This window comes from Glycine max, chromosome 15 (assembly GCF_000004515.6).
Source record: "Glycine max cultivar Williams 82 chromosome 15, Glycine_max_v4.0, whole genome shotgun sequence".
NCBI classification, from domain to species: Eukaryota; Viridiplantae; Streptophyta; class Magnoliopsida; order Fabales; family Fabaceae; genus Glycine; species Glycine max.
Genome location: NC_038251.2, coordinates 9,920,756 through 10,040,203, shown reverse-complemented (window position 1 = coordinate 10,040,203; position 119,448 = coordinate 9,920,756). Strand labels below are relative to the sequence as shown.

The 119,448-nt window shown below is 32.7% G+C and overlaps 10 protein-coding genes and 1 long non-coding RNA gene across 18 annotated transcripts; 8 read left to right on the top strand and 3 right to left on the bottom strand.

Moving 5' to 3' along the window:
• Positions 1–825: 825 nt before the first annotated feature.
• On the top strand, positions 826–7,072 carry LOC100217339 (NPR1-2 protein). Of its 2 annotated transcripts, none has more exons than XM_014767311.3 (4): positions 826–2,269; positions 2,733–3,486; positions 4,865–5,068; positions 6,524–7,018. In XM_014767311.3, exons 1-4 carry the CDS (start codon positions 1,721–1,723, stop codon positions 6,616–6,618), a joined length of 1,602 nt encoding a protein of 533 aa, XP_014622797.1. In that variant the 5' UTR covers positions 826–1,720; the 3' UTR covers positions 6,619–7,018. The 2 variants fall into 2 exon arrangements, with proteins under 2 accessions (XP_014622797.1, NP_001238674.1); NM_001251745.2 differs by having other exon boundaries at positions 1,318–2,269; positions 6,570–7,072.
• Positions 7,073–12,991: 5,919 nt separating this feature from the next.
• On the top strand, positions 12,992–17,868 carry LOC100785160 (putative disease resistance protein RGA3). The gene is made up of 3 exons (XM_014767456.3): positions 12,992–13,169; positions 14,205–17,252; positions 17,656–17,868. Exon 2 carries the CDS (start codon positions 14,222–14,224, stop codon positions 17,249–17,251), a length of 3,030 nt encoding a protein of 1,009 aa, XP_014622942.1. The 5' UTR covers positions 12,992–13,169; positions 14,205–14,221; the 3' UTR covers position 17,252; positions 17,656–17,868.
• A 5,236-nt stretch (positions 17,869–23,104) lies between these two features.
• On the bottom strand, positions 23,105–27,149 carry LOC106796336 (uncharacterized). The gene is made up of 2 exons (XR_001385278.2): positions 27,035–27,149; positions 23,105–23,292 (listed from the first exon to the last, which is right to left on the bottom strand). It is a non-coding gene; the product is annotated as an uncharacterized lncRNA (long non-coding RNA).
• On the top strand, positions 23,971–30,564 carry LOC100784635 (putative disease resistance protein RGA3). Of its 2 annotated transcripts, XM_041009999.1 has the most exons (4): positions 23,971–27,265; positions 28,228–29,018; positions 29,968–30,035; positions 30,233–30,564. In XM_041009999.1, exon 1 carries the CDS (start codon positions 24,245–24,247, stop codon positions 27,023–27,025), a length of 2,781 nt encoding a protein of 926 aa, XP_040865933.1. In that variant the 5' UTR covers positions 23,971–24,244; the 3' UTR covers positions 27,026–27,265; positions 28,228–29,018; positions 29,968–30,035; positions 30,233–30,564. The 2 variants fall into 2 exon arrangements, with proteins under 2 accessions (XP_040865933.1, XP_040865932.1); XM_041009998.1 differs by having other exon boundaries at positions 29,968–30,564.
• A 1,030-nt stretch (positions 30,565–31,594) lies between these two features.
• LOC100784106 (putative E3 ubiquitin-protein ligase LIN-1) lies at positions 31,595–36,144 on the top strand. Of its 2 annotated transcripts, none has more exons than XM_006597588.4 (7): positions 31,595–32,835; positions 32,949–33,087; positions 33,185–34,125; positions 34,244–34,388; positions 34,569–34,823; positions 35,133–35,442; positions 35,846–36,144. In XM_006597588.4, the coding sequence occupies exons 1-7, from the start codon at positions 31,808–31,810 to the stop codon at positions 35,974–35,976; spliced, it is 2,949 nt and encodes a 982-aa protein (XP_006597651.1). In that variant the 5' UTR covers positions 31,595–31,807; the 3' UTR covers positions 35,977–36,144. The 2 variants fall into 2 exon arrangements, with proteins under 2 accessions (XP_006597651.1, XP_003547313.2); XM_003547265.5 differs by having other exon boundaries at positions 31,596–32,835; positions 34,241–34,388.
• Positions 36,145–42,954: 6,810 nt separating this feature from the next.
• LOC100783571 (protein argonaute 2) lies at positions 42,955–49,259 on the top strand. Its single transcript, XM_003547264.5, has 3 exons — positions 42,955–43,681; positions 44,475–45,681; positions 46,623–49,259. The coding sequence occupies exons 1-3, from the start codon at positions 43,231–43,233 to the stop codon at positions 48,076–48,078; spliced, it is 3,114 nt and encodes a 1,037-aa protein (XP_003547312.2). The 5' UTR covers positions 42,955–43,230; the 3' UTR covers positions 48,079–49,259.
• Positions 49,260–51,088: 1,829 nt separating this feature from the next.
• On the top strand, positions 51,089–53,908 carry LOC100798043 (O-fucosyltransferase 23). Its single transcript, XM_003546190.5, has 2 exons — positions 51,089–51,737; positions 52,151–53,908. Exon 2 carries the CDS (start codon positions 52,366–52,368, stop codon positions 53,695–53,697), a length of 1,332 nt encoding a protein of 443 aa, XP_003546238.2. The 5' UTR covers positions 51,089–51,737; positions 52,151–52,365; the 3' UTR covers positions 53,698–53,908.
• A 10,314-nt stretch (positions 53,909–64,222) lies between these two features.
• On the top strand, positions 64,223–70,162 carry RTRP4 (reverse transcriptase-like domain-containing RBR protein). The gene is made up of 3 exons (NM_001354808.1): positions 64,223–65,055; positions 66,029–66,789; positions 69,459–70,162. The coding sequence occupies exons 1-3, from the start codon at positions 64,654–64,656 to the stop codon at positions 69,838–69,840; spliced, it is 1,545 nt and encodes a 514-aa protein (NP_001341737.1). The 5' UTR covers positions 64,223–64,653; the 3' UTR covers positions 69,841–70,162.
• An 11,769-nt stretch (positions 70,163–81,931) lies between these two features.
• LOC100797512 (BOI-related E3 ubiquitin-protein ligase 1) lies at positions 81,932–83,777 on the bottom strand. The gene is made up of 3 exons (XM_003546189.3): positions 83,432–83,777; positions 82,917–83,268; positions 81,932–82,597 (listed from the first exon to the last, which is right to left on the bottom strand). The coding sequence occupies exons 1-3, from the start codon at positions 83,485–83,487 to the stop codon at positions 82,064–82,066; spliced, it is 942 nt and encodes a 313-aa protein (XP_003546237.1). The 5' UTR covers positions 83,488–83,777; the 3' UTR covers positions 81,932–82,063.
• A 14,835-nt stretch (positions 83,778–98,612) lies between these two features.
• On the bottom strand, positions 98,613–103,635 carry LOC100500089 (putative vesicle-associated membrane protein). The gene is made up of 5 exons (NM_001249705.2): positions 103,155–103,635; positions 101,864–102,005; positions 101,656–101,776; positions 99,390–99,452; positions 98,613–98,993 (listed from the first exon to the last, which is right to left on the bottom strand). Exons 1-5 carry the CDS (start codon positions 103,342–103,344, stop codon positions 98,844–98,846), a joined length of 666 nt encoding a protein of 221 aa, NP_001236634.2. The 5' UTR covers positions 103,345–103,635; the 3' UTR covers positions 98,613–98,843.
• Positions 103,636–112,922: 9,287 nt separating this feature from the next.
• Positions 112,923–118,881, top strand: LOC100782498 (GBF-interacting protein 1). Of its 5 annotated transcripts, none has more exons than XM_041010002.1 (11): positions 112,923–113,348; positions 113,616–113,659; positions 114,006–114,132; positions 114,268–114,391; positions 115,040–115,287; positions 115,408–115,587; positions 115,764–116,040; positions 116,127–116,418; positions 116,835–116,981; positions 117,546–118,007; positions 118,321–118,881. In XM_041010002.1, exons 1-11 carry the CDS (start codon positions 113,153–113,155, stop codon positions 118,621–118,623), a joined length of 2,400 nt encoding a protein of 799 aa, XP_040865936.1. In that variant the 5' UTR covers positions 112,923–113,152; the 3' UTR covers positions 118,624–118,881. The 5 variants fall into 5 exon arrangements, with proteins under 5 accessions (XP_040865936.1, XP_040865935.1, XP_040865934.1 ...); XM_041010001.1 differs by having other exon boundaries at positions 116,832–116,981; XM_041010000.1 differs by having other exon boundaries at positions 115,040–115,563; positions 116,832–116,981.
• Positions 118,882–119,448: the final 567 nt, after the last annotated feature.

The following is a 119,448-nucleotide window of genomic DNA, read 5'->3' as shown; positions in this document are numbered from 1 at the left end:
TTTTAATACACTACAAATAATCTTGTTCAAGTAAAGAAGATTATACCACCAAAGGCATAGGATCAATTAATGTGTGATTGTTTTAATTTAATAAGTAATCTTAGATTGAATCCTAAATATGAAAATAATTTTTTTATTGTTCATAGTAATTTTACTATGTTTGAACTCTAGCAAAAAATATTATTTGTGATAATTTTTTCTTTAAATATTTAATCTAATTAAGTTCTTAAGACTTTAACTTGAAATTTGTGTTTTGGAAAATAAGACTTTTAATTAAAAATATGATATAGTGACAAATTAATTGATAAAAGATAAAAATATAAATTTAGATTCAAAACGTACAAAAAACTGTCACAAATTAATTTTGTTGTTAAAATTTTGAGATTCTTTTATCCTTAAATTGCAATGTTTAAAAACTAATTTGACAATAAATTATATATTTTGAGAATCAATTAGATATTAAATTATAAAATTTAAAAATTAATTTATCATTAAATTATTATTAAACTAATTTATCATATTTTTGTACATCCAGAAATAATTAAATTTAAAATTATGATCTTTTCGTACTAATTTACTGGTGTCTCACACTCTTATGAAGGAATTTAGCTATTTAGACTGATTAAAATCACAATCTATTATTAGTTATATATTTATTTATGTATAATGAGTTATTACATCGGTTGTGTGTTGTGAACGCAGAGAGGCACAAAGTGATGCGAAGAATAGCAGTGACGCCACCGTCAACGCAAGCAAACCCAAGCTGGGGACGCTGACGCCATCTCCAACGTCATCTAAACCACTTCATCTCTCTATCGACACACAACACAATGCAACACAAAAACAGAACCCTTTCTTTCTTTCTTTTAAGCACCTACGCGAACAGTGTCTTCTTTTCTCTCTCTTCTTTGTTTGTTTCTCAACGAAAGGCGAAATTTCGGGGATGGTGTGTCCTTGACCTTCACAGCCGCGTGACGTTATCATTGCCTCTATCCATCTCTGCTTCTTTCTTTCTTTCTTTCTCTGCTATGCTATTGCTGCTAACACCCCTTTGGAACCTTCCCTGTTTATGATGCTTTGACTTCTTCCTAAATTCTGTCCCACGTTGATTGATTCTCTTTCTCTCTCTCTGGGTTCTCTGGCATCAAAGTTCGTACCTTTTGTGGTTTGGATGGATCTGATGCCAGTTTGGTTTTCTGGGGTGTCTGTGTTCCTTAACCCACTTTCCTCCTTTTTAGGATACTCGTCTAATTGAATTTTTTTTTCCTTTTTTGCTCAAGTTATTTTCTGATTTTGGTTCTTCAGTTTGCTTATGCTGTTTTGGTGGCTTTGGAAGTTTGAACAAGGGGGTTCTTAGATCCTTTTGCACTTTTCCCTTGCTGAAATTTTTCAGACATATCAAATATTTGCGTTTATTTTTTTCCATATGAGCATAGCTCTTGAAATAGAGAAAGTCTCTTTAGCTTATTTTTTTTTTATTTTTGTTTTGTTTTAAGGAAACTTGTGAGGGGTTGGATCAGATGTCATGTGTCTTGTGAGTTTTGCTCCATGAAATTTGTAGTTAACACATATACATATCAGTGTTTATCGTATACACGGTGTCTATAGTTTCATTTTTTATAGGTTTCTTTGGGTTTTCGGTCTGTGCTGGGAAATTCATGGTTTTTTTATATCAGAAGATATGTTCTAGGTTCACTTTGGCTCTCAAGTTGTTGATAAAATGGCTTATTCAGCCGAACCCTCATCATCTTTGAGCTTTACCTCATCTTCCCATCTATCAAATGGGTCGGTTAGTCACAACATATGCTCTTCTTATGGCTCTGACCCTGGACCTAACCTTGAGGCTCTCAGTTTGAGTAAGCTTAGCTCCAATTTTGAGCAGCTTTTGATTGAAACTGATTGTGATTATAGTGATGCTGACATCGTTGTGGAGGGAATTTCGGTTAGTGTTCATCGATGTATTCTGGCCTCTAGGAGTAAGTTTTTCCATGAATTATTCAAGAGAGAGAAGGGTTCATCAGAAAAAGAAGGGAAATTGAAGTATAACATGAGTGATTTGTTGCCTTATGGCAAGGTTGGATATGAAGCCTTCCTCATATTCCTTGGCTATGTATATACTGGTAAACTCAAGCCCTCTCCAATGGAAGTGTCTACTTGTGTTGACAGTGTGTGTGCCCATGATGCTTGTAGACCTGCCATTAACTTTGCTGTGGAGTTGATGTATGCCTCTTACATTTTTCAAATACCAGAGTTTGTATCACTTTTCCAGGTAAAAACTCTGTGTATGATGACACAAAAGATTGCCACATAACATGTTTCATTTAACTAAATGATCAGCCATTGTACTAATCTTCTGCTAAAAATTTTCTTACATCAAACTTCCCAGTACATACTTGATACTACATACAAGCCTCCATATACCTTAGCAAGTGCTAGTGCTCCCATGTAAATGCTTTCCTTTTCTCGAACATAATCATTACACTTGTGTTTGAGCTAGCTTTTACATTTGTGGATCCCAAAGGAGTATGAAATTGAACTCTATAATATATGTTGCATTGTGTAGTCACATGCCTTGCTCCTAGCACCTTGTGCCTTGGGATTAAGCATTACACTCAGCTCCACAGTATCTTTTAAATTATTGAGTACATGAACTTCACTTGTGCTAATGCTTGGGAACTTCACTTGATCAGGCTTAAGGATCAAGGTACTAATTAATTCTTTAAATTTTGCAGAGACGTCTACTTAACTTTATAGGGAAGGCTCTTGTGGAAGATGTCATCCCAATCCTCACTGTTGCTTTCCATTGTCAATTGAGTCAACTTGTCAATCAATGCATTGATAGGGTGGCCAGATCAGACCTTGACCAGATTTCAATTGACCAAGAGCTTCCAAATGAACTCTCACAAAAAGTTAAATTGCTCCGCCGCAACCCTCAGCGAGATGTTGAAAACGATGCTTCTATAGTGGATGCTTTGTCTCTAAAAAGAATCACTAGAATACACAAGGCATTGGATTCAGATGATGTTGAGCTTGTTAAACTTCTTTTAAATGAATCAGACATTACTTTAGATGAAGCCAATGCTCTCCATTATGCTGCAGCCTACTGTGATCCCAAGGTTGTTTCTGAGGTACTTGGTTTGGGACTCGCTAATGTCAATCTTCGAAATTCTAGGGGGTACACAGTGCTTCACATTGCTGCCATGCGTAAAGAGCCTTCCATTATAGTATCCCTACTTACGAAAGGGGCTTGTGCATCAGATTTGACTTTTGATGGTCAGAGTGCTGTTAGTATTTGTAGGAGGTTGACAAGGCCAAAGGATTATCATGCAAAAACAGAGCAGGGGAAAGAAACAAACAAAGATCGGATATGCATCGATGTTCTTGAAAGAGAAATGTGGAGGAATCCATTGGCTGGGGATGCCTGTATGTCTTCCCATACCATGGCTGATGATCTCCACATGAAACTACTATACCTTGAGAACAGAGGTATGGTGTCATGGATGATACTCATTTACTTGCTTGTGTTCTATAAATTGTCATCATGGTTCCAGCATCTAGGTTTTAAAATGCTTTGCTTTTTTGTGCCTGGGAGTGGAAATTTCCAAAATTTGTGTCACTTTGTACAAGAAATTGTAAAGATATTGTTACTAATAGTTACATTCTTCTTCTTCTTCTTCTCTCTCTCTCTCTCTCTCTCTCTCTATATATATATATATATATATATATATATATATTTCCACTCGTGTGTCATCATGCTTTTGCTCAAAGTTCCTTTCCCTTTTGAGGGATTTTTTTGTGTGCAAAACACCAAAAGGATCATGCAGTGAATTTTTGGGGTCTGTCCTTGACTCCTGTGATTGGACTTCAGGATTGACCAGTTGATCTACCAGCTTTATTGTTTTTTACTGTTTAACTTTTGTGTTACAAACTCTAAGTAATGTAATGTAGGACAGGTAGACATTAGACAATTCAATGAAATGTTGGCTGACTTAAGTAATGTAATTTGAGTTGGAAGTCGGAAATGGAAAGATTTTCAAATATCCAAATCAAGGGTTTAGGGTTCTAATGTTTCTTTTGTTTTGGATTTTGAAATAAGGAGTTCTTTTTAATTCTTTGGCAAATGAATTAAGACTGGAAACAAAGGCCTATTATCTGTTAAAGCATTTATTATACACTCTAGATTTTAGTGTTTTATGTTTTGTTAATCCAAAAAAGAAAGTAGCATGCAATGCACCATGACTTGAGATTGGACAGTTACCATGGAAAAAGAAGTGGTCAAATCAAAACATTGGACATGTAGAAGAAATGCATGTATTAGATGAGTATTATGGCCTTGAATAGGCTATGTGGATTAGATTCTTCGTACCCCATTGCCCAGAGGCTCTTCGCTATGCGAAGGTATGGGGAGGGATATTGTACGCAGCCTTACCCTTGCATATGCAAAGAGGCTATGTGGATTAGATTAATGGAAAAAAATTCAATTGGCGAACCATATTCTGTGTTGTATCTTATACCAATTAATTGTGGTTTACATAGCTGGGGCTGAGTGATGTAGTTTCTTAATCTATTGATGTGGATGTTTTCTTTTTTCCAGTTATAAGACAAGCTGTAATAAAATGAAAATTTTTGATAAGTTTTAAAAGCAGAAACACCGAGACCACCTTCTTATGGCTGAAAGGTTGGAGAGCCAATGTTTATCAAAATCTTTTCAGTTTGAAACCTGTCTTATTTGATGTTGATTATCTAACTCTCTTAAGAGATCTGATGTGCAGCTCCTTTGAGAACGTTGTTTAACTGGTTTACTGTATTCATGAGATATTTTATGCTCAAACCATTGACGAGTAAATATTGCTCTCTACTGCAGTGGCATTTGCAAGACTTTTCTTCCCTTCAGAAGCCAAACTAGCCATGGACATTGCACATGCTGAGACAACATCTGAGTTTGCTGGTCTTTCTGCATCAAACTCAAAAGGTTCAAATGGAAACTTAAGGGAGGTTGATCTCAATGAAACTCCTATAGTTCAAAGTAAAAGACTTTTTTCTAGAATGGAAGCCCTTATGAAAACAGGTAATTGCAGACTTTATTTTATTTTCTTATAACCATTTGTTGTAATGATGCTTTTAACATGTCTGTTTCTCATTCAAATACATAGCCAGTTGGGTAGTGAGGTCAATTTTGTTTCATGCATGCTCTATTTCTTGTTTGTGTACAAGCTTTGTAAGCTTCCTTCATGTATCTGAATATTCATAGAGTTTGCTAAAAAAATTGTTCATATTTGATAATATATTTTTATGATTTACAAAACCTAATGGCTTATATTTGGGTATTTTAATCAAGTGCAGATTTTTGGATATGTATTTGGATATGAACTAGGGTACACGTTAAAATTGGTTTTTGGGTTCAGGGGATGTAAAATTCCTATCAAACTCAGCCCACTGACATCTACAGTACTCTCTGACTAATTTCAACTTGTCTACGTGGTGATGGACTAGAAATTCTTTAAATTAGTAAATTAGTTTGGCTTCAATTTTTATCTAAATACTCTTTGGTATACAATGGCAGTAATGAAGTTTGAAGCTAGGATTTCATGCATACTACCCAAATCCCCTACCACTAAGCCGACTCTAATGGGTTAATCTATAAAATACCTGGTATCATGGAAAGTTGCTTCTCACTGTCTTTGTAACATGCAAGGTTGTTACACACTAATTAATGCATGTAGCCTTTTGGGACAATTATGCTTGTTAATGAAAGAGGGAAGGGCTAAGTATATTGTTTTATCTGATAGTAAACCCTTGAGAATTGAGTTTTTTCTAAAATTAAATTTGGTTTCTCCGTCGGTCCATTGTACACATTACTGCGTGGTTGTCTACAAAGGTTAAGAAATCTACTATTTATTCTTTGGCTGAGTTTTTAATTGTTTAACTTATTCCTTAATTTGGCACAGCGGTAAAGTTGTACTTTAGTGATCAGTTGGTCATGAATTCGAATCCAGAAACAGTCTCTTTGCATATGCAAGGGTAAGGCTGTGCATAGTGACCCTTTCCCATCACTTCGCATAGCGAGGAGCCTTTGGACACTGGGGTACGCTAATTTTATCCCTTAATATGGGACCTAATTGTCACTTTTTAACCTTGCACTCCTCCCCTATAAAAATCTGTTCTTGATGAGGACTAAATTATGTGCAAAGGCTATATAACTCGGGAAACTACTGAAGAGTAGATTACTTTGCTTGAATCTGGGTTTATGGAAACTGGTTTTAGGGACAAGTTTGAAGAACTAAACAAGCATACACTAACTTAGATCCAGATATGCTACAAGTTTACATTTCCACACATTTACTCAGCCAGTAAACCGAAACTGTTGGATCAAGATACAACGGTGCATTTTCTGACTGCACCAACCGTGGTTGCCTCTAACTCTGGCTTGCATCTTCATGTTTCTAAAGATGCAAAATCTTTGTTTGTTGTTTCTGTTCCTCTTGTAAATCTCGAGCTATTTTCCTAATGTTTCTCAGTACAGTTTTGAATTCTGGCACCGACTATGTTCTATGTTGTGGTTGTGGCAGTGGAGATGGGGCGGCGCTACTTCCCGCATTGCTCGGAAGTGTTGGATAAGTTCATGGAGGATGACTTGCCTGACTTGTTTTACCTTGAAAAGGGTACTAATGAAGAGCAGAGAATCAAAAGGACACGTTTCATGGAGCTTAAAGATGACGTCCACAAGGCTTTCAACATGGACAAGGCCGAGTTTAGCCGCTCTGGGATTTCATCTTCATCATCCTCATCATCCCTCAGAGATTCTGTTGTACATTACAAGGCTAGGAAAGTGTAATAATAAAAGCATACATAGCGTTTTTTATTTTGACATACATATTATATATAGTGCAAATTTGAAAGGTGAAGCCTACCAACTCATCTGTAAAATTGTGAAAGCAGGAAAGTTGATGTTATAGTACCTTTTGTAATCAACTTGCTCATGTATTTTGAAAATATTTTCATATGTTTGGTGGAGAAATTTACGGCATTTTTTTTGAAGATAAATATATAGTATCTACCTTTAATCTCCAAATTGTGTTATTATTTCTTAGATTAAAATACATTTTGGTCTGTTATTTTTTTCCAGTTTAGTATTTTAAGTTTAATTTTTTTATTAGTTTAATGAATATGCCATTGAATTATACCTATATTTAGTATTCTGATATTCAAATTGGATAAAGATGAAATTTGAATAATGAATTTTTGATTTTTTTTTAATATATATTTTTTTATTTAGGATTCCCAACGAATTTATCAATATTTATGTTTGCTAGTGTAAAAGATTTTGTATTGTCAAACATGATGCTTTTTAAAATGATTATTATAAAACTTAATAAATTTATTATATATGTTGGGTTTTCAATATTTATGTTTGTTAGTGTAAAAGATTTTGTATTTTCAAACATGATGACTTTTAAAATGATTATTATATTTTAAAATGATTTTGTATTTTCAAACATGATGACTTTTAAAATGATTTTGTGACAAGGTAATTGCATACCAATCTTGCAACCCATAGGAGAAGAATATGTTATGCTCATCATGTTTATAGTTTTTTTATTTATTTAAAAATTAGTTGACTTCTTTAATTTACGTATGTGAATTTAATGAAAAAAAGTTATGTTTTGAGACAGTAAAAAAAAAAATCATATTCCAAAGTCAAAAATAATTATTGTTTCGAAATGACAATTTTGATTTACTTCAAAATCATATATAAGTGACTAAATACATTGAACATTTTGAAAAGATAAGAAGAAACTAAAAATAATTAGAAAAGACTAAAAGTATATTAGTCCTATAAAAATTTTGTTAGAAAAAAATAAAAATAATGTTATATTATACTTGTTAAGTAACAAAAATTAAACTGTCTTTGTAGTTTTTTATTTTAACAGAGATCACATGTATCCTCAGCAAAGTTCTTTTTTAAATATTTAAGCGTTTATATAAATTCAAATTCGAAGCACTGGTTGAATTGGAACAGCTATCCATTAGTTGATTCTTGCGTTTAATAATTCTCTTACTCTACTTCTCAATCACTACCACTATCATTTTCAATAAAAAAATATTTATTAATTTTTTAATCAATACCTTTAGAGAACTTTTAACAAGATAAAAACACAAACACAAAAACAAAAGAGAAGCTAAACAACGAAGCATCAGAAGTGAGCAATAACTAAAGCTACTATCTGCATGAAAAACCAGCAGAGCTGCACAAGCCATGCTTCATAACAGTTTATAAAAACAATACGTGTTTTAAAATCAAATATACGAAGTTTCGTACAAGTACTGCGTTGTCAATGAAATAAATAATAATTTTAATTTTTTTTTGGTAGTAATAAAACAAAATACCTTTTTTTTTATTGCAATCACTTATTGACACAAAAGTACTTTTCTGTATGCTCTAAATAAATTATGCAATTAGCAAGTGTCTGTATAGCAAAACAAAAAGAAGGTTAAACAAAAAGTATCAGAAGTCAGTACTAACAAATTAAAGCCACTACTATCTGTGGGAAAACACCAGTAGAACATCACAAGCCATAGACATCTCTCATACCAGAACATAAAATAAGAGCTATATAATTAAAATCAAATATACAAAGTTTAATTTAAGGTACTTTTTTGTAAATGAAAACCTAATGAATTAAAACTAAAAAAATGTTTTTGGTACTAACAAAATACTATCTAATTGTAATTGTTCATTGATACAAAAGTAATTATCTATATGCTCTAATTAAATTATGCAATTTGCAAGTGTGGCGGCAATTTCACTGAGCCGAGTAGCTAGGCTGGTCCAAATGGTGTTTGCCTTTACAGAAAAGAACCTTATAGTTTAAAATATAGCCTAAAAGATTCACCATTTACGGTTCATCAAATCCACCACTTTCTTTGTCTTCATTGCTGTGCCTCTATTCTACTATAGTTTATAATACATTTGTTTTGAGTTCCAAGAATATCCAACCCCAGAGAGGTCTAAACACAAACTCTCACAACATGAGAAAAACCCACTCTGCATACATCTGTCACTAACATATCCTTATTCTTTATTTTCCACTTTACAGAAAAGTATTTGCATCATGTATAAATCTTTTAGTAAAAGCCGTTATGGAAAAGGAACAGAAAAGAAGCTGACGAAAATTTATTTAGGTTTAAGGCATGTTTGGATAAACTGTTCTATAAGTACTTATAGGAGAAAAACATAAGAAAAATAGAATAAGTTTATCCAAAAGTTTAAACTAACTCATGTATATGTTAATTTGTAGAAGTTGTCTCATATTATTTGTCAAAATGTGATTTTTAAGAATGTGACATGATAGATGGGTTCTAGGCCAAAGATTGAACGGTCAATTTGGCAATGTACCTGAAGGAGTGGACCCAGACATACTAGTTGCAAGCCTAATAAATCATGAAGATAAATGTGGGGTCCAACAAGCTATAACTGATAGGATGTGGCACAAAATGTTCTTCAATTATTTATAATGACACGAGCCATTTGGTTCTAGTCTGTGCTACAAAGAAAAATACTCAATTCCTACAGCCAAGCATAGCAGAAGTATCGAGCCTCCATTGGAGTATACATAGTCGTAGAATATTATTAATTTTTTTAAACCAGCAAAAAGGGAATATAATTTATGTATAAGGTACCAGAGGTACATAAAGCCAGGTACAAGAGGAAGGACCACCTGAACTATCCAAAGCTACCACAGGTTATGAATTATTACTTGCCCACTATACGAAGGAGAACATAAAACCAGGGTGATTGTTAGAATGCCATGTCCGTTAGGAAGTCCTAGTTCACCTACCTCAACTTTTGGGGTGTAACTTATATATCTATTGAACAACTTTAATTAATATCAATTGGTTTTAAGATAAAATCTAACATGATATCAAAACTTATATAGTCCATTTTGGTAAATTGCCTAGTAGGTTCGTTTGTTCTGACAAGCATATGTGTATGTAATGTGACACCCTCTATCCCGATATACATAATTATATAATAAAATATATGAAAATACGAAATTACATAAAATGATCCTATTCAATAAACATAAAGGAACCCACGTGGATAAAATGTTTAAATTCGCGTTAATTACCAAATTAAAAACTTATCAATTAAGGATATGAAAACATTTTCGACTTAAAACAAAACCGTTCAAGTTTACAAAAAAAATTCAAGTTAATTAACATAATAAAATAAAGTAAAATGAAATGTTTGGAACATCATGCAATTAAAATAGAAACTTATGCTCCAATGTTACATCCTATCATAGCATTGTGTCTTGATGTCTTCCAACACGAAGTTCCTTAAAACACAAATTGAGTGTGTATTGACTTGTAATATATGTGTGCATTGAGATGTGGTGTGCATTGAGTTGTGAGCTATGAATTGGACAATCGCACGACTATAAGACCCTTTAAGGGCGACGAGTTAATGTGTGACAAGTATTATGATGAGAGCCACTAAGGGAACTCGACGAGTTTAATCACAAGCGCGACAAGATAAAATTATTTTGAAAACAATTGAGGAGTCGTATATTTTGTACAACTGATAGATAGAGTCTGCATGCTAAAATATTTTCTGGGTTGGACTGAATCAGGAGAGAGAAGCTCTGACGGACTCTTCGGAGTGTAGGCCTTGGGGGTAAATACACCCGGTTTGAGTGCTCCTCTAAGCCTGTACCGATCCTACATGATTGAAGCATTCTCGCAAAACAGCATGACCCTAACTGGTCTCCCTATGATTTTACCTAGTGAGAGTAACCTGACTTACTAGTGTGTGATTTGTCTTGTCATGTACTCCTAGGCGCCCGACGAGGTTTTTAACTGACATGGTACCACATTGCATATAAGATTGAGTCTTAGTGTATCTGTTGCATAGTGCTTATGTATTGATCAATATTGATTGGTTTAGTGATATTGTGTTTTGATCCTTGAGTACGTGAATTAGGTGAAAATGAATAAGACATGTTGTGTTGTGATGTTACGCGACAAAGTGATAGAATGACGTGAGCTATGTTTAAGTAAGTTGTTTCTCATTTATATATATATATATATATATATATATATATATATATATATATATATATATATATATATATATATATTGTCCCGTTTCTCTCTATTAGTTGAGAATGTGATAACTCACTTCCCGTGTGCTATTTGTGTTTGGGTCCTGTGATGATCTTGAACTTTGTATTCGTGGGAGCAGATACTAGGTGAATGACTATAGAGAACCTCATGCTAGAGGACGCGAGAACACAACGCTCTGATAAGATGTGACAATGAAGTATAAGTTTCTATATTAATTGTATGAAGTCTTGAACGACCTTGTTTTAAGTTGAGATGATTTTATTATTGATTTGGACAATTTTTATTATGATGTTAGAAAAATGAATGTGAGTCTTTTACCTTTTTGAAAGACTTTTATTTAAATGTGTTTTAAATTTTTTAATTAATCCTGATTTTTTATTCCTTTTATGATTAGTACATATACGTGAGGGGTGAAGGGCGTCACAATGTGTGGAATGAATTATATTGGAGATCATTTTTTCAGGATATTGTGACATATGAATTTGGAAAAGTTACAAGTTTCAAGATGCATGATCTTGCACAATCTATTGCAGAAGATTCTTGTTGCATTACAAAAGAAAATCGTGTAACTACTTTGCCTGAAAGAATACTCTATCTATCAGATCATAGGTCTATTTGGAATGTACATGAGGAATCCATTGAACAGTGCAATTGCATCTAGTCAAATCTTTGAGGACCTATATATTGCCAGATCACTATGGTGACCAATTTTCTCCCCATTCTGATGTGTTGAAGTGTCATTCTTTGTGGGTGCTTGATTTTGTAAAAAGAGAAAACATGCCATCTTCAATAGGTCTTTTAAAACATCTAAGGTACTTGACTCTTTCTGGGGGTGGCTTTGAAACTCTACCAGAATCACTATTTATATTGTGGAATTTGCAGATATTGAAATTAGATCGTTGCAGTCGTCTTAAAATGTTGCCTAATAGTTTGATATGCTTAAAAGCTCTACAACTATCTTTTAATTGTTGCCCATAACTATCAAGCTTGCCTCCCTAGATGGGAAAATTGACTTCCCTAAGGATTTTAACCAAGTTCTTTGTTAGCAAAGAAGTAGGGTTTTGTTTACAAGAATTGGGACCACTGAAGCTTAAAGGAGATCTTGACATCGAGCATTTAGGGAAAGTAAAAAGTGTAATGGATGCCAAAGAAGCCAATATGTCAATTAAGCAACTGAACACATTGTGGTTGTCATGGGATAGAAATGAGGAGTCTGAATTACATGAAAACGTTGAGGAGATTCTTGAAGTGCTTCATCTTGATGTTCAACAACTTTTGAGATTAGAAGTTGAGGGTTAGAAAGGGACCAATTTTCCACAATGGATGTCTAGTTCTCCTGTCAAATATTAATGCTGACAACAAATTGCAAAAACTGTTTACAACTTCCACCATTCATGAAACTCCCTTTTATAAAGACTAAGAATACTTAACATGAGTCATGTAGAATACCTTTACGAGGAATCCTATGAGGGGGAAGTAGTTTTCAGGGCACTGGAAGAGCTGACACTCCGTTGGCTGCCAAATCTAAAAAGGTTATCAAGGGAGGATGTAGAAAACATGTTCCCACGCTGTTCCACACTTGAAATTGATGACTGTCCACAATTTTTGGTAGAGGAAGTTTTGCTGCAAGGGTTGCACTCTCTTAGTATTCAATTGTGGCAAATTTAATGTGTGGGCAGGTTATGAATGCCTTGAGAAATTGTGGCTTTCCAATTGTAGAGAAGTGGAAAGTTTGCAGGCTTTACAAGATATGACTTCCCTGCAGGAGTTAAAATTAAAGCATCTTCCAAAGCTAGAATCCTTGCCTGACTGCTTTGGATGCCTTCCCTCGCTTCACACACTAAGTATTTTTTACTGTTCCAAGTTGACGTGTCTTCCAACGAGCCTAAGCCTTAGCAATGTGCAACAATTGACTATTTTTTGTTGCCATTCTGAGTTAGAGAAGCGATGTGAGAAGGAAACGGGAGAGGACTGGCCGAACATAGCTCACATCCCTCATATTTCAGTGGGCAGTAAACATTATGATCATATTTCCAATTGAGGTATGTTGTCGATCCTATTCTTTCTATCCTATATTTATTTTCACAAAATTTTAGGATTTTATGCATTCAAACACTGTCAAATAAATTTTAGGAATTCTCCTCTATTTCATTCTGTATATATGTATTGGATTTCTTTCTTTTAATGCAGCCTTATCCTTGCATATGCAAAGATACTGTTTTCGGATTTGAATCCATGTAATAATGAAAGGTATTTACAACAAAGAATCAGATATTGTTTTATAAAAAAAAAACACAAACAAACAAGAACGGAACATGTAGGTAGATCTGAACAGACCAATATACACCTTGATGATCGAATACACACATTTCCTCAGGTCGTTTTTCCACTGATTTCAAGCTCTCCTGCAGCCATTTCTACAAGAGAACTTTCTACAGCAAGCACCACAGATCAAGAATAAGAATAAGGCTTCTCAAAGAGATTTTTCTTTTCTTTTTTGTAACATCTAAAATCACATTTTTTACATATGTAAAAATAGAAAGCCAACTTATATATTCCAAATGTGATTTTAACACAGACCAAAACAGTATATGTATTTACCAATTTTCAAAGCTCGTTGTTATATCACCTTTTTTTAAAAAAAAGAAAAAAATTATGTTACTAGACAAAGCACATGGAATTTTTTTTCCATTCTTTATTTTCTTTCTATTGATAGTTTTTCTTTGTGTAATTTAATTTTTCCATTTTTTTTCTTTACAAATCAAACCATCACCAACAAGTTACTCATCTATAAGAATAGTACTCCAAATCCCTTGGACATTTAAAAACCATGTCAGTGCTTATGGGAACCCTGCTGCCTTGTGCATGAAGATGCTTCCGTATCTATAAACTATACCAAGATTGCATCATAAGTGATCCCTGCCTTACTGGTGTAAGAAACCTTGGCTTGCTTACAAGTTATTCCAATATTGCTTCATTAGTAGCCAACTTTTTGAAATCTGAAGCCCGCACAAAACTTGTCTTAGTTAATCATCGTCCTTGTTGATTCATACAATACAATCCTTCTTGCATTTTAGTCTTGCAGAGTTACAATATGGCTGAGTTTGTCCTTGAAACTTTGCTTGGCAATTTGAAGTCACTTGTTCAAAAGGAGTTGCTACTATTTCTTGGTTTTGATCAAGACTTGGAAAGACTTTCCAGCTTGTTCACTGCAATCAAGGCAACGCTTGAAGATGCTGAGGAGAAACAATTCTCAAACAGAGCTATAAAAGATTGGCTGGAAAAGCTAAAACATGAAGCTCACATCCTGGATGACATCATTGACGAGTGTGCCTATGAAGTATTCGGGTTGGAGAACCAAGGGGTCAAGTGTGGTCCGTCCAACAAGGTACAAGGCTCTTGTTTATCCTCTTTTCATCCCAAGCGTGTTGTTTTCCGTTACAAAATTGCTAAGAAATTAAAAAGAATAAGTGAGAGATTAATGGAAATTGCTGAAGAAAGGAATAAATTTCATTTGGTTGAAATGGTTCGTGAGATAAGAAGTGGAGTCCTTGAGTGGCGCCAAACTACCTCTCTCGTCATTGAACCAAAAGTCTATGGAAGAGAAGAGGATAAAGATAAAATTTTAGACTTTTTGATTGGTGATGCTTCTCATTTTGAGGATTTATTTGTTTATCCAATAACTGGTCTTGGTGGACTTGGAAAAACAACACTTGCCCAATTCATCTTCAATGATGAGAAGGTAGTCAACCACTTTGAGTTAAGAATTTGGGTATGTGTTTCAGAAGATTTTAGTTTGGAGAGAATGACGAAAGCTATTATTGAAGCAACATCTGGGGTTGCCTGCAAGGATTTGGATATAGGATCAAAGCAAAAAAGACTTCAAACTATGCTTCAAAGAAAAAGATATTTGCTGGTTTTAGATGACGTGTGGGATGATAAGCAAGAGAATTGGCAGAGGTTAAAATCCGTATTGGCTTGTGGGGCTAAGGGTGCTTCCATTTTAGTCACTACTCGTCAGTCAAAGGTTGCAGCAATCATGGGAACAATAGCTCCTCATGAATTGTCGGTTCTACCTAACAAATATTGTTGGGAATTGTTTAAGCACCAAGCCTTTGGACCAAATGAAGAAGAACAGGTAGAGCTTGAGGACATAGGGAAGGAGATAGTAAAGAAGTGTCGGGGAATGCCTCTTGCTGCAAAAGCACTAGGAGGTCTTTTACGCTTCAAGAGAAACAAAAATGAGTGGCTCAATGTTAAGGAAAGCAACCTTTTGGAGTTATCACAAAATGAAAACTCCATAATTCCTGTCCTGAGATTAAGTTACATGAACTTACCAATTGAGCACAGACAATGTTTTGCTTATTGCTCAATATTTCCCAAAGATGAAAGCATAGGGAAGCAATATTTGATTGAACTTTGGATGGCTAATGGATTCATTTCATCTGACGAAAGATTAGATGTCGAAGATGTTGGTGATAGAGTGTGGAATGAATTGTATCATAGATCATTTTTTCAGGATATTGAGATAGATGAATTTGGCAAAGTTACAAGTTTCAAGATGCATGATCTTGTTCATGATCTTGCACTATCTATTGCACAAGATGTATGTTGCATTACAGAAGACAATCGTGTAACTAATTTGTCTGGAAGAATTCTCCATCTCTCAGATCATAGGTCCATGCGGAATGTACATGAGGAATCCATTGATGCATTGCAGTTGTATCTAGTCAAATCTTTGAGGACCTATATATTGCCAGATCACTATGGTGACCAACTTTCTCCGCATCCTGATGTTTTGAAATGTCATTCTTTGCGGGTGCTTGATTTTGTAAAAAGAGAAAATTTGTCATCTTCAATTGGTCTTTTAAAACATCTACGATACTTAAATCTTTCTGGGGGTGGCTTTGAAACTCTGCCAGGATCACTGTTTAAATTGTGGAATTTGCAGATATTGAAATTAGATCGTTGCAGACGTCTCAAAATGTTGCCAAACAGTTTGATATGCTTAAAAGCTCTACAACAACTATCTTTTAATGGTTGCCAAGAGTTATCAAGGTTGCCTCCTCAAATAGGGAAGCTGACTTCCCTAAGGATTTTAACCAAGTTCTTTGTTGGCAAAGAAAGAGGGTTCTGTTTGGAAGAATTGGGATCGCAGAAGCTTAAAGGAGATCTTGACATCAAGCATCTAGGAAATGTAAAAAGTGTAATGGATGCCAAAGAAGCCAATATGTCAAGTAAGCAATTGAAGAAGTTGCGATTGTCGTGGGACAGAAATGAAGACTCCGAATTACAGGAAAATGTTGAGGAGATTCTTGAAGTGCTTCAACCTGATACCCAACAACTTTGGAGATTAGAAGTGGAGGAATATAAAGGTTTCCATTTCCCACAATGGATGTCTAGTCAATCTCTCAAATATTTAACTATTTTATATTTGATGGATTGCAAAAATTGTTTAGGACTTCCACTTTTGGGGAAACTACCTTCTCTAAAGACTATAAGAATACAAAACATGATTCATGTAGAATACTTCTATCAGGAGTCCTATGATGGGGAGGTTGTTTTCAGGGCTCTAGAAGATCTTTCACTCCGTCAACTACCAAACCTAAAAATGTTATCAAGGCAGTATGGGGAAAACATGTTTCCACGTTTTTCCATACTTGAAATTGATGGCTGTCCTAAATTTTTGGGAGAGGAAGTTTTGCTGCATCGGTTGCACTCTCTCTCGGTAATTAGTTGTGGCAAGTTCAATTTGTCAGCAGGTTTTAAATGCCTACAGAAATTGTGGATTTCAGAATGCAAAGGGGTGAAAAATTTGCAGGCTTTGCAATATATGACTTCCCTTAAGGAGATAAGATTAAGGAATCTTCATGAGCTAGAATCCTTACCTGACTGCTTTGGCAACCTTTCTTTGCTTCACACATTGAGTATCTTTCACTGTTCCAAGTTGACGTGTCTTCCAATGAGCCTGAGCCTTAGCGGTTTGCAACAATTGACTATTTTTGGTTGCCATTCTGAGTTAGAGAAGCGATGTGAGAAGGAAACTGGAAAGGACTGGCCAAACATTGCTCACATTCGTCATATTTCAGTTGGCAGTACACTTTATGATCATATTTCCGATTGAGGTATATTGTTGATCCTATTCCTTCCTTCCTATCAGATTTCTTTTTGTTTTTGTCACCTCCTGAGTCTTAACATCAAGAACAGTTTATTGTGCAAGTATTAATCAAAACTTATTAATCACCCTCTTTTCTTCAATTGAGAATTCAAAATACTTTTTCCTGCAATTGATTTTTTTTACATCTTTTGTTCTTTAAAAAAACATGTCGCTTCAATTGACATTATTTCTACTTACTAGCATTTTGATGGCATCATATTAGTTGTATTTGAAGTGCACAACGTAGTTAAGCAGGGGGATAGATGTGAGAAATATTTCACTGTGCAGACTCCAAATTTTCATTTTATTTTGTTAAGCAGAACAACTTGTTTTATTCTGAAACATAAAATTACATTCTTCCTTGTGAACAGTATTCTCGGATTGCAGAGCCCAAATAAGATGATTCGGGGAGTGTGTTTGAAGATTTCAGTGTGTTTTTCTTTAAATAAAGTTCAGTTTAAGCTTTGACAAACATGTTGTAATCTTTCATGTATTTATATTAATTGTTTGCTCCTTTGTTTAAATAAAGATTTCTGTGTGTATTAAAAAGTGAATTTGTATTATATACTTTTCTTTATTTATTTGATCTCACTTGTCTTCTTTTCAATAAATGTATTCAAAACTACTGTATATATATCAGTATATCAAAAGGTCTCACATTGCTTGATTTTACATGCTTTTAAGCCTTTGTATATTTTATCTTGTTTTAAACTTAGATTTAAGCTTAGTTGAAAATCAGATATTTTTGTTTTACCATTTTCAGTTGGATCTCCTATCTAACATTCAGAATTACATTAGCCTTATTTTTTCTCTCCATAATCTCTTTCCTTATTCTTTCTTCCTTGTCTCTAAATATTTAACTTCTCCGGTTTAACAAAGACTTATAGTTGTTTTTATCCTAAGCCTCTGGTTCATCAAAGGAAAAGAACTTTAACTAATTTGGAGTTTGATCACGAGGTAAGTAAAACCTACTTAAAAACTGTTTTCTTAAGAATCGAGCTCGGATATTACCTGACTGATTCAACTTTGACTTGTAATATTAACCACTTGTGTCGAGAGTCATTAGATTGACAGGTTTTGTGGAATTGATAGTGGTTAGCTAGGTGGGGCCAATTAAACCCTAGGAGTCTTGTATACCATGCAGATAAGTTTGACGACAGTGTGAGGTCACACTTCTCAAGCAATTGATTTGTGATCAAATTTCAATCTGATTCACGATTCTCGTCTACATTGAAAAGAATCTCAAGGACTTAATTAATTTATGGCCAACAAAGAGTTCACTGAACCTTACCTTATCCCCCATTGCCCAACCAATCACCTATGCCAAACCTTTTTCAAGCGTGTAAAAAGTCAAGCTTTTCAATAACCAAAACATACATACGTGGTAGCAATGCATCTATTTTTACGGATCCAAATAAGCCTTATGGTGTTTGCAAAAAATGTATGCACAGTGATTGGTTTTGAAGGGAAATGAACCGGATGATGCAAAGGAATGTGTATGGAAAACAAATATTCACAACTTAGACTATGTTGGATGAAACTAGTTGAAAAAATAATTTATTAAATTATAAGTGTTCGATAATACTAACGGTTGAAATACTTAAAAAGTATAAAACAATATAAAAATAATAAAATTATGACTTAGTTGAATAATAAGAAAATTAAATAAATATATTGAGAATAAAAATAAAAAAATGTAAAAAGATAAAAGTTAAAAAATAATGTTTTAAATAGTATTTCAAAAAAAATTTACTATAAAAAACTTGATTATCAAACCATCAAATAAATTTTTCACTTAATTAAAAAACTAAAACCAAATAAGTTTTTGAGCTAGTATAAAACATTGTTAATAAGTTTTTATTAACCATGTTTTATCTAAATTCTCTTCATTTTTTACTTTCTTCTATTTGCCAATTGTGACATCGCTATATTATACTTTGCCATACCGGTAAATTTGCTTATGTCATTTCTCTACAATTTCATCTTCTGATACATATCTCTTTTACATTCTCTATTACACTCTAGGCTCAGGATTTGCTTACGCTCTCTATATCTTTCCTTTACGCTCTTCATATCTCCCCTCTACCTCTATTACATCTCCCATTTACCTTCTACCCATTCCTCCTCATTCTCACTTTTTAACTTAAATTAACCTCTCATCCCAGTCTACAATCCTCAACAAAAATGGAAGATGCTATTCTTTTTTCTTAATTTTTTTTTGCATAATTTGGGATTTCATAACCCATCGAAGGACCACAAATCAGAGGATCATTGCTCTTCCATTGTGAAAACAAATTTTTGACATTTCCTCAAGAATGCGTTTGGATAGAAAATTTTATCAGAGAATTTGAATTTCTGTAATTTAGAATTTATTGTTTGGATGTTTTTTATGAAAATTTTAAAATTTTAAAATTTTAAAACAGAATTTTAAACAACTAAAAATCTGAAATTTCAATTTCATCCGAAATTGAGATTCTTTTATTACAGTACGTAACACCTTTGAGCTCCTACAATATCGGGTGTGAGCATAAAGAAACACGTATAACTAACACACACCAACCATATTTTCTCTTTTTTTTATTCATTTTTTTCATCCTCATAATTTTAATTTTTTTATTCAAACACGAAATTTTGAAATTAAAAAAATTTCAATTGAAGTATTTAAAATTCTTAGAATTTAAAATTTATCAGAATTTTAAATTTCTCCATCCAAACACACTTATGAATTATTCTTTCGCCCTTTATTCTCCTCTTTTTAATTTCTTTTCTCATGTAGAATACCAAACCAGATTGAGCAACATTGCACTTCCATTGTGAAATCGAGTTTTTGGTATTGCAGGAGAAATTGATAGAGGCTTCAGAATCGCAGACAAAAAATATACAAAGGTGAGCGTGCAACTGCCGCAAACAGTAGTTTTCAACGGCCCTCCGACTTTTTCAAACTTGCGGATCCAAGGCCATTTGTTTTTACATTCGTATCTGTTCATAGCCCCATGCTTGCATGTTCATTACCTGATTCATATTATTTAGATGGTACTTTATATATTATTATTTTTTCCTGTCTCTATACCACATCATTCATTATTTCATGAATCTCTCTTCTCTTATTTCTTATTTTTCTTCATCTATTTTCTTCTCGCATCTCTGTTATTTTTTATTTTATTTTTTTCCCTCCAAGGGTTGAGATATGGTATTTACATTTTTCTAATTAATTAAGGTAACTAAATACACTAACTTAATCATTTTATTATTTTATATAAAACATATATAAATTATAGTTTTCTTAATTTCTAACCAAATAAAGGCTGAATGTTTTGGTAACCAAAATATCCAATCAAATTCTTATAAAATTAAAATTGAGATATATTGTGTCATATAATCATCTTGCCATGTGTGTGATTTGGTACCAATTATATAATATTGTTACAATTAATATTAAGTAATTCATAATTTTAAGTTATACTTAAATAGAAGTTATATGCATATATATATATGTTAATGATTATACTAATTTGTCATTAATAGATTTAATTTAAATAAATGTCACAAATGTAACTTTCACAACTATTACAACATTTTTATAATTTGATGTAGAATGTAATTTTTATTAATCTAATCGTTGAATTATATTTATGTATTATGAAGATCATCTATGTCAAATTTTGTTAAAATTGAACAACAATAAAAAGGTAATTAAATAATTCATATTTTAGTATATTTTGAAATATTTATATTATGTCAATTTTAATCTATATGAATAAGGTAATAAATGATTTTTTTTTTATTAATATGAAATTTTGCATATGTGACCTATGTTAAATGAACTTTCAATCTAATAGTGAGTTTTAAGAAAATATTATTAAGTTAAAAGTTATAAAATGATACAATAGTTATCAAAAGAGAGAGGAGATCAAATTAAATCGATGTAACTTTGATAACTATTACACCATTTTTGTTATTCGATATGGAATGTGATTTATGTTGATCTCATCATTGAATTATATCTACATATGATCAGAATTGTTTGTGTTAAATTTTGTCAAAATTAAACAATAAAAGAAATAATCAAATGATCTATATTTTAGTATATTTTAAAAATTTTATATTACGTCGATTTTAAGAAAATATTATTCAATTGAAAGTTATAAAATGATGTAATAATTTTTTTGTTTTGTGTGTGTTAATGCCTTGTAGTTTAGTTGTAGAGAAGTTTAGTTGTAGAGAAGACACCTTATTTGATTCACTCAAAATTACTCGGATATCTTTATCCTTGTCCATGAACCTCTTTTGGTTTTTAATTCACTCAACTTCTATTTTTCGATTCAAAATCTAAGAAAAAAAAATAGAAATTAAAAATTTTAAAAAAAATTATCAAAGATTTGGTTTGACTGAATATTAATATAGTAAAAAATATTACAATGATTGTAAACTATACTTCATTTCAAATTACAAGTATTTTGATATTGTTATGCATTTTGTATGATATTGGCACCCTATATTTCATTTTGATTTCTGGTTTCACTCAAGCATTCCAATTCAAGAAATTTTAAAATTTTATGAGGCATATAATAATATAGTATGAAAATAGAAAATTAAAAAAGTAAAACAGTATTGCATTACAATTCATTTATATACTTTTAAATTCAATTTGCATCACACGATGATAAAACAACATATAAATTAGTTATAGTTGAATTTAAAATCACTTAACATAGAAAATAATGGATGAAAAAAGTTACTTAAAATGAATTCATCCATTTAAGTATGTATGTATTTATTTGTAAATAAGTTTGTGAGTTAAGCTTCTCTTATACTTTATTAAATAAAAACGATAGATATAATTTACAAATTAATTAAGTTTAGAAAAAAAAAGTTCTACAAGGTATTATTGTTGGCGCATTTGTGAAATTAATATTAATGTAGTGAGTAATGTGTAGTAAATTGGTAAGAATTAACTCATAAGATTGGTATAATAATGTAAGAATACCCACAGTGTTTATATATGAGTGAATAATTTATTTAACGAGAAAATAATCCATATTTAATTTTCATTATATATAAAATTTTCTTTGATTAATGATAGTTACACTGTGAATGAAATTAAATTAATCTTTAATCTAATAAATTGAGGGCACCCATGATATATACTCATCGACAAAAAAAAGTAAATTGGTAAGAATTAGTTTGACAATTAAATACGAAGTATATATTAAATTTTAAGTAAAGAATATATAACTTCTATGTCATTCTTAGCTTTCAATGTTTCTTTCAGGTCACAAAATTTTCTAATAATTGTAAGTTCCTTAACTTTTAACTTTGTATATAACTCTTTGAAACCATACTTTGTTTTTTTTTCCTAAAGTATATTGCTAAATCCTTTTGTAACCTAATAAAAGATACCCTTTTAAAAGTATGTAATAATATTTTAATATTTAATTTAAATTATTTATTTTCACACTCTTAATAGTAAAAAATAACATATTTTCTTTTAAATACTAAGGTTATTTACCTTAGTCAGAAAAGTGGCATAATGATAAGTATATGTAGGGAGAAATAGGGGAAAGATTAAATTACACTAATTTTAATAAATAATTATCACACTATTTTCATAACTTGATATAGAATGTCATTTTTATTGATTCAACTGTTGAATTATATCTACACATTATCCCGATCTTCTGTGTCATAGTTTGTCAAAATTGAACAATAACAAGAAAGTAATCAAATAATTCATATTTTTGTATATTTTGAAATATTCATATTATGTCGATTTTAATTTATATGAACGAGGTAACAAATGACTTAAGAACAATTAGAAAATTACAAAAACAAAACCATTTATTTTGAACAACAAGAGTGATTAATCAAGTCCAACAAATAAGAACAGGACATATAGGCAGATCTGATCAGAACAGAGCATACACCTTGATGAATACATGCAAATCCTCAGATAGTTTTACCCTGATTTCAAGCTCTCCTGCAGCCAGCCATTGGTTCTAAAGAACTTTCTACAGCAAGCACCACTAATCAGGAATAAGAATAAGGCATCTAAAAGAGCATCTTTTTTTTGTAACATCTTTTTTTACAAGAGAACTTTCTACAGCAAGCACCACTAATCAAGATTAAGAATAAGGCATCTAAAAGCATCTGTTTTCTGTAACATCTTTTTTTTTTACAAGAGAACTTTCTACATCAAGTACCACCAATCAAGAATAAGAATAAGGCATCTAAAAGAGCATCTATTTTTTTTTTGTAACATCTAAAATCACATTTTGAACATAAACAGAAAGCCAGCTTATATATTCCAAATGCGATTTTAACACAGACCAAAACAGTGTATGTATGCACCAATCTTACAAAGCTCATTGTTAAATCACCTTTTATTTTTAATTATTTTACTTGAGAAAGCACATAAAAAAAATTTCACTCTTAAATTTTTTCTTCTGCTGTTAGTTTTTCTTTGTTTGTAATTTATTTTACACTACAAGAAATTACGTTGATCAAATTTTTTTGATTTGGGTGACTGGTAAATCAAAATCATCATCACCAGCATGAAGTTGCTCAACTATATAAGAATATTACTCCAAACCACGTCCGTGCTTATGGGAACCCTGCTTCAGCATCTATAAACTATTCCTGCCACCAAAATAAAATCTATAAATATTCCAATTTCCAAGATTGATATGAATAATTTCTGCCTTTCTGGTATTCACTTTATCAAGGTATGGTTAGCTGTGGCACGTGGCTTGGACATTTCCCTTTTTAACAAATAATTGTTCCTTTTTAAGTGGTGGGGCCACACGTGAATAGTGTTTTTGCTTTTACTCTCCTTTCCAAATACAAGACGCCAACACACATGTAAACGGATACGGCTGCTTAATGCTCACAGATTATTACAATATTGCTTTCTTACCAAGCAACTCTTTGACATCTTGATCTTCTTCCTTGCAGTGTTACAATATGGCTGAGTTTGTCCTTGAAACTGTGCTTAGGAATTTGAACTCACTTGTTCAAAAGGAGTTGGCACTATTTCTGGGTTTTGATCAAGACTTGGAAAGGCTTACCACCTTGTTCACTACAATCAAGGCTACGCTTGAAGATGCTGAGGAGAAACAATTCTCAGACAGAGCTATGAAAAATTGGCTGGGAAAGCTAAAAGATGCAGCTCTCATCCTTGATGACATCATTGACGAGTGTGCCTATGAAGGATTGGCGTTCGAGAACCAAGGGATCAAGTCTGGTCCATCAGACAAGGTACAAGGCTCTTGCTTATCCTCTTTTCATCCAAAACGTGTTGTTTTCCGTTACAAAATTGCTAAGAAAATGAAAACGATAAGTGAGAGATTAACTGAAATTGCTGAAGAAAGGAAAATGTTTCATTTGACTGAGATGGTTCGTAAGAGAAGAAGTGGAGTCCTTGAGTTGCGCCAAACAGGCTCTTCCATCACTGAAACACAAGTCTTTGGAAGAGAAGAAGACAAGAATAAAATTTTAGACTTTTTGATTGGTGATGCTACTCATTCAGAGGAGTTATCCGTCTATCCAATAGCTGGTGTAGGTGGACTTGGAAAAACAACACTTGGCCAACTCATCTTCAATCATGAGAGGGTATTCAACCACTTTGAGTTAAGAATGTGGGTATGTGTTTCATATTTTAGTTTGAAGAGAGTGACAAAAGCTATCATTGAAGCAGCTGGAAATACCTGTGAGGATTTGGATCTACAGTCACAACAAAGAAGACTTCATGACCTACTTCAAAGAAAAAGATATTTGCTTGTTTTGGATGACGTGTGGGATGATAATCAAGAGAATTGGCAAAGGCTGAAATCTGTACTGGCTTGTGGCGCTAAAGGTACTTCCATTTTGGTTACTACTCGCCTATCAAAGGTTGCAGCAATCATGGGAACATTGACTCCTCATGAATTACCGGTCCTGTCCGACAATGATTGTTGGGAATTGTTTAAACACCAAGCCTTTGGACTAAATGAGGAAGAACATGTAGAGCTTGAGGACACCGGGAAGGAGATAGTAAAGAAGTGCCGGGGAATGCCTCTTGCTGCAAAAGCACTAGGAGGTCTTTTACGCTTCAAGAGAAACAAAAATGAGTGGCTCAATGTTAAGGAAAGCAACCTTTTGGAATTATCACACAATGAAAACTCCATAATTCCTGTCCTGAGATTGAGTTACTTGAACTTACCAATTCAGCACAAACAGTGTTTTGCTTATTGTGCAATATTTCCCAAAGATGAAAGCATAAGGAAGCAATATTTAATTGAACTTTGGATGGCTAATGGATTCATTTCATCTGATGAAAGATTAGATGTCGAAGATGTTGGTGATGGAGTGTGGAATGAATTATATCATAGATCATTTTTTCAGGATATTGAGATGGATGAATTTGGCAAAGTTACAAGTTTCAAGATGCATGACCTTATTCATGATCTTGCACAATCTATTGCAGAAGATGCTTGTTGCGTTACAGAAGACAATCGAGTAACTACTTGGTCTGAAAGAATACATCATCTCTCAAATCATAGATCCATGTGGAATGTATATGGGGAATCCATAAATTCAGTGCCATTGCATCTAGTCAAATCTTTGAGGACCTATATATTGCCAGATCACTATGGTGACCAACTTTCTCCTCTTCCTGATGTGTTGAAATGCCTTTCTTTGCGGGTGCTTGATTTTGTAAAGCGAGAAACATTGTCATCTTCAATAGGTCTTTTAAAACATCTAAGGTACTTGAACCTTTCTGGGGGTGGCTTCGAAACTCTGCCAGAATCTCTATGTAAATTATGGAATTTGCAGATATTGAAATTAGATCGTTGCAGTCGTCTCAAAATGTTGCCTAACAGTTTGATATGCTTAAAAGCTCTACGGCAGCTATCTTTTAATGATTGCCAAGAACTATCAAGCTTGCCTCCTCAAATAGGGATGTTGACTTCCCTAAGGATTTTGACCAAGTTCTTTGTTGGCAAAGAAAGAGGGTTTCGCTTGGAAGAATTGGGACCTCTGAAGCTTAAAGGGGATCTTGACATCAAGCATCTAGGAAATGTAAAAAGTGTAAGGGATTCTAAAGAAGCCAATATGCCAAGTAAGCAATTGAATAAATTGCGGTTGTCATGGGACAAAAATGAAGACTCCGAATTACAGGAAAATGTTGAGGAGATTCTTGAAGTGCTTCAACCTGATACCCAACAGCTTTGGAGATTAGATGTGGAAGAATATAAAGGCACCCATTTCCCAAAATGGATGTCTAGTCCTTCTCTTAAGTATTTAATCCTTTTAAATCTGTTGAATTGTGAAAACTGTTTCCAACTTCCACCACTGGGGAAACTACCTTCTCTAAAGATTCTAGGAATAATAAACAATAATCATGTAGAATACCTCTATGAGGAATCCTGTGATGGGGAAGTAGTTTTCAGGGCCCTAAAAGTTCTGACCATTCGTCATCTGCCAAACTTTAAAAGGTTGTCAAGGGAGGATGGGGAAAACATGTTCCCCCGCCTTTCCAATCTTGAAATTGATGAATGTCCTAAATTTTTGGGAGACGAAGAATTGTTGAAAGGTTTGGAGTGTCTCTCGGTATTCAATTGTGATAAGTTCAATGTGTCGGCAGGTTTTCAACGCCATTGGAAATTGTGGATTTCCAATTGCAGAGAGGTGGGAGATTTGCAGGCTTTACAAGATATGACTTCCCTCAAGGTGTTAAGGTTAAGGAGTCTTCCAGAGAGCTAGAATCGTTACCTGACTGCTTTGGAAACCTTCCCTTGCTTTGCGAATTAAGTATTTTTTTCTGTTCCAAGTTGGCGTGTCTTCCAACCAGCCTAAGCCTCATCAGTCTGCAGCAATTGACTATTTTTGGTTGCCATCTTGACTTAGAGAAGCGATGTGAGAAGGAAACCGGAGAGGACTGGTCAAAAATAGCTCATGTTCCCTATATTTCAGTGGGAAGTAAACATTATAGTCCCGATTGAGGTATATTGTGGATCCTTTTTCCTTCCTTATATATATTTTCACAAAATTTTAGTATTTTATGCATTCAAAATTTTAGTATTTTATGCATTCACAGTAAAATAAATTTAGGATTTCTCCTGTATTTCAGTCCTTATATATGTATCAGATTTCTTCATTTTTTTTTCACCTCCCGAGTCCTAACATCCAAGAACAGTTTACATTCTACAAGTATTAATCATATATAACTCAATAATCACCCTCTATGTTTCAATTGAGAATTCAAAATACCTTTTCCTGCAATTGAATTTCTTACATCTTTTGTTCTTTAAAAAAATATTGCTTCAATTGACACTGTTTCTACTTACTAGCATTTTGATGGCATCATATTAGTAGTGTTTGAAGTGCACAACATATTTAAGAAGGGAGACAGATTTGAGAAATATTCCACTATGCATATTTCAGATTTTCCTTATTTTGTTGTGCTGAACAACTTATTTTATTCTGAAACTGAAAATTGCATAATATCTTGTGATCAGTATTCTCGGATTTGCAGAGCCCAGACTAGATTATTCACGCAAGCTGGGTTCGAAGATTTCTGTGTGTTTTTAATTCAGTTAAGTTCACTGTGAAGTTTAGTTAAGCTTTGACAAACATGTTGTAATCTTTCAGATATTTGAACATTTGCTATTGCTCCTTTGTTTATTTGACCTCCTACGGTCTTTTTATCAATGTAATAAAAAGTGGATTTGTATTATTTACTTGATCTCACCTATCTTATCAGTTAATGTATTCAAAACTACACTATATTTTCTCTACTGCATACTTTCTCTCCAGCATACTTGTGAGCTGTTAGATCTAGCTAATTGCTGAGATTAAAATCACACAAAGTTACGAATTTGTCATAAAGTTGACCGGTAAAAGTTGTTTTCGGTGATTCTTTTTATCTATTTTCCTTGTTTTACATTGTGATTGCCTTGTTACAGTTCAGAGTAGAGACAACATCTATGGCCTTGCAATTCCAGCTACGATTATGCTTCTGGTTGTGTAAGTGAAAAGGCCTGGAAATTGGGGAGGAATGTTTGCATTGCACTCATTTATTTTGTTTTCCAAATTCCAATTCCCCCTCTTCTTTAGGCACCTGATGCAATTGGTTGCATACTCACTAGATCAAAATTCTTGAAAATGGAACGTAATGGCTTGAGTTGCTTATCTGGGGATTGTCAATTGTACCAGCCACAACTTCTCATTTTGCAAAAGAACCTTGTTCTGTGATGCAACTTTGATGCTCCTCCGAAGTATCTGGATCTTTCACTTTCTTAAGAGAGATAAATTTCAAATATAGTTCTAATAATTTTAATTCTAATTAATTGCAAAAGACCTTATTTAAATTTTCATTTTAATTCTAGATATTGAAAATTTCCATTGTTAGTGCTCAAATCATAATGCTTAAAAAGCATGTTCCCATTAGTCCTCAACTCCATACAGTAACTCAACTAGGTAAAAATGTTTGTCCTATAATCCAAAATTGTAAGATTTACAGTTGCAAGTTATAGAATAAAACACACTTATGCAGGGGATTACTGAAGTACTGGTTATGAGAATAAATAAATATAAGACCTCAATATCATTGCAAATAAATATCAGCAAGCGAACATGAAGGGGAAGATGCTAACCAACAAGTTGATTGAGGACTGACTCTGAGCAAGTGGCATGTTTCTCCCAACAGAAAAGCTGTTTGAGAACTGACTCTGTTGGATTCCCAATGAAAATCACAGTATTTTAGTCTCAACCATAAGCTCCTCCCTTCCTCTTCCTTTCTTCCATGTCTCTGAATTTCCAAGTTAGAGGCTTAATAAAAACTTGTAAGTTTCGTTGTCTTGATTGTGATTAGGAGGAGCCTATTAAACTGTAGGAGTCTTATGTACCTCGCGGATAAGTCCTTAAAGATAATGTAAGATCACACATATCAGGCTGTCGTTAATTTGTGATCAAGTTTCAAATTAATTCACGGTTCTTGTCTATACTGACAATAATCTCAAGGACTTAACATATGGCCAACAAAGAGTTCGCTAAACCTTACGATCAAGAACCCAGTGCTCCTATTGCCCTACCAATTACCCATGCCAAACCTTTTTTGGGTACGGTAAAATCAAGCTTTTCAATGGCTAAAACTTCCATATGCGGCAGAATGCATCTACACAATTTTAGACATCAGGGAGTTGCATCTATTGTTACGGATACTGCGAGACTTATGATGTTTGTGTTAGGTTATGATGCAGTGATCTATTTTGAAGGAAAATGAACTAGATGATTCTAGGGAAGTGAATGTGCATGGAAAGCAAATGTTTGCAACATAACTCGGCAAGTGTACCAGTCAACAAGTAATAAAGTGAGTTGTGGGAAAGGTAGTTTATGGATAATATATATATGATGCATCAGATTGGAAATATAACACCAAGGAGGGACAATGTTCAACCATCAAATCTGAATACACTTTAATGCAGAACCAAGGGCACAATGCACAAAATGATCTCTTTTTGGGTTCTTTGGCGTATACCTGCTCAATCTAAAGTGCTTGGTTTCATTTGGAAAGTTTTCCTTGATAGAATACCAACAAAGGCTAATCTGATTTTGAGAAATATAGGAGGGCCAAACATGGATTACAGATCCTGTTCGTGTAACCAGAAAGCTGAAAATACACGACATTTTTTCTTCTCTTGCAGGTTTTCTTATGGCAACATTCTGGTGACATAAAAGTTAAAAATGAGAGATAGGCCGGGTGGGTTGTAAGGTTAGTTGTTGTCTGGTCACTCTGGATGCAGCGAAACCATAATATTTTTAATAATGAACGAGGAAATTAAGTGCAGCAAGTTGTGGATAATGTTAAGTTCAGAGCTTGCATGGTCCTGGCTCTAAGCAAAGAATGAAAATTTTAAAGCTTCATTTTATGATTGGTTGATGATGGAGCCAATTTGGTCTATTCAACAGATATCATAATCATGGATATGTCTTGATTAAGTCTTCTGTAAGAGGGATGATATAGAGCACATAAACGGGTGATATTATGCAGCATCTGGATGGGACGTGTGATGTTGGGAACGTAGGGAATTGTATGGTGTTTACATACATAGATTTGTGCATATGCAGAGGATATATGCAACACATGAGTTGATAGTGCCGTAGGATATTCTACAGGGTTTTTATTTGGTTAAATAGCCACTTTGTTCTCCTGTTGTAGTCTGCATTCAGCAACAATTTCGTCCTAATACTATGATCAATTTAATCCATAAAAATATAAATGTATCAACAATTTAGTTCAATCATCAAGTTGTCTCTATTTTTGTGGTGTTTGCTAAAATAAAATCTGCATATTTGCAATATATACTGTACTTAAGATCATCAGTATAATTTCATTTTAACACCAACACTAATTATTGTATTTTATTTTGCATTCATATATAACTTTTTATTAGCGTATCCAACACATACCGTATCCTTAGTTTAAAAAAAAAATCATTGTATTCCCATATCTGTCATATCTTGCCCGTATCATATCATGTATCTAGGCTTCATAGATCACAAGCGAGAATTAACTAAACCCAATATTTGCATAAAAAACAAGGAGGACACCAATTTAGTATGACATGATTAGTAAATAATTTTATTGAGAAAGGTCAATTCCATAAATAGGTCGTAATACTTTAAGAGGTTAGTCCTTGAATTCCGATCAAAGCATACTCTAGATTTAAAAGTAAAATAAAACTCAGCAGAACCGCACAAGCCATGCTTCATAGCAGAATATAAAAACAAGATCTGTTTTAAAATTAAATTTACAAAATTTCATAAAAGATACTGCATTGTCAATGAAATAAATAATAATTTTAATTTTTTTTTAGTAATAAAATAAAATAATTTGTTTATTGCAATCGCTTAATGACAAAAAAGTACTTTTCTGTATGCTCTAAATAAATTATGCAGTTAGCAAGTGTCTGTTTAGAAAAACAAAAGGCAAAAGTGAGGTCAAACAAAAAAGCATCAGAGGTAGGTACTAACTAAAGCTACCATCTGCGGGGAAAACCACCAGAACATAAAATAAGAGCTAATTAAAATCAAATATACAAAGTTTAATAAATGGTACTGTTCTGTAAACGAAAAAAATAATAATTTAAAATTAAAAAAAAAATATTTTTCGTAGTAACAAAATACTATCTGATTGAAGTTGTTAATTGATACAATAGTACTTATCTGCATGCCCTAATTAAACTATGCAATTTGCAAGTGGCTATTGTTTAGAAATGTGGCGGCAATTTCACTGAGCTGGTCCAAAAGGGTGTTTGCCTTTACAGAACATAACCTTATAGTTTAAAATATAGCCCAAAAGATTCACCATTCACCGTTCACCAAATCCAACCCTTTCTTTGTCTTCATTGCTGTGCCTCTATTCCACTATAGCTAATCTAGCTGCCCCTGTGTTATCTTATATTTGTTTTGAGTTCCAAGAATGTCATTGAAGCCATTCTTGCTTCATACTTCTCTTTCAACCCAAGTCTCATTCACCAACATATGACTTCCTTTGGAGAACACTCTACCCAATATCCAACCCCAGAGAGGCCTAAACACAAACTTTCACAACATGAGAAAAAACCACTTGCTGCATACATCTGTCATGATCCAAGAAGCCTTGGTTCATCAAAGCACAAGGCAGAGAAGGGCACAGCACAAAGTGTGTCTTCTTCTCAATTCAAAAGGGGTGGTTCAGCTTCAGAAAGATCAAATTCTAAGTCACTGTCGTCTGCAGATTCAAGAAGGGTGGGACACTTGATGGATGATGTTGCCATTAAAGCAGTGATTGCTATCCTCAGTGGCTACATAGGAAGATATGTGAAAGATGATAATTTTAGGGAAAAAATCAGAGAGAAGTCTAGTTCTTTATTGGAAAGAAGAAGAAGGAGAAAGGATTCAGGTGATGAGGTTTTTGTGAACATGGAATTGGGTACGAAGAAGATTGATAGATTGGCAGAAAATCAAGGAACAATCGAGCAGGTGAGGATGATCAAAAGATTAAGGAATTCCATTGAGCTTTTAACCATAGTTGCTAGTTTGAATTCTAAAACTTCCAGGGATGCTTCAACCTGTGGTGTACCAAATTCACATCTCTCAGCTTGTGCTCAACTATACTTGGCAATTGCTTACAAGTTGCAGAAAAATGACAGGGTTTCCTCTAAGCATTTGCTGCAAGTGTTTTGTGATTCTCCAAGTTTGGCTAGAACCTACTTGCTTCCTGACCTTTGGGAGCATTTGTTTCTTCCCCATCTTCTACATGTTAAAATTTGGTACAACACTGAGCTTGAGTTCCTTTCAAATGAAGCTCATGGTGAGAAGGAAAAGAAAATGAAGGTTCTGAGCAAAGTTTACAATGAGAAAATGGATACTGGGACTAACCTGTTTGCTCAGTACTACAAGCAATGGCTTAAAGTTGGAGCTAGTGAGCCTCCCCTTCCTAATGTCTCTTTGCCATCAAGGCCAAGTTACAGATCATCAAGAAGGTCTTCAGATTCCTTTGTTTCAAATTCCTCAATCAACCCAAACTTGTAAGTGATATAAACATCTTACTTTCCCCACAACAACCATCTTTTTGTATGAAACAAATATATGCAATTTGTAGTTATGTACGTGCTTTTATGTTTATGGTTTTCTGCAACAGATACAAGACAGTGTTTGGCTCCAAACTAGAGCAGCAACCTACTGGTCTTGGTGACCAAAATGGAGTGTTGGCAATTACTACAGGCTTAGAGATTGATGAAAAGTTATATCTAGATGAATACAAATGCAGTCCAGTTCAGGTTATTTTCTGTTCCATCAATTCATAGATGAAAACATGCTGATTCAAAATATAGAATTTCATTTCAGATATTTAGCCTACTTTATCACTGTTGACAGAAAGATGATAGGGTATTTGTTGGAAGATCAAGCCAAGTTGGCAAGAGTCAAGCTCAATTATGGCCTGCGTCACAGAGATTGGACTATTTTCAGTGCCTTTCTTGCAGGTTCATACCAAAGGAAAGCTTGGAAAACAGCAACTATAGATACAAGAATGCTTCAACTCTTTCGAGAGACTTTGTTGGAGCCATTACAACTATATGTTCATCAGATGTTCTAAGTGAATGTGAATTCGCTATTCGTGTGGTTATCAAAGCTTGGTTGAACTCTCCTGGTGATCCTCTCATTGAAGAAGCACTAACACAACCTAATGTAGTTGAAGCTATGCTTGAGGTGCTATTTTCCTCAACTGAGGATGAGATCCTTGAATTGATTATATCAATTTTAGCAGAATTAATAGGAAAGAATGATGCAATTAGACAAATTATTCTGAACTCTGATCCTCAACTAGAAATATTTGTGCGGCTTCTAAAAAGCACTAGTCTGTTTCTAAAGGCTGCAGTTCTTCTTTATCTATCAAAGCCAAAGGCAAAGCAGATGCTATCTTCTGAATGGGTGCCATTAATACTTCGAGTGTTGGAATTTGGGGACAAATTGCAGACCCTCTTCACAGTACAATGCAGTCCTCAAGTGACAGCATTTTATGTTTTGGACCAACTTCTTACTGGTTTTGATGAAGACAAGAACTTAGAAAATGCTAGGCAAGTTCTTTCACTTGGGGGATTGACACTGCTAATGAGAAGAATTGAAGGAGAGGCCCATGAGAGAAACAATGCTGCTATGATAATTTCATGTTGCATTCGCGCTGAAGGAACCTGTAGAAGTTTTTTAGCTGACAACATAAATAAGACTTCCTTACTCGAACTTATTGTTATTGAGAGTAAACAAAATTCCAGTGGCTATGCCTTGTCTGTGCTAGCTGAGTTGCTCTACCTTGATAGGTATATAACTATGCACTTCTCACTTACCTTTCTAGATATATTTTTATTCTTGTTTTGCCTTTTTTTATTTTTTTTCTATCTGAAAATGTTGAGAGGTCTTAAATTTTCATACCAGAAGAACCAAGACTTTAAATTTCTTGAGAGGACTTAAAGATGGATGGGGTGGATTTAATGTGATGCACATTTTCTTCATTTACCTTCAGAAGTCTCCACCTGAAGAACGCCCTATAGTTGCAGTTATAATATTGCTGCTTGATCTTATGGTAATTCTTTTTCATTCAATTTAGAAGTGCTCATATGGAATTATTGGTTATGCACAATGATCGAAGTTCTCTGACTTTCATTATTTTTTAAAGGGTACCTTTTAGACCCTCTGTTAGTGTACATTAAATTGATTTACATGTCTTGAAGAGTTCACAAATGCAATAGCAGTTGTGTTGCAGGATGATCCTTTCAAGGGAAGCTTATATAGATCAGAAGCAATTGAGGCACTTGTAGAAGCTTTAAATTGTCAAACATGTAATGATAGAGTGCAACAGCAATCAGCCAGAGCTCTAGTCCTATTAGGAGGTCACTTTTCTGATTCAGGGGATTCATTAATGGAAAAATCGCTTTTACAAAAAGCAGGTTTCAGAGAAATTTGCTTAGAAGATTCATATCCGGGAAAGGAAATTGTTGTTTATGATCCAATTCACAAGGTAAGCTTTGGTTAAAAAGCAGAGTTTAATTAGGATGCACAACAAAAACAAATTTATATTCTCATCTAATTATAAATTGTCATATATATGATGAGATACTTGACTTTTATAGTAATTATGTTAAAAATTGCATCTAGGATGATTTCTAATTGATTAACCATGTAAAAATCTTTACACGCATGAAAATTAAACTAAAAACTAATATTTAAATTGCTTGTCTTTACTTCACATATGACAGCATGCTTCTAGTACTAGTGGTTTCTATTTTTAGCACTTCAAAATTATTGATTGTTGTGTGTCACTTAATAGAACGTGGAAGAGGAAGAAGCAGAAATTTGGCAAAAAAGAGCAGCTTGTGTCTTGTTCAAAAGTGGAAAGAAGAATTTACTATCAGCACTTGCAGATTCCATAGCCAATGGCATCCCATGTTTAGCACGAGCAAGCCTCATAACTATTTCATGGATGAGCAGCTACCTCAACATAGTTGAAGATAGAAAGTTGCCACCAATGGTTTTCTCAATCTTAAGACCACAGTTGCTACGATCACTGAATTATGATAAAGATGTTGAGGAAAGAGTGCTAGCTTCATATTCACTGCTATATCTTGTAAAATATTCAGGTATGAGAACTTATACCATCTCCCAAGCTATACCAAACTTCAACTTTTGTCCTGAAAGGATTAATTGTCTCCATTTTTTTCTCAAACTTTATACTTTTCATGATGGTGTCTCTCAATGAAAATAAATTCATTGTTGGTGTCAATATTTTACATTATCAATTAATTAGAAATCATTTTAGATATGACTTTTAAGATAATTATTATAAAAATCAATAATTTTATATTACCTGATAATATATGGTTTGTTGACGGTGTAAAACACATTTATATTGTTAGTATTAAATTCATAAAAGTATGATTCCATAGCAGGTTCTTATTATAAAATTTCTTTTTAATTTTATATCATTGTTTGAATTTTCTTCATTTTCTATTTGTACTTACTTTTTTATCATATTGCTAGCAGAATGTGTCTCCAACTTGCCATCACTGGACAAGGACTCACTCACACATCTCCAAAATCTCTCCCTAGTGACGTGGACAGCCAATGAGCTCATCTCAATCTTCTCAAAAAGCAGCTTTAAATTAAGACAATGATTATCAATCTTCATTTTGTTGAATCTTTCAGTGTCCTTTCTTTTTCACATAAGTGAGATTGTAATCATCCTTGAGTATTGTATAGTTGATTAGTTTCAAAGGGAATATTTCTATCAAAAGAAACGTAATATGTGCTTTATCCATGATGTCTTATGATTTCACTTTCTGAAAAGTTTGCCTAGCCAAATAAAGAAACTACTGAAAAATAAAGGAAGAGAAAGGGGTCTCTAAAAGTGAGTTCAGTGCTAGAACATGTCCAACTTAGCTTGGTCTCAATCTGAGTGTTATATTTGTTCCTAGATTACAAAATTTGTACAAATGCCACACTGTCTTGTTTTCACTCCCTCACGTGGGTAACAGAGAGGAAATCCAAGACAAACGAGTAAACTTCAGTTTTTGTTTTATTTGTTTACACATGGATAATAAGTTCTCTCCTACTTAGTTCTTTGTGTGCAACTGTTTGTTCCAGAATGCGACAAGGTGAGCATCCATCTCTTCTAATAAAGAGAATCTCTTGGATATAAAAATAAATAAAAAAATCTCCATATATTTCTTGTCAAGAATAGCAGACAAACTGCAAATAATTTGACATATAATTGGCTAGTTATGTGAATATGATGGTGATCATTCATTATAAGAAACCAATTTGGAGGGAACAATTCTTTATTTTTTTTTCGTAAGCTCCAACCTAAAATATTGGCTTTTAAGACTAACATGATATGACTATTTTAAACTGAGAAAAAACTTAGATGCAATTCTTTATATATTTTTAGCATTATTTTCTAATCAGAATTAAAGTTTTACCACGTAAATATTAGTATATTTTAATCTTTAGTATAATCATTTATAATGAAATTGTTAAATTAATGAAACTTCAATTCTGACTCAAGAACAACAACATTCAGTGAAGGTACTTAAGAAATTGTATTTAAGTTTTTTTTAACATACAACATTTAAAAAATATGTTACGGATATAATATGCATTGATTTTATCAATAATAACTTTTAGTGTAGTTTCCTTCCCAACCATTATTCACAAGTTAAAACATGAGTTTTACTTTTTAAGGTAGCAAGTTCAAGTTTTATCCTTTAAGGAGTAGTTTGTAACATAATTTATATAAAAGTAAAATTATTTTCGTTAAAAGATTAAAATCAGTATTTATCATAAATCTTATGATAGCCTATTCTATTGCTATGTAGTTCCTTTTCTCTAAGGAAAAGATAAAACTTATTTAATAGGCATTAGCCAATGAGAATTTACTCCACTAGTAGAATTTATCTGAGTAAACGACTGAAAGATCTTGATTCCTCCTTAATCGTGTTCTCAATATTTTTTTGTGATAGCTCTGTAAAATATGTAGAACTGTTATTGAATCTACATCAAACGGTTTATATTTTCAGGTTGAAACGAGTGTTCACACTCTAGTTCGTTCAACTAAAGCTAAACCAAATAATTGTTCTTCTTCTATCACTTGAATGATTTTTTCAATGAAAGCATGCTAGCGTGTACTTGTGGTAAATACCATATCAGTCATCAATCATTCTTTAATTATGATTCCCCACGAAGACAAATATCACTTGACTACAAGGACTCAAAATCAACTTAGTGTTATCCTTGATATGCTCTTCTCATAAAGGAAACTCTACTTGAGATTTCATTGTCCATTAGCAATATTTTCTTGCTATGTGAATGCAAATTGACACAAGTAATTAATGACACAAAATTTACTCATCCTCCCCATAAATTTGGGGATCGATTCTTCCTAATACTACTAAAATTTTGCTCGGTGAGTAACCTTCCCCTCAAAGAGACTCTTTGACACTTGGATAAGTACTAGTTTATTAGTTGACATTATAAAACCGCTCGCGGTTTAAGCCTATAAAATTTGGATGGGCCTATGCTGATAGTCCACATATATAACTAAGGATTTGTAGTTAATTTATCCTTTCCCATGAATGAGGTTGATTCTCCTAAGTTATTAAAATCCTACTTGGTGGACAACCTTCTTTAAGGAGATCTAATGACGATCAAAAACTAGTTAAGTAGTTATGATAGATAAAATTGCTTGCGGTTTGTTTAGGCTTGTATAGTAATTTAATTTGTTGATAGATTTTTACTAGCAACCCATCATATCTTTGGCGTCCTACCAACAGTATTGAGAGTGCCTACTCATTCTACCGGTATTCTGCAGGAAAAAAAATTCTTGCTATGATAATTCCTCCTCATCTTCAAGTCTCAAGCATCATCCAATAGGGGGACCCCAATGCATTTTGGCAAGTGTCTCTTGATTGGACCAGAATATTTTTCATCACAAATCAATCAACAAATGTTACATATATGTGGACTTGTGTTGATTTTGGTATAAACTGGTAGCCATTATATTAAAGTGGCTACCCCCCCCCCCCCCCCCCCCCCGAATGTTGTCCTCTAATGCATATTAGAGAAACCCATACCTATTTAAAAACAGCTGGCACTGCAAAAGAAGATAGCAATACAAGAAAAAAAATTATATGAAATACATGAACTATCTGTATGGTCCCCCTTTCGTCCCTCCTTGCAATGTTCACGTCGTCACGTGTTAGTCTTTATTACAATTTTTTTGTATGCAATGTTGGAATAATGTTAATGTGAAAGCTTGCTGCGCATATGATGATATGAGCCACCGTTCAATATCTGCTCAAGAACATGGCATCTAAGAGAATATGAGGGAGGGACCACAAAATGAAATTGCCTATGGTTAAGACAAATTCGTGAAAAGAAATTATAAATTACTAAATTTAAACTTGGGTAAGATTCCTCTTCAAATCGCATAATCCAACCCATGATGTAACGTTGTATAAAGGAAGTATAACCGTCGTTGAATCATTAAACAAATCTTGTGTGGTTTATTGTTGTGATGTGATCATGTAAAGGTTAATTCGCTTAAATTTTAGTTTAATATGGTTAAATTAAAGGACATCAGTATTAGGGTTAGGAAATTCAATAAAATAGATGTTAGAGAATAAATCAACTTAATTAGGAAAATTGTCGACTAGCACTTGCTTCCAATCCAAGCTTTTCAGCCCCCACAATACGGCTTCAGGTAGGGAACCACCTAGAGAGGACCAAAGAGAAGGTGGATTGATGGAAGGTGGATTGATGGTCCCTGGCCTTACTTTTTAACGTTCAAAAAACACTTAAATTGTTATGTATGTCAAATAAAATTAAAACAGTGAGAATAGCTATTTGGTTATAATACATTCATATGAAAATTCATGAATAAGTTATTTAGTTAATTAGGGGTGCTAATAACAACAATTCAGGGCAGGTTATAATAGTGAAGTAAAAAAAATTAAAAGAAATTAATGGAAATGTTCACTAAGAGTGTTTGGATCAGACAATTAAGAATTTTAAATTCTGAAAATTTCAAATGCTCCAATTTAAATTTATTTATTTTTAAAATTTTGTGTTTGGATTCCTTTCAAATGCTCCAATTTCAAATCCTACAGTCGCCAACGACACCGAGCAGTCGGAGCGGTCAAGCATGTTGGACCCCACGTGGGTCCACTAGGCAGGGACACGGTCGAGGAGGTTGACATTGTTTTCGCAAAGGGTGACGAGGTTGTCGTGGGCAAGGACGTAGCCTAGGGTTTCAGTGGCGGAGAAGCGGAGGGAGTCGTTGGGGGAGTTGAAGCAGTTGGAGATTTCCTTGTTGCAGTCGGAGATGAGTTTGGCAAGGCGGTAGGAGGGGATGGCAGCGAGGATGGAGACGGCGACAGCAACAACGTCGGGATCGGGGAAGTGGAGGTCGGTGCAGATGTCGCTGCAAACGGACTCCCAGAGGTCGGGGGTGAGGCGGATGTCAAAGGTGAGCTTCTTGCAGACAACGAAGGCGGGGGCGGCGACTATTTCCTTGACAGCAGTCTTGGCGATGACGGTGATGTCGCGACCCACGGCGGACTGCTGGAGGGCCTGGAGGAAGGCGCCAAACTGGCGGAGGTCAGCTTGGATCTGGGCGAAGAGGATGTCCATTGTGCTGATGGATTCAGAGAATTTGAAATTCACTCTCTGAAGATAGAATTTAAAATTCTATTCTTTCAACTAACTAAAATTCCTTTTAAAATTCTAAAATTTTGAATTCATTTTACTAAAATATCTAAACAATTACTTTTAATAAAAAAGAATTTAATTCCTTATAAAAAAAAATAGGTTATCTAGTTAAATTATCCTATCCAAACACACTCTAATTGAATTTCTTGAGATATTGAAATTCATTTATGGAACTAACCTTTCCTTAAGAGATATTCTTCCAAATGCATAGACCTAGAATTTAACCACCACCCCACTTGTCACATGTTTAAGTGCTAAGGTTATATATACTTATATTTGAATCGTGAATCATCTCAAATCATGTTATTTTATAACTCATAAGTACATTCAATTGTAATCGTAAAAGTTACGATTCAATTATAAAATAACAAATAATAAGTTTATATTGCAAGCATTTATTTTCAACAAGGTAAGATGTATTAACTAAAATAAAATAAAAATATGAAGCTACAAATACAGGCTATTTCGTTTTCCATAGTTAGACCAACAACACAGCGAACACATAAGCCCATGAACAAAGGCCCAATCCATGAAACTTACGAGTGCAACAAAGAGAGGGAGACTTTTGCTTTCTGTACCTGCAAACAGTCTTAAACAGACAAAAATACCCTTACCTCTCCCAAGCACACCCCCCATTCACCCAACCACCCACCCAAACACCTAACATCATCATCACAACACCATGCAAGGACCAGCACTCCAACTACCCAACACCTCGCAAACAACACACGTAGACACCACCATCATGCAAACATGATTTTTGTTTTCTAGAAACAATTTTTTGGAAGTATAAAAAAAAATTGTACATTACGCAATCATGTTTCTAGAAAGGTACAGTGTCTCACATTTGTGCTTAAAGGTCCTAGACAAAGACATGGACGCCTAAGACTCCATCAAGATTGGGTCACCAAGTTTGGTTTGGCAAGGAGGAGCGGACGGGCAGTAGAGGTGCAATTGCAGGGTGCCCTGTGCGTTTAAGAGAGTGAGGAGTATTTTTGGCAGTTTAAGACTTTTTGGGGGTGTAAGAAGCAAAAAAGGAGATGAAAGAAGTAATTTTCTGAACAAAAATAGAACCACACATAGATCAAACAAAGCAAATGACTAAAATTTCTAATGTTGTTATATATAACATGGATTTTTTTATCATTCAAAAAAGATTAAAAAAAAAAAAACCAACTCCTAGCAAAGGCAATACTCACTGCATGCCAACAAAGAAGCAGAGATAGCATATGGGCATGTATCCCACAAAAACAAAGAATGAGATGATGAACCCCAAACTTAACTAACCAGACAACACATTGGTTACTAAATACATGCTAGAAGGATATTTGCCACTCTCTATGAAAGGTTCCCAATAATATTGACGATTGGGCCATGAGATGCCAATTAGAAGTGTCAAGAGCTTGATGGATGCTAGTGAGTATATTTCACAAATAATTATTTTCATCTCTTAATGTGTAAAACATTGACAAATTCGTCTTCGAAAGATAAAAATTTAAATTTTAATATCCGAAAATGAAAAATATGCGACAAATCTATCTATTCATTAATGAAAGAACTTGCATAACACATTCAGAAACAAATTTATCAACGCTCTGTACGTTCACGGACAAAAATGACTATTTATCCAAAATATAATTTAATCTTCTTCTTTCTTTATTATCATTATAATCATAACATTACAATAAATACTTAAAATATAGAAAAACAAGCATTAAAAAATAGAATAATAAACATAATATTAATTAATTAAAACTTACCATTTTTTAAGTTTTAGAAATATACCAATTTAATAATTTCCAAGGCTTCTAAATTATTTTAATATCTTTTTATTTTATCTTTTTTAGTTTTAAAACTTTTTTTTCTGTCATCAAGTAATTGTCTCTTATAATTGTTTTCAAATTACTAGTTTTTTTTTTTGTCACAATTAACATTTTTAATGTATAGTTCTTAATATGCGCAATGTATAATATCGTTGCCAGCGTGCCAATATATTTAAAGTAAGAATTAAGAAAACTGTACATTTTTTTTACATTTAATATATCCATTTTTAAGGAGTTACTAAAAAAAATATTTTCGTATAAAAAATATATTTTCATTTTTATTTTGTAAAAAGTATCATTTTATTTTCACTTTATTTTTTATTTTCACAAAATATTTAAGAAACAGAAAACATATTTTTTCCGTTTTATACAAACTTTTTAAAATATATATTAAATATTTTTATTCTAAAAGTAAAACTACAAATACATGCACCAAAATATTTTCCTTCACACACACTCCTAATTTTACTCTCTTATTTCATGCAGTGGGGGAAAAGTTCTAAATGAAGCTGAGACAAAACTTGGCGGTGAGAAAGAAGAAAATATTAATTACCTCGTTTAAATCAAATAGAGGACCAAAGAGTTTCGGACGCCAAAACATAATTTAAGAACTAATAACTAAATAGTAAATGCACAAAAAGTTAAAACATGTATATATAAGCAAGTATTCCCTTCGAAGATAATAAAAAATATCTATGCTCACATAAATTTCCTAAACTATATTTAATCATATTCGAAATAATGTTCACATTTAAATTAACTTAAGAATATTTTTAAAATAATAACATTAAGTAGAATTAAATTAGTTAAAAATTGCTTATGTTTCAATCTTCTAAATATCTGCATTTTTTATATTTAAGTCAATAGAAACTTAGATACATAATATTGAGTGTAAAGAAACACAAAAAATAAAATAGGAATACAGACATGAGCGTAACCTGTATTTTCAGTAATGCTAATAAAGAAAAAGGTAATGAGTATTTTATTTTAACTAGCCGAATGAAATATTTGTGAAAATCAATCAAAACTATCTAAGAATTTAATTATGTGAAAGAAAAACGAATTAAAAAAATATTTAAATTAAAATAGATAAAAAAATATAAAATCTACGTATAGTTTTAAAACTTTCTCTCTCATTCTTTCATTTATTTATTTTTTCTTCAGAACCAAACAATCTAAAGAAAACACATGGAAATGAAAAGAGGGTGGGCGTCACTTTTCTAAAAGTATATAAAGGGACAGGGCATTTTGGTCACTGGAGTCAATTCATGCATAATCTCCCTCCTTTTGGGTTTCTCATTTATTTCACTAACCCTCACTCCACGATCACTGATTGCAGTGATGGAAACCGGCGCCGGTGGCGGTGGCAAAGGACAACAAGGCGGTAAAACCGGAATAGGAATTCCGCAAAAACCGCCAGAGGAACCGAATCTGCGACCAGAATGGCGGCGCCCAACCAGAACCGAGCAGGATGTGGTTCTGCAACCTGAATGGCGGCGACCAAGGCCTAGTGCTCCTCTTTCAGAACCTTCCAATCGTGTCGTCGAAGAGGAGTTGCTATTCCAACCGGAATGGAGACGCTCAAAGCCAAGTGCGAGTGCTATTGCGAATGCCAATGCGAGTGTTTGGGAACCTGAACGGAGGCGATCGAGACCAACGGCAACGGCGTTTCCGTGGAACCAGAATTACGGCGTTCGGAAAGGTATGGCGTCGAGTTCCGGCGGCGGCGGCGGGGTTGAAAGACGCGGAGACCCTAACGACCTTTGGCGACGACCTGCTCCTCCGGCTACAGGTATATGCATTCATTGTTCAAAGAAATGTTCCCTTCTGCTTGGTACTTACTTTCTCTTTATCATGTTTCGTGGTTTAAGACTTGGAATAGGTACTGTAGAAACTACTATAATAAGATTCCTCTTATGTCCGGTTTAAGCATGCATTATTGGTAATTTAGTGGTTTTTGTTTTTACTGATAATTACAAAAACGTGACTTTGTTTTCACTTCGTCTCCTCTTTTCAAGAATTTGCAAACGAAATGATGAAAACAATGATAAACTTCTCGGTAAGCGCTTATAAGATAAGAAAACAAGAAAGGCAAAAGAATTGAATTTTTTCTGTATGTTAAAATCAACTTACGCATTCCATATTTTGGAAACGTTAAATGAGAGTATAAAAGATGTTTTGGAAATGTTAAATGAGAGTATAAAAGTTAAGTGCATAAGTTGATTTTAGCTTGTAGGAGTTCAATTCGTTTTATCTATAAGTACTTTTGGAGATGTTTATCCAAACAGGACCTAAATTTTGTTTTTGCTATTTTTTTTAGAAATTCTTGAAGGCGAGTTGGTATTTTTTGTAATTATTAGTAAAAGTATATCAATTTAAAAAATAAAAAGCAAGAAAAAATGAAACACAATGTTAAGTTTTTTTTATTATGAATTACAGGCACGAGGACAACAAACTAGGATAACAATCTTCATTAGAGCTTTATCCTTATAGGCATCCGATGTATATGTATATAAATATAAATTATTGGAAGTCTTGTTTATTATTATGTCGATTTGTTTTTTAGCTATTAATTTTCCTTGCAGATTCTGTAGTTCCCAAACTGGAAAAATTACAGATATCGAAACAGTTACCTGCCTCAACTTGTACCCTTGAAAAAAAGGATAAAATTTCACCTATTCAGAGACCTGACAATGGTGGCACGTTAGCAATTCTAACAAGCAGACTTCGTGTCAATCATTTCCCAGTTAAGTTTGATCCAGAGAGTATAATAATGCATTATAGTGTTGGTGTCAAACCTAAGGTTTCTTCAAAATTTGGCCAGCCTCAGAAATTATCAAATTCTGATCTGTCCATGATCAGAGAGAAACTGTTTTCTGATGATCCTGAGAGGTTGCCCTTGGAGATGACTGCACATGATGGTGCAAAAAATATTTATAGTGCTGTACAATTACCAGAAGAGACCTTTACTGTGGAGATCTCTGAAGGAGAGAATGAAAAGGCCATTTCATATAGTGTTACCTTAACTCTTGTTAATAAACTCAGGCTTTGCAAGTTAATGGACTATCTTAGTGGGCATAACCTCTCCATTCCTAGGGACATTTTACAAGGGATGGATGTGGTGGTGAAAGAGAATCCAGCTAGACGTGCTGTTTCTGTAGGACGACACTTCTATCCCACAAATCCTCCTGTCATAATGAAGGATCTTCACCACGGGATAATTGCTATTGGAGGGTTTCAGCATAGTTTGAAGCCTACATCTCAGGGTCTGTCCTTATGTGTAGACTACTCAGTATTGGCTTTTCGAAAGCAAATGTCAGTCTTGGATTTCTTGCATGAGCGTATTGATAACTTTAAATTGGATGAATTCGAAAAATTCAGAAAATTCATTGAGGAGGCACTTATTGGATTGAAAGTTAATGTGACTCATCGTAAATGCAATCGGAAATACATTATTTCAAGATTAACACCTATGATTACTAGGTATGTCACTTTTCCCATTGACAATACTGGTGGATGGAACTCAAATGATGTTAGTCTTATTACCTTTTTTAAAGAAAAATATGGCAAGGATATCGTGTACAAAGATATTCCTTGTCTAGATTTAGGGAAAGACAGGAAGAAGAACTATGTACCCATGGAATTCTGTGTTTTGGTTGAGGGCCAAAGATATCCCAAAGAGCGTCTGGATGGTATTTCTGCGAATACATTGAAAGCAATGTCACTAGCTCACCCAAATGAGAGGGAGTGTGCAATACAAAAGATGGTGCAATCTAGTGATGGACCTTGCAGGTAAGTGGAATTTCATTTCAAATGCATTATTTCTTAACGTGTATGCCTTTTAGAACTTGTATTATTACTTTCCTTGATTCTTAGTTAAGGTTGCATTCGATGTCGTTGATGGATTTAGACCATTTGGTACTTATTTAAAGAGTAAATTGCAGGTTGCATACACATTACTATTTCAGCCCACGTGCATATTAGGCATAGGTATTAAAAGGTGAAAATGCCCCCCCCCCCCCCCCAAACTTCATACTTTGCGTGAAATACATCTGTCAACCAAGCATGAAATATCTACCAGGTGTCAGGTTCAAGTCACTGAACAAGTTTGGTCCATATGCTCTGTTATTAACTGCTAAAGTGGAAGTTGTCCAATTCTTTGGATCATTTAAACAAGAAACTAATCAGAAGAAACATAATAATATGATGGAAAACCATAGTTGCTAGCAGGAAAAAACTACACTTTACTCTTTACAGTGGTAGTCTTCGAATCTATTTAAGACTAGGAACATGAAGAGACTCAGATTTCTTTAGAAGACAGGACAGAATATTATTTTTGTCTGTGTTTCTAGCAGTATAATAAAATTGATAATTAAACTCCTAGTTAAATAACATGAATTGCACTGCTAATGCTAGACTCCTAGCTAAATAACATGAATTGCTCTGCTAATGCTAGACTCCTAGGAAAATATACTATTGAACTCCTGATGAAATGCAACATATGCACTTAAATTTTTATTTATGATTGATTAATTTTCAAATCATGAAATTATCAAATTATTGCTCAGATGTATAGCAATTGTTCTAGCTTGCATATAAGTACAAACCTGCACAATTTTGTATTCATTACCTTGAAATGTCTGTTGATATATTCATGATTATATAATTGTTTCCCTATTTTGGTCTAAGATATGTAGGAGACATGTCTCACTTTCAATATCTTCATTTGGCAGTGATCTTATTCAAAATTTTGGAATAAGTGTCAACACAACCATGACAACTATTGTAGGACGTGTACTTGGTCCTCCAGAGTTGAAGTTAGGTGATCCAAATGGAAAGATAATCAAATTAACAGTGGATATGGAGAAATGTCACTGGAATCTTGCTGGAAAATCAATGGTGGAAGGTAAACCAGTTGAGTATTGGGGTGTTCTTGATTTCACTAGTTGTGGGCCATATAAGTACAAATTAAGAGGCAAGGAATTCATTCAAAAGCTTATTGGTAAATACAAGAAATTGGGTATATACATGCAGGAGCCCATTTGGTATGAAGAATCTTCAATGAAGATACTTGCGAGTTATGATTTACTATCCGAATTACTTGAAAAAATTAACTACATTTGTAAATATAACCAAGTTCACCCGCAATTTCTTCTCTGTGTAATGGCTAAAAAAAGTCCCGGTTATAAGTACCTAAAGTGGATTTCTGAGACCAAACTTGGTATACTGACACAATGCTGCTTGTCTAATAGTGCTAATGAAGGGGAGGACAAATTTTATACTAATCTGGCTCTCAAGATCAATGCCAAGCTTGGCGGCAGTAACGTGGAGCTCAGTAATGGACTACCTTACTTTGAGGATGAAGGAGATGTTATGTTTTTAGGGGCTGATGTCAACCATCCTGGTTATCAAGACACCAGGAGTCCATCAATTGCAGCTGTGGTTGCTACTGTTAATTGGCCTGCTGCAAATCGTTATGCAGCACGTGTTTTCCCACAATACAATCGAAGTGAGAAAATATTGAACTTTGGGGATGTTTGTCTTGAGCTTGTTGCATGCTATAGGAGGATGAATGGAGTTAGGCCAGAAAGAATTGTTATTTTTCGTGATGGGGTGAGCGAATACCAGTTTGACATGGTTCTTAATGAAGAGCTACTAGATTTGAAGGGAGTATTTCAAAGAGTAAATTACTTTCCAACAATCACTCTTATTGTAACACAAAAACGACATCATACTCGATTTTTTCCAGAGGGCTGGAGAGATGGATCTTCCAGTGGCAATGTTTTGCCGGGAACAGTTGTCGACACAAAAGTTATACACCCTTATGAGTTTGACTTCTACCTTTGTAGTTACTATGGAAACCTAGGTACAAGCAAGCCTACTCATTACCATGTCTTATGGGACGAGCACAAGTTTACATCTGATTTATTGCAGAAGCTAATATACGAGATGTGTTTCACCTTTGCAAAGTGCACTAAACCTGTATCATTAGTCCCTCCTGTGTATTATGCTGACCTTGCTGCTTATAGAGGACGATTATACCATGAAGCAAGGATCAGGATGCAATCTCCAAAGTCAACAGCATTTTCATCTTCTAAAGATGCTTCATCAGCTTCACGAACTGCTTCATTTGAACAGGGATTTTACACATTGCATGCTGACCTGGAAAACATAATGTTCTTCATCTAAAGGGACTTTTGTCCACTCTTCCAGAAGTAAGGGGAAAAGCTTAGAACTTCTCTCCTGTTTACACGAGTGTTGCATATTCCGCTTTTTCTGCTCAAAATAGTGAAGAAGTTTGTGCGCGAATCTAATGACTCAGTCTTGAAACCATCTTCTGTTTTCTATTATACCACTATGTATATATGAATAAATAGTCAACCTTAATTGGCGACACAATAAGAATAAGAACAAAACAAATGTTAAGACCTGAATGATATCTCTCCATTTGTGTCATTATCCACCATACAACGGTATTTTTACTTAACGACAATTATATGTATAAAAAGGTTACTAAAAAGTTAACCCGATAACATTAGCCACAAGCCCACAAAGAGAACTTCACGAGAACCACCTTCAGTGACTCACACTAAACAACCTTTATGCTGTGTTCGGTTGAGGGGAGGGAGAGAAAAATAGGAAAGAAATTATTGTATGCGCCTTTCGTATGAGTTTCACATCTTTTAGTTTCTGCTTTAATTTAAATATTATTTTATTTTCATCATTTTTATTTGCATCCTCTCAACCAAACACAGCATTAGGTGGGCTATGCGAAGGGTTCAGAACCGGAATGACAAGGAAGGCCTGGGTCTTCAGATGAGAACGCGGACTCGCACAACCCTTTTTCCTATTTTTCCTCAATTTTTTTTCTAGATAAATAATAATATTGCTAACTGAATAAAAAAACATCACATAGACCGGCACCAATCTTGTTGTCAAGTGAGCAATTGTTGGTGGCTGCTACAATACAAGCTCAGCCAGGGTGGATGATGGATAATCTTCAACATCTCCCGTTCCCAAATCTGCTCCACTACTATTTCCTATCTGATTGTCCATTGCCGAAGCAAAATCATGCATAGCAGATGTTCCCAAATCTACTCCAATGCTACTGAACCCCTTTGTTCACTGTCGTCTGTCGAAGCAAAACCACGCACAGGGGAATGGGATGTTCCCAAATTTGACGCAGTCCAACTCTTCGTGGCACTATTCAGACTACCCAACCTTTAGTAGTCTCATGTACACACGTCTAAGCTGCTAGTCCTTACTATCAACTTCCTTTTTTATGGCCTTAGCATTATTATTTTTTTGGTAAATATGTTATTCGTAGAAGTGTTCACCGATTTTATGAATGATTAATCTTTGTTGAAAAATTTGATTGATCACTTTTAATGAGATTCTCTTCTTTCTAATTGTATTTTTTCATTTACAAAACTCAATCTTTGTCTAAAAAACTTAGTTAAAAGTAAAGGGAAATTTATGAAAGGATAAAACTTTCTTGTTATCAAGTTATAGAAATTTTTTAAATGGACATCTATGTGGCAAATATTTTGTTGTTTTTAAAAACATGCAAGGAAAATGCTGAAACTTTCCTCCAATCATATAAAAGAAAACTTCATGATAATGGATGAATAAAGCTTAACGTCCTCCTCCTTATGCCTCTAAACTCACACTACATTGACAAATGAGAACATTCAACCTTTATGTCCCTCTTCTCTATCAATCCTCCACCCTCTTATGTGCTTTTCTAGTCCACTTGTATTTGCAATCTCGAGATTTTTTTAAAATAAAAAAAAAAATATTTGCTATTATTAGAAGAGTAAAATTCTGTTACTTAGTTAATCTCTTAGTTTGTTATGTTACTTGTTATCAATGCTCAATAGTTATTATAAATAGGAACACATGTACTTCATTTGTATCGTTTATCATGTCAATACAACGGCATATTTTCATGGCAGTCATCCCTTATTCTTTGAGCTCTATGAGCTTTGGCCTCATCAAATGAGCATTACTTGCGTCTCTCATCACTCCTAAGTTTTCTGATAGCTACTGTGTTGCGTTAAGTCTATATTCTACAAAATATGTACTAATGTGCGAGTGTGGTGATGGAATCATTGTAAAAGTAATATCTCATGTTGATACACATATTCTTTTAATGACATTGTTCATACTTTCATTGTGTTGTGTGGTTATCATGTCTATACAAAATTTCTCTTGACGATAAGTAGTGCTTATTTTTTCATTAAAGCAAATGTTTGCATCAATCAACAATTATCTTAAGATCTCATTTCTCAATCATGTGACTTACCACATGTTATATACTAGTATGACATGAGAATCATATATAAATTTTGAATAAATTATATTTTTACTCTCTCATTTTTTCATAAAATTTACTTTTATTTTTCAACAATTTTTTAATCAACTTTAGTTTCTCAGCTATTATTAGACATGACAAGAAAACTCATATCCGCGGGTACCCGCTCGAATCTTTCTCGACTTTGACGGGTAATACCTGAGTTGACCGGATATGGGTTCGAATTCGAGTTTTTCCCGATAACCAAAAGTCGGGTACGGGTATGGGATTACTAGACCCTTCCCGACCCCGAATCCGAACTCGCCCCACCACTTAAAATCTTTAGAATTTTTGCATAATTTAATCAAAAGGCATATAATTTTTATTACTAGTTAATTTTATTTTAAAATTTTTACATAATTTAATATTATTTTCTCAACTATCTATATAGACACACGCGTTATAATAAATTTATTGAAATATAAGTAGTTAAAAATAAATGTTTAACAATCAATTTATTTTTTTCTAAAATCAAATTTTTAATATTTTTTTACAAAAAAAAATATTTTTCTAAATGGTGTGTGGAACAGGGTTGAGAATACTCGACAGGTACGGGGATGGGACAATAAACTTAAACCCGTTGGGTATCGGGTACGTATGGGGAGACCATACCCGTACCCGACCAGCCCATTACCATGTCTAGCTATTATTCATGTTTTTATACCTTCCTTCAATAGCATTATTAGACAACCATTTAACTTACCACGTAAATAGCTAGTTATGACAGTTAGGTGTTAAAATATTGATTTAAGACATTTTTTTTAATAATTTTAAGGTGTTAATCAACAATTCACAACACTTAAATCAACAGTTCACTGAACTATAAACCAAAACAACATGTCAAATTAAGTAAAATCATAAGAAAAAAATAAACAAAATCACAAACGACTGAACTTATGAATCAAGACCCAAACACACAAATAAATCAAAAATCCTGATTTTCGAAATATTTTAGCCTTTGAAAAAAAAATCCCATTTTAATTATAATCAGTGACACCATTATTTGCAGATGGAAAAAGGGGAAAATTGATGTGGCTAGAGAGCCTTTTCCGTAACAAAATTAAATTTGGCCTTGGTTTTTGTCTCTGTTACACCTCAGGTATTCCCTCTGCAATATCAAATCTCACTTGTCCTCTTGCTTCACCTTCATCTTATTCTTCTTTTACTTTTTCATTTTAAATTTATTTCAAAAGCCTATTCTTTCTGCCTTTTCCTTCTCTATCTCCGTACCCTGCCTCCTTTGTTTGTACCAACTTTTTATGTTCATCTTCTCTCTTCCCAACAACACACTATTGACCATTCTCTCTTCTTCTTCTTCTTCTTCTTCTTTCTCCATTTTCATCTTTTTTCATAACCAACCACTCATCTTTGATTCAAGTTGGTTCCTTTTCCACCTTTCATCACACCCATTTTGTTTATTCTCTCTGTTGCTTTCTTCTTTACCCCACAACTCTAAAACACGGTCGTTCCATCAGTGATTCAAAGTTTTCCAAAGGTGAGAAAATCAACATGCAGACGCTGTTATGGCCTTAACAATGCCTAACAAAATCCTTCATAGAAGTTCTTTGTTTTTCTTTTTTTATTATTATCGTTGGTTTCTTAGGTGATGGGACACGTTCTTATCGATGTATCTCGTGTTTCTTTGGCTTTTCGGATGTATGGGTTGTGATAGGGACATGCAATGATGGTGTTTGTTACCGAGATTCACATGTGTGTCATTTGTTTTGGCGTGTTCTTGTTTCTCGTTTGTTTTGGTGTCTGTTTTCTCTGTTCTTCCTTTTATCTTTTAATGCAATTGAAATAGCATAAAGTTATGAAACATTGAACGTATCGCCGTATATCAGAATTGGAATTCAATTTTTTGATATAACAATTTCATAGCTTATTATTGTGATTCTTCTTTTGTAGATATTTATCGTTGGAGGGGAACTCTGTTGGAAATTTGTTGCTTTTCTTTCCTTTTGTATTACTCTAGTCAGATTGTGGGGACCTTCAAGACCTTCAAATTTGTTGGCATGGTTTCTCCACACTTGTGTTGATCCTTTGTAAGCGATGCTGTAATCTGAGTTCTTGAATTAAAGCAAAAAAATTGGTGATGCTTTGCATGGTAGAGTGAATGATACATGGAAGTGTTGTCAAAGTTCTTGGTTGGCCCATTGCATTCAATAACTAGCAAATGTATGGTTTTGCTTGTTACTGTTTTGATCCTTAGAGCACTGTTGTTTCCATCCTTCCCTGGCTTTGATGGGATTGAATGGGGCAACCTTGTATGTATCCGCACTCCATTGTTGAATTCGGACTTTGGAATCCAGCAAGATAAGTTTTTGGAGGTTCCTCAGCTCGTTTGGGGATTAAACAATCAGAAGATTGCATTTGCAAGGGCTTGCCTTACTGCTAGAATGCTGAATAGAACATTGTTGATGCCAAGCCTTAGTGCCTCACTGTTTTACAAAGAAATTGACCTCCTGCAACCAATTTCCTTTGACAAGGTATTCCAATTTGAGAAGTTTAATGCCCTTTGCCGTGGTTTTGTCCGGTTGGGATGCTATTCAGACGTCTTGAATAGAACAGAAGTGCTGAAAATGGAGAAGGGGAGTGGCAGGAGGTGGACAGTGGAGAGAGATTTGGCACAATTGAAGGAGCATAGTAAGGGCTCTTTTGATGATTATGAGGTAATTCGGATTGTAGGGAAGAACCCTTTCTTGTGGCATGATCATTGGCCTGTGAAGGACTATGCAAGGGTTTTTGAGTGCTTGGATTTGACAGAGGAGATTGCTAAGGAAGCAGACAGGATTGTGTCTAGGATTCGAGCTGTCGGAAGAGAGGTAACAGGCAACACTGAAGCAGTGGAAGTGGAGAACAATATTATCACCTCTGATGGATCTTCATTTCAGCCTCTTCCATTTGTTGCTGTCCACATGAGGATAGAAATTGATTGGATGATTCACTGTAAAAACCTAGAGCAGAGATTGAACACGAATCAAATCTGCAGTGGCAAGAAAGAGATAGTGGAAAGAGTTGGGAATATTGCTGGTTTGAAGACTCCAGTTGTTGTTTATCTTGCTGTTGCTGATAAACTCCTTAACAATTCATCATCCATACTAGATGATTGGGAAGAAGGGTTTCTTCCTTTTGAGAAGAAGAGGCTTGGTGTTGATGGAATTTATAAGAAGTATCCCTATTTAATTCAGTCTGCAATTGACTATGAAGTGTGTTTAAGAGCTGACATCTTTGTGGGAAACAGTTTCTCCACATTTTCAAGTCTTATAGCTCTTGAAAGAACACAGAAGATGATCAGAATAAATGTCACCAACATGTGTGGAGAGAATGTAAGATGGCCTTCTTATGCTTATAATATACCAGGAGAATCAAATGGCCCAATGAGATGGGTGACAAATATGTCAGAATCAAGTCTTCAAGCAATCAGCTATGGCACCAATCACATCTCTTGTTGATAATGCGTTGTTTAATTAATTAAAACTTTTAGAGTGGATGAAGAGCCCCTTTTTCTTGTCCCAACATGATAATTTCTGAGTTTGCTTGGCACACTTGAAAAAGAAGAGTTTTGATGTAGAGAATACAGCAATGGATTATATGTGTTTACACTGAGGTACAGTTTGCTAGTTATGTAAATTTATAACCCTTTAGTTTGACACAATTTGCTCAGGTGTGGCGCTGTTTGTCTGGTTGTTAAAAAACAAAAATTCCTCCAAAAGGGCAAGTCTTGGTTTCTGTTTGCATTTTGTGTTTGTAGTTTGGGTGGTGTTACTGTTGGTTGATTGGGTTCAAGTGTGAGAATTGCAAAAGGTGGAAAGAACACAAAGTGTCTATTTTTGTTGAATAGTTGGGAGAACACGAAGTGGACCCTCATTAGTTATTTAAAAAATAAGTGGACCCTCTTTTACTTTCTTTTACATATGAAATTCACTTCCATGATATTAGGCCTAAACAGGTGGGTGCAAGTTTCTGATTTTCGATGTAATTTTTAAAATAAAATACATTTGGCAAAAATAGAACCAAATTGACTTTTAACTCAATTTCAAAATAATTTTACATTTATTATCAAAACCAAAAAAAAGATTTTGTGAATTTAATTTTTAATTTTAAAAAACACATTTTAACCATCATTATCATACCACAATCATTCCACCACCATTTTTCCTGTCATCATTCCACCACAACCACCACCACTGTTGTTACTGTCATTATTGTCACCATTCTGTCATCGTTATTGCCTCCACCACCTCCACACTGCCACAACCACCACCACCTCCATTATTGCCTTTGTCATTCTACCACCACCATCACACCTTGCCTTTGCTGCCTCTACCATCATTGCCATTGTCATCATTTTGTCGTCTCCATCGTCGTTGTCACAGATGTTGCCACCATACTACTCCACCACCACTATCCCACCACTATTATCGTCACTATTATTGTCACCACCATTTCGCCGCCTCCATTGTCGTTGTCGTCATTGTTGCCACTATTGCATCCCATCACCACTCATAATTTTTAAAATCAAACCGATGATTGACCCAGTCAGCGCATTGGTTCACTAGGTCAATGGTTGAATACGGGGTCACTAATTGACCCGTATGATCCAATCTTTATTAAAAAAATTAAAATTTTATACCCAACCTTAATTGACCCGCATGACTTAGCACGTTACATCCTAAGTATGACCCGACCTAGGTTAGTGGGTCATTGATTTAACATGCGAAATAATCACCCTCAAAAAACAAGCATCTTAGATGGTTGAGCTCAAGCAAAGCACCCTGAGAGCAAGAAGTTCAATCAATTTTGCCCAAGTCTCTCAATCTAATGCTTCTCATCTAGTTAGGAAGTATAGTTTAAGATTACTCTTTTGTCTAAGGATGCCTAACCATTGCATTGAAAATTTTGGGGGGAACACTATGGGTGGGTAGTTTAACTGGGGCAAACCCACCACCACCACCATTCCACTAATACCATCACTATCGTCACCACTCTCACTCTGCTACCTTTGCTACCACCATTATTTTAAAGTAAAGCAAAATAAGATAAAACAATTTACTTATTTTATTATGTCTTCAATTTATAACATCTTTTTAAAAACTAAAAACAAGGAATAAACTAAAACTTATTTTGATTTTTAAAAATTCAAAACTAAAAATGAGAGACCACCCTAAACAGGGACTTAGGAATATTGCAATGGAAATTTCCATTTTTAGAAATGATTTTCTTCATTAAGTTTTTACATGTGAATTCCTTATAGTTTATTGTCATGCATTCACATAGTACATCAAAACTGATGAATAAATATCAAATGGCTTAGAGCATTTGCAATGGATCTTGCTTAAATGGATTATTTATATTAAATTTATGAACTTACAATGTCAGATAGATTTAAGAACTTTATACAAAATTTTACTTCAATGCTAAAGTGGCTGGAGCAAGTACTTAACTTAAGCCACATTAAATTTTGAATTGAAAAGCTTTTTTTTTTTTTTTTTGTAGTAATCAATTTAGCAACAATTGTTTATATAAGCAACTCACTTAAACATGTACTATCAAGTCATCAACTCCAATGAAAAAACTTGTTAAGCAACTCATTTAAACAACCACGTTAGAAATGTTCATAGATGTTATTTTTTACATGCATTAGGATTTGTGTCATTTATAGGGTATTTGAATAACACACAAGAATCAATTCCATCTTATAAAAAAATTATCTCTAATGAAGGATACCTACAGTTTAGACAAAAAATTATAATGATTTTATGAAAAAGTAAAAATAATTATTTATTGTTTTATCTTTACAATAAAGAAATTAATTGATTATTTCTCATCATCAAACTAATCTAAACGCAATATTAATCTTCATTCAAAAGTTCCCATTTGATGATTGGGTGAATGCTTAAATTTGGTGACTACCAAATCCATTTCCATTAAATTTATTGGAGCATTGCAACGGGGTTTGCATTTGCATACCCTTGTACAAACAGTCTTGATTTTACTTTAAATTTTAGGTTAGTACAATCATGTATGAATCAAGCTTTAGGAAGTGCCATTTTTTTCCTGATCTAGCGAAAAGTAAATAACAAAGGACAGACTAGGAGGGGGACTTTGAAAGGGAACCTTCACCTAGGGTGGGGAATCAAACTAGTGTTATAGGGTGGTGGAGTGAAATTATTTTGGATTTTAGGCCTAAAAGGAGTCTCCTCAGAATTATTTGTGATATCTAACTTTTCGGTTCAAAATGTTTATTTTAAGTAACAATTCAAGGAAGCCACTTAAAAAGAAAAAAGTGAAAATTGGTAAGAGATCATTGTATCTCATTCTGCATGTGAATTGGCAATAGAATAGATGGGTTACTTTACCTATTCCGATGCCGGGCTTTAGAAAAATCGTAGATGAATTGATTCGATGAAGGTGGTCTTTTTTGAAAAAACCTAAATATAGAGGAGACTTGTACTAAAAAGTAGTAAAGGTTAAATTAATTTACAAGTTAAATTATTTGATAATTTTTAATTAGATTTATGAATTAGTTTTTTTCAGTTGAGTTCCTGAATGAGAATTTATTTTTTAATTAGGTCCTATTGTTAACTTCGCTAAGAAAAACTAACGATAAAAATTTAATGAAAAATAAAAATACAAATTTAGTAACCTAATTGAAAAACATGATTTAGTTTAGAGACATGTTGAGTAATTTAAAGGTAAATTAAAAATCATACAAAAGGTATCACTTTAATGAAGAGTTTATCCTTAAGTAGTGTATTATGTAGGTTCAAATAGAACCTTTAAGAGAAAACTAGAAGTGCATGCAACTAAGGTAGGATAATAAAACATTAAAAAAAACGAGAGATAAACGTAACATTGGAGAAAAACCCTTCTTTTATAAATTGCTGTTGCAATATTGAAAGGATTTATGAACCGCGCTAGCTTTATTTGTTCCAACGTTCTCATTGTTTATTTCTTCCTTTAGTTGTTGATAATGCGTAACCAAATGAAGTTATACATAAGGGTGGTCAACCTTGGCCGAGGATCCAGAACCCAGGTGTACGATGATTTTTGTTCCCATGACTTTCTTGTCACATGCTACAAATATCCCGGAGTTATCGGAAAAGAGTAACTGATCATATCCATTTGTTGAGAGCATGTGCCCATGAAAATAGTGAGTTTGGTTACACCTAAATTAGTGAGAAGAGCAAAGAATTTGGTATATTTAAGTGATTTGGATGAACGGAAGTGTGCAGAAACTGCGATGCACGTCCATTATTTTTCCTAAATTTCATTGCTTCATGCAATCCCTCTGTTACCACTTCATAATCTAACTGCTTCACCACCTTCTTCGAATTATTTTTTGTTGCAGAGTTTTAGTTTTTGACTTGTTTGGTTACAAGTGTCGACTAAGCAAGTGTTTTGTGGTGATGGGTTTTGTGTCAAAGGTTCTTTTAATCCAATTTTTGTATAAAGGTTTTTTTAGGTTGTGGTGATGGGTTTTGCATTTATGATTGGATCTTGTTTGTGAATGCAAGTTATAGGGAGGCAGCGCTGAGTTTGTTCGGATTTTGCTTCGGGTTCATGATTGCCTATTCATGTTTGCTATGTATATATTTAGTTATGGTCTGGTTGCTCTATAATTTTGGTTTAGAATAGGTTCAGGTGGGGAATTTAATTGTTTAGAAACATGGTGGGTGGAGCAGAATTGAAGCTAGAGTATCGGATTTATTCTTGTGTCTATTCATTGGAATCATAGGATCAAAACCAGTTCACAAAAGAAAATATGATCGAAACCAGTTAAGTAACAAAAAAAATAACCGTGAATGGTTTTAAATGGCTTATAGTTCTCTGTGATGTAAATATCCCATTTTAAAAAGGTTAAAAAAGTCATTTACTCAACACCGATATTTCTTTTTTATAATTTTATTACTTACCAACTAATTTTATTTTAAAATTTTCAATTTTATTCTCGTCTATTTCTCTTCACCAGATCACCTCTATCTTTCTCTTATTTTTCTTGTTTATTTTTTTCTCTTTTTTTCCTAACGATCAAACAACGATCAGGTTGAATCACAATTTTAACAAAGGAGTTTATATATATATATATATGAAGTTAAATGAGAATGTGTCTTGGTCCTTGATAATTATGTTTTTAACATAATAATGCATTGTTAATGTCGTTAACAGCTTCATTCACATGTAGGGTGGGAATAGGCCAGATCAGGTTTTAAAAGGTCTAAGCCTAGTCTACGACCCTGAGCCTGACCTATAACCTATCAAAGGTTTTTATTTTTTATTTTGGCTCGGCCTGACATTTTTAAAAGTCTTCTTATTTAATATGTTATGAAGTAGGAACGTAATAGGAAAATTAAAGAAAAAAGAAAGTTAAATCAAAATAATGAGGAATATAAAATGACACATGACTCACACCTAAATTGTAATTAAAGTCCTTGATTACAAGAGTCTGGTGTGTGTATATATATATATATATATATATATATATATATATATATATGTCGACCTATCAGACTTTTTAATAAGCCTAAGTCTTATCTATTCAGACTTTATGTAGATCAGGTCGTAGGCTCCGGTAGGCCAATCTGACTTATTCCCCCCCCTATTCACATGTTCACGAAAGTCAAAGCACGTCAAGTCGGACAATAAAAATGCAACTTTAGTTCAACTAAAGTTACAAATTGCAACTTTCAAACTATGTGACTGACTCTTGTTTGGATGGCACATAAAATGTGTATGAAATAACAAATATGAATTGCACTTTGGTTGTATTGTTGGAGCTAAAAAAAGTACATGAGTAGCAAAAGGAAATTGCAGTTTTGAAATTGTAACAATTATTTTTAATTTTCGTTAAAAATTTTCCTAATTTGAAGACCAATCTGACACACAGTCAAATTTAAGAGATGGAAACATAATTTGTGTTTTTACCTATTTATAACCCTAAATTTATGTTGGAGTAAGTAACACATCTTAAGAGTTGTATGTTGATTTTTGCAATTACAATGTTTTTGTATAGTACTCATGCACTATGCTAATGCACCAGCCTAATATTTGCTTACTATAAAGACAAACATATTTACTTTTATATTATAAATTTAAGTAGAGCTGTGAAATGGACTTTGGCTTGTTGTTTATCCTTGATGTTCGTCTTCTTCATCATCCATTTCGCCATATTCTACTATGAAGGTGACCATGACAAAAGTGCTGGGAAATGGATTAAGAGCTTTTTGTTGTGGACAACGAGCATTTCGATTATATATATGCACTTGTGTTTTGGGTATTTCGTAAAGTATATTCTTAATCTCTTGTTGGTTATTTATTTTGTTTTCAACTTCTAGTTGTACCCTTTGTTTTGTTTGGTTTTTTTCCTAAAGAACATTATATATTTTTTTTATGGAAGAAATTATATTTGAGTCGAATAAGATGATAATAAAAAAAATTTAAAAGCATTTAAATATTTAAGACTTAAACTTGATATTTACTCATTAAGCTTAAACACATATCAATCGATTTACATATTTGGTGTTTTTTCCTCTTTGATCCAAGACAATGTTATACATTTTATATTAAAGATTGATATAAAATGTTCATTCCAAAATAACTAATAATAATATATTTTTATTAATTGTGTTACAATTTCTAATATTCTTAACTTTACTTAACAATTTATATCTATATAGAGATAAATTAATTTATCGTTACAAATATCTATTTATCTAATGTTTCATTAGAATTTTTTATAATAGCAGTTTTCCATTAAATTTAAATATACATAACTTAACGTATTTTATGTTATTGATTATTTTAAATTAAATTTTACCGTGTGAAAAAACACTAGTGATACACTAATTCATTTTGAATTGTATACAATATACATAAGTCTTCATAATTATTTCGGGATTCTTAATAATATAGTCAATAATAACAGTAGTGTACATCACTTGTCATATGTGTCTTCCTCAAAGCTAGCACCGAAGATACCACCAAGCCGCCAGACATTAGGAAATTCAAGCAAGTTCTTAAACAAGTTCTTTACAACCACAATGCTAGAAATGGAAGGACGTACAAAGCAAGTACTTTGTGTTTAACTATTTTTTTTTCATGTTTTTTAATAATAAAAAAGTTAATAGAAGATAATGAATAGTTACATGTTTGTAAAGATAATTATAAGAATAAAATAATAATTTATGAATATAATTATATGAATTAAATGGGTATAAAAATGTGTATATCAAAATACTCATATTCCTTTTATCTATAATTATAGATTATGGATAATTGATGGAACTCTGATATGGAAGGAGATAACATACACTCTTCTTCTATTCTATATATCTACATGCCAAGCTACCAATTAGGAAGCAATTAAGGGTGTGTTTGTTCTACCATTTCAATCCATCTGCATACATTCTTATGCACCATTTTTAGAGAAGCAATAAATCATTACTTTTCCTTTAAGGCTTTAACATGCGTTTGAAGCTTCTTAAAACAGAAAATAATCACACTAATTTTGATATGTTAATTTGATCAAACTGATATATTCAATTTCAGTAGAGGAACTGAAAATTGGATCCATAATTTGGGCTTACCTTGTGGCAGAGTGGGCTTAGGCAACTCCATGTCGCCTTTATTTTAACACCAAAAAAAAAAATTAAGGGAAGTTACATGTCCATATAATTAAGTATTAACTTCCTCATAGATACTATTTATTGAAAAGTAGAGACAAAATTTTAGAATTGCTTAATCTTCTAAAGATGTTTGAGATTCTGAAGAAGAAAAATCTTGCGGAAAGTTTTGCGCAAGTTTTTGGCATCAAAAGAGAATTTCACACATAAGAAATGCAAGTTGACATGAAGTATCATATATGCGGTGAGGAAATAGAATTAGATTTTCTATCAATGTTATTCATATATATTTCTAAAAAAATAGACTATGCCCATGTAAAATAATTTATAGTGTTATTAAATCATAAACTATTATACATGTCACAAAAATCATACGTATGTTTAATAAATTTATTAATTTTTATAATAATTATTTTAAAAATATATTAATGATAATTTCTAATTGATTTATAATGTAAAATCAATAAATTATTTGAAAAATTGAATAAGCGAACAAAATAATAATTGAAAAATTGAAAAAAAATTATTTTTTAAATTGGATTAGATCAAAATCTGGATATTACATTCTAAATTAAATCATTTTTTTATTGTATGTTCAAGATTATTCAATAATTAACTATTTTTAATAAATTGTGTGTTTTCAATTTTATTATTTAATTATTATTTATTATAGTAATTAATTTATATTTTAATAATTATAAAACTATACTATAAAATATATTCTTAAATCATATGCATGATAATGTATTCAAGAATTTGTAATTTTTTTATAGATGTATGAATTAAAAAAATAGCTATTATTTATTTATTGTTTAAATGATTGTATTTTTTAATTTAAAATTTAAATATATATTTTAAACTATGTTATGTGTTGTATTTAATGCTAGATTAATTGTATATAGTATCATTTATTTTAATACATGCATTTTTTCTTTAAAAATTGAAATTTATTCCATTTCAAATAAAGATAAATTAAATAAATTTTAAAATTAAACTGACTAAATAAAAAAGAAAACAAAAATGATTAAATTTAACAATTTTTCCTCTTAAATCCGATTCAATCTAGTATGTATTCGAATCCGCAAACATCGTAGGAGGCAAGGCAGTGGTTCCGTCGTCTGTGACTAAGAGACCGTAAGCTAAGCAAGACAAATACGTCAGATGAGTCACTAGGCATTTATATTTAATTAAATTAATCAAATAAATTAAACTGGTAAATTTTATTTGATCAAAATAATTAGATTTTAAACAATTTAAAAAGTTAGATTTATGAATACTTAAAGTTTGAGAGTTATAAGCTGGTTTGATAATTTGGGAGGACATAAAAGTCGAAGTGTGTGTTGGAGTGAAAATTTGTTAACTCATTAATTGTCATATTAGCTAATTATCAATGAGGGATTCTATTTAGACAATTGACTTAAGGAAGAATTTTTGTTCCTTGATTGAGTTCTTAGTTTATTTTAAAGAATTTTTTTAAGGGTTATTAAACTGAAATTTCTATATTATATTATTATTCTAGTTTTTTTATATAAAAAAAAAACTTAAAACAAAAAAAAAATACTACTGATTAAGTTGAGAATGCGATCAATGAAAGTGCTCTCTTTTTAATCAATCAACTTATGAATTTTCCAATTTTTTTAGATCTTTTAGCATTTCCATTTGGTTGTTGATGTGATGATTAATTAAGTTGAATACACTTTCGGTTATATTTACCAGTTTTGATGTTTTATGTTGCGTTTAGGAATGGCCCTAATTTGGTGTTTTAAGGGTACTCATAATCTGTGAAAGAGACAATGGAGGTCAGCGATAAGGGATTGTTGAGGAAGAGGAAGAAACCATGGTGGCGAGGAAAGAATTAGAGAGAAAAAACGTTGTTGCCGGGAATAGTCTCCAGTGCCAACAAATGGTGGTCGGAACTTAGAAATAAATTTAGTGTGGATAGGATAAATTGCTACCATATGAATAAAATAAATCCAATTATTAATAAAATTGGTTCACAATGGACCACTTAAGAACCTAGTCCATCGTAACCTTAGCCTAAAAACTGTGGTAAAAGAATGGGATAAAATGATTGGAAGCTGTGAAAAAGTTGTAAATAAAGTGACAAATGAAAGATAAATGATTTTAAAATATATAATTTGATTGATTTGGTTGGAGATCTCGATTACATTGTATTTTCTCCTGTTTATAATGATTCCCAAGCAATTATAAGCATCACTCATTTTCTAATAGCTATCCACGTTTGGCACTTAAGGGAACATGCTTTCATCATGGGGAGTCATCCTAGAAACTAACATGAACATTTTCCCAAGTTTTGACCTCTGTTTATTTTATTCTCTATGCAGAAAAATAATTGTTAACTCCTCATTACCCACTTTTCCTATTTTTTAGGAAAACATGGCTCCATGCATGCCTAGACTGGGAAAAACTACTTCCAGTTGCTCCCACATAAATTTCTCTTCAAACTTGTTCTTTCTTGAAGTATATCTTATTTTTAGGCCACCTCTCAATCCAATTCTATTGTGTTAGCCAACAGAAATAATCATTAGCCGTTAGTCTTCAATCAACAAAAATAGCCATTAGTTGTCTGCAATGACTATTTTAGTTGTTAACTATTGGAAATGACTATTTTAGTCATCAGTAATTTGTCACTCTAGGTCAAAGTAGAACTCATTGAACTGTTCTCCTATCAGTCCATGATCATTAGCTAAATTAACCAATTTGAACTGTTCTCCTATCAGTCCATGAACTGTTCTCCTATCTAGTGCCAACAAAGCGATATATATGTGAGTTTGAATCTTCTCACTAATATAAGGTACCATCAACTAACATTTACTTACTAAAAAAATAAAATCTTAAGTTAAATATTCATTGTCTTCATTGCATATATATTAAAAAAAAGCTTTACTAAAATGCCTTATTTAATGACATATAAATAATATTTATTAATATATAGTAATATTTTCAAAATGATATTTATAAAAATTATCATTAATATAATTTTTAAAATAATTATTATTAAAATTGACAAATTTAAGAGTCCACGTATATATAATATATCCTAATTTCGCATTATGTTTAAAAATTATATAAGTAAATTTTCAACATAGATAATTTTTCATAAAAAGTTAGACCACATACAAAATTATATTAATTAAGTAAAATAGTCCAAAACAACCTTGCCCCAATCTTAATTTCGTCCCTGATTAAACGGCGAAGCAAGGCACTGCTCTCTCTCTCTGTTTTTTTATTAATTAATTTTTTTGGGGTGAGGGTGTCAATTTGTCAAATTAGTAATTAATAATTAACACTAATAATCTGATTAAAGATGGGCTGATAAGCCGCTGAAGTTGTCGTCTTTTAGATTATTAGGGTTTTTATTCTGTTGCAGAGACAGTGGTTGAGAATCACTGCTCAAAAGAATAATAATACCAAATTCCAACCAGATAAGGAGTGTGGAATTTGGAAGCTTCACTTCTTTCTTGTATTACTTGATGCCCTTTTCCCTTCTCTCCCTCCCTCTTCTCTTATTCTCATTGTTTAGTTACCTACCGTGGATCAAAGTCAATTCCCTATCTCGCTTCTTTTTGTAGTTGATTTCTTTTGGGTTTCGCAGTCTCCCCAAAAGGGTTGTTTTTATTTTGTTCTAAAATTTTGTAATTTTTGCTTGGACTTGTGATAAAAAAAATTTGATTTTTTAGATCGATTCGTTGATGGGTCATGCTGGGGTGTTGTTAATTGTTGTAATGGCTAATTGAAGTTCTGTTGGTGATTTGTTGGGAAAAAATGGGGGATCAGGGTGTTTTAGGTGTTAATGTTGGGAGAGAGGAAGAGGAAGATGAGTTTTGCAGTTGTTGTGGAGATGAAGATGAAGAAGCGTGGAAAGAGACCGAGGAAATTGTAGTCGAAGGGTTGAAGGATGAGCTTGATGAATTTTCAGTGAAGATGTTCTTCAAGGGGTTGTCAATGGCTGGTGTTGAAAATTCAAGTTCTGGGTTTTCTGGGATTGGAGTGTTCATGGAAAGGTCTTCAGGTTTTCCTGCTATAAGGGTGCAGAAAAAGCTTGACTTTTATGCGGAGGAATCAATGGTTGACTATTTGGCACTCTTGGATGGGTTGCTGGAAGCTACCCAGAACAAGATCCGCAGGGTTTTTGCTTTCACTGATTCTGAGTTGTTGCACGACCAGGTTGGCATTTCAGTGTTTCATGCTAAGTAACATTTGTTTGTTTTACTCACGACCAGGTTGGCATTTCAGTGTTTCATGCTAAGTAACATTTGTTTGTTTTATGGTATGTTTATGATTTATGAAGATCCAGACTAGCATTTGCATGCCGAAATTGAAATCACTTGTATGAATTTTTGTAGCTATTAGCAACGTGTCTGTTGAAGTATTGCATCGTTTCTTTTCCCATCGATTGTTTAGGCATGTTATGCTTCTCTGTTCATGTTTCGATTTGTGGATGGACATTGAGATAAGCATTATTGTGTCTACCAACTGGGTTTGGGTCTAGCAGAAGTAGCTAGCCCCCCACAACTTGAGGTACCAAGGTTTGAATCTCTGATGAGAGAGGTGTCTATATTTAGTGTTTGATCATGCCTCGAATAGGCTTGCTTCCGAAAGAGTATACCTGTTGTGGAAAACTAAAACAAAACAAAACTTCAAGCCTTTGTGCTATTGCTGGGTTTGCACAAACATCATATGGTGTTTCATTTCTTAATACTTATTTTCACACTGAATCGAGCATGGCTGTTATTTACTTCCCAATATCTTTTGTTTGTTTGGATGTCCTTTTTCTTTTTTGTTTCTTTAGTTTGTATATAGAAAATTGTTAGAGATTTGTGTTCTAGCAGGCACACTGATTCAATTTGAAGAGCAAATTACTTTTTTCTATAACAGCTGATGACTTGGTTATTTTTCATGCACATGTAAGACTTTTTCTTCAATGTAATTGGGGATGCTTGGTGGACTAGGAGGATTGAGTTTACCATTTAAATATCAACAGATAGCCTATATTCCAAATTTGTTTTTAAAAATACATTAATTGGCATTACTTTGACATGTGCCACTAACCTCTAATAGTTCTTTAATGTGTATTTGTGAGTATTTCCCAGGTCATTTGCCATTAACTATCCTTTCGTTTGAATGTGATTATGGACAGATAACATTTGGGAAAAAATTGGAGATGCCTCTTTTGACCGCACTGAGAGAAAGGATTCTGGAACTTGCCAACAATTTTGAAGATTTTGTTTTAAACCTTATACCCTCTACTGATCTTGAGCAGCCACTGCATTTGGCCAAAGTAGCTATTGGACTTGTCACTTTCCCTGTAAATGGTGAGATATTGCTTAAGAACTGTTCTATTTGCTGTGATGACAAGCCAGTGCCAATTATGATTACCTTGAAATGTTTGCACACATTCTGTTCACATTGCTTGAGGGCCTATGCTGATGGTAAAGTACAATCTTGTCAATTCCCTATAAGATGCCCTCAACCAAGATGCAAGTATTGCATGTCTGTAACTGAGTGCAGGTCTTTTCTTCCATTCATCTCCTTTGGATCACTGGAGAAAGCCCTTTCCGAAGAAAATATTGACCATTCAGATAGAATTTATTGTCCATTTCCAAATTGCTCTGTTCTCCTTGATCCTCATGAATGTTCATCAGCAAGGGCCAGTTCATCTAGTCAGTCTGACAACTCTTGTATCGAGTGTCCTGTTTGTCGGAGGTTTATCTGTGTGGACTGTAAGGTTCCTTGGCATTCTTCTATGAGTTGTTTAGAATACCAGAACCTGCCAGAGAAGGAGAGGGATGTTTCTGACATTACCTTGCATCGTCTTGCTCAGAATAAAAGGTGGAAGCGCTGTCAGCAGTGTCGTAGAATGATTGAGCTTACTCAAGGCTGTTACCACATGACATGCTGGTAAGATACCAAAAAGTGTTGACTATTTTTATATTTATTTCATTACATAGTCTACCATTGCAAACCTGAAATCTACTTAGATAGTATTCAGTCAAAGTATTATATTGAAAGTGGAACAATATATTATAGAAATTTACATGTTAAGAAGTGAGGGTGGAATCTGCCTATTTAAAACAGGGTCGCATGCAAGTTCTGTTTTCTTCCTTGTCTGTTAATGGTTTCTCATTTCTTTTTATGATTATGTGTGAAGAACTTCTAGATAAAATGAAACTGTCGGTACCCTGTAGGCCTTACTTAAATTTCAGTTTGAGAGTTAGAATTTTTGAAATTTAAATGTATTGTAACCTTAAACTAGATAAGGTCCCTCGCAAGTGACTAAGTGATAATATTTAGACTCAGGAGAAAGAGATTGGCTGATGATATGATCCCACTTAATAATAATGTCAGAGCTCAGATAATTATATTAATTCCCTATGTGTGTCTGTGTAATTTAAACCTTGGTATTATTTTCAGATTGCTCTATCTATTCAATGTAATCTTATGATCTGATGCTGCAGATTCAAACTGATCTGTTTCTCTAGGTAACTAGTAGGTACTGGATGCTAAAATGGTATATATTTTGTAAGCAAGTATTAGAATGATAAATTTCTTGTTTTTTTTAAAATAAATGTGAAATCAGAATAGAGTTCTAAAACAACTGAAGCAAAAAATTTAAACATCATTGTGTCTCTGACCTCTGCTATATAAAATGAGTATCTTTTGAAACAATAGAAATACAGATGATAGATGACTAGTTGGTTGTGCTTGTGCCATATGGCAAGAGAGGGATAAAGAGAAATTGATCTTAATATATTAATCTTTTGCTATCTGTTTCTTGGCATGTTTAATATTTTTCCACAAATAAAAAAAATATGAAATCATGGTTAGATTGAGGAAAGGGATCAGTTTAATATTTCTTGGCATGTTTAATATTTTTCCAAAAATAATAAAATATCAAATCATAATATTTTTCCAATTAAATGTGGGTTTGTGATCGGCTATGCATTAAAGTTGTAAGTCTTTGTTTTAGGCTTACTAAACAGTGAGTGCTAGGAAAAGGGTTTTGCAGATAAGTGGCTGAGGACCGTAAGTTAATCATGGTTATATGATTAAGATTCCAAGTCCAAACAGCCAATTGACTTGAAAGTATCTAGGCATCAAAGGATGGTTAGATATTGAAAACTTCCAAGGCTGGGGTTATGTGGGGCCAATATTGAGGAAAATATTTCGATTCTAGGTATTCATGCCTGTTAAGCACTTGTAGCAGGGAAGCAAGTATGAAGCATGGGACACATAGTATTCATGCCTGTTAGTACTTGATTTCTTGTTATCAAATTAACTAGGCCAAACTTATCTAATTAATATTTTCAATTATCTAAAAATGCTGTTTAGTAAGAGGTAGTGAGATACCAATATAAATAAAGGGACATTTCTAAATCCAAAATGGAAAGAAATAACTTAAATTATGCTCAACCCTTGAATTTAGGACTGAACCTCTGTTAAAATGAAAACTTTGGAGAAATCCTAGAAATCTGTGGACTTTGCTCAAATGTGGATTAATTGGACTTTTCTGTTTGGCTTTGTGGTTGATATATCTCTTGATCTTTCTGCAAGCATGTAGCTAATCACATTCAACATAGCCGTTTGGCCTTGTGACGGTGGGCTGTCCTGTTTGCTTGTAATGATTAGCCTAATCCATTGGCTTTTTTTTTCGAGTCCACTTCATTCAAAGAAAGATAGTAGTTGGACTGTTGGAGATGTTAGAATGGCTGGTGATCAACAATAAAACTGTAACTGGTTGAACAAAAGAATAGCCGTTGGATATAAATTGTAACTCTGGTACAAAACAATAAAGTAAACTACTACTAAGATGTCAATTGGGTGTTTTTACGAGAGTACCCAGGCCAGTTCTTGACCAGCAAAATTTCCTCGCAGCTCAGCTTTGGTACATATATCCCAATGATGTGCAAATCAACCATTGCTCATTTTTCCATCAAACAATACCATATTGTTGCGAAATTGTTAATTGGATATCAAGTTCCATATTTGATATTAATCAGATTAATTTTTGGTTAGAACTACTAGTATTTTCTTTCATTTTATCAGCGTATATTTCGGTATTTTTGTTCCGTTTTCTTTCACTTTATTAGATTAATTTTCTGTATAAATTGATGTGTATGCTAGAGAGGGCAAGCCCTACACAACGGTAAAGTTATGCCTTGGTGATTAGTTGATCATGGGTTTGAATTTGAAAACAGTCTTTTTGTATATGCAAGGGTAAGGCTGTGTACAATAATCCTCCCCTATACCTTCCCATAGCGAGGAGCCTTTGGGCATAAGGGTATATCAGATTTTTATTGATGCGTTTTTTAGTGTTGCCAACATTGTTGTTAGATCTATAATATGTTATATGTTTAGGTTAATAATGATATGATAGATTGTTGGGAAGTCACGGTTGAATTTTGTTACTATAACATGAGCTGTGGCACTGATTTATCACATCTGTTCCTATAGGAATAAAAAAGAAAAGAAAAAAGCCTCACTAGGAAGGACATGATGACAAGTTTATGTATAGGTTGTGTTGTAGTTTAAGCTTTTCTAATAGTTTTCTATTCTCGTCTTAATTTCAGGTGTGGTTATGAGTTTTGCTATTCATGTGGTGCGGAATACCGAGAAGGGCAACAGACATGCCAGTGTGCATATTGGGATGAAGATAACTCTGAAGACTCAGTGGCGCACTCTCTTCAAGAATCAGAACAATGGGCATGGGAGACATTCAATTCTCTCTCCATGATCGTGGACGCATACTCAGACCAAGAACGATCGCAGCTTGCACTTATTCAAAGGTTCCTAGCTGGGGGTTTCAGTCTCAGTGACCATAATCCTTACCAATCTCCTCCTCGCTGTACAGACTCCTATGTAGACCCCATGAAGGATCTACATCAACTTCCATGGCTAGAGAGATTTGTGTCTGTGATAAGTGACAACTACTATGATGATTACATTCAATGAATGAAACTGTGATAGATCATAGACTACCTAATAAGTTCATCAACTTTCAATCTCAACTAAATTTTGAAAGGAGGATGCAGAAAGAGTTTGTGACTCTGTCCACTTTTCATCAAGAGGTGTAGCAACATTTACATCATGAAATTCCTTGTTTGTTCCCCGCTTGGATATATTTAACCAAAGGTGGAGGATCTGTTCATGATGATTCTCTCTAAGGAAAGAAAAAAAGAAAAAGTGATATTTGGGAGTGAAAACATTTTACTTGTGGTTGGGAAGAATACAATTTTAGGCAATTAAAAGAATTCCGGATTTTTAATTTTGGTCACACCACTTTTCCTTGTTAACTGATAATTTAAAATAATTGCTTATTCACATTATCATCAATCTTTTATTCTAACTAATTCAATTACTTGAGAAAAGGATGTAATTATTATCCAATGGAATCAGCAATTCTTTCTGTCACTTTAATATGGGTTAATGTTTCTTTGGATATTGTTTTACTACATGAGATGGAGTGTGTTTTGTTTAACTTATTTTAAAGAATTTTAATTTTTTTTAGCTAATTTATTAAATGATTTTTAAGGCTTTTAATAAATAAGTAATTACTTTTCCAAATTTAAGTGTCATTAAACATACACGAACCCTAAATTATTTACTTAGTGCTGTACAATCTTAACCAAGGCTACTTTCGTTAGTGATTACTGTAGGAGTTCTAGATTAAAGGATGAAGATCACAATTTGGTGCTGTACAACTTTCGTTACACGACGACAATCACATGCTTATGTGTATTAACAATTAGTCAAACCATATCATTAAAAAAGAGGACAACAAGGCAGAGGTGGAAGAGTGATCATGATGATCTCGTGCAATGACTCTCAGACCCTGCTCAATCGGCATTTGAGTATATAAACAACCATAAAAAATGATGAAGCTTCAAATGTTTGAACCTGCGAGTATATCGTGTGTATATTACATTCAAAAGTCAAAACTTATCAATTTTGACCTTGACTCGATGTGTTGTGGATCTTAGGTTGTCTACTTTTTTTTAAGTCTCGGTAATCATTTCTGTTGTTGTTTGAGTACAATGATGGATCTAAAACACTAAGTTAGAGATAATCTATTTAAAAAATAAAATTAGTAATTATTATCAGTGAAAAATTAATAACAAGATATTCAAATATATAAAATTAGAAAGGATAAAATATATACATTCAAGATTTTTATTTGATTTTTTAAAAGTGAGTGTGGATCCATCACTGTTGAGTATATTATTATTAATATATAAGCTGTTGTAGTTTCCGACATAAGTATCATGAGCATCTTCTTTACAATTTTCTCCCCTTTTCTGATCAATCATGGGAATTGTGTGTAAATTGAGTGTATCCCAATAATAACAGTTGGCCACCTTTTACTGTCAATTATTATAATAAAATTTGATTCCTATTTATTTATGAATTAGCATTCTTAAACATCTTTTATTCATGAGGAATATTTTTGTTCTCTTTTATCAAATATGGAAAATTTTTATTTCCATGTCACTTTCTAAAAAATGTCTTAATAAAACCTATTATTCCTAAGTAAGATTTTAAACTGTAATTTTGGTAGCGATTGCAAGCCAATAGCAGCTGAAGTGATATATAATTAATCATGCCCTAATGCAGTTGCAGTTAATTAGTAGCATGTCACTAATGCAATCAAGATATTGAAATCGCATCATATAATGTGATTTGTAATTTAAAAGCGATTGCATGAATTGCAAGTCATTTGTAGCTAATGTGATATATATTCATGGCCTAATGCAGTTGCAGTTATTTAGTGGCAGTCACTAATGCAATCAAGATATTGTAATCGCATCATATATATAAAGCGATTTGTAATTTAAAGCACTGTTCCCATTACTCTAGCTCGGCAACATCTAATTACATATATGTTCATTAAAAATCTATCAACTATGTTGTAAAGAAAAATGAACAAGTGCATACGCTAAAACAAAACTCAAGTGTATACTTTAATTTCTTTTTTTTCAATTAATCATTAATTGTCACAATAAGGTTACCGTTAAAGGACCTATAATATATTCCAATACGAAATCATAAATTAATAAGAAATAATTACGACACAGTTTTAGACAGCATAAACAACTTACAGAGCATAAGAGAAAATTAACCAAATTCATTAAGATATTACATTCACACTAAGCGAAACAAAACTAGAATAATATTATTAAAGATTTAAAAATTAAAGATACTGATTAAAAAATAAAAAATAGAATATTTCATTGAAAGTCACGGTAGGAATTAATTAGAGATCGTATAAATTATTTTTATATATATAAAAAACAGTATTGGAGAATCATATAACACTAAAATTTGCATTTATTATTTTATACATTAAGAAATTTATTCTCAACTGACCCAGTACCTAGAATGGCTCGAATGCATTAAATGACATCAGCTCAACAATTCTAAGCAAGCCCAATATCTTCCCTCAAATTCGCATCCATAAACAGGGTAATAGAAACTCCAAAAAATCATGCAACTTTGTCAGTATTGGGGAAAACCCTAGTTAAGGTATGCATTATTCTTTTCTCATTTCATTACCCTAACTTGTAGTATTGATTTGAGCCTCAAAGTCCTCTACCATTATTCTTGACTTGAGGAAGCTCAACAAAACACCACCATAACACTTGAGTGACTAATTACTTGTTAGGAACATTAAATAGGAGTACAACAATCTCTCAAGTCTCAATCAAAAATGTCATGCCCATTGCACACGATTCATTTTCCCTGCCAACAAGTCCTCAACAATTAGTTCCACTAATGAGTGGGGTGCATATATGACACAAGTGACTAACTCCAATAAAAAGTGTGATCCAAAAAATGAAAAAGAGAGTAATATATAAGTGCAACTTATCTGGTCGGTCTCCCATTTTTGTTAAGTCATCCAATTCCAAATTGTGGGCATGTAAAACGAATTTAACATTGGATTGGAGTAATAATAAGACAAATGGTGGTGGGAACGGATTATCTAGATGCGCATGCTCCTGGTTTAATTTATTAAGTAATTATCAAATAATATAATATACGCAAATGCTGTGGTATTTTTAAGATATTGATTAAAAAATTAAAAGAAAAAATATTAAAATATGTAAAATTATGTTTTTTTCATAATTTTTCTTATATTTTTTTAATTTTTTAACCAATAACTTAAAAACACAGATAAACAAGATTTTGGAATATAACACCGACGTTCAAGCCGGGTCTTCTAACATCGAATGTAAGAGAAACGTGGCGGAAACATGATAAGACCCAACCAAGCCAACTAGTCCCATAATTCAATCCTTTCAGATGACAAGATTGCTTCACTGTTCAAAATGTTGATAGCTTTTTAAGGTCAACTTTTCAATGACTCTCTTTTTTTCTTTTCCATTAACCTTTCCTCTCATGTGACCTTATACTGATTGCTTTCAATTTCTTCTTTATTTATTTATTTGCTGATGTTATTGTCATACATTTTTCCTCGTTGGCACGTTAAGGCAACCGATATCTTGTCCTTCCTATTTCAACTAGTAACTTTGTCTTGTAAACCTTAGCTAGCTTCTTCTTTTTTCGGTACATAAACCTTAGCTAGATAGGTTGCTTATCCAAATTATTATTTTTTTTCTTATGGATATTATCCAATTTAAGGTGAAGTTTGCATTTATATATTCTAGATCTCACTCTGGGCTTATCTCTTATTATATGTGTGCTGAGGCACACGATTGTGCCAAGTGTGTTGGAGTTTTACGAACCATGACTAGAAGCAATGGCACAAGCTAGCTTCCTACAGGTATAAAATATGTTTCATCGTAACCATCACATTTTTTTAAACGAGAAATATTAATTTATTAATTTTTATTAAAAATGTCGGATAAATATTTTTCATTCTTTGTTCACTCATCCTTTTATGAAATAAATTTTGAAAATTTAATTTTTATATTTTATCAGTAAAAAAAATCATTATCAATAAAGAAAAAATCATTGTTGGTAAAGCTTTTAAGTTATAAAATTAATATACTAATCATATGTGATTAATTAGAATAAAATATTAAGATTAATAGTGTGTAAATCTTTTACTCATATTTTACAGTGTCTTTTTACTAATACAGTTATTATATCATTGCCCCTGTAGCTGTCTACACCAAGTAGAGTACATATCACAGCTATATCCATAGTTTTACAAGCTTTGGATATATCTCTTTGATTTTTTATTTATGCGTTTATAGCATACACCGAATTAGGTTGGATGTATTGAAATTTTGAAATTGAAAGAATTATCAAAATATTTGATAATATAATCTTATATAAGAATTATACTATTTTAGATTAATAACTGAAAATTTTCCCTTCAAAATTTATAAACAAGAATCACAGAGGTATATAAATAAATCTTTTACTGATATATGTATTGAAATTAAGTTACGTAATGAAAATTTTTGCTTCCTCTCTTGTGTAAGCAATAAAATGTGCTCCTGTCACATCTCGTTGTTAATGGCATTTTATAATTCTCAATATTTGAACAAAATCCTATTGGTGTATAATTTACAAATTTAGAAGTTTTATTAAATATGTTTCACTTTTCTAACTTTTACCTCATTCGATATTGTATAGTTGACAAATAATTTTATTATTTAAATATGTAATGTGGGTGTCACATATTCAATATTTGATTCTTACATATAAAAAAATATTTATTAAGAAAAATTAATTAAATAGATTTTAATATCTTAAAGGATTGATTATTGTCTTCCTAGTAAGATATCCCAAATTTATTTTTTAAAAAGATTTCAACTCAAACACACATTGTAACAAATCTATATTGACAAATAGGTTTTCAACCAAACACTTCATGTTCAAAGACTCTAGTGTGACTGCTTTTGACTGATTGAGCAGAATACCTAAACACCCTTGTAACATGTGATCCTCCTCTTATGTAAAGAAAGGATCTTCTAAGTATTCAAATAGATTGAGTATCTTTAATCCTCCTAAGTAAAATAAAATCTCAAGATATTCAACCAGAACGAATAACGAATATATGTATATCTTTTAAAAAAATCCTTTGGTAAAAGTTCACCTTAGGTATCCAGGATTTAAGTAGGCCAAATACCCAACTACTACCACAAAAAGGTCATATCACCTTATAACGATGGTTACTTAGTTGAATTAGCACCCTAATGATAATTAGAATGAAGCACAAGAGTTCATGCATCCAAACTCTACTAAGATATATATATATATAATTAATTATGAGAATTTTGAGGTAAAAAATTATTCATAATTATTTAATACTCTCATTTATTATTTTTAATCAAGGGCATTAGACTAGCTTTCATAGATACTTCACTCCTCGGCTCTCCGAAGGATCGATTGTGAAAAAAGGAAACATTAGGCATAGGAGATACGTAGAAGGAAGTCACCTATATATTTACCTGTGTGCAGCAGGTACAAAATCATTTAAAAACAACAATTTCATTTAAAGAATGACAGTGGGATAAGTAAATGTATTTAATTTTATTGTGGGTGGAAATAGTTGTGATGAGGATGAAGATAACCACATTTGTACAATGTGAATGAAACTGAAAGGGAAAGAAGAGGAAGGGGGTGGGGCTGGAGGATTGGTGGTGCGTGTGAGTGGAGACAATGCAGCACTGTTGGTATTTGGATTTGGGAGAACAGCTTTTTTTATGAGGGAGACACAGAAACCAACCCCACTGGCGACACTTTCAAAACATGAACTCATGGTAACAGATGCAGCAGATTATTATTGTCATGATGATGGTGTCCTTTAAAAGCCAAAAGAACCCAATCCCCAACGCACAGTGTACATATTAAAAATTGCAAGTACCTTCAGCTCCAGCCTTAGCCCTACAGTTTTTTGTCCTCTTGCCACCCCTCTGCCATGTCAGAGTCTTGTTTCATCATTTTTCGGATTACCCCAACTTAACTTTCATAACCCTGACACAAGCTACTAACGTACCCTTTCTGCTAATCTTTCCTTTTGTTTTTTTCCTAGTCCTATTTTTTATTAATTCTTTTACTTAAAAAATTCATTAACAAAAAATAATGTTTTGAGAATATAGAATGCTTGTAGTTTTCTTCTTCTTCTTCTTTTTTTTTTTTTTAATTTAATGAGTAACTAAAGCTTTAAAAATGTTGGGTTCCTGTTTCTTCACAGTCCAACTCCCAATTTTGCGTGGTCCTCAGATGTTGCCATTTGATTCACGTTGTTTTCTGACTATTCCCATTTACCCACTCTCTTTTCGATACCGAGTTGATGCCTTCAATTGAATCAGGCTCTGACCATGAATGAATACTACTAATATAATGCTTTTATATTTCTTGATAGGTACGTTGCGGGAAAATTTTAAGTTACCCCAAAAGAAAAACTGCATGACTCTCGTGTGAACGTTGCACATTGCACGTTTAATAATCATATCTCCAAAAAAAAATTTCATCCTATTAATAATATATGAGTTAATTATAACAATAAAATAAAAAAAAATTATCATCTCCAGTTACGGGAGGGTCTAATAGGGAAGAGACAGACATATGAAGTCTTTGGACCCACCGCGCGCTACTGATATATTAAAAATCTAACAACTTTTATTTTGAGATAATTTTAGTGTAATACTTATTTTAAAATAGACGGAATAACAAATATATTTTATGTCAAAAAGAAATAGTATCCATAAGAATCAAATTAAGGTATAAAAATTTACAAATTATAACAAATTATGTATTTTACTCTACTGACTATTTATAATTAAATAACAAACATTCACTATTTTATTCGAATAAATTAAGCCCTACTAATTTCCCAAGAAAAGGACATATACTTGTGGATAGCTTCCCGGCAATAGCTGTAATTTGCTGTAAAGTGACTGAACATTTTTACTTTTCACTGCATGGGTGGCGAGTCTCCATGGGGCATTCATTCAGTAGTCGTTGTTTTCTTCTCCCCATATTATGATGGCAGGCACTGTACTATTATTACTATAGGGGTTTGAGAGGGTGGGAAGAAAGAAACATTGTTAGGGCAACATAGAAAGTGACCATTATTATTAAATATAAATAATAATAAGGGTCATGCATGTTATCTGGTATCTTTAAGAAATTAAAATAAAAAAGTATTTAATACGAAAATTATAGAAGAATATAAAAATATTATAAACAATATAATTTTTCATATTTTAATAAAAAAATTCTTTTGAATTTCTTAACTAATATCCTAATAACACTTAATAGAATTTTTCTATAACGAATGTGTTATGTTGTTCTTGGTTCATGATGGTCATGTTCTGATGAATGTGTAGGGTACTGTGATATGTGTCGCTGAATTGGTGCGGTGTTATGGACTGAACGTGGTTCTGAAGCGAATTGAAGAAGCTAGAATAACATTAACAAGCCATCAATTTCTGTTCAGGCTTAGTGGGACTCCTGAAATTCTGTCAGTGTGAGGGGTCTGATTCTGATGTGTCAGACTCTACTACTAGGCCACATGCTGACGTTAATGCCCAACACCACATGCAATTCAAAGCAGCATATATGTACCATTTACCCCACCTTGTGTTCCATTTCCATTGTATTATTTTCCTAACACCTTATTGGAAGCATCATACCAATTCCATCATAAGAAAACAAAGGTATTACTATCATAGTGGGTACGGAAAAGTTCAACATACTATTACTATTGTAACTATTAATTATGAAACCATATTGTTTATTTCATCATATTTTAGAAAAGCATTAGTAATAATCTCTACAAGGTTCTTATGGATAAGGAAAAGGTTAAAAAGAAAAAACACAAAGAGAGGAGAAAATACTTTTTAGAGGATCATTTGAATTGCAAGGTAATTTCATCAGAAAATTTAACTCAGATTGTTGAATAATATTTATAAATTGTTATAAATCTCCTAATATCTAAACTCAATTCTTATGGATATTATAAAAAAAAACTTAACAATAGTAGTGACAAAGCAATTTATATATAATTTTTAACAATCACTAGTAAAATTTTAGTGACAAAAATTATCAACAGCATCAGTAATGCTTTAATTCCTTGTTTGTGGTGATTGCAAGGTAATTTATGTGTTTGTATCTCCCTAGCTAAATCGAGATAAAATGGTGGGGGAAAAAAGTGGAGAAATGGCAAAAAATATTGTCCATGGAATTTTTATTTCAACTTAAATTTAATGAGATTAATCACCTAATATTGTATATGGAGAAAAAGAATGAGTGATTCGGAGAAATCCTCGTTAGGAAAAGCGTGTCTTCTACTATTTTCCACTATGATGGATTTTATTCCAAAAAGCATAAAGATGGTGGTGGACTTGAATGAATTTAAAAAAGAAAAAGAAAGAATCAAAAGGCAATTGAATAGGAAAGGAGAAAAAGGATAGAATGAGGAGAATATGTGAACATTTCAATCATTCCATCCCAAATTGATCTAGAAGAGAAGTACAACTAAAATTATACTTTCCTTTTCTTTTTTGTGACAGACAAGTCACAAGACAAGATTTTGAGTATTTGGAAAAGATGAAAGATAAAGTTAGGAGAGACTGAAAAAGATGGCTCTACCTGGATCTTTGGTTTATCAATATACATGTGGGTCACTGAACCCATATTAAGCAAGGACTTTAATAATAATAGCAATCATAAAAGTTTTGACAGATTAAAAGACAAGGTAGTGGGAACGGTATCGGTATCTGAAGTGATGTTAAATTTATTTAGAAAAGAAATTAGTATATTGTAAAAATTAAAAATAGTGCGTTTGGCATTCTTTTTCAGCTTAATTGATTGATAGTACTTCTTAATTAGAGAATATTGTACATGTTTGGATATAAATTTCTTTCATGTAATATATGTGTAATTCTTTTAGGAAATTTTCATTGAAATTTTATTAATATATTCTCTCATAATATATACAATTATACATGTTGGGAAAAAAATATACTCATTAATTATCAAATATTTGTTCTTAATTAAATATTTGTAATTGTAATTTTAAAACATACCAATCATATATAAAAAGTATATACATACGTTAAATAAATATATGTTATAAATTACTTGAATAGGAAAATAAGCCTAGCTATTTTCAACGTATAAAATAAGAAATTGGGTATAAAATCCAATCACTCTCTTGATTACCTTAGGAAGCAGTAATATTTAAGTCTTGATGTAGCTAACGAGGGAAAAGTATATTGAAACATTAGTACGTGTATATGTCTAATGAGATGAGGGAAAAACGAGAAAAATGAATGATGTAATGAATAATATAACGTAATAAAAAGAAAGATATAGAAAAATAATAAAATAAAAACAGAAGTAGAGGAATTACATATGCATTATACTTGTCTTAAAATGAATCTTACTGAATTCAATGAGATACACTGTTTCAACTTAATGTTTTAGGTTGATAATTTTGTAACAAATAAAGAAATTTATTTTTGAAAGGAAAAATGAAGAAATTTATTAACAATACAAACTTTATCAAAATTCTATATTGCCATATAAAATTTATTAAATCTATACAAAAAATAGAATCAAACTTCTTATTTAAAAAATTTTAAGAATATTTATCAATGTAGATACAGGTTTGAAAACATTTTGCTAAATTTTTGCTGATTCGATCGATCACTGCCTATCCACCAATATCTCGTACTATAACTAGTAGATTCGATCATCAATGCCCAAACACAAAAAAAGTAAGGTGTAGATATGAAATAATCTTTTTCCCATTTTATTCGGGTACGTATGTTAGATTATTCTTTTTTAATCCAAACACAAAAATAGAATCATTACTTCCTTTTTCATAAATTTAGCAGTTACTTTTCTTACAAATCAGGCATAATAACTATCGATAGTTCTAGCATTGATTATCATTGACATCCCTTCTATAATGCTACAAACGAGGTGTTTATTTTATTTATTCCAAGTAACCAAAATTTTGTTCTCACCTTTATATTGTAGTGCTGTAATTGAATTTTGAGTTTAAATATATGGATTATTGGGATAAAAGTTTTTATATTTCAATTAATAAAAATTATATCTAGTATTATTTTATAAGGTAATTATTATAAAAATATTCTAATTGAATAATAATATAAAATAATTTGAGAAAATAATATATAGATTAATAGTGTAAAAAAATTATATCATCAATCGATAAAAATGTTAAATATGATAATTTTTCTATTTTGACATTAATTAATTTAAAAGTTATCGTTGACAAAAATTTACGATTGATTAATTATGTAAAAACTCTTTATACTATTTTTTGTGTACAATAGTTGTATTGAGATTCAAACTTATAACTTTTAAGTATATTCTCATCACTAGGTTGATTCTAATAGGTTGAATTTTTCACACTCAATACATTGATTTTAAATTAAAACTCAAAACAGTTTTACATTCTTAATGTATTGTTGAATTTTTTGCAAGGGGGTGGAGATCGAACAAAGGCCCTTATTATTGGCAAGGTGGTGCAAGCAATATAGAAACTTTGAAGGAGAGTGGGGACAAAGAATTATAGAAAGAGGAAAGGGTGGAGGAAGGTAAAAGGGGTGAGTAAGAAAAAAGAGAAGGGAGAAAGCATCCTATTCCCATAATGGTGCAAGGCAGTGGTACAAGAAACAATGATGCCGATTTGACATGGGAAAACTTTATCCTTTGCCCATGCCATGATGGTTTTCTAAGTCATACTCTTCACTCTCTCTCTCTCCACAACCAACAGGGACTTATCTTTCATTTCTTTCCTTTTTACTTTGCTTGCTTGCTTTCACTTTATGAGGATTTTAGGTCTGTCTCAACTTTTAAGACTTTTGCTGCCCCTTGAAGCCAAAATAATTAATGAAAGCAAACAAAATGAAACCACTCCTCTTGGCCGTTTCCAGAAATTGATGCCCACTTATGGCCATATCACAGCACACACCTTACTGTGTGTGCCCCCTTTGGCCTTTACTTTGCCTTTTCATTCACATTCACACCCCACCGCCCCATCACTACTTTCCAAACACATCCATTCCTCTCTTTCCCTTCTAACCTTCACCACCATTCACTCCAAGGTTTACCCACATCGGGGACACACATATACCACTTACCTTCTTTTTCTAAGTGTATAGTACCAATATTCATCCCATTCCCATTTTTTCATCTCCAAGTTTAGAAACTTCCTTGTTTCTTCCTTTAAAGTTTAAACCATAAATTACACTTTGCCTTAATTTCTAGAAACTTCAAAAAATATATATTACTTTAGACATATTTTAAGGGCTTAATTTTTATTTATTTTTTTGCTAATATTGTATCCTTCACAAAAATTAATCCTAAATTGGATAAAATTATTATGAACGATAAAATTTTCTCATTTTTGAGGATTATGTTAATGTAAAAAGGTTTACATTAATAATCAATCAAAAATTATAATAAATACAATATTTAAGATAACTATTAGTCAACAAATCTGTAATATACGATAATTTCTTGATAATAATATAAAAAAATCTTTACACCAAAATATCATTTTTTTTATTGCCAAAAATATCATTCTTGAAAACAACACAATGCATTAATGCTTGCAAAATAAAAACTTTATATTGAATTTAATTAGATAATATATTAAGTTTGAATAAATCTTACTTTCTCTTTTTTTCAAGTGATAGTACAAATCATTGGTCCGAGTAATCTCGATCCTCTTAAGTAAGGTATCAAGTTCGAGTCTTGGAAATGAAAAAAAAATATAATTAGAAGAAAAGACTTTACTATAAAGATAATTAGTTAGATTTTCTGACAAAAATTAACTATCAATATAATTGATAAATACTCTACACCAATATTATTGTGATAAAAAAAATATAAGTGATAGTATTTTCTTACCCAACATTGCATGGCAGAATTCTATCTCCTAATAATCATTGATATACCCTAAACATATTTTTAGGTAAATATTGGTATCGCAAACGCTGGTAATTGATATGAGGAATTACTTCCTGAATAACTCATAAAAAAATCATATCAATAAGATAACCAGAAGGAAAAAGAAAAGAAGATCCAAGTATACGAACAAAAGAATTCCAAATTCTATTTTTTTTCTTCTATCTGTCTTTTCGACAAGATATTTTTTTTCTTTCTAGTTTCTGTTGTTGTAAACTCTACAATAAAAACCTATGTAAAAAAAACAAAAGTTGTACTAAGAGAGATTAACATGCACACTAGCATCCATGCCAGAGTCACAAATAGGGCAATTCCTTATTGTGGTCCCACACATTGTGCAAAGGCAAAGATGCCTGCATGGCAACAACAACACCACTGACTCCCTCACCCCACAGTTCTTACACAACCTACCACGACCGGTCGCCACCGTGGATGCCGCCGTGTCGTCTCCGGCGTCTGCCGCATCATTGCTGCCACAGCTAGATTGAGCATCATCGGCCACCTCGGCCGCGGTGGCGCGTTCCTCGCCGACATGTGCCAAGACTTGTTCCAAATTGCTTCTTAGGTAGTTGGCTGTGGCTTCGTTTGTTTGTGCCAATTCCCTCCAAATTTGGTTCTCCATGCACATGCTTTTGACTCTTTCTTGAAGGGCCCAATTCAGCTTCTCCATACGCTGAATCTCTTCGTCTTTTTCCTTCAGCTTATTCACCATTGCCTCTTGGATTGCGCTCACCAACATCCTTGATTGCCTCATTCTTTGTTCCTCCAACTCCATTCTCACTTTCTCAGTCTGCTCAAATCCACACCACAAATTAATTAGAACAAATTTTTTAAAAATAAACAGTAACACCCCATTATTTTTTATAGACAAATTTTGAAAATTTATCACTCTCCCTTTCAGTTACTCCATGCTCAAAATTTATTTTTTCACGCATTCACACAGTCCATTATTCATTCAATAGTTTTGGACAACGTAACGTGTGAATGAGTGGAAAAGCTGCCGACAGCGGGAAATTCGGATTCATAAATGAACAATTTTCCTTTTGTCTTGTATTGGAATTTAAAAAAAAAAAATTGATTGAATAGAGGGATGGAAAGTGGAAACTTACATGATGAGCAAGGACTCGATCAATTTCTGATTGTTGGTTCTGAAATTGGTAGAGAATCTCTTGGTTGAGAAAGGAAGACTCAGAGGAGATTTTGTTCTTCTGGTGAGCTGGGAGAGAGGTTAACTCGGTGGTGAAATCTCTTGAACGTTTTCTCTGGAGAGGAATATGGTAGGTGAGACCACTATCTGCCTTGTTTGGATCACAAAAGTTGGATTGATAGAAGGACAAGAGTGATTCAGGCATTGTTGCTGCTGGTAGAGGCAAAGCTGAAGAAGAATCCATCTGGGTAGTGTTGTACATGTAATCAGAGTTCAATTGATGCTGTAATTGTTGATTGGATTTGATGGTTTCTCTGCAAAAGCAACAAACACCCCATATAAATACATATCATATGTAAAAAAAAGCATGCAACAAAATAAAAAATTAGAACCTTAAAGACAATAACAAATGAAGAGTTTTTTAAATGTTTTTTTCTTCTTTTTTCTGGTAAGGAGGGTGGTAGAAGGTATTGGTACCTGTTAGTGAGTAACTGAGAAGGCAAGAGATTCATGTAACTAGCTTCAACTGCCATGGTGGTTGTTTAGGGTGGACTTATTGTGTGTGTGTGAGAGAGAGAGTTTGGGACTATGATAATATATGGAGAATGAAGGGAGAGAATAAGGAGGAGATGAGAGGAGAGGAGAGAGCATGCAATAGATGTGGCTAAGTATTAGGGACTAGGGAGGCTGAATGAATGAATGCCTTGGTTTTTGTGGGCGTTTTTAAGAGATAGAAAGTCAAATGCATCTTTTCCTAGACAGAGAAAAACTCTGCATATTTTCTTTATTAATTATATGGAAGATTAGATAAATAAAAGTTGTTAAAACATGGCTCTTGTCAGATTTCGCCCTGTCGGATTCGCTTTAACGTTTGTTTTTCCTTCTACAAACACTCGTTTTAGGAATTTGGTTTCTAACTTTTTCCTTCTTCTTTTTTTGTTTTTTGCCAAGCATCATAATAAATACTGACATGATACATGCAATAAATAACAATAAAATAATCACAGCGTTATATAATAATAATTTTCACGTATTCCTAACATAGAAAATCAAGATTTATGTAGTTACCATCTTTCCTTGACACCTTCCTCGTGTCAATATCATGTATTTGGCATTAATAGCAATTTTAAAAGCACAAGTTCATCAATCAAACTCTCGAGGATTCTCCTCTCCATTTAATATCGAAGGAAATAAATAAGAAAGAATATAAATAAGTGAAAAACATAATAAACTATAAGAGTATTTAATTGAGGAAAAAAAAGGAAGGAGATAAATAAGAAAATTAATAAATTAAAAATATCCATATAATTGATTGTTAGTATTCACAATCAATTCTGTCAAAAAATATCTTTGTAAATTTTTGAAAAATATATATTGACACCCACTTATACATTAGATTAGATGAACCTCCCTTGATTGTTTGAAAAATAGTACAACCAAAAAAAAAAAAGATTTACTAGTCACTTTTGCCTATTTTTACTTATAAAAATAATTAAGTATCATAAATTTAAAAGTATTAAGTGACACAAAAAACAACATTTATTATTTCATATATAATTGTAACACTTTAATTTATATTTTAATCATACTTTCATTGTTAAATATTTTATAAGAAATTGGTTAAAGATTTGATAGGTCATCATGTATTTATTTAATTCTCATCTTTTATGAATTAATATCTATTTATTTTATTGTACCTTTTTAAACTTTTTAATTTTTTCAATCTTCATTTTCTCTCAAAACTTTTATTATTCTAATTCTTACTTATTATTATAGAACTAATCATTAAAACAAAAACACTTTTATTAAAACTTACTTACTATCTTATAAATTACTATATTAGTGTATGAAAATAGATATATTTATTAAAATTATAATTGTGATTTGCATTAAGTATTAAACAATTTTCTAATAAGTTAAAAACTAATAATTTACTTTTTAATAAAAGAAATTCATAATCGAAAATGAATTTTATGTTTTATCTTTAAACATTTATTTATTAATAAAATCATTCAATGAAAATTCTTCTGTTGTTTCAAAAATATTTTCCTTTCAAAAAATAAATATAATTTTTTCAATTAACACTATGTACATCAAACATTAAATATGATTAAAACTTATCATATTTTTATCCTAAACACATATCTTATCTCATCCGATATCCTATCTAGCCACCAAATGAGCCCTTATATCAATAATAGTGAGAATTTTATATCCGTGAGAATTTTGTATCTGTTGCAAATTAGCAATAAAATATATATCTCTATGATATTAGTAATCATATGATTTATAATATCGATCTTTTTATCAGTAAATATAATTTATAATACTAATAATATATACATATAATTTAATGATTGAATCAATATAAATTATATTATATATAAAATAATTAAATGATATAATAATTACTTAAATTATACTGATTTAATATATATATAATCCATCACTTACAGTGAGCCTATTTCCTTATAGTTTTTCTTTATTTATAAAAAATAAATTTTGGGAAAAAATTTCTTTGTCGATCTTTTACTATTCTAACCACAGCATAACTTGGAAATTTGGTTCCGCACGATAAATTTTCCTCACAATACATGAAAAGTAAAATAAAAATCCTCAGAAAGCAATAAGTTGAAAACAATTGAAGTTGTCGATTGAAGACGAAACATTGACTGGGCGGGCCTTAGATGAAAGTCAGAAACTGTTCCATTTTAAGTGTTGAGCAGCAGTCAGTATTGATTGTTTACCGTACTCGCGCCCCCACCCACATGCGCTGCATCTTCCCCACACCCTATCATTGACTTTTGACTCGTTTCTCATCATGGATAAAAATTATTTATTTTAACACTTTTATTTTTTATTTACAGAAATTTAGTAAGAGTTAGTGTATCAGAGTTAGTTTAGAAAAGTTAGTGAATCATAATCAAATTTATAGTTTAAATAATTTACTCTGATATTAAAAACTAGAATACATTACTTATAGAGATTTTGTAAATTATAATAAATTATAATAAAAATTATAATGAATTACACTAACTATTTATGAGATTTTGTAAATTGTCCACGTCAAATTTTACATAACAAAGATAATAATAAGATAACAAATCAAATAACAATAGAATATGTTCAAATTTAAATAATATTGTTTCATTAATTTTACATATAATTTTCTAAAAATTAAATTTTATTTTATGTTATATAAATTGTGAAAACTATAAAATTTATACTTTATTTATGCAGTTAATTTTCTTATAATTACAAATAAATTATATAGTTATAAATTAGTCCAATAGTTTTTTTCAAAAGTATTTGAATAATAATTATTTAGTTTTAATATTTAAATTTAAATTCAGTTGCCAATGTTTTACTTATATTTAGTGCTTCGTCAAAATTTAAGATATTGACAAAGGATTAAATTTTTTAGCTAAAAACAAAAGAAATAATCAAAATAAAACTTTCAAAAACATAAAGAACTAAAATAAAAATTTAAAACTTAATACAATAAAATGAAATTTTTGAAAATATAAAAGATCAAAATAAAACTTTTAAAACTTAATACACTAAATTAAAATAAAAAATACTAAAAAACTTAAACTGCTTGGCCATTTACAATTTTTAGAAATATTTTGCCATTTTATTAATATTAGTAACCAATTTAACCAACTCTTACAACTTTAAAAACCAAACTAGCGATTTAATATTTTAATTTAAAATTCAACCTTACTACTTCTTCACAAGTAAATAACATTTGGCACTTGTTAAACACTAGTGCTTCCATTTATCCTTTCCTTTTTTTATAGATTAACACAATGGTTTGATGATGTGCTACAATTTGCTAAAATTCAATTAATATAGATTCCCATGTGTGGCTTTACCTAGAAATGTGCAAGCTAGCTAGGCTAACCACTCTACTATGGAGCAGAATCACTTAGATGTTATAAAAATAAAGCATAGAACATAATAATTTCACTTTACAAAGTTAGAGAAATTTTATAATTAAAGTGTATAAGCTTACATATGTTTATTCTCTGCCCCACTTATTTCTGAGTGATATATTATTAGGTTAGGTCAGTTACCTCTAAAAAGAGCCAATTAAGGAGCTACTTAACTTCATCACACTCTGAGTTTTCATATTTAAAGGTAACTTGACTGTGCAGGCCCAAAACGTACGTAGGTGGTGGCCTAACTACAGGGACCACTACGAAAGTGATGGGAAATATTGGGAGAATGCAAACAAAACCAATAAATTGATACTTGAACGTATACATGCTTAAAGGTAGAAAAGCTTAGAATTTAACCAACTTTGTACCAGATAAGTTTGGTCTAGAGTTTTCAATTCAAGATGGTTGATGTTGAAAATTCCACTTCTATGTCTGGAATAAAAAAGACAACAAAATACCACATCAGTTTTTTCTGATATGTCATTCTAATAACAGTTATTTGTATATATTAATTTTTCATTTTGAAATTCTTAAATAAAGTTAATTATTTTTTAATTATCTTACAAAAAAAATTAAAAACAACAATATATGAAACGTTAAAATAATAAATCGAAGAAATAAAAAGATATACAGAAAATTATAAATAATTTTAACAAAAACAAAGAGATCAATTATTTTTCTTAAGCTATGTGTGTTATAATCTTTTGGCTGAGAAAAAAAAATGTGTTATAATCTTAAACAATAAGTAAAAACAGGCAAAAAGAATGGTATAAATAATTGTCAATGGGCGATAAAAAATATTTATGAAGCATTTATTTTTTAATGAAAAAGTAATTTTGATTTTTTACTCATAATTTTAAATGATACAAATAAATTCTCAAAAATCCACATAGAAGTATGCCAATTACTGATGTGTTTGACAAATTCCAAAAACAAGATATCTAATTGCAATGGGAGTAGCTTATGAATATAAGGTACTTAATATATAACTAATAAAATTTTAAAAATTGTTTCTTATCAAAACTAATTTTAAAATAAATGTTTTAAATTTAGCTTTTAATTTTTTTTTTCATTTCCCTTTTCTCTCAACTTTCTGGAAAAATAAAACTGCTAGGAACATAATATTTTTTAATAGACTTTTTATTATTATTTTAAATTTATTGAGACTCATAAAATTGAGCATAAAAAACATAAAAATAGATAATGAGGCTCACTAAACATTCATTGATATTGGGGAAAATATACTTAAAGAAATTATTCATTTAATTATACATATTTTTTTCAATTTAAATTGGTTTAATTTTTTGCCAAATTAAATTTAAGCTAAATTAAAACTATTGTCAAACTAAACTATGTTTATACAAGTTATAAATCAATTATATGGACAAAAATGTCTATTTATAAAGTTATAAATCTTGAAAGAGCATCATTTTTACATCGGTTAATAGACAATCGACATAAACTTATCTTTTACATCAGTTGTATTGACAATTAACTTAAAAATATTTATTTATATCAATCATAGACCTTAATAAAGGCATTTACATTGATTTCATTGACAATTGATATAAAAATATATTATTTTATATCAATGGTATTGAAAATTGATGTCGATAATTTTATTTCTTGTTAATCAAACAATAAAATTGACAAAAATTATATGATTATAGTATTTTTTAACAATTAGAGCATCTAATTTAACTTTTAAATAATTGAGGTACTTAAATTAGATTTAATTTTAATTAAGAAATAATTGTATAATTAGGCCATTTTTTAAGGTTATTTATTTCCTAGATTTCATGCTTAGCCAATAAAAACTGAACTGATGATCTACGGCCATATAGCAATACTGATTTTTTTAATTAATATTTACTAAAAAAAAATAGATAGACGTCTAATTAACAGTTCGTATGTTTCGTGCATGTTTTCTTTCACACCAAATATTTTAATCTAATTATAAAAAATAAGTCGCCTTCATTTGCGCAATTGGTCAAACACAAGATTCTATCATAATACCAAAGTTTTAGGCGAAAAAAACTGATGAACTTCTCACCATCAAAGCAACTTACATTATTTCTGCTGTGATGTCTGTGTTTGACACGATTTTTTTTATCATTAAAAATATTGCATTTCATTTAATGGATTTTGATTTTAACAAGTGAAACTTAATTAATGTTTAAGAACTGTGTTGCGATTTTTAATTTTTTTTAAAAACAAATCGTATTCTATTAAAATGACATTGACATTGTTTTCAACTCAACATTTCTAAAGTTTTACATCTATTTTGAAAATCCAAATAAGTAGCTTTGGTTACTAGTTGCAAAATTAAGGTTTAATTGCACATTTTATTATCCAACTATTAGCATTTTATAAATTTTATTACTCAAAATTTTTTCCATGCATTTTATCAATATATTTTTCAATTTTTGTACATTATTTTTCCTTTTAATTGAATTCAATATCATGTTTGACACTTTCATGTCTAATAAACATATAAATATAATTATTCTAAATTTTAAGGTTAGAGCTAGATTTTCAAGTATGACATTTCCTTGAAAGGGGCACCCTCCCATCCTATGAATGGATTGAGATCATCATACTTTTAAGTTTCAACTAACATGGAACCTACATATCATGTTCTGCCTGCAAAATTGATTGCTTTTGTAAGGTATTGAAAGTGAATAATTTTCAATTACTCAAATATGTTGACGAGTGTATGGGTTGAATAAAAAGGAACACTCACCCACTTTGTCCGAAGCCATCTAACATTTCCCATTCTTAAATTCCCCCACAAGCACGCACAATGAATGAAAAGGTGTGTTAGAGGATAAAAGAAAGAAAAAGAAAAGGAGTGGCCAACAAAAAAGAGAGAACATAAATGTAGACAGATGGATTCCCACATCCACCTCTACTTCCCATGTCCTCTTTTATTGCTTTGTTCCATCATCAAAATATACTCCATATCATAGATCCTTTCAAAACTATTTACATTTTACCTTTAACCACATTGGAAGTAAACAATGTATATGGCATCATGAACAATGAAAGAATCTTACTGTATATTTATTTAATAGAAAAAGAAAGCATAAAAAGTTCATGTACTTCAAAAAGAAAACACACAACTAGATAAAGTTATATTATACTTATACTAAAGATAGATAATGACCTTTATCATACTACTATTTTTTTTTTGTTGCTATCTCGTGGATGCTACATAGTATGTTACTCAATTGATTGCCCCAAGGCAAGCCAGCATCGTTCTCATGGAAATCCAAAATACAATTATTAAATTGCAATAGATAATTTCAATTATCGTATGTGGGATATTGAAAATTGAAATAATTGTGTATATGGGCGTGAGATGCTTTAAATTTGGGTAGCTGAAATAATCTTGTCCTTCATTAATGACAGCTCTAAAACCTAATTTCAGAGACAAAGTTTGGTTGCCGTTGCTAGCTTGTTACATGTGGGCTTGGAAACATAAATCTAGACATGACACAAAATGTCAAGTAAGTCCAGATTAATATATATGTACTTTATTGATTTTGGATGTCCATTTCATCATTAACGTGGAAAGAGCACTCGTAACTTTTTCAATTGACCAGAAACTATTTATAGTTTTGCCCTAACACTAATTTCTAGAAATAATGCGAATTTTGCTTTGAATTTTGGAGAAGCGTCAATTGCCACTGATGATCGACATTTGTTGTTTTTACTACTTTTCTCTCTCTCATTTCTTCAAATTAAGGTTTGCATTTATATGCCAACCAACTTTGAAGATCATCCTGCGGTGCAATTCAAAAAGTTTTCAAAGTTGTGAACCGCGTATAAGAAAAGATGTATAACTGTGATGTTGAAAAGGTGAAGTGAATGGATTTTTCATGTGTTTGATTATAGTCTGGAGGTAGCTTTTGTATTCTCTTCTTTGACTCTTTTTGTTACTTTTTTTTCTTCCCTTTCTAGTTCTCTCATCAAAACGGTAAACAAAATGATATCAATTACCCCTAAGAGGGCATATGATTTTCTTTTATATATACTTTATTTTATAAATCACATGCAATATTTTTTACTAGATTCTGTTTGAGACGATATGATGATTATAAATAATAAATTAATTTTTTTAAAAGTATTTAACATAATTATATATTCCATAGTTAAATTTAAAATAATTAATTAAGTTAAAATAATTTTATTTCAGTAAATTATGAATGATTCTTATATATAGTCATTATTAATTTTTTTTCACTGACCATGTGACCTTGTAAGATTTGGGTGTCCAATATTAAAATTTTGAAGTGGGAAAACTTTAATTGAGATATGAAAAAGTAAAACCACCCGTGTTTTTAAATAAAACGACATAAAACAATTAATTAACATCCTGCTATTTCTGTGGGGGGGAAAAACTTGCAGGGATCTACATTGGATCTTGTGATCTAGCACGAACTGAAAATATTGAAAGAGGCTAGGACCACTATATATATTTGTTGAAAATTTGGAGTAGATTTAAAGTGAGTAGCTAAATCATAATTAAATGAAAGCAATTGAAAAGTGTCTATTCTTTTATTGCACAAAAGTAAAAGGAGAGCATAGGGTCCCCTAAAACCTTTTAGTTTTGGACTTTTGATTGATTAATTCAGTGATTTTCGACATAATAGAAAAGGAAACAAGATCTGATTATTTTAATTGCAATATATATCTGATCAAGATGAAGTGATAAACTGGCTTGACCCCACTGTGCTTATTTATTGATGCTGCCTTAACCAACATGGTTGTTACTTTAATCAAAAGTTAATGCTATATACTATTAACTTGATCACAATTAATTATATATATTGTTCACGATTGGATGTTCATTAAACTAACAATCAGAAATGTCTGCTTGCATGTTCTTTTCACATAAAATAACAAAAAAAAATTAATTAAGCTGATTAAGAAAGTCAAGAAACCTATTTTAGAGAGAGAGAGAGAGAGAGAAAACACTATATTTTAATGATGTAATTGATGATTTGTTAGGTATTTTATTTTGCTGCCTCGGAATGAAGATCAGATCCCATTAATTAGCTGTTCATCATATCATGCTTAGCTTTTTTCGATAGGTGTAAGTAAAGGAACATGTGATCTAATAATTGTCCATATAAAACACGCCAGTGTACTTGTGTTATGAATCTTTAATTTAAGATGTAAGTAAAGAAAACTCTTCAATTGTCGACAATATGAACATAATTAATTCCCAGCTTGTTCCTGCCACTAACTGGATAGCTACTACACTCAATTTTATCTTAGATGTTTACATTTTAAGGAGATTTTAATTATTTTTTCAACAGGAGTTTTTGCACGAGAATAAAATATTTATATAGAAATTAAAGTAACTGGATCACCTAGCTAGGTTTAGCAGCATTCTAATTATTGAACAAGAAAATAATTATTTCATAATTTTGGTACATCCTTAATGGAGCCCCTTATTATATGCAGGAAAATAGGAGCACTTATTTAAGAAGGAAGGACAATTTTTACCGAAAAAACAAAATAAAGATGACAATTGAATCTTCTCGCTTTTATTGTCCAGAGGCCAGAATGTTGTGGACACTCCACGAGTCATTATTAATAATGGAGCTAGGACAAAGCTAATGTCCAAAAAAGAAAAGCAAAAGAACAAAATGCTTAGTTTCATATCAATAACATAACATATATACTCTCTCTTTCAACATGGTCATGAATTTGCTTTAATTCTAACTTGAAAGGTTTTCCACAACCCCCATGTGATGAGTCCTTCTCCCTAATTTCCCCGTACATTGCGAGCTAGCAAGCAACCATATATGCTGTGAGGGGAGTGCACAAATTTGAATACATTAATTAATACAATATATAATTACGTTAAATAAATTTATCTATAAGAATTAAAGATAGATACTAAAAATCACGAGTTTAAAATAATTGAGAGTTAGACCTCCTTAATTATTATACAATTATGTTAAGATACTACTAATGCAGGCTAATGAATTGTGTTTTCTATACACCAATTATTTCAAATCGTGGTCTAATAATCCATGATTGTCCTTGTTTTAAAAGAAATAGTTTAATTTCTTAAGGATTGGTCTAGACTTATAATGATGAAAACCATGATGAAATATCCTCTTTTTCCCGGAAGTTTCTTGGAGATAAGACCTTAACTCTCCGTCCAACAAATCAATTCCAACTTAGTAGCACTACATGAACAAGAATGATTAGACATTTCACAATCATCATACTTGGACATATTCTTTTCACTGTATGATAATCAAACAACTTTGGTTCTTGACGCGTAAAGTTAAAATTTCAAAACATGCTTCTTATTAAAAACTATTTTAATATAATACTCATTTTCGTATAGTATGAAGATTTGATTTTATTTTTAGTATATAATTAGAAGATGTATATATGCCCACCTTAGCAAACAAAATTGTGTTTTATATTTTTGTTAGTGAAATGTTGACACTAATTATTATTCAATTTGAATAAACATTTTTTTAGAAACAATAAATCTTTTACGAAAGATAATTTTATTCAAATCAACTAAAATTATTATCAACAATTTTTTTTTAGATTATTAATATAGTTGTATATTTAAAACTCGTATTTAATATAATTGGTTAAGTTGAAACAACTCTTTTATAGTTAATCCAAAGTGTAATAATGAAAATTCATATGAAGATCAATAATGGCGTTCATCTCATATCAAATAGTTGGATGTGTTTAATGCAAATTTTTGGATACCAACAAATATAGCAGTCGCCATTATATTGACAGAAGAACAGATTCAAATAAAACTATAATTAGGTTTGCCAAGACAGACAATATCACAAAAGTTAAGAAAAGAAATGAGAACCAAACTGAAGGAGATTGGTGTGCATCACTTTCTTGGAATTTCTCTTTTGGAGGCTGCTGGATGGGCAGGATAACGAGGAATTTGTTCGAATTATAAACAACTTTAATAGCAATAATAATTCCTAGCTAGTGTTGTCACGAATCACGTACTTTAATGAAACTATAATATAAATGATATATATCGGACCCCGTAAGGGATAGGGTGTGGACCAGTCTTAGCATCAACCTCTTGTGGTGACATAGATGGATGCATGATTGTTTTTTTGTTTCCTTTCTGAGTTTTACAATCAATTTATCAACTCATGTAAGAGTACTTGTTTGGCTTTACTCACGAAGTTGATGTGATTCAATATATGTAGGGATTTTTTCTTTTTAAGCACAAGTGGAAACCCATGAAAAATGCACCACCCTGATTTTTGTAAGAAGTGACGCAACATTATGAACTATTATAGATCTCTTTCATAGACTAACCACAAGGGCTAATTAAGCTCAATTAAAAAAAATAAAAAGAAACATGATTCATTTGTTTAATTCACACCATGGTGCCATTTTTTATTTATTTATTTATGGCTTAACTAATGGTTGTGTAATAACTTGTTAGCATGTAAAGGGCAACCACATGGCACGCAAGCATGCATGCTTTAAAAGTTTATGACAGCAATATATAAAGAAAGAAAGTGAAAGAACACAATTTGAATTCTTTTTTTTTTTTTTAATTTGAAGTATCTTTGGTATTATTTTCTTAATTAAAATCCAAATGAAAATTTTCTAACTGAAAAATAACATTACAAATATTTAAAATATTATCCTTAAATTTTCTCCAAAGTTGACTTGAAGTACCTCTATCATCATTATATGATAATGCATGCGATCATATATACATGAAGATGACGTATCATATGAGAATGATTATTTTATTTGAAAATTAGAATGATTAATGTTAATCTTTAGATTAAAATAAAATATCAAGATTAAAATATTTTAAATTTAAATTAAAATCACATTTAATCATAAATTTTTTAGAAGATTTATCACATAGAAAATCAAATATTTTAAAGATTTAATTTATATAAGATCATCACCATAATCACTATCATCGTCGCCGCCATTACTATTATGATCGTCGTCATTGCCACTAACATGAGTATTACTGTCGCCATCACCGAGTGGTGATAGCAGCGGTTGACGATCATGACAATTATGATAGAAATGATCATGACGGTGATGATCATGGTGATAATAAATTTGAGATATTTTAAGATAATATAAATTAAATCTTTAAAATATTTAATTTTCTATTTGATAAATCTTATAAAGATTTTATTATTAAATACATTTTTAATTTGAATTTAAAATATTTTAATTTTAATCTTTTATTTTAATTTAATAGTTGAAATTAATCGTTATCATTTTCAAATAAGATATCTTTTCTATATATAATAGGTAGGTCGTGTATCTTACATAAGTGGGAAGGTTCCAATTGTCTTACGTAAGTTATTAATTTATAAAGGAGCGGGGACGCAACTGTTTAAGATTGTTATTCGTTCTTGTACAACATAGATATGCAAATTCGATTTATATTACACTCTTGGAGGTTGAAATTGAAAGTAATCAAACGAAAAAATAGAACAAGGAGAATACACACAATCTAGAAATTTCATCATTTAATTTATTTTGGCTTATTTTATTTTTTTCACATAATTAGTATCAGCAACGTGCTAACTCACATTTACACTATATTGGTTTGTTTTATTTTATTTTCTGCATCATAACTTTGGCTTTATGTGTGTGTTTATATATATATATATATATAGCTGTAAAATTAACCATTTAGCTGAGAATGATAGTTAGGTAAAGTATTTCTTTGAGTAGTAATAAATTATGTGTGTATATGATGCAATGTAATAAAATGCACCTTTTCATTGAGAATAGAGGTATTATAATTATTTTATCTTTTCGTTGTGAGGCCAACTAACATGCTCTTATCGTATCATCTACCTGTACTCGACAACAAAAAAGAAATTATCTGGTTTCCTTAATTGCTTTTATTTTAAGTCTCTTAAGATAATGATGGGTAACATACTTATTAAAAGAAAAAAGACAGTTTATTGATGACAAATCAGGTTCATATCAAACCAAAGAATTTAATAACCAGAAAAGGACAGATTAATTTGATATTTGTAATCTGTTCAATTTAGATTTGGTCCTACCAGCATCTTTGGCCCCAAATACTTACTTTTCACCCATAACCACTATTTTAGTTTTTGGCTTGTTTGTGAGTAACCTCCAAAACCAACCATTTGTGTAAGGAACACATATCCGAATGAACATGTCTTTTCAGGAAAACAATGAAAATATAAAAACGGCTTTGGGGCAGGACATGTATATATGATTTGCAATCGTATCATTTTCACTAACTACACCCATTTATTTAAAAGCTGATTTAGACCATTTCGTGTGCTTGACCCTTCTCACAAGTTGTGTATGATATATATATTTAATTTATTATTGTGGTTCTCATCTATATCAGGGTCAGTCTAATTTAGAAGCAAGGAATCAAGTTATACATTTGGATCAAAAACCATTGTTAGGTGAAACGTTGAATGGGAAGACAGTGACAATTATATAATAAACTTATTATCATGATCCAATGAGCCTCATATATAAAAAAATGCCGCCTATTGAGTATATGTTTCTTTTTTTTTTTTCCCTTGCTATGTATAAGTGTTATTATATGTTTATTATATCTATAAAATTATACAAGTCCATTATTTCCTGCTAACGTCTCTCAAATTTCAACTATTATCAGTTTTTCTTCTTCACCTGACCTGACCCGTGAAGCAGCCTACGTGAACAAAAATATCTTGACTTTCTCAAAACTATTTGAAGTTTTCATCCGTGAGGTAGATATATATAATAATTTGCACAAGTTTATTTAAAAAGCTAGTATTTGATAACTATGTGTTGAATTTGTAGTTTAAAATGGAAGTTAAGCATTGCAAGCTTCTTTCTTTCTATTTTGAATCTTTGATCTAATTTGAAAGAACGTGTTTAAAGTCATGCCTCACAAGTCACAATGACAAATATGCAATGTTTTGTAGCTTATTTTTCTTCTCCTAATGTGTAAGTTGGACATAAATAAATGGCCATGGTCTCATGAAGAATTGTCCTTGATTGAAGGGAATGCCTTGCGTCATTTGATTATAAATTTGGGTGATAGTAGTATCAGAAATATTTACCTAACCTAGAGTTTAACTTCTGGGGGTGGATTATTTATTAACAGAGAAGATATTAAAATGATCTTCCGCATGTATGTTTTTCTTTCCATTTTCGACCATTGAAATTTCTACTAGAATATAGCATTTGGTGTCTATTCTGTTAACATATTTCCCGGGGTGAGTTATTAACGCTTGTTTGTAAGAAATTCTAGTTAAGAACGTTTTGAATGATTTGGGCCATGTTGACTAAAATAAATGCATTGGGCAATTCAACCCAAGAATCCATGTAACTTCTGTTGAATTATAACGAAATATGCAAACATATGGTGATAAAGTTATCATTTGATTGAATATATTGTGCTAAAGTTGATTGCTTGACTTCTTATTTGAGGAAATATTTTTGTGTAGAGTTATTAAACAACAAATTGTCTAGTGTATTAGGTGTTATTGGAGAAGATTTGAACTTCAATTGATGAAGTTTAATCGTGAATTTCGTACAAGGTACAGAAGAAAAACAGCAAACTAACTACTTTCAGTGACTTCTAGTTACATTATTACAGGACACAGTTTTGTTAATGTATATTCATTAGTTATAAAGTTTAAACGTTTATAGAAAAGAAAATAAGGTAAAATAAATTAATTTTCTTATATAATTAAAAATTAACTTTTGCATAATTTAAAATAAATAAAAAATATTAGAGTTGAAAAGTAAATTTTAGTTCTCTTCATTTTCTGGATAGTGGATTAAACTTTTGATAGGTTTCTAGCAATTTTTAGAAAAGCTAGTTAGATGAGAAAATTGACATAAATAATAATAAACTTATTTTACACATTTTTTAGAGATGTTTACGGGATGTACTCCAATTCAACCCAATTATATTAGATTAAATTTGTAAAATGTTTGAATTAAATCAAACTCAACTCAATTAAGACTTGATCAATAACATATTAAATAATGGATTCTACTTTTTAAATCCAATCTGTATCATATAATTTAATTTATTATATATAAAAATTAATTATTTAATACAAAACATATTAATAGTTTTTAACTCACATAATTTATTAAACTTAATCATTCCATGATTTTTTTTCTTTTTTAAATTATTTTTATTTCTATCTTGAATTTGTTTATATTATCGCATGCTAATATCATATTTTATTTTCATCAAAAATAAAAGTATCATATTATCATTAAAATTATTAATTATATTAATTAAATATTCTCATAATTAAGAGTGCATTTAATTATTATATACTTAAAAAAAAACTAGATAGAAACAAATTATTTTTCCAAAAAAAAATATTTTTTAAATATTTAGACCCAATTAACTTAATCCAATCCAACATGTTTATTATTGAATTTAATTGATTGGGTCTGAGAAAAATACACAAGCCCCAACCCTATAAAATTTTAATCAGGTTGGGTATCGAATTTTATACATCTCACTGTATATGGTGAAATAAGATCATATTTCTGCTGTCAGCAATTTCCTTTGGTACCACCTGAAACTCACCGAAAAATATAGCATTGCTTTTACCTTGGAAAGAAATAGCCTCTTCACTCCTTATGTAGTGTGGAATGAAAGGCCACAGGTTCAATAAATCTAAAGGTCGACAATGCAAAAATTGAATAACATCAAGAAACACATTTACATGATTCTTGCCTATAAATAAACTGGAATTTGAACTTCAAATTGAGAACCCAAATTATATTTTCAAAAGCATTTATAAGTAGAACAAAGTGACCAACATACGACCTTTACTATATCTATATCTATATTACATACAAACTCATGCCATAGATTAGTATCTTTCCTCCGATAAAAGGCTGAAATAACATTATAAAAGGCCTCGGTGAATGGCTTATTTTCCACAGTTGAACCCACGACATACAGATAGGACTATTATCAGGATAAGTGCTATCAATATTCCCAATACAATCAGCTTAATCTTCATGTTTTGCAGCCACATTTTTCGACGGATTCTGGTTCCAGAAGTTCTGAAATCTTGTGCCTGGAAGAAAATATTACTTTCCTCAAAAATGGTAAAATATAAATTTGTACCTCCACATCCATATCAAAATTAAAAAGTGAAAACAGAAAACTGAAAACAGGTGGATCTCAGGATCTGAGACTTTTCTTTTTGTTTTGGCATGTGAGGAGAGCAGAGAGTGGAAACTGTAAGATATAGAAAATTCTTATAAAAATAAAAATGGATATAACTAGCTGGTCTGAGAGAGATAATGAAGACACCAAAAGTGAGGAATCTCCTTTCAATATGCTATACTTAGCATCCACTTCAAAAATGATTCAGCCACCAAAAGAAATAAATCTCCTTTCTATAGCATAGATATGAAATCTACACTCTAAAGGAACGGCATGTAGATGCACACACATGGTACATACTAACCTGGTTATGAAGGTTCTCAGTCTTGTCCACCAGAAGCTCTATCTTGTCACCCCTGTCTAGAACCTACATAAAATTATACACCTCAATATAATTTGATTATATGTCCTTATGTATTAGACATATTGATCCAAATCCAATTAAAGTTATAGAGCCTGCAAAAATTTGATGGCATTTTCTTCTCTCAAAAAGCATAATTTGAATAATCTTGGCCTAGTCTCTATAGCATAGGTAGATTAAATGAATAAGAGAAGAAACCCAAAAAGTCACTCCTTTATGTCATTGAAATGGCACAAATTTCTACTGCCTAAAAAAATTAACATTTTGTAGAAGTATAACTAACTAGCGGTGGGGGGTTTTGGGTAACTTACACAAGATCCTAGGTTCTAACCTTATTGCTGCCAATGGACATAGGCATTGAAATACAAACAACAAAAAACATGAAGTTTAAAACCTGAGTATTCAAGGAAAAAATAAAAATAAGGAAGACTAAAAGTAGTGAACTATAAGCATCATAAATAGTGTGGTATCTAATATTAAAATATAGAAAAAATGATAACCAATGATGTATGTGAAAGTCAAACCCACTTTTATATACATCTCTGCCAAAAGCTTCAGCCGAGATTCAAAGAGAATGCTAAACCTATGATACAACAAAGAATACGAAATAATCATACAACTACAATCAGTGAATTTATGATGTCAAAGAGTACATTATCATTCTTGTGCTTTGGACATGAGATTAAGAGTGAGCCCTAATGCAACGGTAAAGTTGCCTTTTGTGACCAGTTGGTCACAAGTTTGAATCTAAAAACAGCCTTTTTGCATATGCAAAGGGAAGGTAGCATACTATGACCCAAAAAAAACCTCCATGAGGCAAGAAGCCAAGAATCCTTTTGGCACTAGGTTACATTAGTTTTACTGTAGATAACTGGTAACTTCATCTTGGTTCTCTCTTTTGAAATGTGGAATGCTTTTATTGCATCTTTGTTGTGATAATTTTTATGTTTTCTTGTTGGAATAGTTATATTTTGTTGGAATTTATGCATCTCAGTACCCAATACTCTTTTACCAGTATTTCACAGTTAACATATCGAGCATAAGTTGCCATAGACGTATGGATTGACATCTCACCCATTTCAATATAATACTTTGAATAACTAACTTCCATAATGAAGTAATTTCCAAAGTCGTTAGCCACCTACTTTTAGAATCAAATTCCAAGACTTAATCCACCCTCCCCTTTATTTTTAGGTTTGCAGCAAACCCCCAAATAACAAGATCTCTTTTCTAACCACCAGGATCATACCATTGAGCCATTACCATTACAAAACGAAATAGTAAGATATAATAATGAATCTAAAAAGTAATCCAACTGCCCAGAAATAGAAATTAAAAAACCCTTCCAACCATCAAAGCATTCAAATATAGTGATTGGCCTGATCCCAAAATGAAATAGGCCAAGGATTGCAATTCAAAGATACACCAAAGAATCAGATTTCTATCTCAGTTCTCTCCTCATTTTCTCTTAGACTCTTAGTTTCTCACACTTTCTATCATTTACCTTGCACAATTTCTGGTTTTTAAAATAATTAATTAGCCTCATTGCTTTTAGCTAGCCTCAAGGATCTCTAATGGACAGACTGAGCATTCACAAAGTATCACTGCTCCTCTAACAAAAGACAACATTACCCCTCAACCTACTCTAACACCCTTGATTCCTATCAAATATTAAGTATCAACAGCTGTTAAAAACTTATGAGTTACTACTGAGGAGACAAGAAAGTAGGTAGAAGGTTCCCTTACCTAACTCCCACTGCCCTTAGACAAACGAGCATTTTCACAATCCAATACCTAGACTAGACCACATTTTCTTTCCTCCTAACATCATCAACCACTTCAATTCTCTATCACAACAGTGCCCAATATCTGTCTTATTGTAATTATGTGACAGCACTCAGTTAAAAGTGTTTTAGTAAACCTTCTTTATTGTAGCTTGGCTCAGCCTATTAAAACCATCACAGATTCTTAAAACCTAGACAGTAGAGAACAAACATGGGAACTGTGTTCAATATGAAAATGGGAATGGAGAACATATTGGTTTCTGATTTTCATTCCTACTCCCCTGCCTTGGCCATCTTTTTTTCCCAAACAGTCACAATCATATTTATTTATTTTATTGGCAAAAATGATTCTTGTACCAACTGATCTTTTCAGTTTCTATGGTATTATCCTCTTAAATTAATGCAACTAAGTAGTGCCTCTGTACCTTTTCAATATTCTCCATCATGACACCCTTAACTTCAGAAACTTGAGCTTTCACCTTTGCAAGCTTGCTTATCTCTTCAGGATGATCAACACAGTACTGCATATGTTCCCTCAACTTTGGCCTGTGCAAAGAGCTTAACACATTAGCTAAACTAACAATTTAAATCCACTAGCTTAAACTTTACAAGCTTAGAACAGAAACTTAGTACCCAAATTCCTTGTTAAGGCTGTTCACAGGAGCAGTGGCAGCCTTTCCACCACCATATTTTGCCACAAATTCATCTTTGACACGCTCTAGAAAAGCCATGGGTAACTGTCTTCCAATTGATTCATCTGCAACAACACAATATGCTGCAAAATTCCGAAAGTTCGATATTTTAAAACACTACCAAACTCAAAAAAAAATTAAGGTTCACCTCTACAAAAGCAGTATCAGTTGATAAAATTAGAACTTAAAAGAAAACCAATAAAAGCAGAAATGCAGAAACATAGTTATCAATCTTCGATAGAGGCACTTTGCAGCTATCCCAAAAGAGCTATAGCAAGATAACAGATAGCTGAATGACTGCAATTCTGAAGATTCTAGGTACAAATTAAATATTTTTACAACATATATACATGATCAAAATTGAAAATTTATCTAAATTTTAATATATTCATAATAATTAACATTTAAGCACCATCATCTTAAGCTAAATAAAAAAAAAAATCAAGAAAATCAAATTAGCCTAGGGTTTAAGCAAAGTAGTAAATTCAAAATATAAAAAAGGGATAGAACAAAACAAATACAAAGGGGTGAGCATCGCCACATTAGAAAAACAGAGGCAAACCAATGGCAAGACATATGTGTGAGAGGAAAAACAGAGGAATGGCTTGAAGTGCTTGGCTAGAATTATGTCCATGAGCATTAGATCGAGGGGATTGAATCAAAACAGAGAAGGATGTGAGTGATAAAAGAAAAGAATATCAAACTAGGTTTCGAACCCATTACACTACTGATGAAAAAATTAGGGAAATCACAAAATAATCCCCCAAAACAGGTACAACAACACATAAAATTGGAGGAGGAAAACAGGTTTTAGCCGCTGATTCACAATCACAGTCGAAAAAGCCACAAATATTCACAATTTCAGGCGTGCCATCTGCAAATCCAAAACAAAACGCTCCGCAATGCAATTTAATTTCTGCAGCGATTAAAGCCACAATAACGCATTCTCCACTGCGTAATATTAATAAAAACATTCACACCTTAGCAGATTAACCATTGCATTCCCCCAACTGAGTGTAAAACATATTCTCAAAGCAGCACATATCAACCATTCCCGTGTTTCTCGGCCTATTCACAAGTTTTAAGCATACGAAATAGCACAAATCAGTTTGGCCAACTAACGAAACCCTAACAATCCATAAGCACATTCAGTACAAAAATTGACTAGCATTAACAACACCATAACAAAAAATGAAAACAGAACACAGAAAAGAAAAGTGAGAGGAACATACTGTAGCCATTGTCGACGAGGTAATTGAAGGTGTGTGCGTCGCAGTTGTAGGTGAACTTGTTGTTGGTGGCAGGGAGCTTCTGAAGGCACTGGAAGGCGATGGAGTTGAAGTTTCCGCTGAATTCCGTGTACTCCGCGAGAATCACAGTTCCCCGCGACACGAACGCGTAGATCAGAGACTTCTGCCCCATCGATCGATTGAGTGTGGTGTTGGTAGGGTTTTGGATTTGGATTTGGATTGTTGGAAGAGAGAGAGAGAGAGAGAGATCTGGGAACAGTTCGGTTTTTGGTGGTGTCACGCTTTCGCTCTAGTTATCCAAAATTCCAAATCCTTCTCTCTCTCACACACACTCTTTGTAGAGAGAGAAAGGAAGAGACAAGGGAAAATGGAGAGCAGGGTTTAGGAAAGTTTCTAAAGCGGTGTGAGAGAGAATTGAAATGGGAAAACTTTCAAATTGAAGCATGGAAGATGGAACAAAAAGAATCACCGGTTACTACCGCAACCCGAATCGAATCCCCCTTTATTATTTTTATTTTCCCAACGGTTAACGTAATTTGTTGCTATACTTTTTATTTTCATTCACATTATTAAAAACTAAGGAAATCACGCACTTTTTTTCTAATAAAAGATTGTTGGTAGTTTTAGGTTTTTGAAAATAATTGTAAAGATAAAATAATAATTTAGGAATATAGTTATAAAAATAAAATGAATATAAAAATATATGCATTAAAACACTCATATTCCTTTTCTTTTATTTATAGATATAGATTCGAGTTTATCATATTTTCATATTTTATACAATTAAATAAATATCAGGATTCAAGAGGATTTACTGGTCAATCACTTTCAAAATGAAAATAAAAATGTCGTCCGCTATTCATACAATTTAAATAAATATTCTTTTTTTAGTAAATGAGCACAATTTCTACAATTTGAGCAAAAAATAAAATTTGTTGAGACAATAAAAAGTAAAATGAAAAGCTACTGAAGTCGGTTTCATAAACACCACTTCTTTGAAAGTAAATTAAACAATAAATAAAAGTCATGTTTTAAAGCATGATCTTTATAGGAAGTAATGATTTAAAACATGATTTATCCACACTCTCATAATAAATTCAAAATTTATCCATTTGAATAATTTCTTAAAGAAAATATATTTTATAGACACCCATTATGCTATAAGACACCTACAAGGAAAAACAAAAAGGTAAAAATATAGATATTATTAAATTAATGATGCGATGGAAAAAGAGAGAAATGAAAAATATTAAAGAGATGTTTAAAATAATTAAATATTTATTTATGATTGCTTATTTTTAAAAATATGATCCATGATGAATAAAGAAGTCCTCTTCTTCTAAGTTCTAAAATTATTTAAGAACTTTAACAATATTTCACAATACTAAAATTATTTAAGAACCCAAAATAGTCTCACATCTTTATACTTTTTTTATTAATATTCGCCTTTGTATTTTAATTTTAAAATCATAAACATACAGAAAATATAATGTAATTTATATTTTTTTTTACGAAAATTGTGATAATTTATTTTTAAAATATAATATCTCAATTAAGAAGCAAGAGTTTTTTTTTAATACTTTATGGTACCTCTCCTTCGCTTGTCAGTTCAATCAATGTATTTCAATGAAACAAAATTATGTGTGTGTAGATTATACCTTTGTAATTTTCAATTGAAAATGATTAGAGAAAAAAATGTTTTTTAATGCCAAGAAGTAGGTTCTTAGAGAAAAATCACTCTTGCAAGTAGGCCACCACCTTAAAGCACTCTAACCATAAACATGTGTAAGAATTGTTCTTACACATAAGAACTTGTTATAAGAACCTAATAGATTGACAGAGGCTACATTTATGATTGATTGATCTCAAATTCAAAGTATTTGAGATATTTTCATAGTTAGCGGAAGACTTCTACCTTCCGACACCCAAGTGTACATATGTATATGTTAATATACCTCAAGGGATGCAATAATACTAATTATATTACATAATGCGGTGGCAATATGAAGATTCTTTATACTATTAATCAATCATAATTTTTTTTTTAAATATTTGAATCTTATTTTAACTACCTTAAAAGTCACAATTTCATAAACTGTCATTGATTGGCAGCATAAATAAAAATTTATACTTTATACTATAACAAGTCTTACATCTGAATGAAAATTTTTGTTTTTGATTTTTGAGTATTTAAAATCCAAAGGTATAAAAAGTAAAAACGATCGCATTAAGATCCCTAGTGAAGTTATATTTCATTACAGTAATTATAAACTATAAACGAAAATGTTTTTTTTTTTTTTGCATTCTCATTTTGCCATAGTTTAGGTATTGCAAGACAAAAATAGACTAAATGAACCATCACTATTTTATTAGATAGATGAATAATCAAATTATCTTCAAGCAAAAAGACATTTCTCTTTCTCTTTATGCACAATCAGTTTCTCAAATTCAGACTCATTTTTTTAAGATCAATTTTCTAAAATAAAAATTTTTCAAACTTATTTTACTATGATACGATATAAGTATGTATGACAAGTTGCTCATATTTGAAGATAATATATATGAGTTGGGCATTCATTGGACGATGTCGAGGGTGCACACTCACAAACACCACAAATTCTGACGATTAGATTAATCTTACAAAGCAATGGGTGCTGCCATTACTTGAGTCAAACCAAAATTAGTGAGCCATTTGATAGCTTGTAACATCCCCAAAGCCTCTCCTTCCATAGGCTGCAACTAAGGCTTCCCCGTTCAATCAGAAAAAAAGAAGAAAAGAAAGCCCCTAAATTGCCCCTACAACACATTTCCCAGTTTGTAGTGTCATCAATATTATTAAACCCCACATCATTATTCATCTTGTAAAAACCAGCTGGAGGAGGAGTCCATTTAATTGTATAAAGCTCAAATCTGAACATTTTTTCTTTTCATTAGACTGTTAATAACAATGTTATTATGAATTAGTTTTATTATGTTTTTTGAACAAAAAATTGTTTTTAAAATGACTAAATAAGTTTTTCAAAAACAAATAATGATTTGATACACCATTTAAATTGTTCTTACTTGAATAAAAAAAACTTCTAGATATCCGTGATGCATGCAATGTACATACAACAAAACCATTAAAAAAGACTATGTACTTTTTGTATAACAAAGTGAAGAGTAGAGTTTATTTATTTTATAATTGAATATAACATATTAGGGTATATATATGTCTCCAAAACACTATAGGTACAAGTGGAAATTATCACACACCTTATATGTCTCATCAATCTAAGTTATAACAACAATTTCGTGCATCTCCAAAATGGGGATCCCACATCATCAATAAATACATTTCTTGTGATAATATTGTAGAAGGTTTGATAAAAATTTTAAAACACGTTATAATACCAAACAATATTAAGTAAATGATAAATATTATCATAAAGTGCATCTATACGCTTTTTGAGTGACTTAAAATCATCCATAATTAAATCAAAACTAATACTTGCAACAATGATCTCTTTCATTGTGAACTATCATGCTATCATCTAACAATTCAACTTTCATCTTGTTTCTTAATCTAGTCTTGATAATTTTCATTATTGAAAAAGATTATTCGGTTATAGCTGTAGAAACTGGAAGCGTTATGAAAGGCGAAGTAATATGTTAATCAAATAGTAAACTTGTAACTTTTTTGTTGCTACCAAACATGTATAGAATTTTATAATAGTTTACAAATTCATCAATTTTGTTGCTACCAAACATGTATAGAATTTTATAATAGTTTACAAATAGTAAACTTGTAACCTTTTTGTTGCTCACAAGGATGCACAAGAGACCAACATACTGAGAGGACTATGCTTGACTTCACCCTCTTAGAAGAGACCCTCGCCTGACAAGCACTATCGTGCATTCCACTTTTCTATTATTAGCAATTTTGTTAGCTGACATTCTGTTATTGCTATCATTTTTGTTAGAGGTCATAAGTGTCAAATCATCAGTGTAGATCACTATAAATATACCATTTCAATGAAATAAAGGCAAGGAGAAATTTGCGTAAAACTTACTTGTTAGTTTTCTCTAGTAGCTTAGACACTTATCATACCAATTTGGTCCAACTTGCCCTGTCGCTTCCATCATGCCTGAACACAATACTAGGCAAGCTACCATGAAGCGACTCGAAGAGGTTGTGCTCCGCCTTACCCAAGGCTAGCAATCCCTCGTTCAGAACCACGCCTCACTAGCCCAAGCCTAGTCTACCATGGATTCTAAGATTGACTCGATCCTTGAGCGTCTTGCACACCTCACCCTTCCACCTCCTTCCCCCAAAGAATTCGCCACCTCCATCACTACCCTCTTCTCCATTTCCTTGCCCACATATGAAGTTGGATGTCCCGTGCCTCGACAGTCAAGACCCACTGGGGTGAATTTTTAAAATCACCCAGTTTTTCAACTATCAGTATGTGCTTGACAACAAGCGTGATGGTGGCGTCCTTCTACATGGAAGGTCCAGCTCTCTGTTGGTACCAATGGATGAGCCGCAATAGACTTCTAACATCGTGGCTAGTAATGTTATAGGCCCTTAAAGCCAGATTTGCCCCGTCCTTCTATGATGACCCCACGACACGTTATTCAAGCTACAACAGAAGGGAACAATCAATAATTACCTTTCAGAATTAGAGCGATTGGCTAATTGAATGATCGAACTTGCTCACCCCTTTCTCCTAGGTTGCTTCATCTCAGGCCTTATTCCAAAACTCCACCGTGAAGTTTAGGCGCTGCAACCACTGTCGTTGCCACAAGTCATCGCCCTAGCCAAGCTACAGGAGGATAAACTCCATGACAACCGGCGTCTTCCTCGATTCTTATCCCCACTTCCATCGGCTATTTCACAGTCCCCTTCTGCCACGAGCGTTCCACCACCACCTAAATTGTCAGTGAAATGACTCTCATCGGAGGAGCTGGCTAGTTGCAGTGACCACAACCTTTGTTATCACTGTGATGACAAGTGGGTGGTGGGCCACCATTGCAAACTCCGTCTCCACCTTCTCATTGCGGAAGACAACTCCGACCCCCCATCGACGTCAAACTCACTAGACCCCGAGTCTAGTTTGCCTTCTCCCTTGATCTTCGACACTCCGCAACTGAGCCTTAATGCTTTATCGGGCCTGCCTGCCCCCGCAACCTTTCGAATTTATAAATCCCTCAACCATCACCAAGTTATAATACTGGTAGATGACCGGAGTACCCATAACTTTGTGTAAGCTTGAGTGGCATAATTCCTCGCTTTGCCCACCATCGCAATCAACCCACTCCAAGTTATGGTTGGCGATGGCGGCACTCTCCTTTGCCATAAGGTCTGCCCTAAAACTCCACTCACGATCCAGGGTCACTTATTTAGGTCAAATCTTTTTGTTTTAGGCCTTAGTGGTGCGAACATAGTCCTAAGAGTCCAATGGCTACAAGAGTTGGGCCTTATTCTTACTGATTACACCTCTCGTACCATGAATTTTTCTATGTTGGACCCCCAACTCCAATTAACAGCAGACATGCCTCTCCAACCCGCATCGGCCTCAACCTACCAGGTTCGCTGTTTGGTACAAACACAGGGCGTATCCGCCCTCTTCCAGCTTACCTGACTACCTGACCCAGTCCAGCTCACCTCACCCTTAATCCCACCTGAAACACCACCACCTCTCATACATCTCCTTTCCTGTTACGACCATCTTTTCTGGGAACCCACTGAATTACCACTAACCTGGCCAATATCCCACCATATCCACTTACAGTCTAACTCACAACCCGTAAACATTCGTCCATATCGTTATCCCCATAGTTAGAAAGCTGAGCTCTAGCGTCAGGTTGCAAACATGTTGCAAATAAGCTTAATTCAATTGAGCTGCAATTCATTCTATTCGCTTGTGCTATTGGTAAAGAAAAAGGACAACAACTGGAGGTGTCGCGTGGATTACAGAGCTTTAAACGCGATCACTATTAAGGATTGGTTTCCCATGCCCACTATCGATGAGCTATTGGATGAATTGGCCAACGCATCCTACTTCTCGAAATTGGATCTCCGACAATGGTTCCATCAAATCCCTGTGGTCGTCGCTGACATGCCCAAAATTGCTTTTCGCACCCACCAGGGACATTATGAGTACAATGTAATGTCATTTGGTCTTTGGAACGCTTTGGTGACATTCTAAGCCACCATGAACGAATTGCTTAATCCATTTCTTCGCAAATTTGTTGTGATTTTCTTTGATTACATCCTCGTATATAGTCTTTCACTAGATGCACACCTTGGTCACTTGCAGAAGGTATTGACAGTGTTAGCCCATAACAAGTTTCATTTATACAAGCACAAGTGCCTCTTTGCCAAAGACGAATTACAGTACCTGGGCCACGTGGTTTCAACGACAAGCGTAGCACCAGACCCCACTCAGATTAACGCCATGATGGATTGGCCCATTCTTCTTTCAACTACTGATTTACGAGGTTTTTTTTGGGTTTTACTGGGTTCTACAGGCGCTTCATCCGCAATTACGCATCCATTGCTAGGCCACTACCTAAACTGTTGAGGAAGGACCAATTTCACTGGTCTGATGACGCTCAACAGGCGTTCCTCCAACTTAAAAAAATGATGATGCTGGCCCTAGTTATGGTACCTCCTAATTTCACTTTGCCATATTCATCCTCAAAATCGATGCTTTCGACACCTCAATGGGAGTTGTGCTCCAACAACAATTCCACCCCTATCGCCTTCTTCAATAAGGTTTTTTGTCCATGATTGCAACATGCCTCAACATATATCAGAGAATTACGTGCCATTACATCGGCGGTTCGCAAATGGCGGCATTATCTTCTAGGGTATTGCTTCATCATCATCATTGACCACCAAAGCCTCAAAGACCTCATGTCTCAAGTGATTCAAACTCCGAAGTAGCAACACTATCTCTCGAAGCTTCTAGGTTTCAATTACTCAATCCAATACAGGTCTGGTTCTGGTAACGTGGCAGCAGACGCATTATCGCACATTTTCATCAATGACGATCAACATTATTCTTTGTCCATGCCCAAATTTGAATTCCTGGAACAATTACGCCACTCTCTCCAGGAAACCTCAGAGTTCTGTAAGTTCTCGTGACATGTTTAAGATAATCTAGAGGGTCACTCGGACTTCTCCGTCAGTCGTGGTTTGGTTTTCCATAAGCAGAAAATTTAGTTTTCGGCATCACACTCATTCATTCCCCTGCTCCTCACAGAGTTTCACTCAACACCATCGGACGACCATCTGGGCTTTGTTAAGACTCTGCTACATCCCTTTTCCATTTGTTTATAGTGTTATTGTAAAGAATCTTTGTCTTATTTTCCACATTTTTATCTGTTGATATATAGATATATATAATATATATCTATCATTTTTCTAATTTTCTGCCATTTTTTTTAGTTTCCTATACTATAATATAGAATAGAATATGAAAAAGAAAAAAAAGATTCTAAAGAAATATAACTAATATTCTTTAGAATAATAAAAAAGAATATTAAATTCAAATAAATTATAGATAGAAAAAAGACTTAAAAAGGAGGATTTGAAATGCGAGATCTAAAAACATATCTTTCCGTGGCACCAGTAGTAAGTACTCTATGGTTCGGGGCTTTGGCGGGTCTCTTGATAGAGATCAATCGTTTTTTTCCAGATGCATTGATATTCCCTTTTTTTTCATTCTAGTTATTGACACGGAAAGGGGTGAAGAAGATTATAGATCCAATTAAGTATTAAATATATGTAATTAATATGTAATTAATCTCTTCCCCGGATACGTGAAAATTTCTTTTGGGCATCCATGCAAAGTGACGTTCGTAACTTCATCTCTTAATGTCTTGTCTGTCAACAGGTAAAGTACAAGACTACTAAGCCCGTTGACCTCCTCCAACCTCTTCCCATTCCTTGCATTATTTGGGAGGACTTATTAATGGATTTATCATCGGCCTTCCACCATCACATGGACTTTCCGTCATCCTCGTAGTGGTTGACTGCTTCATAAAAGGGGCTCATTTTGGGGCTTTACCATCATCATACACGACCCACAAGGTCGTTCTGCTATTCATTGACATCGTTTGCAAGTTTCATGGCTTCCTAAACAACATCATGTTCGATCGTGACCCAGTATTCATCAACAGCTTTTGGCGAGAATTATTTCGTATTTACAGAACCAAATTGTGCATAAGTACTTCATACCACCGCAAAATAGACAACCAAACTAAAGTGCTCAACGTGGTCCTCGAATAATATCTCAGAGCTTTCATTCATGATAAAGCATCCTAGTGGTTGTCCTTTCTATCACTTAAAGAGTGGTCCTACAACACGACTATCCATTCTGCCACCGGTGTGCCACCATTTGAGGCCATTTATGGTAAGGCTCCCCCTTCACTTCCTCATTACTTGGGGACAAGGTTGCTTTCCTAGGGGAGGGTATTGATAACAATAACAACCTAGACAACAACATGCCCACAAAGGATGCACAAAGAGACCAACATACCTACATGACTACGCTTGACTTCACCCTCTCAGAAGAGACCCTTGCCCGACAAGCACTATATGCATTTCACTTTTCTGTGTTATTAGCAATTCTGTTAGCCGACATTCTGTTATCATCATCCTTTCTGTTAGAGGCTATAAGTGTCAAATCATCACTGGAGATGGTTATAGATATACCATTTCAATGAAATAAAGGAAAGGAGAAATCTGTGTAAAACTTGTTAGTTTTCCTCGCTTAGACACTTATCATACCATAAGGCTTAGATTTAACAACTTCATGCGGTTTGATAATTTTGATATGGGGTTGGAAAAGTCCAGAGACACTGAGAAGCTTATTATGGAAGATGGGGTTGGAATCTAGAATTAATAACCGTCGATGCTTTGGCAAAGGAAGCCTTGAATATGGATGAACAGTTCAGTGTGTTTCAGGAACCTCCCAAATTTATTTATAATTTTCTGTCTTCTAATGTAAACTCCATTGCTTTATCTTGTTAGTTGGGCTTTGGCCCTTTGTCCAGCAAAAAAAACTAAAGTGTAGCGTATAATTCTTTATAAAGAGTTAATACTGCAGTGGTAAAAAATTAAATTATCAAATTTATGAAAAAAACTTAAAGTGATAAAATTTGGATGATAAAAATTGGATAGTCAAAAATTAAAATTAAACCTAAAAAATATATTGAACCTATAGGACGTGATATGATATAGGATAAGATAATCATATCTTATTAGTGTAACAATTACGATAAGATATGATAATTGTTTATTTTATTACATCATGGCTACCAAATAATGTATAAGTTATTGGTTACAGGTATAACATAAGCTGGATTAAAAAAACAAGTATAACATCAAAATTAGAATAAAATGAAATGTTTTTTTTTTAAAACATCAAAATTAGAACGTGGTTAACTAATGTTTTTATTTATTTATTTATAAGATCATGTGGAATTAAGGTTTAAATTTTTGTTGAAATATATAAATTTAATATTTGATTGATTATAAGTTACGTAATTGATTAGAAATTATTACATAATTTAAAAATTATATGATTTTTCACATGATATGTAATTATGATTTTTAATTTATTAAAAAAATTAATAATGTATTTGATAAAAATTGATTGATATTAAATAGTCTTGAATGATATAATAATTTCTTGCAATCTTATCCTAACTATTTTCCAAAGAGGATATTTATTTAGTTCAGAAAAAAAAAACAAGAAAGAAAACGCTTTAAAAGAAATAAAAATTAAAATAATAATAAAAAAATTGTAGACGCAGAGAGAAAAGGAGTGGGGGGGAGAGCAAGAAGGGGTTTCGCTTTTTGGTTGCAAACTGTAGAGCGAGAGGAGCGTTCGAGTGAGCGAGAGAGGTTTTCTTCTTTCCGGTTGTTGTCGCGGCGGAACCCTAGCTAGTCCGGTGGTGCGAGAAAAAGTGTGTGAGAGAGAAAGACGATGAGTGGGAAGGGCGGTGGCAGCCACAACAATGGCGGCGGCAAGGCGCTGTCGGCGACGATTCCGGCGTCATCGCGGAAGATGGTTCAGAGCTTGAAGGAGATTGTCTCCAATTTCCCCGATCACGAGATCTACGCCACGCTCAAAGACTGTAACATGGACCCTAACGAAGCTGTTAGTCGTCTCCTCTCACAAGGTTTCCCTGCCCCCCTCTCTCTATTTCAATCTCTCTTTGTTTTCTGTTTCGAGGTTTTAGATGCTTTTCTTTCACTTGAACGAAACGCAAAATACCTTTGTTCTATGTTTCGAGGCTATTGCTTTGCTCGCTTGCGCATTATGCGAAAGTGAGAAATAACTGAGCGAGAATAATCCGCGTGTTTTTGTTTTTGGCTGTGGAGTGTGATTTTGTGGCGCAGGGTGCTGTAATAGATGTTATCTAATGTTAGGTTTGTTAATTGTGTAGATCCTTTTCATGAGGTGAAGAGCAAGCGAGAAAAGAAAAAAGAGGTGCACGCTTCTTTTTGTTTTTGTTTGTTTCAGCTATTCAGAATTGGTTTTGTGTTATCTTGAAAAAAAGAATTGATTTTATGCTTGATAATGTAATCAAATAATCAATTTTGTTTCTTCTTCCCTGAGTGTGTTCTACTGCTATGTCATGTGGCTTGTGCGTAGGTTTATAAGTTGACAGTAGGTTAATCTGTGTGCTAAATTTGTAGGTGGATATGATGAGTTGGTTTGACACTTCGACTTGAGCATTTGTTTCTGCTAACTGTCCCTACACTTATTTTGTTTTTGATATTTTGTTTGAGTTTGTCTGTGTTATTTTTACCTGTTCTTGCCCTTGTTGGTTCAGATTAAGGACCCTACAGATTCCAGGTCTCGTGGGAGTGGGACAAACAACACATCTAGTCGTGGTGGTGGTAGGGCTGGCACAGATCGTTATGGTGGACGTGGTGGTGCCAACCAATTCGGCAGCAGTGGTATGTGGATGATGGGTGTTGAACTGATAAATTGCGCTGGACTGTATATTTAATGAAACTTATAGTATCTGTCACTATTATTGTTGTTGTTATTATAATGATTATTTAAATTTCTGCCCTGTTTTGGGAGGCCAGATTATGGTCTGCAGGGGAAGCCTGTATACAAGAAGGAAAATGGGGCACCCACTTTTGGAGGGTCCACATCTTCTGCACCTAGTGTGCTGGGAAATAATACGAACACGAGACTGCCATCCTACAGGTTTATTTTCCTTCATGTATAAACACACAATAAAATTTACATGATTGGAGTGGGAAAGATGTATCACAATGTTTAAAGGGATTCTTATAGTTATGATACATTTGCAAATTTGGCCTAGTTATAAGATGAAATTGAAAACCAAGCCTGACCATCTACTGAGGTTAATACAAAAGGGAAAATCCTTCAATTTATTTTGAAAAGAAGTAGGCTGTCTTGGCATCCATCCCTTACAATCTATTTTGTGTATCAATTTAATATTTTTCTCAAACAGTAGATGATTATGTGCCAATTATTCTCTGGATACTTTATGTACATTGATCTTTCTGTGCTGAGTATTATGAACAGTGAGTATTTTGGTTTTGGAATGAAATTGGTTGAAAATGGACTGTTAGTAGTTTTTATATGATGTTTTTTGCAACTTCTATTTGTAACATTTAACTATATAGAGAATATATTACATATGTAGTCCTAAAGTATTTGACTATTTTGTTATGTGGCTATTCCTCTTTTATCTATCTTTAGTAGCATAAAATATTGTCTTTTTTGATTGTGCCTACAAGCACTTGGATACAGAATCGTGTTATTGTTGCGTGGCTAGGGTGCAGTTCCCACTTCTCATGCCTCATTTTATGTTCAAAATTGTTGCAGTGATTCTGTGGTTACTGAAAAAACATATGCATTTGGCATCGGTGATGGACCATCTTCATCATCACAACGTGCTGGACTGCAATCTGCATGGACAGGGAATACAGGTCAAGTATCAATGGCCGACATTGTCAAGATGGGTAGGCCACAGGCCAGGCCATCCATGCATAACTCTTCCATCCAGAGTTGTAATCATCAGAATGTCTTCATGCCTCCAGCAGCTTCAGATAACAATTTGCATTCATTGCAAGGTTATGCTTCCAAAGTTTCAGAAACAAATACTAATCAAGGCCATGTCATTAGCGACAATGTTCCACAGAATGATGAATGGCCTTGTATTGAGAACCAACATGATGTTATAGTATATGCAGATGTGGATGCCCATGCAAATTCTGAGTACTATGCAAACTCATCAAGCTTTGCTGAAGCTGATTGGCAGCAGAAAACTCACTTGGATGAACATGTAGCTGAAGATGGTTCTGTTGAGAATGCAGACAATGTTGAATCTGCTTCTATATCTGCTAAAAGTACGTCAGAGGATAACACAGGAGGTACATCTTTTTTATGGTGTACATAGACATAATATTCCTACCAATCTCAGTATCTAACAGACATCTTTTTTTATGATAATGACATTGGCAACTGGGATGCTTTATGCCTACTGTTCATAATTTTATCTTGGACATGCGCCTGGTTATAGTCTTAATTCTTAATTTCTTCCTTTCAGCTGAAGATGATGTTTCATCAGTGGCTGCAAACATAGAGCAGCTAAATATACAGAGAGATGATCAGGGGACAGAACAAGAACATGAGAATCCTTCTGTAGTAATTCCAAATCACCTACTACTCCATACTCCAGAATGCATGAATCTGAGCTTTGGAAGTTTTGGATCTGGAAACCCCCTTTCTGGATCTGGGTCATTTACATCTAGGCCTTTGAAAAGTAGCTTGGAGGATACATCTGGTGCAACAGATGTTTCAACAATTGAGAACTCAGACACTAGGTATGTTGCTTATATAATAGTATACTTTGTCCTAACTTGCAATATCATAATTATTCTTAGTTTCCTTAAAGATATCTTTCTTGCAGAAATCCTGACTATTACGGGGATGAGCATCTTTCTACTACTGCTACTACTACCTCAGATGGAAATTTAGTTCAAGGAACTGGTGTAAGTGCTGGGACCTATGAACATACTTCCATTTCACAACAAGAGGCTTTAAAACCGGACCCCCCTGAAATTGCTCAGGAAAATCAGTATTCATTTACATCCCAGTCTCATGGATTTAATTATGAAAATGCCCAACAACCGGAGGTCACATTTCCTCTTTCACAGACCAGCTCACAGATGCAGAATCTTGCTCCCTTCTCTGGTGTAATGGTAATTCATGTTTTATGGCTTGGTCATATTTTAGATCTTTAGTGAATAAGTTTAGAATGACTTACTGCCTGTTTTTATTAGATATTTCATGGCCGGAAATATGAAAATCTCGTGTTCAGAAGCAATTTTTTGAAGTAGAAATTTGTTCCTTCAGCAAAACAGCTGATTGCAAGAATGTGCACCTATAAAACAAACCAAGCCTCATTAGATGTTTCTGAACACTTGTTTTTGTTTGTTTGAAGGAATACATTACTATAGTTAAATTGCCCCCTCCCCCCTAAAACTGCATTATGTGAATCATCTGTAGTTTTAATATTTGATATTGCTTTAGTTTCTGTCTTATATCTTGCAATTCTATCTAGCAATCCTGCCATGTAGATCTAAATTTTACTGTCATTCCGTCAATATTTTAGCAGGTGCATACAAATTCTTTGCCCAGTGCTCTGTTGTCATTGCCAGTTCAAACAGCAAGAGAAGATATTCCATACTTACCCTTCCCTGCAACACAATCGATGCCTACAAAATATAGTAACATTGGTAGTTCCACCATAACCGTGTCAGAGGTGCACTTCTGCTCTAATAAGCTTATTTAAGTTTCTCTATATAATGAGATGTTAAGTTGTTTAAATGAAATGTTATGGATGACATAGTATTTTGAATTTTATATCATTCTTAGCCTAAGAAGTGCAATAGTGGAATTAAGAAATCTGGTTTATAGTATATTGAAGTGCTGTGGTGGTATTCCAATAAATTATTTATAATGTAATATTCATTAGCTGTATCACAAATTTCACCTAGCTATGAATATGGTGTAATATATATATATATATTAAATGCCAACTGTATTTGCTACTTTATACATTAGTTAAAGCTGACTTACATCTGGTTAATCAACTCAAATCAGATGATTGTGTTGGTTTTCCTATATTGCTGGTCAAATTGATTGGTTTCGTATTAACAGAAATGTTTTTAGAGCTGGTAGTGGGTGTATTCTGGATTTAAATTATTTGCTAATGATTAGATTTGCAGGTTTAATTGTTGCATCCATATTTTGAAATTGTTGTTATAGGATAGGAAGATATTTTTTTTTGGAATTCAGTTTGATTGTTTCTCTTGTCAATTTGCAGGCTCTAAGAGCTAGTGGCATTACTACACCTCAACCTAATGCACAAACCCTGTCTGGTGCAGGTGTTGCCACTGGACCTGCACTTCCTCAGCACCTTGCTGTGCATCCCTACTCCCAACCTACTCTTCCTCTGGGGCATTTTGCTAACATGATTAGCTATCCATTCTTGCCTCAGAGCTATACCTATATGCCATCAGCTTTTCAGCAGACTTTTGCTGGAAATAACACATATCCCCAATCTCTGGCAGCAGTGCTTCCACAGTATAAAAATAATGTTTCTGCCAGCAGTTTGCCTCAGTCTGCTGCTATTCCTCCTGGATATGGCTTTGGCAGTTCAACAAGCATTCCTGGAGGAAATTTTTCTCTGAATCCACCTGCTGCTCCTACTGGGACAACCATTGGATATGAGGATCTTATAAACTCCCAGTTTAAGGACAATAATCATATGATGTCACTACAGCAGGTACAAAGATCTTGATTTTTAAACTATTTACATTTAACTGGTTTTGTTTTCCTGTTACGATTCTTCTCTTAAAAGTTGCCAATTTGGAAATATCATATGATGATTCAAGTTGAAATGTGATCTGTTAAACTTTCTTTTATTTATTCTTGTTTACAAACCTCAAGTTCACTTTGTTACTATTATGTAACTCTGAATTGTCAGTTTTGGGGGAGGTGGGGTTGAGGAAAGAATATAACATGGAACCTTGTTTACTTTTTTTCTAATGCTGCTTATATGTAAAGCTGAAATGGTTTTATTTGGTGTTTTCTTCTAGAACGAGAATTCTCCCATGTGGGTTCAGGGCCCTGGCTCTCGAACAATGTCTGCAGTTCCTCCCAGCAACTATTATAATTTGCAGGGACAGAATCAACAACAACCAGGTGGATTTCGGCAAAGGCAGCAACAGCAGCAACAGCCTTCACAGCATTTTGGACCCCTTGGGTACCCTAATTTCTACCAATCTCAGACTGGCATTTCGCTGGAACATCAGCCACAAAATCCTCGGGAAGCATCCTTGGGTGGTCCGCAAAGCCAACCATCCAAGCAGTCCCAACAAATATGGCAAAACAGCTACTAATCTTAATCATCTCCCGGTTTTTCAGGGTATTTATGTGAGTTTGAAAGTGGCTAATCAGAGGCATTTACGGTCTAGTAAAAATCATTGTTTGGTCTCTAGAGACCTTGAGCCCATTGCCACGAGGTTGTATTCTACATAATTATGTTGGTCATGTTTAACGTAGGTACTAAGTGTGCTAATTTGGTTTACTCGGTACGTTTTTTGTTTTGTTTTCTAATATTTTCATCCTGATCATAGTGGAAGATCTCTTTTGGGTAACATTCTCACCTGTTATAACTGGTTGCGCTCAATTGTGCTGTGATATACACATTAGAAAGTTCTCCTGAACAATCATGCACGAACAATCATGCACTAAACCTGATTGTAGGGGGTGAGCATCGGTTGGATTCAGCTAAAACATTCAGAATTAACAAATCAAACAAGTAATAATTTAACGACATCATGCATCATTCATTGGGTTGTGGTAGCATCGGGTGCGTATGTGGGTTAATATTTAAGTCCATGTCGGCGGTAGAGTTTGACAATGTTTTTCAACTAAAAAAACACTTTTGATAACTCATCAGTTAGTTACATTGCAAAAATTTCAGTGGTTATTGGCCTCCCGTTCAAAAACTATAACAAAGCATTTCTATAATTTCATTTTAAAGCAATGACATCTTAATGCGTGTTCGTTGTGTTTTTGAATGTGCATTTGCACGACACTGCTCTGGTTCTCTATATTTGATAAATATAAATTTGATTTTTTAAATCGAAAAAAGTGCTTTAAAGCATAAAAATTAAGTATGAAGTTTTAATTTTTGTAATATATAATTAATAAAATTATGA

Excerpts from the sequence above, each read along its gene's own strand:
- LOC100217339 (NM_001251745.2), top strand. The coding sequence starts at position 1,721 with ATGGCTTATTCAGCCGAACCCTCATCATCTTTGAGCTTTACCTCATCT. Across the intron at positions 3,487-4,864 it reads ACTATACCTTGAGAACAGAG|TGGCATTTGCAAGACTTTTC; the intron begins GTATGGTGTCAT and ends TCTCTACTGCAG. Across the intron at positions 5,069-6,569 it reads GGAAGCCCTTATGAAAACAG|TGGAGATGGGGCGGCGCTAC; the intron begins GTAATTGCAGAC and ends TGGTTGTGGCAG.
- LOC100785160 (XM_014767456.3), top strand. The coding sequence starts at position 14,222 with ATGGCTGAGTTTGTCCTTGAAACTTTGCTTGGCAATTTGAAGTCACTT.
- LOC100784635 (XM_041009999.1), top strand. The coding sequence starts at position 24,245 with ATGGCTGAGTTTGTCCTTGAAACTGTGCTTAGGAATTTGAACTCACTT.
- LOC100784106 (XM_003547265.5), top strand. The coding sequence starts at position 31,808 with ATGACTTCCTTTGGAGAACACTCTACCCAATATCCAACCCCAGAGAGG. Across the intron at positions 33,088-33,184 it reads ACAAATGCAGTCCAGTTCAG|AAAGATGATAGGGTATTTGT; the intron begins GTTATTTTCTGT and ends CACTGTTGACAG. Across the intron at positions 34,824-35,132 it reads TTTATGATCCAATTCACAAG|AACGTGGAAGAGGAAGAAGC; the intron begins GTAAGCTTTGGT and ends GTCACTTAATAG.
- LOC100783571 (XM_003547264.5), top strand. The coding sequence starts at position 43,231 with ATGGAAACCGGCGCCGGTGGCGGTGGCAAAGGACAACAAGGCGGTAAA. Across the intron at positions 43,682-44,474 it reads ACCTGCTCCTCCGGCTACAG|ATTCTGTAGTTCCCAAACTG; the intron begins GTATATGCATTC and ends TTTTCCTTGCAG. Across the intron at positions 45,682-46,622 it reads TCTAGTGATGGACCTTGCAG|TGATCTTATTCAAAATTTTG; the intron begins GTAAGTGGAATT and ends TTCATTTGGCAG.
- LOC100798043 (XM_003546190.5), top strand. The coding sequence starts at position 52,366 with ATGGAAGTGTTGTCAAAGTTCTTGGTTGGCCCATTGCATTCAATAACT.
- RTRP4 (NM_001354808.1), top strand. The coding sequence starts at position 64,654 with ATGGGGGATCAGGGTGTTTTAGGTGTTAATGTTGGGAGAGAGGAAGAG. Across the intron at positions 65,056-66,028 it reads CTGAGTTGTTGCACGACCAG|ATAACATTTGGGAAAAAATT; the intron begins GTTGGCATTTCA and ends GATTATGGACAG. Across the intron at positions 66,790-69,458 it reads TGTTACCACATGACATGCTG|GTGTGGTTATGAGTTTTGCT; the intron begins GTAAGATACCAA and ends TCTTAATTTCAG.
- LOC100797512 (XM_003546189.3), bottom strand. The coding sequence starts at position 83,487 with ATGGCAGTTGAAGCTAGTTACATGAATCTCTTGCCTTCTCAGTTACTC. Across the intron at positions 83,269-83,431 it reads TCTCAGTTACTCACTAACAG|AGAAACCATCAAATCCAATC; the intron begins GTACCAATACCT and ends TTGCTTTTGCAG. Across the intron at positions 82,598-82,916 it reads ATCGAGTCCTTGCTCATCAT|ACTGAGAAAGTGAGAATGGA; the intron begins GTAAGTTTCCAC and ends GGATTTGAGCAG.
- LOC100500089 (NM_001249705.2), bottom strand. The coding sequence starts at position 103,344 with ATGGGGCAGAAGTCTCTGATCTACGCGTTCGTGTCGCGGGGAACTGTG. Across the intron at positions 102,006-103,154 it reads CCTCGTCGACAATGGCTACA|CATATTGTGTTGTTGCAGAT; the intron begins GTATGTTCCTCT and ends GGAATTTTGCAG. Across the intron at positions 101,777-101,863 it reads AGCCTTAACAAGGAATTTGG|GCCAAAGTTGAGGGAACATA; the intron begins GTACTAAGTTTC and ends CTCTTTGCACAG.
- LOC100782498 (XM_014767990.3), top strand. The coding sequence starts at position 113,153 with ATGAGTGGGAAGGGCGGTGGCAGCCACAACAATGGCGGCGGCAAGGCG. Across the intron at positions 113,660-114,005 it reads AGCGAGAAAAGAAAAAAGAG|ATTAAGGACCCTACAGATTC; the intron begins GTGCACGCTTCT and ends TTGTTGGTTCAG. Across the intron at positions 116,419-116,831 it reads CTCCCTTCTCTGGTGTAATG|CAGGTGCATACAAATTCTTT; the intron begins GTAATTCATGTT and ends TCAATATTTTAG.